Genomic DNA, 144179 nt, shown 5'->3' on the forward strand with positions numbered 1-144179 from the left:
CTTTCTCTACTGACTTTGTGGAGAGGGTTCTGGATTGGGAGATTTTTTTAAAAATTATATTTCTCCACAGCATGTGTGTGTGCATTTGCGTGTGTGTGTGTGCGTGTATGCATGTGTTGTAGGTGAAGCTTGGAACATGTTAAGATTCCCACACCCCGCCCCCACTCCACATCTGTGCCCCATTTCTGCAGCTTTTATCACTTTTTCATTTTGGTTTTCCTTGCAAGGTTTGCTTAAGAAGAGGCTTTGCTCTACTTTAAAAAAAGATTTGACCACGTGAACTTAGTTTTTCTGGGTCCCCTCTAGCGCTATATTCCAGGAATCCATGGCTCATGGTAGGACCACAGCCTCCGCCCTCCTGGAGTCCCCTGATGTATCAGAGTACCACCTCTGTGCAAGGGAGCTGGGAAAAGGCCCTGTATCACCCCCAGAGGAGGGAGGGGTGCTCCTGGAATTGCTCCTGGGGATGGTGATAGTGCATCTACAGGGTGGGGACAGACACAAAGCAGAAACAGAGCAAGGCAGCAGGCAGCAGAGAGGCAGTGACAAAAATGGAGAAGTGGAGAATGATGTTACATTTGGGAACAGCTCTGTGTCATTCGGAGCCTGCAAAACACGATTCTTGCCTCATTTATAATAGTGTTTCCATTAGTCTGTGGGTAAACAGACTAGAACAATATTTGAGCTGATGAGAACAGGTGTGGCTGAGTTTGCCTTTTAATGGAGACAGCATTTGTCCAGGTACAGTGACCTGGAGCTGCTTCTGATGGCCGCAGTAGAGGTACAAGGAGATTATTGGAGTTGGTGGGTGCTCTGTTTTCTCTTTTCTTTCACCCTCACCATTGCTACCACAATCGTAGTGACTCATTAGCGATCTGTGGTGGAGAGAGTGAATACCAGACCTCCCAGCTTCTCTCTCCCCACCCCCCAACAAAAAGCCTCATTGTGCTCACTAACCCTGGAACCAAAAATGGAGCCTTTCTTCCAGCTCCATTTCTGAGTGGGCTGCAAGTGTCCCTAAGTGCTATGGTTTTGACGTCAACTTAGAAAATCATACAACAGAAAAGCCAGAAGGAATTTCTGAAATGGTCTGATCCATTCTTTTCCTTTCTTTTTCTTTTTGTAACAGAAAAGAAGACAGGACTAGAAAAGTCAAGAGACTTGTCAAAGATAAAGCAGTTGGTTGGCTACAGAGATGACCTGCTGCCCTTGAATCTAGAAGCACTTAGCCAAAATTCTGTGATTATTTTTTCAATTTTGCCCTGTTAACATTCTCATGGGAAAGCTAATGGACATATAATCCCATTAAATGATAAATGATTTTCTCTCATTTACATGTCTGGGAAATTTTAGACCTAGAACTCTTCCCCAGTCCCTCATCTCATGTCTCCAAACTCTTAGTCCAGGGTGAGGTTTGCCGTGGAATTTGTTTGTTCAACTGATGGATTTCTGACTTGGAAGATTCTTCATCTTTGTTGAAGCAAATGAAGGGATGCATATGGGAATGATGTTGGAATCCTTGCTAGTTAGAAGCACGCATTCTTTCTACTTGAGTCTTAGACTTGCAGATTTGTGTTTGCCTTGGTCTCTAGACCAAAGTATAGGACACTTTGCTATTTAGTAGCTTCTCTTTTTAGGTAGGAAGCTTGTTTCTTTTAATGTTTCCTCATCCTTGGGCATAGGTTACTCTACCTGTAAGGTTCTTTCCTTACCTTAGCAGTCAACGCTTGGCTTCTTTTTTGACCTCAGTCAAATATTTCTTCCTCTGAGAAGACTTCTATGACCTGTTGGCAATGTTGGTGGGTGTCTCCATTGCTCCCTTGACATACTTTAATATAGCACTCGTCACAGTGCTCTGGAACTGTTAGCCAGACTGTGAGAGAGTGAAATGGAAAATTTCCCTCTTAAATGCATTATTATAAGTGAAAGACACCAGACTAGAAAGGCTAGAGACTGTATGATTCCATTTATATGACATTCTGGAAAAAACAGAACCATAGGGACAGAAAACAGATTAATGGTCTCTTGGGGGTAGGTGGAAGGATTGACTACAAGGGGACATGAGTGCATGTTTTGTTCTGATGGAACTGTTCTATATCTTGATTGTGGTAGTTACAGGATTGTATGCATTTGTTAATACTCATAGAACTATGTGCCATAAAGGGTGAATTTTGTTGTGTGTAATTTATGCCTTAATAAATATGACTATAAAGAAACAAACAAGGATACAAAGATACCATCTCTTCAAAAAAAAAAAAATTCCAAACCAACCAAAATTGTAAATTTTCCTTTAATAACTGAACTTAAATAAATACAGCCTTCTTTATTCTGGGAGCTCAGTTGTTATGCTTTATTAGAAATAAAACCCCACTTAGCCTCAAAAATTTCCTGAGCTATTTTGAAAGTTTGAACACGGAGGTCCCCCCAAGATACACATGAGCATTCTCTCATTGGAGCCAACTCTATCACACTGGCCAAGAAGGGCACTGCTGCCTCTCTCCTTCCAGAAGGGTGACCCAAGGTCCAGTTTTACCTTGTGCAAATGGGCATACTAAACACAAGTTGGGTGGCCTCAGAACCTGAGGAGTTTGAGTCTGGCAAGTGGGCTATGCCTCTGCAATTCTCTGGGTGTTGTGTTTCTACAGTTTGATGGAGGACCCTGCCAGAAGCTGAGGGTGAGGCATTATCATGGCCATAAAGTGCAGGCTGCTGCTCAAAGCTCCAGACCCAGCAGAGATGTGAAGACAGGAGTGAAAACCCAGGGGCTCAGGTAGTACTTAGTCCACAGTCAGTGTAAACACGGCAGGGATCAGATGGAGGCCACAGCTCAGTGAATACCCGGCGGACCCTGTGATCTGACAAGTTGGAGGATGTGATTTTCTGCTTGACTTGGTCAGGATGGACTCAAGAATTGGCCTAGATTGCATCCAAAGGATGACGAAACCAGGGACAAGAGCTAGGAGAGACGAGTCCACTCAGGTGCCTGACCTACCTCCAGAGGACCGTTTCCTGGGATGCTGATTGAGGTGGCACGGTTAAGTGATGAGACTAGATTTTTCAGAAAACTAATAGAAATTTAGTATTTAATGCAGACCCTTCGGGAATCCATAATCGTAGATGTGTAGCCAAATGAGCAAAATCTAGTTTGATAAACCCAGCCGTACCAAGATAGTACACTTTGTTCTATTATCATCCCAACTTTATTACTTAATTCACCCTGATTGAATGCCAACTGTTGCCGAGCTTCGAATTCACTTAGAGCTGCATTGTCCAATTGGGAGCCACACATGGTCATGTACATTTAAATTTATAGTAATTGAAATTAAGCACAATTTAGAGTTCAGCATCTAAGTTGCATTTGTCACATTTCAAGTGTTCAACAGCCCGATGAAATGGCTGCTGTTCAGGGCAGTGGGAATGGATAGGACGTTTCGGCCATTGCAGAAAGATCCATTGCTCAGTATTGCACTAGAGACTGTTTCCTCAAAAACCTAAGACCTAAAGTGGTTCCTAATTGTCAACTGATAAAAACATTTAATCTTGAAAAATAAAGTTCATGACATGTACCCGAGCGTCCAGGCCAACCTTTCTCGGCTCCCAGAGTGATTCCATCATCACTGAGATGGTAGAGATTTTGTTCTCGCTGAGTCTGGGTCTGGGTTATTTCTGGTTCATGGACAATCTGGTTTATTTCTGTCTTAACAGTCATCTGGACTGCTTTCTCTACTAGTGGCAAGGCTGCTGCAGCCTGTTCTGGGTTGGATGTCTTTGAAAATCTGGGAAAGCTCTGAGGCCTGAGTCCCTTCCCCTTCATGGGGACCCAGCCACAGGGACTGCAGGCCAGTCTGGGTGGCATGGATGAGAAGGTTGCCCTGGGTTGTATCCTACACCATGGGCATTACGGTCATCCTCAAGTTGTCTTCTCTGCATCTGTCTTCCCTGCAGGTTTTTTCACAGCTGCGTCTGCGCCTGTGTTTGCTTAGGGCCTGTGGTTCAAGTCATACTGCCTGTAGATCTCTCGGAGAAAAACCTCTTTCCCAGTGCCGTGCTGGTAAATGTTTAACAACTGGCTCTTTGGGTTTAAAAAAGCCTTGATTTGTGGTTTCTGCTGAATATTATGGTATAAATACTCCCACGATGGCTGATTTCAAGTTACCAACCTGATGTCAAGGAACACAGAGCTGGAAGTTTTCCCACCATACAGATACAATAGCTGCAATAACCTCAAACGCATGATGATAGTAAAATGTAGTAAAATAATGAAAGAGTGATGAGTTTTGACTATTTGTCACCTTTGTTTTTATTATTTATTTAACTTGAAGTTTATACAATTAAATTTTTACTAATGGACATGTTTAACAACCAGCTCACAGAATTCCTGAAAATTTAACAACTGGCTCTCTGGAGCTAGGATGAGCCGGCTCCAGCACACCACTGCCCCCTTCTTTTTTACTGAGGAAATATAATTAGCCGTTACAATGAGTGCTCTGTTCCTAACTGTAACCCCTTCATATGCCTGGCCGACACTGGGGGAGTACTCTTGAAGATCCATGGGCTGTAGGAATCTGTCATCTGTGAGCACTATAGGGCTATCTAATTCAATCAAATCTGCTATCAAAAGCACTAAATGTGGGCCGGCCCCATGGCGTAGTGGATAAGTTCAGTGCACTCTGCTGTGGCGGCCCAGGTTCAGTTCCTGGGTGCAGAGCTACACCACTCATCCGTGGCCATGCTGTGGTGGTGACCCACACACAAAATAGAGGAAGATTGGCACAGATGTTAGCTCAGGGCTAATCTTCCTCAGCAAGAAATAAGGTAAAAAAAAGCGGAGGGGGGCCGGCCTGGTGGCGCAAGTGGTTAAGTGTGCACACTCCGCTGCGGTGGCCCGGGGTTCTCTGGTTCGGATCCCGGGCGTGCACCAATGCACTGCTTAGGCAAGCCATGCTGTGGTGGTGTCCCATATAAAGTGGAGGAAGATGGGCACAGATGTTAGCCCAGGGCCAGTCTTCCTCAGCAAAAAAAAAAGAGGAGGATTGGCAGATGTTAGCACAGGGCTGATCTCCTCACAAAAAAAAAAAAAAAAAAAAGAAGTAAATTTGTACAAAGATTTAGAGAATTAAAAATGACCGAGAAATCTCTGCCTTCTCAGAGCCTTGCCTGCATGACTTGTATTAATGAACCAGAAGATGTGCTGCTTAGGAATGCAGGTGGCATGAGGATGACTCCTTCTGGCTTCTCCAGAGCTTCTTGACCTCCTGTGAATGCTACTTGAGAAATCTGAAGGGTTCGGAGTGTATGCCAATTTCTGTTTTTATTTGGGAGGCCCCGTTGTTCTGAAAGCTGGACTCTTGCATTATACTTTATTGCACTTAGAAACGCCATTTCGTGCTTCTAAGTTGCCCAGGAGTTTTTTCTTTGATAATTGGGAACTCCTGAAAGGTGGGGACAAATGTCTGTTTGGTGTAGTGGTTTCTCCAGTTCCCGGGACAATGTCTGGTATGGAGAAGGCACTTGATAAATTCAGGCTAAACGAAGGTGGAGATGCTGGGATAGACTGGCTCAGGTTAGGGAGGGGGCAACTTGCTCCATGCTGTTGGCTTACTTTTCTTTTAATTATAGGCGTGTTATTAAAAGTGTTGAGTACCAAAGGACATCCCTGAAGTGCTTTTCTGCTGTTTCTCCCAGGTCCTCACACCCTCACGGAACAAGAGGAGAGGATGGCAGAGTAAATAAAATAAGAGCTCGGAAGCTGAGAGCTCTGTTGACTAATCCTAGGTCTTCTGTTTCCCGGCTGCAGAACCCCAGGCAAGTCAGGCCTCCAAGCCTCAGTTTCTACGTCTATAACATGGCAGTATCACTCCTGCTACATAGAGTTGTCAAAATTGCGTGAGATGGGGCCGGCCCCGTGGCTTAGTGGTTAAGTGCGTGCACTCCGCTGCTGGCGGCCTGGGTTCGGATCCCGGCCGCGCACCGACCACCACTTCTCCGGCCATGCTGAGGCCGCGTCCCACATACAGCAACTAGAAGGATGTGCAACTATGACATACAACTATCTACTGGGGCTTTGGGGAAAAAAAAAGGAGGAGGATTGGCAATAGATGTTAGCTCAGAGCCGGTCTTCCTCAGCAAAAAGAGAAGGATTAGCATGGATGTTAGCTCAGGGCTGATCTTCCTCACACACACACACACAAAAAATTGCATGAGATGATGTGAGCAAAGTGGCCGGCACATGGCAGGCACTCAGAAGATGAGCGTTGTTGATATAATGAATTTCCATTTTCTCATTTCTGAGTAAAATGGAAGTACCTCACTTCTCAGCTGCATACATCAGAGAAGACAATATGTGGATACTATCTTGACCCAGTGGAACCACAAAAAGCAGGGTTAATTCACCCCTTCTGTGGTTCCAGGTGCTAGAGACTAGGGACAAAGAAGTTAGTCAGCCACACCTCCAACCTTCAAGGAATCAGTGGGTAAGTGGAATGTATAGCCAAATGAGTATGATACGGTGTAAGCTAGGAATTTTGCTACTAGGACAGAATTTGAAAGAGAAATTGACTAAGAGACACGTTTTGACTATTAACTCTGAAAAAATGAGGCCAAACATCTCGCGGACTTCTGTCCCATGACCTCTCTTGAGAGCTCTTGGCTTTCAAAATCAAATCCAGGTGCATCCCCAAGGTTCGTGGGCAGCCCTGTGGCCTTTCCCTGGGTCAGCTGAAAGTAAATGATGCAGCTGGATATTACAGAGCTTTGTACCTTAAAATTTGATATCTCTGCCAGCTAAAAGGTAAAGCCAAGGTCTGACCTCTCAGGGTTGTTACAGTTTTGATTATTTTTGGATGGAGGCAGCATTATTGTTACCCCAGTGTCTCAATTATGCCATGTACCTAAACCATTCCGGAACCTTCACTCCGCAAAACAAAAGAGATCTCCTGCTGAGGTTTTCACAGGACTTTATGGAGTCTCTCTGGGTTTGGGGCATTTTGAGGGCAATGCGTTGAGCGTTCTTTCATATATTTGTACTTTACTACTTCCCTGTCCAGCCCTTATCCTCATCCCCACGCCACGATAGTTTCCTTTCTACTTGTATGAAATACACATTATCAATTCTGTAGCTGATAGCACATGAGAGCATACTTCCAAGAAGATCCAACTTTAAGAAAAAATAAGCTCTCGCCATCCCCCCTTGTCTGCCTCCAGTATGCTGGGACCTCCTGAGACAAAGAAGACTCAGCTTGAGTGGCACGCCAGGTATGCTGTTACCTTCACTGGCAGTTTGGGTGGTGCAAAGCAGGTAGAATCTCTATTTATGCAAAAGTTTCTCCAGGGTCTTTCGTATTAGTTTTGAGGTTTTTGGTATTCATGTGTGTCCTATTAAAATGAAGGCACTTGAAACTGGTGCTACCTACAGCAGTTCTGACTTCAGCCAGGAATTATTAAAAACTAGTAAAAACTAGGAAGATTTCAAAGTTTGGAGATGGGAGAGAGAGGGGCCATGAAAGAGCAGAGGGACCCTGAAGGGTAAACCACAGCTGTTCATACTCCACTCCAGGCTGGCCAGCTGCACGTGCTCGAAGCCAGTGGTCCTTGCAGTATGGTCAACCTAGTGGCAGCATCGACACCACTTGGGAATTCATAGAAATGCAGAATCTCAGGCAGCTCCAGATCCGCTGAACCAGAATCTCTGGGGACGGGGTCTAAAAATCTGGGTTTCAGCAAGCCTCCCAGGTGATCCTGTGGCAGTTTGAGAAGCACTGCTCTAAACCACCGATTCAGACCCACTTTTCTGCATAAGTAGCAGTAGTACGGTTTTGTAAAATATTAGACTTCCTCCGGCATAAGGAGAATTTAATGAGTGCGTACCCCATTACTCAACATACTCACAGCGTTTGTGCTGAAAACTTACATTGTGAAATGATGCCAGTTCTCTCTCACTGTGCTACAGTGTCTCCCTTCCTTGCAGTTCTTACAAAAGAGCAATTTTGGAGATAAATCTTATTAATGATAATTACGAGTGATGCAGGAGATAATTTTCCACAATTCTGTTTGATCCAGAGGAAGTCGGCCATGACTCAAAGAGAATCACGCAGGCTCCCAAACCCCTCACAGGCTCGTGTATAGACTGCACACCTGTCTGAGTAGGAACACAGAATATAAAGAAAAAGTATATGGTGGACTAAAAAGAGGAATTACTGAATATCTGAGAATTCCATTGCTTTTTTGCTGCTAAAATAATGGGAACAGAGATTTTTTTCTCTCCATGTCTGGTGCTATGTTCTGTTTGATATGTTTTGGAACTGACTAAAGTAAACTGCACTTTTGAAAAACCCCTCAGGTCATGAAATTACTGGAGTGAATGTCAGAACACTTGAATGCTTGTTCTCTTCTGTCCTGGTGACTCACTAGCCGTGTGAGCTTGGATAAGTCAACCACTTCCTGAGCCTCTATGCCTCCTTCGTAAAATGGGGTTGTAGTCCCCCTATCTATTTTGAGGGTTGTTGTGAGGATAAAATGAGAAAATGTAAGCAGAAGTCCTATAACTGTGAAGTGTACAGGCAGGATGATGGCCTGGGGCCATGTATCAGCATTCCTCTCTGTACCCCTCCCTTCTGCTTCTTCCCCGTAAAAACAAAATAGTCTACAAGCCAGAAGGGAACATCTGAGGCCACGCAAGCTCATGAGCTTTCCAGGGGAGCCAGTGGGAGGGAGAACTCAGGAGCCCGCACAGAGGCCGCTGGCTTCTTCTGGAGGTCCAGGTTGAAGTCTACAGGTTTTGCTGCTGCCTAGGGAGGCTCATCCAGCAGCGGCCTTGGAGAGGGGATGCCACTCCCTTCTTGGGAGCTTTGGAGGGACTCTCTGAGTTTGTGACCCTGTAAACCTACAGGAGATGCACCAGTGGCCTAGGCCGTTTATTCCTGGACCTTGTGGGGGGAAGGGATTAGCACTTGCACCTGGAGACATCAGCACTGGATTTCTCGTTAATAAGCAATTTAGAGAAACTAAGGTTCTATAATCCTACACCCAGGCAAGATACCGTATGCCAGGGCCAGCGATAGGCATCTATTTTCAGAATTTCATAGTCCCAGAGAGTAGGGTAGAGAGAGTATAAAAATAAAACTAGAAAATAAAACTTCATGAACCTTGAGGGAAATATTCAAGGACACAGTCTAACAAATAATTGATTCATAACATGGATCTCAAGATAGGAAATATGCAAAGTACAGAGAGACGAGACAAGCAATAGCCCCGCTTTTGTATATTTATAACTATTAAGGAAAAGGAAAAACAACACAACAATAATTTGGACAAATAAACTATACATCAGCTATTAAAGTAAATATAAGTAAGCTCAATTCTCCTTTCAGAGTAGAGAGATTATCAAATTGTGCAAATCAAAAATAATCAACTACATGCTGTGTAGAATTATCATACATAAAATCAAGTGACAATATAATATGGATAATAAAGGGTTTATCAAAAATATACCAGGAAATCAAATCAAAATGAAGCACAGGTGAGACTATTAGTGTCCGACAAAAAGAAATAGAAGGACAAAACATCAAACAGGGAAAATAAGAAGAATAAATAATGGTAACAGTTTTATTCAACAAAGAGGATACAATAGTTGCAAAACTTTATGCAAACATCACATCTGCCAAATACAAAAAAAAACCCAAACAAACTCCACCAAAACAACAAAAAACAAACAAGAAATTCAAGGAAAATTTGACAAATTATAATACAGCTGTTGATAAGTTGCTTTCTGAATTCCAAGTATCAAATAAAAAATAAGAAACCATATATTGAAGAATGTAATCATTAAATTCAATTTAGTAGAAACATGTTAGGATATGGACAGTACAAACTGTGAATATAGACCTTTCTCTTTGTAAACTAGAAACAGAAAATATGCATTCTTCCCTATTTTGATGGAGCAATTATTAGTAGTATTGATCATGGATTTAGCCACAAAAAATCTTAATAAACTATCCTAAATAGACATTTTATAGACTGTATTCAGCTGATTAGACTCAACTGAGCTAGAAATTAGTAATAGAAAGGCCAGAAAGAACATTAACTACAGGGAACTTAAAAGGATTCTTCTAAAATTACTGGATCAATAAGGAAATTAAACTGAAATTACATGCTATTTAAGGTATTTGGAAAATAGTGAAAAAAAAACACTGTACAAAAAATGATGGGATGTAATTAAAGTTATATTATGCAAAAAATTATGTCTTTATTGCTTTTATTATTTATAAAGGACCATAAATAAGTGAACTTTATTTTCAAATGAGAAAGTAGAAGGACAAATAAAGTGAAACAAAAGAAATGAGGAGGAAAGATGCAATTGTAAATTCTCAAAAAAATAGAATTAGAAAAAAGTAATAGAAAGGTAACATCAGACAGAAAGCAAATTCACTGAAGAGATGGGTAAGGTAGACTGGTAAGCATGATTAGTGGAAAAAAGGCGAAAATGTGCGATGTGTGGCATGAAGGAGGGAAATCACAGATCCGTAAGAGATTTAAAACTCTATTGGAGAATATTATATATAAGTAAATTGCAACAAATTTTATTATCTGGAAAAGTATAATCAAGTAAAATAGGCTCAAGAAGAATTAAAATATCTGGTTAGGCCAATAACCGATAAATTGCTGGTAAAATAATTAAATATCTACCAGTTTAAAAAGTCACCAGGCACAGAGAGTTTTATAGTCAAATTTGATGTAACATAATAATAAGAAAATTTTTCTGTAATTTAAGTGATTAGAGACTGCAGAAAAATGATGGAAAGCTATACAATTCATTTTATTAAACTTATTTAATCTTAATACCAAAATCTGGTAAGGTTCATATACAGAATAAAGCTCTGAATCAATTTACTCAAGGATATGTAGATTTTCTAAAGTAAATTGTTAGCAAAGAGATTTTAGCCTGTTACACTGGAATAAGAATGCTATACCCAAATGGCACTTATGAAAAGAGTTCAAGGAGATTTCAAATTTTGAAATATATCAACCTTGTTCCTTACTTCAATAAATTAAAGACAAGAAAAGCCATATGATCATACCATTCGATACTGAAGGCGTACTTTATAAAATCTAGCATCCATTCCTCTTAAAAATTCCAAGTAAAATTTGAATAGAAGGAAAGAAGTATGCATGGTAAAGACCATTTACTTAGCAGAAAACATGAAAATAAATGGTAAAACCCTGAAGCTAATTCCATTAATATATGGAAAAATTAGGGACAACTTTTATTTTAATTAAAATTGAACAATTGTTTGACAAGTGCTAAATGATGCAATAAAACTAGTAAATAATGGGCATAAATACTGCAGAGAAAGAGACTCAATTATTGTATTCTTACAAAATTCAAGAGACTCCACTAAAACGACTATTAAAATCATTAACAGAACATGAAAATTGGGAGATGGAATGAATAAATATACAAAATCAATAGCCTGTCTCCATAACTGAAATATCAAATTAGAGATGGGAAGAAAATATTATTCATAATAGTGTTAAAAAAGAAAATATTTTTGAATAAATAAAACAAGAAAAATATAGGTCAGAAATGGAGAGGGGGCCTGCCCGGTGGCGTAGCAGTTAAGTTTATGTGCTCACTTTGGCAACCTGGGGTTCGCAAGTTCGAATCCTGGGTGTGGACCGATGCACCACTCATCAAGCCATGTGTGGTGGCGTCCCATATACAAAATAGAGGAAGATGGGCATAGATGTTAGCTCAGAGCCAATCTTCCTCAGCAAAAAGAGGAGGATTGGCCACAGATGTTAGCTCAGAGCCAATCTTCCTCACACAAAAAAAAGAAATGGAGAAAACTATAAAATCTTAGGCATATAAAACAAGACAAAAATAAGTGAGAAAAATATCATATTCCTGGATGAGAGGACTAATATCATTAAAATATCAATTCATCCCAATTTAATATATAAATTTAATGCAATTTCAATCTGAATTGGACCTGGTCAAAATAATTAACATTCCATTGGAAGACTCAATGATTAAGAAAAGCCAAGAAAAATTTTTTTAAAAATAATGACTAAGGACTTGACAGCATTTATTAAAAATGCAAAACGTTACTGTATTAGTTTCCTAATGGTACTGTAACAAATTACTACAAACTTGGTGGTTTAAAACAACAGAAATTTATTCTTTGACAATTCGGGAGACCAGAAGTGTGAAATCAAGGTGTCATTAGGATCCTGCTGCCTCTGGAGGCTCTAGGAGAGAGTCTGTTCCTTGTGTCTTCCAGCTTCTAGTGGCTGCCAGTGCTCCCTAACTTGTGACTGCACCACTCCTGTCTCTGCCTCCATGGCCACATTGCCCGCTCCTCTTCTGTCTTTGTAATTTCCTTCTGTCTTCTCTTATAAGGACACCTGTAGGCATGTAGGGTCCACCCTGATAATCCAGGATAATCTCTTCATCTCAAAATCCTTAATTGAATCACATTTGCAAAGACCCTTTTTCCAAAAAAAGGTGACATTTACAAGTTCCAGGGATTAAGTTGTGGATATCTTTTGGAGGGCCATTTGTCAGCCTACCACAGCCGGTGTAATTGAAACCTATTGCTACTAGAGCAGGCAAATAGATCAATGGGCAGAATAGTCCAGAGATAGAACCATGTACAAATGGGAACTAGATATATGGCAAAGGTGGGATTTCAATTTGCCAGGAAAAGATGCTTTATTTGATAATTGGTTATCTATAGAAGAAAATAAAACTAGATCCATATTTCATTACCACATAAAAATAAGTCCCAAGTATATCAATTATGCAAAGATAGAACAAGAAAAATTAGCAGAAATTCTAGGGGAATATTTATATAAGTTTGGCCAATAAGAGATACACATATATCACTATATAAAAATAAAAGACTTTAATATGCCATAAATACCTTTCAAAAGGTCAAGAGTCTAAAGTTAGACGGTGATCATATTTTTCTTTATATATCTTCCTATTGTTTTGTACGTTACAATGAGCATTATCATATATGTAATAATAAAAATAAAATGAATAGTATTTGAAGGAGAAAAATATTACCTGTGTTTGGAGCCACACTGACATGGGTCAGAGTCTTAGGTGCCACTGTTACTTAATATTTCTGTGTATATTATATTTCTTATATAGACTTATGTATGTATATATATGAAATATAATATGCATGTTTATAAACATTTCTTAATATGCTTAATATTTCTTACTTTCTCCATCTGTGAAAGGGGTATATCTACCTCTGTAGATTGAGGTAATTGTATGTTCAGAAGTTTTATATTGAGGTATTGTAGGTACAGCAAACTGTGGAGAAACAAGGGGTAGGGAAAGGGCTAGGGTATGTGTCTTGTAGCTGATTTGAAAAGCAATTTATATACAAATAAGAAACCTAAGAATGTGTCTATCCACATTAGAGAATGGGAGGCTAGAGATTAAGGATGGGCTGAAAGCCCCACCTCCACCTCAAACACTTCTTGCTGCCACGTCTAGTGACTGGGGCTCAGTGGATTAGTTATTATCTATTCCCAACTGACGTGATTAGAGCACACTTTCTTTCAAAATGAGTGTTTCTAATTTTATCGTCTAACCTCCAATCCTTTGTAAAGTCTTGAACATTTTTTTCTTTACATTTTATATTCCTAGGTTCTGGATTTATCTTGCTGAAAGAAAGAGGTATTTTCTGAATTCCACCAACAAGGCTATTTTGGGAATTTCTTAAAGAGTTTGGGTTAAGGTGCCTTTGAATTACAAAAATCACAATTTCCCAAACCAACGTCCATCAGTTAGGACATATTAAAGTCTTGGAGATTATCACAGCCCTTTTTTCTTTTTTACAATTTCCATCACTTACTTGAATAATAAATTAGCATCACTTGTAGAGAATAGGATTAAAGAGTTGAGGAATTCTTTAGTTTACTTCCTCGTATTTCAGAGAGGATGGAACCAAGGCCAAGGAAAGATCAAGTTGACCCACAATGTCACACAGCTCACTTCTGTCGAGTGGGGACAACACCAACCTCTTCTAACTCTCACACAAGTCTCCTTCCCACGCACGTGGCCCTGCCTGCACGCTGTTGTTACGGCATCAGGTCCGTTTTTGCCCGCCACCCAGAAAGCCAATCACTGAGACGACGAGATTGCAGAGAGAGAGGGTTTAATCACAAGGCAGCCAAGTGAGGAAAACGGGAGAACAAGTCTCAAATCCGCCTCCCTGAAAATAGGGACTCAGGGGTATTTATGGGGAAGGAGGCAAGGTGGTCTGAAATGATTGGAGGTGAGGAGAGATGAGGTAATTGATGATCTGCGCAAGCGTAGTCAGGCTTCATGTCTCTTCGTAGGACACATGTTCACAGAATGGCGGCATTAGCATGCCCTGAGGGTGGAGTTCCAACTTCTTGCCCGTCAAAAGGGCCCAGTTGACGGGTTGGTGGTCTCAATCTGGCCCAAAGTGGACAAGGGGTTCAGTTCCTGAAAAAAATAGCTCAAACACCCATTACCATGGTGACCCAGGCTCCAGGGAGATGTCATCTATAGGAACCTAGTGGGAGTCAGATAGCATATTGCCCAAACAGCACAGTTAACAATGAGTAAGTTTATCATACAGATTTAAGTCCTCGCCTTCCATTCTGATAAGTTTCTAAGTGAGGCCAGCTCCTCTTCTTCCTGGTACAGGGAAGAAGATACCTGTACAAATGGAGATTTTCTTTACAAATGTACATGTCTCTCATTAAGGGTAACTAGAACTAAGAATGGGCTTAGCACGACCCACCCAGGTACCCCGAGATATCTATAGTAATGGCCTTTTCTGGGGGCAGGGCTCCCATCCCAAACTCCTTTGGTCAGTTAGTGGGGGTGGAAGTCAAAATGTCATTCAGGCAGAGGCATATTTTGAGTTGGCAAATTCCAATCCCCCATAGTTACTAGCTGTTTAATTATCAATGGCTGCTTGCTGGTTTCACTTTGAGAACAGGGTCTCCTCCAGGCTGCCCCGAATGGTCTTCTGTCCCTGTCTCTTGGAGCCTTGAATGGCTACTCTTTTCTTCTTTGAAGGTCAATAGAAAGTGCCAGAACTGCATCATCCACCTCCGATACTATAGTATTGTGATTCTTTCCAGTCTGAATTCCACAGGCATCACAACTTCCAAATGCTTCCAAATACTAATGAAGGGTCTTAGAGAGGAATCCACTGGCTACACTGGTAGAGTAAATGGGCACGTAGACCTGACAGGCTGGCTAACAGAAACAGGAATGGGAGAAAATATCCTGACAGAGGTTTGCTATTTAAAAATTACTCTAAGAGAGATGGGGCAAACAACTGGCTTCATGCTGGCATGCCATATACCCGTTCCTAAGTAGGGCTAACGCTATAGGGAAACTTTATTTTTGCACACGTAGTTGGGGGAAAATAATTTCCCTAACCTTTCTGAACTTAAGGTCAGACCACCAGACAGCCCCCTACTGTCTGTAATTAGAATGTCAGTCCAGACTTCCTTTGTGGTCTATCACAGGAGCGGTTTATACTTCCTAGAGGTCAGTGGGGAAGTCTTCTTTTTCACCTTTTCTGAATCACAGAGCTCTTTTATCAGTATCTGGGTAGCTAGGCTTGGGTCTAACCAAAAATCGTGATTATGGCCATCTAAGCTTGGTTCCCCCAGAAGCAGACCCTGAGACTCAGACTGGGGTGCAAGTCAATTATGTGGATTGTGATTGCAGGAATTACCTACGGGAAAGGGAAGGAAGCCAGTATGTGTGTTAATGACAGGTTACTCCATGGGACCATGGCTCAATACCACTGGGGGCCTCTAAGGGGCGGTAAAGAACACATTTCAGAGTTGTCAACTAAGTGGTGAGAAGCTGGGGTAGTTATCCACCAACTTCCATCCCTCATTGGCTGAGGCCAGTTTCCGGAGGCATGAACTCTCCAGCACTTCTGACCAGCCCTGTGTGGTGGGAGCAGAGAGAAAGCCCTCAGACAGGGAGCTGGCAGCTGCTTGCAGCAGGTCACCATTACTGGGGCACCACCACCATCTGCTACAATGGCCTTCTAGAAAGTTCACATCTTAATTTTCAACAACTTTATTTTATAAATAGGTTAGAGCTTCTAACTTGACCTTATAAAGATAATTTAGCCTATATTCTTAAGCAGAGTGCAAATAGTAAAATCATTCATTGATTAGCATTCTGTTTTTTGTTCTATATGAAGGGAAATAATATTCTTAAGTGAGATTTTAAATCTTTTTTGCTATTATCTGAAAATATTAAGAGTGGCTGGGTCCTGACCAAGAAGTTAAAGACCCATACACTTCACTCCAATTATGACATTTTTAAGCCCATATTATCTCATTGGCAGGAAATGTGGCTCCCACAAACATTTGCTTTTCAAACTGAGGAGCAATTAGAGCTGATGAAGACATATAAATTAAAATATTCAGTGCATTTGCAGTGGGACTAAAAATCACCATAGTTATCCTGCTCACAAAATCTGGCCGATGGAATAGACGTGGTCCCTCGGGTATGTGCTTCTCTGGATATTTCTCTATCTCTGTCCCTCCCTGTGCTTCTGACCTTTCCAGAGCCTAAGAATGGAGGCATTAAAATCAATCCTATTTTGCCTTATGTGAGAATATTCTCTGGCAATGACAATATTTCTTCTTCTTCTTTTTTAAAATTGTGATGATTTTCTTCAAATCTGGACTTGCTCTTAGATTATTAAGGCTGGCACCACAGCATACTTGCTGTATTGCCATCTGAGGCGTGTCTCGTTGCCAGCAGTTCTCAAATCCTCATTTTCTGAGATATAAGGGTGGAAATGTTATTTATGGGTAATTGCAAAATCACCTTGCTCTATTTGATTTATTGGAGAAATTTCAATCAAGGTTTAGCACTCGTCCTAAGCAGACAACTATGCTGATAGTATTTAATGATTTAGTGAAGGCTGCCAACTCCAGCTCTTTCTCTCTTCAGGTTTTAGTTGGTGGATTTGAGGAGTGTTTCAGATGCACTCAATGCTACGGAGACATTTGGTGGATCCCGAAACACAGCCCCCGGCCCCTTTCTTCTTCCTTGCAGTTGACTTGGTTGGGTGCGTTTTCTGCTCGTGTGCATGGAGAGGAAGGGCCTGAGGTCTCGCTTAAGGTTCTCTGGCTCCTCCCGATTGTAGAACCTACTGCCAAGATGTTGGGATGTTTGTTTAACTGGAGGTGACAGGGACACTCAGAGGGACCGAGTTAATGATGAACTTATTATTTGACAACACAAAGTGAACTGTTTACATCAAGTGTATAAAAACCCATTTGGGTTGTGGAATATATTTTTTCCAGATATACCAATATTATATTTTTAAGTAAATCTTTTTTTACAATTGAGGTATAGCTTGCCTAGAGTGAAATGCATGGATATTAAGTGCGTGGATCAATGACTGTATATATCCATGTAACATACACCCCAATCAAGATATAGAACGTTTTCATCATCCCAGAAACTCCTTCCTGTTTCCAGTTAGCTCCCCCCACCACCAGTCAACCGTTCTTATGCTTCCTATCATGATAGAACAGTTTTGCTTGTTCTTGAGTTTTGTATGAATAGAATCATATAGGATATACTTTTTTGTATCTAGCTTCTTTCACCCAATATTATGATTGGTTTTTGAGATTCATCTGTATAGTTGCATATATCAAATTTGTTTCTTTTTATTGCTGAGTAGTGTTCTGTTGAATGAATATACAACAATTTCTTTCTTAAATCGTCTATTGATGGATATTTGAATTTTTTCCAATTTTTGGCTAGTATGAATAAAGCTTCTATAAATATTCTTCCATAAGACTTTTTGTGGGCATTTGTTTTCATTTCTCTTGAATAAAACCTAGGAGTAAAAGTGCTGAATCATAGGAAAGGTTCGTGTGTAAATTCACATTATTTTTATGGTTTATAAATGTTTGTTTAAGGTTATGTAATAGATTTCCATAGACCACTCTTAAAATTGAGCAGATTTTTAACTATATATAGTATCCCAGACATTTTTCCCTATACATATCGTTCAGCAACCCAAGGTGTACTTTGCTTTATTGGCATGTGAGGGCGTAACCTGAAGGCCATTTTGAGGAGTATATTCAGCCTGGATGTCCTCCAAATTCAATTGCTCTCATGAGCAAGAGAAGTGTCCATGACATCAATTAGTAGATATTGTGCTATCTGTCCTGATTGCATATTCAGATCTTTCCCTAGGAAGAAGGTACTCTTGGTACCAGGTCCTACATGAGCTAGAAAAAAATGATGACTGCTGTGATCACCCACAAATGATGAATGTGAAGGGGTACAGGTTAGAGACCTTCTAAATGACAAACAAAAATGCGAAGTCAAAAAAGATTTTGGAGGAGCAGCTAAGAATGGGGTCAGGATTACATTATAGACAATAGTGATGATTTTAAGCACTGTATGAATTGCTCATTTGTTTAATTTGTGTTGTTGTCCTTTCTGTGTTTTCTCTGTAGTGATTTGTAAGAAGTTAAGTAGGTAGGTAAGCCTCCAAATGGGACAGGGGTAGGGGTCTTCTGGAGAAACCATTCTGGGGGCTTCTGGAGAAGACATTCTATGGGCCAGAGTAGATTGCAATAGAAAAGGAACACGACATGGAAATCAGCCTGTGTGACCTTAGGAATTCATGGTTGACAGGCTGATGGTGGAATGCTCTCTTCAGTTCCTGGAGGCTCAGGTTAGAATGGTATTGTAAAACACTCATCCATCACTATGAATCGACCAACTTCTAGCCTTGTGCTGGTCCAATTAGTCTGTGCAGCTGTATCTCTCACTGTTATGTCATTGCATGACCTTGACAAGTCCACATGACATTGGGTTTTGCAGGTTCCCTTGGGCAGTTTTGCTTGGACAGTACAATGCTGGAGTTTTCTGCTGTTATTCAGGCAAGGGTGATGTAACTCTTTAATTAAATGATTGGATTTCTGTCTGGGCTTCCTTTTAGCATATGCATTTCCTACATACAGATTGCCTAATTTGATGATGTGGGAATGTTGTTGCTTGGCCTGATCTCTTGTAGGCAGTTCAACATGCTTAAACTATCTGGAGAGCATCTTCAAGTAGAGCAGCGTTTCGTGTCCCATTGTCAACTGATCCTTGAAAGGACGTCTGTTTCTCCTGGCTCTCTCACTTGAACTTTATGTCATTTATGAAATACTGCCAGGTGAGAATGCAGCCTCACAGGGAAGATTTGGAGAGATTAATTAAAGCTTTAGTTATTTGGAGGCTAGAAGGCTGTAACTCTACTTGTAGGAGTGCCAGATTGTGGTATTTACCGAATGCAGGTTACCCAAAGAACAGGTCCCGTGTTCTGAACAGTATTAGATGTCAAGACTCCTCCCCTCCATTGGTGGAAATTGCAGTTTTTAAAAATTCGATGTTGGATTCTAAGGTTTTTCAATATATTTCTTTTTAAAACCAGGAGCCAGGCTGAATATATTTGCTTGATCTTTTGTCACCATATGTCCCCAGTCACCTGGTGAGAATGGAAGCAGCAGGCAATTTAATTTGTTCACAGTGTAATCTCAGGTCCCTTTGAGTAAGAGCTTTTAGCAGCTCTGCTCCCTAATTGTGGAATTTACTACCAATTTCTAGTCACAGCGCCCTGCCTGTCTCTGCTTAAATAAACTGAAGCTCTCTGCATTCCCAGAAGTGTTTGAAACCCTCGGGTGGAGGTGGGAGGAGGTCTGAAAGAGGTAGGGAGAAATATTTATTGTTCAGTGTCCAGGTTTTCCCCTGAAAAGAAGGGTTCACAGTCCTGTTACTCTTATTTCTGTGTCAGGAGTCTGAATAAGGGAAGTAAGACTAATGATGATAAAATCAAGGAACGCATTTGAGGACAGGCATGGAGAAGTACAAGAGGAAAAAATAGAGGGGAAAGCAAAGATCTTGGAGGAGGCAAGGAGGGAATGAATCAACGTATTCTCTCGTGTCCTTTCCTCCCACTTCTCTGTAACTGCAGTGAATTTAGTGGCTTTCTTAATTCAGTGATGCTCACATATATCAAGGGGCAGTTCTTTTTGCTGAAATATTTATTTGCTTTGAGTTGGACTGTATAAAACATTAACCACAGACTAACAGACACACGTTATATTCCCTTGCTTTGCTGGAAGCCTTTGCCTAGGGGATCAAGACCCAAGGGAGGGCGTGGAACCCCTTCACATACCCTGCCCACCCCCATAGCTGCTGCAGCCATCCCCCGAGGCCTGCAGGGGCCAGCACAAGTTACCTCTACAGCCGTTTCACCCTTCAGTCTCTGATGTGCTCTGAGATCCAACACTTTTCCTTTGTTACTTATCCATTTAATTTATTAACTGTAAGACAGAGAGAGCACATTTACAAGAATCCTGGTAAAAGCGAAGTGGTGGAAAGAATGAACAGATTTATGAATATGATTTCCTTATAAGCTTCCCAGAGGAGTTGGAAATCCTTTCCCATTGCTATACAATGAGGCTATATAAAGACTCACTGGAAATAGATGTCACAGCATAGGGTGCAAGAAATTTTGTGAATCCCAAGGCTCCTGACGACCTGTGATTGGGACATAAAATGATATGACGAATAAAGAGTTCAGCTTTCGAGCAGGTGGAAGGAAATGGTTGATGGCACTTAAACACACCCCCACACACATACTCTTGACATCAATAAATTAATAGCTGCCATCTTTTCACAGTGAGAAGAAGGTTATTCAGGAGGCCAAGCAGGTACTTGGGGTTCTGAGGCTCTCTAGCCAGCCTCTCATGGAATCTGATTATTTATTTTAGGAATTAAGGGTGGCACCTCTTCTCACAGGTGAGCTTGGAGCCCTCTTGCCCCTGTTACAATGTGTGAAGAAAATCTAATCCAGAGCTCTCCCCTTTGCACGGAGAGCCACAATGCATCCATGGAGAGGGTGTGTTCTCATTTGTAATTAAATTCAGGAAGCAGACTAGTGTGTTCTTTCTAAGAGAAAGGAATGAACTTCACGCTGAGAAAATTTAACGCTCCACCTCTATTAGGTGTCAGTGTCATTTTGAAAGTGAGATGGACCACGCAAGGTGGGGAGGAGTCTGAGAGCTGGTCAGATTTGAAGGATGGGATGGTCACAGGAGTATGAGGGAGATGGAATCATCAAAGTTTGCATCAGGAGAAGCAGAGAACTGAGTCAAAGTCAGGCAGGATCAGAGAGGTTGAGAGAAGGGATGGATCACAGGGACTGCAGCCTTGGCTGGAGGTAAAACTTGAGTTCCTTAACGAGATGGCAAACTCAAGCAGAATGGATGATGTTACCATTTTGCTCCCTGATATAACCTCGGACCTAGCCCAGAGTCCGGCATAAAGTTGATGCTCAATTAATATTTACTTATTGAGTGAATGAATAAATGAATGAAGTAGAAACCAGAGGAACTCAGCAATGTACCAGGACATGTTCTGGAAAGCCAGGGAATAAGACAGCAATACTATTAGTAGAGCAGGGGCATCGTATCACTGCTGGCCCCAGGCACAGTGAAAAATGTCTTTTTGGAATGTGGCACAGTTCTAATCTAATGTACTTAGATTCTGGGTATATGTCCAAAAGAATTGAAATCAGGATTTCAAAGAGATATCTACATCCCCACATTTATTGCAGGGTTACTTACAATAGCCAAGATGTGGAAACAACCTAAATGCTCATCTATGGATGAATGGATGAAGAAAATGTGGTACACACGTACAATGGAATATTTTTCAGCTTAAAAAGGAAGGAAATTCTGCTGTCTGAAACAACATGGATAAAGCTTGAGGACATTATGCTACAAGAACCTTGAGGACATTATGCTAAGTGAAATAAGCCAGTCACAGAAGGACAAAACCTGCATGCTTCCACCTCTATGAGCTATCTAAAATAGTCAGACTCATAGAAACAGAGAATAGAAAGGTGGTCTATAGGTGCAGGGGTGGGGAATGGGAAGTCGCTGTTCAATGGGTATAAAGTTTCAGTTATACAAGATAAATTCTAGAGATCTGCTGTACAACATTGTGTCTATTGTTAACAATACTTTATCGTGCACTTAAAAATTTGTTAAGAGGGTAGATCTCACGTTAAGTGTTCTTACCACAATTAAATAAAAAAAGAATTAACTACAAGGCTGGCTTGATAGTGAATGGCCCATCTTCAGGCCAATGGCCTTTCCATTTCTGCTGATTAGATACACAGCTCTTATGGGAGCCTGGTACGGAGGAATCTGTAGGGCAAGTGCAAAAGGCCCCAGCTAAACAGATCTGAAAGGTGTCGGGCCAGTCTCCTTTGATTCAACTGGCTCTGGGAAAACTCACGTTTTAGGGCATGATTAAGGGTGCAGGCAGGAAAGGAGATTTGGTGTTGAGGTTTGTGCCTCCAAATCTTAAGTGATGTGTGTGTGTGTGTGTGTGTGTGTGTGTGTGAGTGTCTGTTTAAGAGAGAATTTGAGGTAGAGAGAGTACACAGGAGGAGGCATTAGAGAAACACAACTGGAGATACACAGATATATGGAGAGAGAGAGATACAGAGATGCACAGACATGGAAAGAGAACAAGAGAAACAAAGAAAGAGTCAGAGAGAGGCCTCCTGGAATTTCTCCCTTGCCCCCAAAAATCATGATAGTTGGCATGGTTGAGGATGGGGTAGTTCTTATTTTAATAATTGAAACTTTAGGCGTCTACTTCTGTTAGATCTTAGACGGTTTAGAGAAGTTAAGATTCAAAAAAGAAGAAAATCGCCCTCAAAATAGAGAAAAGGTATTCCTTAAAAAAGAGGGTCCTATCATTATGAAATGATAAAATTGTTCAAGTTCAGAAATAGTGCATCAGTATGAATCCCAGTCCCTCAGGATGTCAGCTGTGTTCAGGCAGTAGGCCTTACTGGCAGCCATTGCGCTGGGTGTTTTGGTTATGAGCTCTTTGCTGAGATTCCCCCATATATCTATATCCTTGTAGATACCTGACACTATGATGACTGAAAAAATATTTATGGATCAAAACATTAATAAGCAGATGCCCTTTTCATTGCTCTTACTCATATCCAGGTGAGCTCCAGGCCAGTTTTCTTCCTGGCACCTCTGCCCCACCTCACATGTAAACAGAAATAATTATAAATTATACTCCAGGCTAGTCAATAGGAAGTCTTCCAAGCCCAGGCTTTAATTCATCTTGGGTGATAGTTCATCTCGCACAGCCCCACCAGACAGGAATAACTTATTTTAATTGGCCATCATTCGTGAACTGGAGCGTGGTCTACTTTAGAAATGACACTGCCACTTTATTGTAACTGTATTTCTCTGACTCATGGTTATCTAACTGAAGGGAGTAGATCAATTTTTCATAAATTGTAAAAGTATGTAGAAAAATAAAGTGGACTTCTTTTCTCAGCCCTTTCTAGCTCTGCACACAATGCTGAAAAATAAAAGATCATCACATTCAGTGACCATCCAGCTATACTTAGAATTCCCCCAAAGAAGATGGCCTTCGGAGGTAAAAGCCCGAGAGACAATGGTCACAACCTGGAGTTAGGAAAGGGAACAAGATGGGCCCTTCTCCAAGCTTCTTTGGCTCTTTGTTAACTGGGTTGACGCAATCAAGACTCCTGTAGTCCTAATGATGGCAATTGCTTTGTCCCATAGTCTTTGTTCTTTATTAGAGACTAGGATGATCATATATGGACAGTAGTCCCCTGTTATTTGCAGGGGATATGATCCAAGACCCCCAGTGGATGTCTGAAAGCGCAGATAGTCCCAAACCCTATATTTACTATGTTTTTTCCTGTACACACATACCTATGATAAAGTTTATAGAATAGGCACAGTAAGAGATTAACAACAATAACTAATAGTAAAATAGAACAATTGTAACAATATACTGTAATAAAAGTTACCATAGATCTTAACAACCTCAGCATTTGATTTTTTCTTTCCTTATTGAGAACTTGCACCTCTTCACTTAAAAGGAGCACTTTATGGTTTCTCTTTGGCATATCCGAATTGCCAGCATCACTACTCGTGCACTTTAGGGCCCTTGTTAAGTAAAGTAAAGGTTATTTGAACACAAGCACTGTGATACCACAACAGTTGATGTGATAACTGAGATGGCTGCTAAGTGACTACCCACGGGCCACAGACGAGTCAGGTCCTGGGTGGGAATGGAGTGGGTTGTTGTGTGATTTTATCACAGTACTCAGAACAGCACACAATTTAAAACCTATGAATTGTTTATTTCTGGACTTTTCTATTTAATATTTTTAGACTCCAGTCGACCATGGGTAACTGAAACTGCGGAAAGTGAAACCATGATAAAAGGAGACTACTTTGATGGCATTAGAACTCATACCTTTCAAATGCCAGGGAGGTAGCAAAGGTATGCCCAAGAGTCTGGACAGATGGGTAACGAGGGGCAGTAAGTCTCTGTGCTCCCATTGGAGGCCTCTGTAGCCACATCGCTATGTGGGCAGAACCTGCCATGAACCTCAGTGTCATTTTCTTTCTCTCCTTTTTACCAAGGCCCTTTTTTTGAAGGTGTTGGGAGGGAAGGCACAGCCACTATGTTGTAAAGAATTGCCGTCTTAATAAAGACAAGATCTCAGTGGGCAGGTTAATCCAAACGGGGGCAGTGGAATCATGTTAATTCCACCCAAAATCACTCTGGGTGCCCCCATGGTGGGCAAGGCCTGGCCTCTAGTGGCCCCCATGCTGCCCTTTTCCTGGGGTCTCTATACGAATAGCTCTGTGGCACTGGTTTAGAATCCCACACCTTTTCCCCATGGAAGGCAGCCACTTTGGGTTCCACTAAAGCATTTTAGTCATATGCTTCTAAATTATAGAAGTCCTGTGGATAGTTAAGAAGGATTTTATTTTCAACTGGCAAATATGGTCTTCAAGAAAAATGAGGAACACAGTTATAAAGGAGATGTAGGTCCATGTATGGGTATGGATATGTGTACACATGGTTTCTATCCTATCCAGAATCTAAATTATGAATATTTAAAAGATAAAATTTTAGGGCCAGCCCTGTGGCTTAGCGGTTAAGTGCGCGAGCTTCGCTACTGGCGGCCCAGGTTCGGGTCCCGGGTGTGCATCAACGCACTGCTTCTCCGGCCACGCTGAGGCCGCGTCCCACATACAGCAACTAGAAGGGTGTGCAACTGTGACATACAACTATCTATCTACTGGGGCTTTGGGGGAAAAAAAAAAAAAAAAAGGAGGAGGATTGGCAATAGATGTTAGCTCAGAGCCGGTCTTCCTCAGCAAAAAGAGGAGGATTAGCACGGATGTTAGCTCAGGGCTGATCTTCCTCACACACACACACACACACACACACACACACACAAATAAATAAAAGATAAAATTTTAAAGAATGCCCAAGAACCATTAAGTGTCTATTCACACACATAGTTTGGAAGAGTGTGCATTCATGCGTAAAGTATATTTGAAGATGTTGAATCACTTCTGGGAGACACTCAGGCTCCCCTTTCCTTTCTGTAGCTTTTCTGAGCATTTGAACATCCCCACTCTCTCTCTAGTAAACACAAGGTTCTCACATTAGCACCCATATTTTAGGAAACAAATGGAGGCCACCGTGTAAGTCTAGGGTTTGTGCCAAAGTTCATTGTACTTCGGGGCACCTTTTCGTGTGTTTGCATAAATCATACTCATATGTATGTGTGTGTACATGGACAGCATTACACATATATGTATTTTGGAGGTTTTAGATAATTAGGACATAGTGTAGCTGTCATCTGTGAACGTTCCAGAATAACCATCCTTATGTAAAACTGGCGTACTTTGATTTGAAACACTTTAGCAGGCAAAATTTTCTTATGAATTATTGGTTTGGAAATATTTTTACCGGATTCATTCCAGCAATATATTTCAAGTATATTAATTTTCCCACTGTCTAATAAATAGTACAGTTTAATAGTGGATAATTGACTCACTGAAGCATGCAAGAGTAGGGGGCTTCTTAATTCTAGTTTCGTAAAGCATAGTTTTGGCTGTTGGCCTGAGTCTCCCAGTTCTAGAACTGCTAACTTAGTATTCTGGAATCATTTGTTTTTGGCCTTCCCTGTTAACACACCTCTGGCTACATCTGTAAATAAAGTGAGTTTGAGTCAATTTTGTTGTGTGTACCTTCCAGTGTTTCAATTTAGTTTTCAAATGCTGCTCTGTGCACATACCTTTAAAAAATGTGTTACCAATAAGACACAATAGAAAGACAGAATTACCTAGTTAAGAATGCCAGGAGACATCTCTGAGCAGTTATGGAGATGAAGATGTCTGGAAAGTTTATTGCTCCCAATTTGCACAGCATTTTCTCCATGGCCCCCCTACCCTCCCCGCATCTGTAGGTGAGCTTAGGAGATCTTTAAGGGAGCTTGACATTTAGCTTTGAAATGAATATACATTTTTGGTTCCTCTTAACAACCAGGGTAAGTTTTCATAGGTAATTTAGCAAATGTCAAACTTTTCTAATAATGTAGATTTGATTTATACAGCCAAGCTTGTTATTCTTGTTACCGAGAAGCCTTAGAACTTGGGTGGCTTTCAAACCAAGTCACCCCCCTCACCACTCACCCTCAAATGCCCATAGCCTCCCAGGAAGACCTGTGCCTTTCTCACTGTCCATAGCATTTTGGCTCCTGTCTCTTTCTCACCTATTCTGAGTTTTCTCTGGTTCCACCAGTCAGGATGCCAGTAGGTGCAAATATCAACTGTTTTTTTTTTTTTCTTTCTGATTCCTCTTTATCGCATAAACAAAAGTAACTTCTCTTAATAATAACACATTTTCTTGTCTTTAATGATGAGAGCAAAGTGGGCAATTTTGGCTTGTGACCAGGCAATCAAGACATATTTGTTGAATGCCTGTTGCATGCATGGTCCTTGCTATACACAATTCTTATTTGGTTACCCCATATCAATTTCCATTTTTTCTGCTAATCCTTCTTTTATCCTGGTGAGTGTCATCTGTTTCATGTCAATGTCCTCCCAGGGTGAATCTGAATCTGCTCCCACTTCCTTGTCATGTGATCCAGCCTGGCCAATTGGAGGCTAACTTCCCCCTGGCCTCAGTGATTGGTTAAAGATAGGCATGTGACCTGATGAGAGCCAACTAGAGCTGAGAATAACCATGAATAAGGACCTCTTTTCCCACAGGGGTTGCTGAAGAAAAAATCATAGGCCTGGAGCTGTGAGTGTCCATGTATGGCGATAGCCTGCCTAAGAATGAAGCCACCTCAGGGAAAATCAGAGTCGATGGATATGGAGAAAGAGGCATGCTTTGATTCCCTGGATCTCCACCCCCTTATCCTTTCCTTCATTTTTCCTTAAGCCAATTTGAGTTGAGGTTTTTGTCATTTGCAACTGAATGAGACATATTCCTCCCCTCCAAGAGCTAGTGAGGGGAGATAATAATACCGGGTTGTGTTTGGTATATGGATCCATAGAGAAACATGTGGGGTGGGAGATAGCACTATGAGTAAGGGGTATCTGTGAAGGCTTCACTTTATGGAGGATGTGGAGTTTCAGCCAGGCCTTGACGGGCAAAGAGGACTTGGAGAGCCAGAGAAAGTCCTCAGGTGAGTGTTTGTTCCTCCCTCTACTCCACCTCCCTGACACATCTTGGTTTCTGTTGGATGTCTTCTCTCTCCATTGGTCCTTGAATGCTCCTTTTTCTCAGGATTCTGTACTTGGATGACTTCCCATCATGCTCTCTAGCTCTTGGTTCAATCAACAGCCATAGTTTTTGATTACCACCTCTGTGTACAAATGATTCCCAAGTCCATTTCTCCTACCAAGACATCAGTTTTGAATTCTAGACCACATTTCCAACTGGCAACAGTTTTCACCTTTAAGTCTCAGAGACCTCTCACATTTAATATACTAAACTTAAACTCATCACCTTTCCCTCTCTGACTTTTTTCTCCCTTCCAGGTGTTAGCCCTAATTTTCGCTAATGACACTATGACACTATATTGTCCATGTCAAGGAATAAACCCTGGGGTCATCCGAGATTCTTCCCTCTTTAAACTTAAAATCATCAGATATGGTTTATTCTACTCCTTCAATATCTTGGAAATCTGTACCCTCCTCTTCATTCCTCTGCCTTTAGTCAAATATTTCTGCAGATTTTTTCAAGAGTTGCCTACCTGGTTTACCTCACAGCATTCCCCTTCTACTGTCAGAAAGATTTTTTTTTTCCAATCTATTTTTATTATGTCACACCTGTATCTTGGGTTTCCTTTTGACGAACAAGATTACATCTAAATTACTTAAGGTGGTATATAACACTCCCCATAATCTGGCCCCTGAATTCTCTTTCTGGCATTCTTCCTTTTACAAACCACCAATGTATTCCCAGCCATATCTAGCTAATTGTATTTTCCCAAACACACTGTGTTCTGTGCACAACCACTGAATTGGCAAATGATATTTATTTGCTTAGATGGGCAGAAATACCAGGCAACAGTACTATTTGGGTAAATCAAGGATACAAAAAGAAGTTAAGCCCAGTTAGCACTTAAGGCAGAGAGATGAGACACCTTCTCCAAGATGGATGGAGGTGCAATCTTCTGGGCTACAAAATCCTCACCAAAGGGAGTGATAGTGTATGAATAAGTGAGCCTCGGGGTAGACCTTCAAGAGGCCTAATGACCCCTTGCCAGGCCCACCTTTGCAGAAGACTGGGGAAGTTCTTCCTCTAAGTTTAGATGGAAATATGTTAAGAATCACCTCACACGGGCCAGGTGCCCCACATAAATCTTGAGGTTAAACAATGTAAATTCCAGAACGATCAGGCGTGAACACAATCTCATGTATCACTCCTGTGATTAGGTTAATGCTTCCACGTTCAAAATCACTCCTGAACTTGGCTTGGTTATCTAGTCATCTCTGGGGTCATGCTGACTGGATCCTTAGACCAGCTATAAGGACCATACTGCAAGATAAAATGGTTCCCCTTTGAGTCTTTGCATATTCCCTGTGTCTGATCTACCCTTTCCCTCCTTCTCCACCTGGTGAAGTGCTACTCATTTCTCAAAACTCAGTAGGGATGTCACCACCTTGGTAAAAATGTCTCTTCCCTTTCATCATCATTAAGAGAAACAGCTTCTGTACTCTCGTTGCACTTTGTATCCCCCTCTTCCAGAGCTTACTGTGTTGTGATTGCCTTTCCTCTGACCATGTTCTATTTCTCCTGGCATCCTGAGGCCATAGATAAGGTCTGGCACATAGCAGGTGCTCACAAATGGTTTTTGAATAAATGATTGAATGAGATGAAGAATGGAATGAGCAAAGGCAACAAACCTAGAGAGTTAAATATATACAGCTTGCTTGTGAGATCTTCTTGGGGATGTGGTGGAAAATACATTGCAAAAAATTGATTGGAGAGATCAGCTTTGTTTTAGTAGTGAAATATTGGTCTAAATGTAGAGTATTGTGAATTTGACTGAATAAAATATGAAATATCTAAACAAATGCACTAATAGGTTTCCATTAAAAATGATATTGTAGAAATGTATTTATTAATAGAAATGTTCAATTTAAATACCAATTTAAAGTGTTGATGTAGCACAATGTCTCACAGAGTTGACTCTGGGAATAAACTAGATGTATCAGTCAGGGTAGGTTAGCTGATATAACAAACAATCCTCAAATCCAATGTCTTGTCCCAATGGAAGTTTAATTAGCACTTATGCAAAATACAGTGAGAATATTCCTGGTTGGCTGGCTGTGCTCCAAACAGTGAATAAGGGACCAAGTTGTTTCTGTCTTGTGACTGTGCCATCTTGTAGCTTCAAGATTGCCTTGTTACCACACAGCTGGCAGCAGGCATGGTGAGAAGGGCATGATAGTTCATATGGGACCTTTACTCTCTGTCCTCTGGTGGAGTATGACTGACTAGGATTGTGGACGAGAACTCAGTTTTGTGGTCTCACTGGGGTTCAAGGGGACTAAGAAACGTGGCCTTCCTGTATGGCTAGGAGGAAAATGAAGCAGTTTCATGACCACAAAACACTGTCCCTTCTGCACCAGGGAATTAAAAAAGAGGAGAGTATGCATTTAAAGCAAACTGTAGCTTAATGGAAATGATATTCACATCTTTCTTTTCTCTATCATAAGAAATCTACCTTAAAAAGACTTGAAAAAATTACAAGAGGCATGTGGTATTATTTTTCAACTTTGTAAATGGTTGTTTTGTACTCATTCAAGTAGACAGGATAATTTAACAGCAGTGATTCTATCAGCAGCAGCATCACCATCATCGTCATCATTATCACATCTTCATTGAAAACCTAATATGATGTATAGGTCACTGCACGAGGTAATAGAGTTTCAAGGAGGCATAAAGGCCTTGAGGATCTTATAATCAAGTTGGGAAGTCAGAATAACTACATTTATAAGGTAAATCGTAATGCAAGACTGCATGTGCTTGGTGCTAAATGAGTGGCCGTGATATTATGGAAAAATGGGCCTCCTTGAGATAGATGTAGTGGACTCTAAGAAATATGGGTATTGCCTGTGTCAGAGAATTATACACTATAAAAACCATGAAGGCCTTCAGGAATGTATGCCATTTCCTTCATTTTATAATGAAGGAACTTATCTCCAAAGATGCTCCCAGACTCCCAATCTTATATAATCTCGCTCTTATATAAGACTTCTCCTTGAGTCTGGGCTGGCCCCATGACTTGGTTTTTTACCCAAAGAAGGTGGTAGAAGTGGCATTGTGCCAGTTGCAGGCCTAAGCCTTAAAAAGACCTGGCAGCTTCTGCCTTGGTCTCTTAGAATGCACACTTGAGGGAAGCCAGCCACCAGCTCCAACTACTCTGAGGCAACCATACCATGAGGAAGCTCAAGGTAGCCATGTGGAGAGGCCAAATGGAAAGAGAGAGGCCCAGCCATCCATTAGCTATTCCAGTTCAGATGCCAGGCACAGAGTGAAGGAGTATCTTGGGCATCCAGCCAAGTCAATCACTCAGATGACTCTCACCCCAGCTGCCATCTGATTTCAACCATATGAGAGATCCCAAGTGAAAACTTGCCAGCCGAGTCCAGCCAACTCATAGAACCATTGTTGCTTTGAACTACTAGGTTTTGGAGTGGTGTCACATGCAGTAGATAATCAGAACAACAAGGAAACTGAGATCACAGAGGCTAAATGAGCTGCCCAAGGACAAACGTTACTTATAATGGTAGGAAGAGAGCCACAGTCCTTGATGGATTGGTAGTCCAGGGTATTTGAGACCAGGGCTTCTCAAACTTTAGTGAGCATCAGAATCACCCGGGGAGGTTGCTAGGACTCAGATTCCTGGATTTTACTCTCAGATATTGTGATTCAATAGGTCTGAGACTTTGTATTTCTAATAAGCTCCCAGGTGATGTTGATGCTGCCAATCTCTTGACCACACTTTGAGTAGCCCTGCCGCAGACCAGGCCAGAGCTCATCTCCCAGCACAGGTTAGGCAAACAGAATCTGCTGGTTTACCCTTGTGGTTCTTCACAATTACCTGTCTGCTGCGTTTCCAGGTAAGTAATTGAAAAGCGCAAAGTGACAGGGCTTGCTCAGGAAGTGCCCAGTTGCAGCTGAGCACTATCTTAGCTTTTCCAGCTGTAGGCTGAGGAAGCCCATACGGTCTGTGAGAGTAGGCCCACTTATCTGAATTCTGCTTTCTCTAGGTATGACAGCCTAGGTTTCATAACCTTGTTACCAGAAGCAATTAGGGGCATCATCCAGATTTTCAAATCCATTTCCCATGGAGACACACGTTAGGAATCTCCCACAGTGAATTTAATTAGCAGAAAATGTGGCTCAGGCAGCAGCCTGCAATCCGGATAACAGTCATGGCTGCCCAGTGATAGCAGCTCCCTTTTCTTAAAAAATGACAAGTTTCCTAAAAGGTGATGATGAGTCCCAGCCAGACATCAGGTGGGACTCTGTGCAGCCTGATTTCATGTAACCAAGCAACTCACACATCTTGCTTATATTCAATTTGAACAACTCACCTAGGCAGAGAGGATGGTGTAGAAAGGATAATGGCTTGCAAATGACAGCATTAGGCATTTCCTTAGTGTCCCTGGGCCTATGTTGGCCACTGGTGTATCTCTGCAGATGTTTCGAATGTGATATAGCAATCATATTTACTTCTGGATTTGTTGTTGAAGATTATCTAATGAGTATTTATATCCTACATTAGTTACGGGTGCGCTATGAATTTGATATCTCCGCACAAAAAGGCACAGGATTATAGTCTTCTGTCATTATGTGCTGGAGTTTAAACATGACCTTGTTAAGCATTAATGAAAGTCATAGGCAAACCATTCTCAAGCATCAGTGGATGAATAGATCCCTCCTATGCAGAATATTCATGCTATTGCAATACCTATTAGATATGATGTGAGAAATTGACTGAATATGCTCCTTGTAATATAATCCTATATGAGGATTAATGAATATATTAAATACCAGATGGTATAATTTGGCATTGACTAAAGTTATTGGTAAACTGAGAATTTTTAATGTCCCCAGTGTTTCTGGTTTGGACTAATTGATTGATGATCAAAATTTAGCCAGAGCTTTTGCATTAATGGGCCCTGTGATTTAGGGTGGGTGGTCATGGCAGTGTGCAACTCTGGATTCTAAGGGGAGGATTTAGCTATGGAAGGGGAGCTATTGGGTCAGTTAGTGAGTGCCCCTTATTTTCAGTTGTGACACCAATTTGCACTACCACAAGCAGCAATATTTGAAGAAGTTCACCCATTTTTATTCATCATTTCCAAGATGGAATAGTATTATTAAAAAAAAAAAAACTTGGTGAATCTCATACCTCTTAAAAATCACACCTATTTGTTTTTATTGGCATTTATTTGATCACTATTGAAATAACATATTTTTTTTATGTTTATTGGGCATTTGCTTCTTTCTCTCTCTTTCTCACCTATTCAGGAACACTAACCTTTTTTCCGTTGATATTTTTGCCATTCTTTCTCATTGATTAGAAAGATTTTATATAACAATGTTGTTGAGCCTTGAACGATGTTAGTAGCGTGGGTGTGGAGGGCCCTCAGGAGTGTGCACAAGCTATGTGCCCAGGTAAGTTGGTTATATAATGGGGGTTGGGAGGCAAAGGTGGGTTTCTGTGAACCCCACCGAAGTGTTTGCATGTGGAGTAAACGAAGAATATTTGTAAAAGTGGGACGAGCAGGCAGCTCTCTAAAGAAGTTGAAGTTTTGGGTAATGTATTACTTTAATTTACCTTCACTTTACAGTCTATGCACATGAGAATTATTTAGAAGAGGTTTAATTTTACTAGCTGCTGAAAGTAAGGTCGCTAGCAACAGAGCAGACAGAGCTAGGCTGTTAATGCACTTGTGCCTACTGTAACTACGCAAGGCAGAGCTTACGGCGGCAGAGTCAATAAACGTGCAGTTGTCTGGCTTTGAGAGTTATTTGTTTTACTGAACCAATATGTTTTTTCTAGTTAACATTTTCTGTAGTGTTCTGTTTTTGCCTATGTTTGAAAGGCTTGTAAATATAGCTTGAAGGTGCTGTGGAAGGAAAAGGTACTACCAACTGCGTCTTGAATTAAATTCATTGTGTCTGCTTCTTTTCCCATGGAACCCAAAAATGCTGAGTTGTATATCTTTTGAAATATGGAGAACTGAACTTAAAACCTGGACTTTTTCAGGTGGGAGCTCCCTCATCTACAGTAGCCCCCGAAGAACTCTTAAAATGGCTAGAAAATCTAATTTTGTTTTACCATGACCTATCCAATTCTGTCACATTTATTATGTTTAGAGTGACATGAATGTTTGGCCATTTTAATCAGCGAGAAAACTATATTTGGTTGAAAATTTAGTTTGTTACTACTAGGAAATTTGGTTTATCCATTTTAAGCAACCATCTGGAGTAAGTTTGTTTGTATTACATGTCATGCATATATTTATGCTGCAAGATCAAAATCCTTAAATTGCATCCTTTTGCAATTTTATATATTGTATAATGACAATTGCCAACACCACAATGAAGTGATTACATGGCTTTCAAAAATGGAAATATTGTGCAACAAAAAGATTACAATGTATAATGAACAAGTTCATTTGCTCGAATATAAATATGTGGTGAATAATGAAATGCATACACTACGAGCTGACATGAATCTTCTGTTATTAGAAATACAATTACAGTGTACTGAAATTTCTAAGGTCTAACAAAAGTAAATGGATATATCATTATCCAGCCAAAAACAGATCCAATTCATCTATGAAAGTTTTCCTTAATTACACCATAAATATATCAGATAGCCTGTAGTTAATAAAGACTGCAAAATATTGATAATATGTGTGTGTGCACACGCATATGTGTATTTTTTCAGTCCAAAAGCAGTGTTTATTGAGTCTGCTCTGTGCACAATTTGAAGTCTTCCCAGATAGCTTTCAGTGTTCAACTACTGTCCTTTTACCCCACACCCCCCATCTTCCTGAGACCACCATTGCCTCCCCTTATGCCTTCCATGCCCCCTAGCAAAATCATTTCACGGGAAAAAATCTGAGGAATACAATCATACAAAAGGATGAGCTAATGGAGCACCAGCTCTGCACACATGTAGCATGGCAGATTCTTTCTGACATCGGAGTCATACCAAGTTGGATTGGAATACCAAAATTGCCGCTTCCTACTTGGCATGGGGTAAGTTACTTAACTTCCTGAGTTTTCTTTTATAGCATAGAATATCCCTAATGTCCTCCTAGGGTTTTGGTGGGGATTAAGTGATGTATTTCGCATATTGCTCTTGACAGAGTGTGTTGCTCATGATGGGTGAATGATGTTAGTTCCTTTTCTCTGCTATAATGTTAATTCCTTTTTTTTTGCTAATTGCAACATGGTCTTCTTGGCCAAAGTAATTAGCTTCTCATGTCCCCTTCCCTGTTGTATCAGGTAGGATGTTTCAGCTACAAGTAACATAATATCCACCTAAAAGTAGCTTAAATAATGAGAATATTTATTATATCACATAGCAACAAGCCTAGAGAGAGGTGGTTCCAGAGTTGGGACAGTAGCACAATGGTATCATCAAGGATCCCTCTTTCTGCTCCCCACCTTTACCATATCAGATCCGTTCCTTAGCTCTCTCTCCTCACGGTTGCGAGATTGCTGCTACTGTTCCAGACATTGCATGTAGCCATGACAACATCCAGCTGAAGAAGAATGGTGTTTCTTCCTTGCATCTCTTTTTACTGAGTGAAAAAGTTTTCCCTATCCCTTACCCCTCCCCCAGCAGACTTCCCTTCAGGTCCTGTTGGCCAAAATTGTGAAATACTCCCATATCTTAGTTTCAAAAAAGGTCTGGGAAAGTAACCAGGATTATTTAGCCTCTTTTTTGAGGAATAAGACAAACAAAATTGGGAAGTGCCCAGGAGTATCTGCCCCATCCCTGAATCACGTAAAGTACTTATCTTGATGGGGTAGTATGGAGAGGAAATGAGGTATGTGGCATATATATGGTTATCCCAGAGAGTGAGGTTGTGTGTAGTCATCATGTGACCTGTGGGACAGAAATTAATGTGAACAGCAGAGAATGCCCTCCAGATGCTCTTCCATTGCACCAGGTGGGTGGGGATCACCTTGCTCAAGGCCTTTGCAGGAGAGTTTTGTGGGGAGAGCCTGAGACTTTTTCTTACTTAGTTATGAGCAGGAAACAGCCATCTGGGGGTCCAGACTAGTGGGCCAGGTATGGATAAGGAGCTAGAGAGAAGACGATGAGTGATAATTCCTCTGTTCCACCCAGAGACTCAACAGTGAGATTTGGGGGGTTTGGGGAAAGCATCAGCCATTTCCAGAAGGGTCAGCCCCAAATATGTACATTTTGTTCATTTATTCTACAAATATTCATTGAGAACCTATTATTAGGAGGCACTAGGATAGGTTCTGGGGGTTTAATAGGTAAAACGACAGTCCCTGTCCTCAGGTAACTCCTGATCAAGTGACAGAGACAGCTATGCAGACAACTTTACTCAGTTCAGTTTATTGGGTTATTTCAGTATTATGTTCTGTGGTGTGCTGGTGGTGAGCCTGGAGCGTGTGGCTCTGTGTGGAAGAGGGGTTGTCGGGAATTGTCCATGTGGATGGGTGTAGAGGTTTCAATGTTAGTGAAGGAGGAAGAGGGCAGAAGACCATTCCAAGTCATGAGATAGTAATAAATTCCACCACTGACACTGTAGTCCATGCTTTATATGTATCATCACAGTCTTTACAATAGACAGGCAAGGAGGGTGGTGTTGCAAGGTTCTTTGCTCCATTTTACAGATGAGTTATTGAAGGCTTGGGGAGGTTAAGTGCTTTGTTCAAAGTTGCATAGTAAGTGGAGGAGTTGGCATGGGACTCCAAGCAGGTTTGGGGTGGAGTGTACATTCTTTTTGCTACCATACTGCCTTCCCATTGCTCCCAGGGAGACACCCAGCTCTGAGAATCAGGGTTCAAGAAAGTGACATGAGAGACAACATCAGCAGGTTGCATAGAGAAGTGCTGTATCTTACTGCCCAGTGTTCTTTTCACTGCAAGCTTCCTAAAGAGTGGTGCTGCAAGCCAACAGTCTACACATCCATCATTGGTTGGGGCACCCCCAGAGCTATGCCTGAGAAGGAGGGTTGGAGAGAGAATGCAGATCTTGGCAATCTTTTATGAAGAGTCCAAGGAAACCCAACCCCCTTTAGTCTAGCATTTTGTGTATATTTGATTATAGTGTGAACCAATTTGTAATCCTGTGTACTATGAAGTCTCATGTGTTAGAACCTTGGTTTATCTCACTGATATTCCACTGCATACTACTATTTTTTTAAAATTTTGTATCACTTAGGTTCTGTGTTTAGCAAATTTTCAATTCAGGCCTTAAATTGTGGCTCCACAACTTGCTAATTTTGGAATCTCGTCTAAGTTAAACTCTCAAAGCCTGTTTCCACTGTTGGTTTAAAAGGTCTACTGACAGAACATTGTCAGTGTTATTCATAGCATCCAATGAGCTAATATTTGTAACGCGTCTGGCACATCCATCCACCTGCTCTTCTTCTTTATACACTTTGAGCCACCAGCAGATTTTCAACCAGGGAGATTTGACATTTCCAGGTTTGTTGGTTTAGCCAGTGTGCTAGGTCTCAACCCAAACATACTACTACATATTAAAATTCAAAAATTACTGATGCCTGGATCACTTAAGTAAGGATCTTTGGGGCACACTAGTGCTTTTGTAACATTTGTAATATTCCCAGGTGATTCTAACACACAGCCTGGACCGAGAGTCACCAAGCCATAGACTGTTGCTTCTCAGACTTAATGAGCATACAAAGCTTTTGGGCTCCTGGTTAAAATTCAGATTTTGATTTGATAGGTCTGGGGCAAAGCCTGAGATTGCATTTGTTACAAGCTCTCAGGTGATGCTGATGCTGCTGGTCCATGGACCACCCTTTGAGTAGCAAGAGAAACTGGAGGATAAGATTACCTTGTGGACAGGAATATTGTTTGCAATAAGGCAAGGGCAGCTGGATAATGTTCCCAAGCCCTGGTGGGCTACCTCTTTTCTGGAATAAAAGTTTAGGCAAGTGGGCACATTGAAATGGCCCATGTATTTTTGCGTCCTCTATTTCATTATATTACAAACTGTAGCTGTGTGGTGTGGGGCCACAGAGAGAGAATTTAGAGTTCCAAGCATGGCAGATCCTCAATAACTGCTGGATGAACAGAGGTTCCTGCTGGAGGACTGAAGTAGGCCTGCTGAGACGCTGCTGGAGGCTCAGGCACCACAGGATGTCAAGGCTTATATCTAGAAGATACCTTCAACCTTTTTGGATCTCAATACAGAGGGACCGCTTAGGTCTCTGAAGACAGTGCATCTCAAACTTAACATGCATAGGCTGGGGGTGGGGGTGGGCAGCTGTTCAAATCAATTGATTCCTACCCCAGAGTTTTTTAATCCGAGGTTTGGGTGGTGTCCCAAGAATTTGCATTATAACCAGCTCCCAGGTGATGCTGCTGGTCGTGACCATACATACCTTGGGAAGAACTCTTTTAAAAGTCAGCAAAGGAACATTTGACTGGGAGCTTCTCCAAAGACTACATAGATTGCTTCAAAGCAGGGATTCTCATAGGTCATTTCTCTGGGCCAGAGCTCTTCTGGGAAAAGGTGCAAAGGTGGACAGCCATGGCAGGGGGCAAGAGGGTTGTTTCTTTTCCATTCAGCCCTCAGAGGTGAAATGGAGAGCAGAATTGAGGGTGACACTGCAAGTTATTGGGGTGCGGGTGTGAGTCACGAGAGGGGCTTCCTGAACATCTTCAGCTGTTTGAAGGAGAATGTGGGTGACAGGACAACTGGTTTCCAGTCTGCAAGGGTGCTCTCCTGTTTCTATCAGGACTTCCCCCACCCCCTTGTCCGAGTGCTGGTTACACTACCCTGAGTGCTTAGTTACGACCACTGAGGCTTCCTGCCTCCCAGGGGCTGCCTTTCCTAGGAAGGTGGGGATATGAAGAAGCAGAAGTTTCCCCTGGAACCTCCAAAGAGGCTCTTGAAACTGCTGTGATGTGAATACATTAGGATGCAGATATGCAGAAGCACAACTTGTTATTTTGTCAGTAACTAAACTCAGCTTGCTCATCAGCCCCCCTTTAAGACAACTCAGTCCCCCTGGTTTAAAATGTAATCTCTCTGAGGTAGATATTTAGGTGATTCAGCCTTGTAAGCATTCATTTCTAAGCAAGGCCTTTCTCCCCTCTGTAGGTTCCTTCCTCCCTTCACTTCCAAGAAGGACGGCTGGGTTCCGGGGATGCACATCTGGAAGGAGAGGAAGGGATCTCCCACTGGGGCGGTGGGGCTTGGCGACTGCGCCTGCCTCCATTCACATCAGCTCTGGCCATTGGTTGTGCTCTGGTATACACTGCTCATGTCTGTGGTCCTGGGCCATGGCTTCCAGCGGGAATGTCTGCCTTCCTGGCTTGGTTGGGAGTTGGGGTCCCAGTCCATTCTCTCATAGCTTTCTGGATCTCCCTGTGCTCTGTGCCGTGGGCGGAGGCAGTAGGGTTGGTTGAGGTGGAGCTTATGACCGTTTTGCCTGCACAGGGCCTGCCTGCCACCCCTGAGGCTGCCCTTCAGGCTGTGGGGTGTCCTCGAGTTCCAAACAGGAACCCAGGTGCCTCTCCTCTGCTGACAGATTCCCTCTAGGTCCTCCCCACCAGTCCCAGCCCAGGAAGGCTCATTTCAGTCCTTGTGGTTCAGGAAATGCCCCAAGTCACACCCTATCCTGAATCCTCCCTACTCTGTGGCTTTTGGTTAGCAAAACAAACAAAAATAAAAATACTCCTTTTTCTTCTTTGAGCCCTTCAAACTGTTTTTTTTTACGTTTCTGGTTTTGCAAATGAAAGCTTTGGTTTTAACAACTACTCTTTTCTCTCTCTGAAATGGGCTTCCAGAGGCAACTTTGGAATCAGGACCTGAGCACTGAGTCCTTTCCTCTTCCCTGGGTTCAGCTTCATACCCAAGCAAGAGATGCCTCAGCGTCCGAGGAAGGGAAGTTGGCAGGAGGGGGCAGTGAGAATCGCTAGGAATAAAAACATATTGGATAATATTTCAAACTATCACTCTGCTGCACTCTCGGGGCCTGTGAGGCCATGTAACTCCTGCAGGAGCCCTACACACGTCTCCATTTGCTCTCCCCCTTGCTCTCCTTTCTCCTCCCCTCTCCTCTCCTCCTCTCTATTCCTTTATTCTGGGGTCCCTGAGTTATTATAGCTCAGGCAGCAGGGGAAATGGGATTGAGCAAGATACATAAAGTTAAAGATATTTTACCTTGTCTCTCCTGAATTCAAAGAAATAGCATCCTCAGAGAACCCATAGTCTTTTTTTCCTCAATTGTCAATAGTATCTAAAAGTTTCCCTTTTTTTCCTTTTCATTTCTTTTTTGTGAGGAAGATCGGCCCTGAGCTAACATCTGCCAATCCTCCTCTTTTTTTTTTTTTTACTGAGGAAGACTGGCCCTGGGCTACATCCATGCCCATCTTCCTCTACTTTATATGGGACGCCGCTGCAGCGTGGCTTGACAAGCGGTGCGTGGGTGTGCACCCGGGATCCGAACTGGCGAACCCCGGGCCGCCGCAGCAGAATGCGGGCACTTAACCACTTACGCCACCGGGCTGGCCCTCCTTTTCATTTTTTTAAGCTAAAGCCAAAGTAAAAAGTAGGGGAGTTTGCATTTCCTACAAAATATTTCTCTTATATGTGGTTTTAGATGTCAACCTTGGGAGAGTATTATCGTGACTTTAATGGAGTCTATTTATGTTTAAAGCTAGTGTATGACAGCAGAAAAATGTGCATACATTGAGAACCATTCTCTGGAACTCAGCAGATAGGTATGTTTAAAAGATAATGATGCAGCCGGAAGGGAAGCTCTTTTTCAGTGCGCTGACTGCCGTTTCCAAATGCGTGCAGGCCTGTCCTGATTGAAAATCTTCCCACCAACAGCCAGGGGAAAGTGCTGCAAATCTGAGAAGCAAACTGTAAAAATGCAAGCAGTGAGTGCACAGGAAGGCTCAGGGGGCCCTTAAGAAGCCAGCAGTAGTAACGGTACTATTATCCTGAATAGTATATTGCATTTGGATTTTTTCCAGGTGGCCAAATTAGTGCGGACATAACAGCATCCTAGAAATTAGCCCTGTAGTATGTTTCAATGTGGAGATTCTTTATCTTGAGCCATCTTTTTATTTCTCCCATCCGGAATGCTTTTTATCCAATTGGCTCTTTTTTAACTTTTTTTTTATTGTTGTTGTTTACATTGTTGTTGTTTTAGTCAGAAGTAAACCCTCTATGTTAACTGTTCCTTGTATGTACTTAACAGATATTCTCTATGTGTATAAAAAAGAACACGCTGGTCTGAGACTCTGGGGTGCTGGTCAAGTTTTAGTCCTTGAGTCGGATGGTGATTACACAGGTTACCGTCCAACCTGGTAAATTTTAGTTTGTCATTTTTCTGTTTGAATGTCTCATTTCAATAAAATAGCTTACTTAGAAATTCAGAAAAATGGAGATACAGCTATAAAGTCTCTTGCATGTAGTTTACCCATAAGAGTTCACTTTATTATTAATTTCGGAGGCAGGAATGTGTCAGAGCAGTTGGTAAAGGTGTATGGGTCTATGAAATATTTGTGATAAAAGAAATTTAAGAATATTATAACCCATCCCCTTCATTTTCCAGTGAAAAAGAGGAGAACCACAGAGTCAACTGACTTAATCAAGAAATCTTGGCTAATAAGTGATAGAGACAGAATTTGAATCCAGGGCCATATTTTCCATTATGCCATCTGCATAGTAACATACAGACCCTGTACTAGATAATAGTGATAGTTTATTGCTTATTGAATACTAAACACTGTATATATATCATCTCATTTAATCCATAAAACACTCCTATTCGGAGATAGGATTTTTATTCTCATTTTTCAAATGAAGAAACTGAGGCCTCTTTAGATGAGTGGCTTAGTCAAGGTCACACAGTCAGTGTCAGAGTTGAGATTGGAACCCAGGTCTCTCTGACCCGTCACCTCACCTTTCTAACACTCTGCTGTAGTCTTTTTTCCACTCCTAAAATTTTGTGTTTTGATTTCGATTATTTCTGGACTAAAATTTTACTTTTTCTTTTTGGTGTGGAGCATTGAACAGGGTAGAAAAAAAGACAAATTTTTGTGGCAAAGAAAGTAAATAACCAGAGAGTTTGTCTATCAGTATATCTTTTTTTTTATACATTTAAAAAATGTATGCCAACTATTTATTTCCTTAGATACTAGAGCCAACATTCTATCTACGTAAAGGAGGATTTTACCCACTTCCATATGTCTAATTGTGATATAAAGCCAGTGAGCACAGACGCTGCTAGAAAGAACTTGTTCACCGAACAAAGACCTCTTCAGCCTTTGCAATGGAACTTACAAGTTTCTGTGGTGGAGTAAAAATAAACTGGGAGTGGCTTCCCACCCTAATGACATGTCCTTTCCCCACATCAGTTTAGGGAAGCAAATAGTCGGCCTTGGGATGCCAGCCACTGCCTTGCATGAAAGCCAGACACCCTCACTCCAGAATTATGAGACTAGCTCAGTGCTCTGTGAAAAGACGTACTTGCTGGATGATTTTGTGATTGCTTCGATGTTGGGGCAAATACTAAACACTATAATGGCTGGAAGTAATTTTCTCTCAGCATCAGGGACCACAGAGAACTTGTTCTGTGCATGTTATTAGTCTACATTGGAGAGAAATTCTTTTGCTAGAGGAAAGTTATTAAAACACTGTAATTCAATATTTATGTGAGAAATAATAAAACTGATAAATTACAGGTGAGCAAGACCAGTGAGCTCTTTTGTTCCTTCCTTCCGGGACCCACTGCAGATTTCTGGTGTTTATTGTGTTGCAGCTTCTTAGATGAATGATTTGTCTATTTGAGTGTGGGATTAAAGACACATGTTCTTGGCATAAAAGCCAAATGCAGCCAAGAGATCTGCCACTCTGCTAGAATATTGCCATTCATAGTGACACTATTAGTTGGTGTGTTTTATCCAAAGGTGATCAAAGCCCTCTTTTGTATAGGACAGTCTTGATTTGTCAACAGTAAATAAAAGACTATTCTTGGAGCTACTGACTCTAACTCTTAGCTTATCCCTAACTGGTTCCATCACTCAAAGAGTTTAACAGTTTATCAGGGAGCCTAAAATAAGTGCACAAATAATTTTATCTTTCCTTGATTTTCACATTGAAGTGCACCATAATTTTTCTCAATGTTCCTTTGAGGGTCTTTCTATGGTGTTGGCTTTTTTTTTTCCCTGATTTTCAGGAAATCCGAAAGGAATTCTCCAATGTGCAAATTTCTTTCTTTGTGGTATATATTTTCTCCTTCCATGATCTAGTCTACTCTTTAGCCCAGAGCTTCTCAAACTTTACTGCACATAGAATCATCTGGAGAGTTTGCTAAAATACAGACTGTGGATTCCATCTCAGAGATTCTGACTCAGTAGGTCTGGGGTGGAGCTCAAGAAAGTGTCTTTCTAATGTTCTTCCAGATGATGCTACTGGTCTGTGGACCATACTTGGAAGGGCACTGCTCTGGAACTCAGATGATCGTATCTAGGTAGATGATACCACGTTCTAGGTCTTTCTCAAGAGCTTGAAACTGATTTTTCAAGCTTCCTTCTGGAGGGCTTTCCTGGCTGACCTACCAGAGTTTCATGTGCAGCTGCCTACAGCGTTACCACCCCATCTTCTTACCTTCCTGTGTCTACCAACAGTGCATCCTTTATCCCAGATAGCCAAGCTCGAGGCCTCAAAGTCTACTTGCTCAACTCTCTCATCCTTTCTGCTTTGGTTCAGTTGGGTACCAGATCCAGCAGAGCCCACCTAATCAGTGACCATCATAGTCACTCCATGTCACAAACACTTCTGTAGCTCTAGAAGTCTTTTTTTATACCTGCCCCACTTATACTTCCTGAAAAAGCTAAAACTACACCGAGCACTAAAACACCTTTGTGTCTTTAAAAATGCTGCTTCCTCAGCCTGTCACAACTGTTTCCTTCTTTTTCACCTATGACATGGCTACAACTCATGGGTGATGGATGGATGGAGTGTAGGGTTATATTAGAGACTATGACAATTTAGATTTATAAGGAAGATCTGAAATAATCTAGTTCAATTTAAATAGAAAATTCTTGGGGTAATCTGAGGCAAGGATATATTTCTTCCTCTATTTTTTCAGCTCTACCTAACTGCTTTCGAGACTCATATGTCACCACATTGACTAACTGAAAATGGGACACATCCTAGTTGGTAATAATCTTTGTCTTTCTTATTTTGCACCTCTTGCTGTCCCTCTCCCCACCCTTGAGTAATGAGCTTTTCTTAATAATTATGGTCATTCTATCTTACAAGTAAAATTCTTTAGGTCTAATAGGAAGTCTGGGACAGTTGGGGGACATTTCTTTAGTTTATGAGGACCTAGGTCAGAGTACCTGAACTGGAAACTGACCCATAGAATCAAGGGAACTCTAAACATGTGCGAATATTTTAGATTTTCAAAGCTTTTCCTTTTAAAGCATGACAGATTTTTTGAAACGTTTGCTGAAAGCCTTTCAAAAACATATTACCTATTTCTGTGCTGTCTTAAACAAAGACTCAGAACTAAGCTTCTCTTTTCTTGATGATTCACAAGCACCATAGCAAATACCACGTTTTGTGTCATACCGTGTTTTTCTGTCTTTTCTCCAGTTTCTAGTTGTGGCTTTATAGGTTTCTAGTTGTGGCTTTATAGGTGGCTAGCTAGCCTCCTGCAGCTCTCCTGCCTTAACAAAGTGCTGGTTTTAATCTGCTGGGGCTGGCAAGTTAGATAACCAAGCATGTAACAACTATATGCAATATATGTCAGTAGACTCCGGGAGCTGGACTGAGGGCCCATCTGTTAAACCATGACACTCAGCACTTGTACTTTTCACAGCCATTTCAACAACCCAGAGTCACTCTTTCTTCCTTCCTTGCTTCCTTTCTTGCTTCCTTCCTTCTTTGCTTCCTTCCTTCCTTTCTTCCTTTTCTCCCTCTCTCTCTCTCTTTCTTTTTGTAAACTGTGGATTGCTCAGCTCAGCTATATCTGCTGTTTTCTAGAGAGCTGAGTTTCCTGGTGGGAGACTGACCTTCAGATGAGTACAACTCAGGTTACATTTTTACTTTTTCATTAGTGTGATGTGTCTTCATTTCTGAGCAATATATTTAAGTGTAAGGTAAGGATGCTTACTGGAATTTAATTGCCATAATTTAAAATCTATAGCATGAAAATTGTGGGAGGGAAGAATGTAAAGCCTCCATCATATACATTGGCCACATTTGTATATTTTGTTTCTTGCCAAATGTAAGTTGAAATTTTAAATCATTTTGCATAATGTGGACTTAAGAGTACATGGTATAGAAATGGACTTTATACTAGTTGTATAAATTGTGTTAATTGCAAAAGATTTAGAATTTAATTGAGAAAGTGAAAGGAGAGGTATTATAATATTGGAATAAAACTGCAGTATTAGCTACCAATCTCTATTGCTGTTTACATTCTATATTGACAAACTTAACTTGCTGAGGGCTAAAAATTGATTTGTCCAAACTCATTTCCATTATAGTTAAAGTCATTATGTGAAACAACAGCAGCTTTTGCAAAGGGGAAAAAATGTATCTATCTTCACAATTAACTAGGAAACTGGCATTTTGGTATTTCAATCTATTGGGTCCTTACTGTACAGATTATAATTGTTAAAAATGTGATATTCTAAAATGGTAACTCCCAACCACTTAGTTAACCTTTTTCTGAGCTCTGACAGTAAGGTTAGATTGTGCTCCCCTTGCACAATGAAACCTAAGTGTAACTCTAGACCTTTTCTTTTTAGCTAATCAGTTAATATTTATCTACAGAACAAGGTACTAAGGAAGACAAAAATTATCAGAAAGATCAATCCCTATCCTGAGGACCTGCTATTTTGCTGGAGAGACAAGACAAATGAATAAAACAAATGGTGAAGGCAAGTATTGAGCATAAAGACAGCCCACAGGGGTTTGTTTCAGGGCTAAATTGCATGCGTAGATGTTAAGTGAAGGAGGTGAAAGAGATCGGTGTGGGCTGGAGTTGGGAGGAAGTTTTCCTGGAGGAAATAGGGCTCAATTTTGACCTTGAGTGCTTTCTAGAAAGGAGTGGAGCACGGAGGCAGGGACAGTTCACTAGAGTCCTGCCTGAGGGTGGAGGTTACCCAGGATGCCTGAAGTCAGAGGAAATGTTAGTGGAAAAAGAGCCCTTTAAGGATGCAGAGGAAAAGGGTGGTGTAGCAACAATGCCTGTGATTTGAGAAGATGGCATTTAGAGTGTGGGTGAGTGATTAACGTTGCACTAAGAGAGGAGTGCCTCCTCCTTAGAGCCACTGAGAGGGAAGAAGGGATAAAGAGTTGTTCTGATGGACATCTAGAGACTTCTCAGGAAAGCAGATGTCTTAGTCTGGATTCCCTAGAAGCTGAGCCTGAGATGGGGATTCTGGTACAGGCACGGGTGATTTATTGAGGAAGCGCTCTCAGGAGAAAGGGAAGGAGGAAAGCAAGATAGGGCAAGGGAAGAAGTCAGCAAATACAGGCTTTCCGCTAAAGTTGAGCCTAAGCCTGATCCCACGGGGAGTACTGGAATGTGAATGGCACCAGAGGGTTGCTCTGCCTGAGGAGAAGGGGCCAGGCTTTTGTACTCTGTGTCCATCAGTCATTAGCAGGCCGCAGGCTGCCTCTGGGTCGGGTGGGGGAGGGCATAACCTCCCAGGTACTTCCGGGCAGGTGGCTTCTGTCTGCTGAAGACAGTCTTTGGCAAAGGGGGCAGGTATGAGCCATTGGCAGCCAACACTGACACAGCTTGGGGAAGGATACACCTGCCCAGGAAAGGGGATCTGAACAGGGCACCAAGGGCTCTACCACACAGATCCTCTTACTCTCAAATAAAATGCTCTTTTTCAAGCTCCCTCCTCCCAGTTGGTCACATGCTCTCATAAGCCAACTCTCTGATACGTGCTTAAATAGAATGTAAAAACAGGTAACCCCTCTGAAAGCCCCTCCCCTACTCCCCAGTGATCTACTTCTGTCCTATCCCTTTTGTGCCTGATTTTGCCAGATTTATAGCCTAAACTAAATATTAAGTAGCAAAAGGGTTTATATCTGTTACAGGCAGCACCCAGAGGGAAGGGAGAGGGGCCTTAGGGGAACAGATTTTCTCACCTATCCTATAGGTGAGAAATAATAGCTGCGCGTATTGGCTTTGGACAGAAATCCCTATCTTATTGCTGGGACAAACTGATGGATGTTTAGAGGATCGTTTTGCATGTAGGAAGACAGAATTGTCATGTTCTCAGTGATGCATGTGCAAAAGCAATCACACTTTAGTATTACCCAGACCTAAGACAACAAATGTCCCACCCACTCAGAATTTTAATATTTGGAGAAGTTGGGGGGATGGGGAGGTGGATTGCTATTCAGGAAGTTTTAACTCTGGCTCCACGTTAGAAACCTGGGAAATTTAAACAAAACAAAGTAAAACAGAACAAAACTATACCTAGGCAGATTAAACAGAATCTCAGCATAGAGAGAAAGAGGCCGACATTGGTATATTTTAAAACACCCAGGAGACTGAGACTGTAATGCACAACTAAGACCTAGTCTCTATCAGATAGCTATTACTGTTCAACAATCCACCCAAAGCTCAGTGGATTAAAACAGCAAACGTTTATTAGTACTCTTGAGTCTGAGGGTCAGCTGGAGAGTATTTCTCGTCTAGGCTGGGTTTACTCATGCATCTGCAGGTCAGCTGTGTCTTGGGTAGGTGGTTCTGCTAATCTTGGCTAGGTTCTCACATGGTTGGGGGTCAGCTGGCTGCTAACTGATCTAAGGTGGCCATGGCTAAGACAACTGGACTCTGCTCCACATGGTCTCTCATCCCCCAGGCTAGCCCAGCATGTTCAGATGGTGCCTTGGCAGGAATAGAGCAGAAACATACAAAATCTCTTGAGTTCTAGGCTCAGAACTGTTAGGGCTTCACTCTACCACATTCTCTTGGCCAAAGCAAGTCATGAGACTGGCCTAGAGTCCGAGCAGTTAGAGGGCCATATGTGTTGATAGACAGAGACTCATAATTGAGGCCAATAGTGCATTCAATCTTCCACTTAGACCTAACTGCTAACTTTATAGCAAGACAATTGACTCCTCAAAGTGGTTAATTTAAGACTTAGATATTTCATTCATAGATCTGTTCATTGTTCCCCCATCATTCATACCTCTTCATTGTGGACAATAATTTGGCCTAAAGCCATGGCGTAGACATGTTCACATAAAATAGGTGTCTATCTCTATTTATAAAATTTTAGTTAACTTCTATTATGTTTGTGCTCTGGACTCAAATTACAGAGAGTTGATCTATAGATAAATGGACAAGAGAAAGTACATACTTGAAATTCATTTTCTAAAGTATTAATTATGGAGTAATGTGAAGTATTAACAGCTGGAGTACATTCTAACAAAGTGATGATGGACATTTTATTTCTCACATTTTGACAATCCATGTTAGAAGAGTCTTGTTTTATTTCTGGGGGTTTCTTCACCTGAAGAAGTGTTGCTCTGAAGAGGATGGAAGGGTAACACGGGAGTAAGTCCCCTCATATACCTTCAGTCTGTACAGAACCACACTAAAATAGATTATACACCTGCAGATGACTCGTCATTCACTTTCCAGCCATTTTTCAAAGTGAGTATTAAAGATGTTTTATCGTTGGATTTTTCCATAATTGATGCCTTCACCATCTGGCCCTCCCTTTCATACTTAACGTCACCCTCTCCACCTAAAATCTGGCTTAACTGGAGTCATTTCTGGCCCGTTATTCATGCTCATGTTATTCCTCCCTCTTATTCCATCTCTCTGGGATGCTACCCCTTCTCTCCTCTCTGCTCTTTCAAATCCTACCAGATTCTCAAGAAACGACTCAAAGAAACTTTCTCCTTGGGGTCTCCTAAGACTGTTTTGGCCACACCAATCCTTCCATCCTCTGAACAGCCATGTTATCTGAACCTATTGACACCATTCTGCCTTAAATGTCTGTCCAGATTTTTCAGACATGTAGGCTTGCCTCTTTTGATTGGCATGTGAGTCGGCTGGGTCAAGCCAGGTCAATTGTTTGACCTCCTCAGCTATAACTGGACACAGTCACAGGAGTGTCAGCTCCCCGAGGCCGGGGAATTCATCTGCTTTACTCATTACTGTATCCACAGCATTTAGCACATGGAAAATGCTCAATCACATCTACTATAATGAAGAAGAGCAGGCAATCAAGAAATACTTAATAAATTAGTGTTTCACCTAACAACAAAACAACAAAAACATTAACATTTTGACTGTGTTCAGAATCCAACATTTGTCCATTTATCTATTTAAAATAAGCCCCTATTATATGGAAGGCAATTTGCTAGGCATTGGGGAGTTAAGCATAAACAAGACTAGCCCTGCCATCAAAATCTGACAGGCTTGTGTGTGTGGGCGACACCATTATTGAGTGACTTTTGTATACCAGGCGTTAATGCTGGTGATGTTGGAGTAACTGGCTTGTATTAACAGCAACTGCAATAAGTAGTGTCAAAGGCCCTAACCACTAGGGTGTAAACTGTATGATTATTGGTCCCCACCCAGCTGGGGGCCTTGCACAAGTCATTTAACTGTTCTGGGCCTCAGGGTTCTCATCTGTGGAATGAGAAGAACAGCTTAAAGGAATCCTCTAGTTCTTACTTTCTTTGACTGGATTCTTTTAAGAAAGGCTTAACGTCCCTCTGATGGAACAACATGATTTTAAATCTGTGGGAATAAATCCAAAACCAAAAAGTGTGCCATTATTCTTCTCTTTGTCTGGATGCCTTTCAGTGCCAGCTGACCCTCCTTCATCTCAACATGGTTGAGAATATTAAGGTTCTCAAGGCAACTCTGTAAGACATTTACCCGAAATGTTATTCAGCATATCACCATCCTATCCACCATCCTGAGTTTGTTAAAACAAAACAAAACAACAAGAACAGAAGTGTTTATTTCTTCCTGACTGGGCTTAATCTAAAGGGTATTTTGTTGAATGCTGTTTCTCATCCACCTACGCAAATGTTCCCTTTGAATCTGCCCAGGAACATCATGTAACATTTGGAAATTTATCACTCTTAGTAGTTCCCTCAAACTGAACAACTGAGTAGGAGAACGCTTGTTTGGGCTAATCCTAGACCTCTATCCAGAACCCTTGAAGTTGTCCCCAAGGGCAGTTGGACATGACCCTAACCTCTTTTGTGACTCAGGAGCAGTGAGGCCACTGGAGTTTCCCTCCAGACTCACCTTAGCTGCCATCATCATGGGGCTTCGCCTTGCCCCATTTTTTGCATGCTGTCCAGCTTTACAAACTTCTAAATTGAGCGCTTTTATAAACTCAGCCCCAAATGGGGGCCGATAACTGCACCTCACATTGATGCCTTAACCTCTTTAAAAAGTCAGCAAGGATGGATTCTTTTAATGCTCGTCTTTCTGAGCCTCTCAGCATTGAAAAACACTCTGTTTCAGGGACTGTGTTTGCCTGTCCTCCCACACAATGAAGCAAATGTCTCCATGACAGATGAGCCACTCTGCAGTCCCTCACAGTCAGCAAACTGGGGGCTTATTAAGCCACAGGGAAAACAAAACCCAGAAGCCTCCAGGGAAAGCATCTTTTGTCTTACCCCATTTGGGCATTTGTAGGTCTAAGTTGGCTGAAGCTACATGTGCATGGAGATTGAAGGCTCCCAGTAACGCGAGGCAGCAGCCAGCCAACATTCTCTCAGCGTCCTTGGGGCTAGGCTTACCATAGAGGCAAATATTAAAATTTTTTGACAGGAGACGGGCTGGTCAGATCAGTCTGTGAGTGAATTTGTCACCGTGAGTGCAAAATGTCGCCCGTGGGAAGTAGAAGGAAGACCCCCACCCCCTCTCTCGGAAAAAGCTCCGCCCAAGGGTGTTTAAGGAGATGTGCGCCTGCTGGAGGCTGTCCTCTTGATGATACACAGGACCCAGAGAGTGACCAGCATTTGCTTGCTGGTCCAGTGGCTTTCCTAATAGAGTGAAAGACAAAGCATTTGCAGTGGTCTATAAAACCCTTGAGTACCTGGCCCCCCTCCTCTCCTCCTATTGTCTCCCATTCCAACTAGTTCTAACTACAATGCCTTCCTGACTTGTTATGGTTACCTAGCCCTTGACCACCCCAAAATATAGTGGTTTAAAACAACAGCAATCATTTATTTTTCTCACAACTCTACGATTTGAACAAGGATCAGTGGAAAAGGCTTATTGCTGCTATATCATGTCAGTTGAGGGGGCTCAATGGGGAGCTGCAGGCTCTGCTTCCAAGACCGCTCACTAACATGGCTGTGGCTGTCAGCTGGAAGCTCAGCCTCAGTCCCTCTCCACTGGGGCCTCTGTGTGACTTGGGCTTCCTCACAGCATGGTGGCTTGACTCCAAAGATAAGCATCCCAAGAAAGAAAGCCAAACAGAAACTGTACTGCCTTTTATGACCTAGCCTGGAAGTCACCTCATTTCACTTCTCTTATACTTGCCATACTCTACAAGTTGAGGCAATCACAAAGTCCTGTCCAGGTTCAAGGGGAAGAGCCATAGACTCCACCCCTTGATAGAGAGCAGGGACGGCAAGACTCCAGAAGGTCGTATGGGAGGGGAAATATTGTGGTGGCCAATTTTGAAAGATAAAATCTGTGGCTGTTCCTGCATTACACCAGCTGTGTTCCCTCTCAGGGCTTGGTCTTTGCTTTCTTTTTGCTTAGACTGCTCTTCTCTTAGATACACACGTGGCTCATTCTCTCAACAACTTTGATTCTTTACCCAAATATTTTCTTCTCTGCAAGGTCTTCCCTGGGTGTCCTGTGATAAGTGAAAACCCACCCCACTTCCTAATCCTTTCCCTGCTTACTTTTTCCATTCAACGTGACACCATCTACATGCTGTATAGTTTACTCATTTATCCTGGTTTTTTAACTGTTTCCTTCATTAGATTGTAAGCCTCCATTAAGGGAAGGGTTTTTGTCTGTTTTATTCATTGCTGTTTCCCCAGAGCTAGATGAGTGCCTGGCACTCTACAAATATGTGTTTATATATTTATAAACAATTAATATTTGTGGGGACTCAATAAATATTTGTTTGAGTAAATTAATGAACATCTGCCCTCATAAGACAGAAGAAATGGCAGTGACCATTTGTTCTCATTTACTTTGATCCTTAGGTCCCTAGTGCAGTGCCAGGCAGAAGGACACTCTATGATAATTTAATTAGTGAACTAATTAAATAAATATAGTGATTAAAAGCTGTTTCTCAGTTTGAAAAAATCAACAATAAACCAACAGCATTACATTTGCAGTCGCTTATTCACAGTGCACCCCCCCCACCATCTACAAAGTAACAGTGCCAGCCGATATGGATATTAAATTCTGCTCTAACAATGCTAGTCCTGCCTCCAATTAGAGCCAGGAAGCTACAAGAACAGGAAGAGGAAAATCGCAGAGGTTGCCCAGGAGACGAGACACAGCTCTGACAGTGAACCTCTAGGTGTCTGCTTGATCTTCCCTCCATTGTGTGTCGTCTGAAGGGGTTGACCTGTAAGTCAATGGGAAGGTGGCTTTCTCCCAATCTGGTTCCATGTTCGCAATTCAAATAATAGATGTCTTAGAAAATGGGAAGAAAGCAGGAAGGCAATTACTTCACATATTATCATACAGTTGATTGGGCACTTTTGCTCTCCTTGAGGAAAGACCTCTCTCATTTCAAAATTGCTCTTTAAACAGGTAGTCACTGCCTGTGCTTGTTAGCACGTTCTCTGGAGATGTTTGGAGCAAAGTAGTGGCATTTCAAAATGGATTAATAAAGGATGCTCTAAATTGGATGTGTTCTTGAATTTCACTTAAATGTTATTCACTAAAGAATACAAGTTGGTATCAGGCTAGAATACCCAGGACCCCATCATTAGGAATACTGCTCCAGAAGTTCAAAAGAGTCTGTTCTGGGGTGAGCTTATGATGCTATTTCAATGAATATAGCATTTGACAAATGTTTTTCCACTGCCAAAGTAAAGAGAAACAGGAGCCATGGCCCCAAACAGCTTCACCTTGGTGGATAGCATTGTAACAGTGACCTGGATGTGCCACGTGAGTCAGTTGAGCAGCGCACACGGTCCCCAGCACTCCCCCTTGCATTGGGACCCTGAATCTGGGAATGTCCAGGAGAGAGGCAGAGGGTGGCCTATTCTCTATGTTTAGGAGGCATGTGGGGCAAAAGGGATCCCAGGGCCCTGCCAGGGTTGCTTCCTCCTCAAGCAGAGGTTATAAGAATGAAAGGACTGAACATGCTTTGAGCTCCTTCTGAGACTAGTAAGGAGAATATAAACTATTAATGTAATTTATGGGCAGAAGCACTTTGAATATAAATGAAGCAACCAATGGCCCTTTTGATTGGCATTTATATCTCCTTTTATAGAGATCACATAGAGTAGTGTTATAATTCTTGACAGTTTTGATTGTAAAATATATGGGACGTTAAGCTCCCTGGAAGAAAGCAAAGATGATTAATATTAATAATGGACAACTAAGTATACAACAGACATGAGTAATATGTTTTGTATTTATATAACTATTGTTTGAACTCATTGGAAAACACTATATGCTTTATTGTTAGGAATGCAGTAATAATAAGACACTATATTATCTAGGTCACATAAAGGAAGACATTCAAGCTAATCCCTAAATCCTATTAATTTCTTTACTCACATTACAGAGAAAACAATAGCCATTTGACTCTACTATTCAAACTAATGTATTCAAAGCAATGTGCCTGATTAAAGACATAGATCAAAATTCAAATAACTTGGTTCAAACGTGGTTAGTCCCAGAGTCATTTGGAAGTGTCAAGGAAGACGGTGGATCTCTAAAAACAATAAATAAGAGACTGGGCAAATCAAAGTATATTTATATCACAGTGATGAGAATGTTTTTTTTTTCTTTTTTTCTATATGCAGAATGCTGTGTGAAGCAACTCTGGGCTCTGTCAGCAAAAATACGGTTGTAATAAGAGTGTGTATTGTTATGGGGGAAACTATTTCAATTGAAAATGCACATCTCTTAGATTATATCTAGCACTTGCAAAATTGCAAAATGTTTTACCATCTCTATTTCCCACTTCCTCCTCCCTTCCCCTGACTCTGTCCATGGCCAGGTGGAAAAAGGGGGAAGGAGAAAACAAGAAAGAATGCACGTTGTGATCAGCTCAATATGAGGTTTGCCTTTAAGTCAAAATAGAACAAATCAATAAGGAAATGTTACATATATCAAGTCTTCATTCAAAAGGCATTTGGAATGCTTTAAAGACAAATATAATAGGTGAAAAGGCAAAAAAGCAGTGGAATAGAAGTAAAAATCTGTATAATATGTGGAAAATGTGACCCCCCAAATAACTAAATGACCAGTACCTTGAATTCTGGAAAGTCCTAGTCACTTGTTGGCAGTGAAACTTAAATTTGGGTCTGAATTTTTTTAAACAGAAGAAGAAAACATGAACAGCTACATAGTTACATAAGCATAACTACTCTTCTCAGAAAAATACACCTGTTTCATTTTTTAGATTTGAGAGAAGCTTTTATTTTGATTTTACGTTGTATTTTTTGTTGTTTGTTTTGTCTTCCATCCCCGGTGGGCTTTTAAAATAAGATTTTGATGATAGAGACAGAAATAAATTCTCCCGTCCTATTCCCTTTGCAGTTTGCTGTGGTTTAGAAAGCCCATCTTATATGAGGAGATGTTATGACTCCCCATGGCACCATTCACCTCTGACACCGTATACCTTATTTTTAGTGATGTGCCCATTAGCTTTACTGCACAAACTTAGTGGCTTACACCAACAATCATTTATTTGCTCCTAATTTTGTGGGTTAGCCACTTGGGCTGGGCTAGACTGGGCCATTCTTCAGCTGCCTTGCCTAAGCTCACTCATGCGGCACCTGCATCCGGCAGCTCAGCTGGGACTGGATGGGCGATGATGACCTCACTCACCTGTCTGCTGGTTGGTAGGCTGAAGGCTGGGGCGCCATGTTTTTCCTCCACTTGGCCTCTCCAGCAGGCTAGCTTGGCTCCTTCCAACTGCTATCTCGGAGTTCCAAGTACAGCAGAAAAAGAGCAAGCCTCAATGTGCAAGCACTTTTCAAGCCTCTCTTTGCCTTACCTTTGCTTATGTCCCATTGGCCAAAGTAAGTCGCACAGCCAAGCCCAGATACAAGGAGTGGAGAAACAGACTTCACTCTTTTTTTTTGTGTGTGAGGGAGATCAGCCCTGAGCTAACATCCGTGCTAATCCTCCTCTTTTTTTTGCTGAGGAAGACCAGCTTTGAGCTAACATCTATTGCCAATCCTCCTCCTTCCCCGGCCCCCCTAAAGCCCCAGTAGATAGTTGCATGTCATAGTTGCACATCCTTCTAGTTGCTGTACGCGGGACGTGGCCTCAGCATGGCCGGAGAAGCGGTGCGTCTCTGCATGCCTGGGATCCGAACTCGGGCCGCCAGTAGCGGAGCGCGCGCACTTAACCGCTAAGCCACCGGGCCGGCCCCAGACTTCACTCTTAAAGGCAGAACCTGCAATGAATTTGTGGCCATTTTTTTGCATTCTATTGCAAGTTTAATTTTATTGCTCCTGCTGGAGGGAAAGGACCACCTTCCCCTTGTTTACACTGTAGCTTGAAGAACAGAAATGTAGCTTCTACTCCTTGCATAAAATCCTGTGTCCTATAGGGAGGTCAACTTTGTTTCAGAAAGAGGAATTCACCTCTCCAGTTGATGTGACAGGGAATGAGAAACCATATGATCTAAGAGGTATGGGGAGAGTAAGGAGAAGATAGAAATGAGTAGAAACGACGCAGGTGGAAATTGTGTGTGGGAATGCATGGGCGTGCATACACATGAGGTGAGAGATGAATGGACTTCTATTTCAATGTTAACCAGTTTTATTCTTTTGAGGGCAAAGGAGAATTTTGAACAATTTTAGACTTTTATAAATCATTTTCCCAAGTCCACACCAGGTTGTGGGGTAAGATAGAGTCAAAAACATTATCACAAAGCATTCTTTCTTTGGCAGGACCTTTCGAGGTGCCTTTTTTTATTTCTGGCAGTCCCCTGGGGGCCTCTCAACTGTCCTCACAATCACAATCATCTTAGCTACCATGTGGTGTCTACCATTTTTTCTGCTTCAGTTCCCTGCAGGGATGTCAGCTGCTGAGGCTGCTGATGCTGGCAAATGCCCTTTGAAGATTCTGAGGATACTCAGGTACTGATGCAGACTTTGTCTCCCACCAGTGATGAAAGTGCTCACAGCAGCATTGTTGGGTCTGTAGGTGCCCCCTTGTGTTCTTAGAGCCTTGTAAAGGTTTTCCTACAATAGCCACCTATAGATTTTATTGGCTATTATGTTTGGTTCCTTGACTCAATTGGATGAGTTCTCTTGCGGTAGTTTTTTAGTTTCTCATGCAAATAGAGCTGTGATAGGCCTGCTTCACAGGTCCCTCATATAAACCTTGTATCAATTACCTTTGGCCATGAGAGGCTGTGCAGCAAACAATCACAAACCTCACAAGTCTATGGGTCACCTGAGTGGCTATGGCTTGCAAATCTAACTGTGGTCAGCTCAGTTGTGCTCTCTGACATGTCTTGGGGGCCTAGCTTAAGAGATGTGGCTCCACTCCTTGTCAGCTCTCATCCTCCAGCGGGCAAGCTCAGGTTTGTTTCATGGCAGTGGCAGGGTTCCAAAGGAGAGAGCAAGTGCTCAAAGCCTCTTAAGGCCCAGGGTCAGAATCTCCACAATGTCACTTCTGCTGTTCAAAGCAAGTTACCAGGCCAGCCGAGATTCAAGGGGTGAAGAAATAGACTTTATCTCTTGATGGTAGGAGCTGCAAAATCACATCACAAGGGACATGGATATAGGGAAGGTCAGAGAATTGGAGCCATCCTTGCAACCAATCTAACTACCACACACTCAAACACCTTTGAGGCCTGGGGTGAGCACAGGTTGGCAACTGAGACAATGTTAAATGTATTTTAGAAAGATTAATTTGGTAATTCTTCTAAAAAGGTGGAAGATAAATTGATTTGGGTAATGGTAGGGGAGGTTGGTGTAACCAGCAAAATGGCTTTTGCCTTAATACAAGTGATAAATCAGGAGAGTCTAGAACAGGGATAGCAAATAGGTTGGACACTGTGATTGATTTGCAGTAAATGCCAGTAGGGTGTTGAGGAGAATTATGTGGCCACTTTCCTGGGTGAGCTGAACACAGAGCCTTGATGGATTGGCCATGTTCACCATGGTCACTGAAGGGAGGAGTGACAGCACAGGACCAGGTATTTGCCATTTTTCTCCTATCAAGGGCAGTGAAGTGATGTTAAAGAGTCTTTTGAAATTAATTAGGAGGCAGAATTAAAAAGTATTGGTGATCAAGTGCAAATGAAGGGAATCTGTTTTCTAGGATATTCTGAGATTTTGGATTTGAGTACTAGATGAACGACAATGTCATTTCTTGAAGTAGGTCATATTCTATGAGGAGTAGATTTGAGTCTGTATTATACAGGTCAGTATTATATCTTATTGTATAAGGACTACATTTTTTCGTGTCATCTATTGGTGCATAACAAACCACCCAAAAGCTTAGAAGGTGCAATGGTTAATTTTATGTGTCAACTTGACTGGGCCACGGGGTGCCTAGATATTTGGTCAAACATTATTCTGGGTGTTTCTGTGAGAGTGTTTTTGGATGAGAGTAACATCTTTATTGGTAGACTGAGTCAAGCAGATTGCCCTCCCTAATGTGGTGGGCTTCATCCAATCAGCTGAAAGACTGAGTAAAACAGAAAGGCTGACTCTCTCTGAGTCAGAGAGAATTCCTTCTGCCTAACGGCCTTCGAACTGGGACATCGACTTTTTCTTGCCTTCAGACTCAAACTGAAACATCACTCTTTCTGGGTCTTGAGCTTCCTGGCCTTTGGACTGGAACTACACTGTCAGCTCTCCTGGGTTTCAGGCTGGTGGACTCAGACTGGAAGTACACCATTGGCTCTCCTGGGTCTCCAGCTTGCTAATTCACCTTGCAGATCTTGGGACTTGTCAGTCTCCAGCATTGCATGAGCCAATTCCTTATAATAAATATATAAATTTATAAATTTATATATTTATTATATATGTATACACACACACACACACACACACACGCACGTCCCATTGGTAGTTCTGTTTCTCAGAGGAACCCTGGCGAGTACAGAAGTTTAAAACAACAGCCGTTTTACTTCTCAGAATTCTATGGGTCAGACATTTGGACAGGATGGATTGGGAATGCTCTGGGACCTCTGGGGCCTCAATGCTCCTCCCCCTGGCCTCTCCCTCTCGATGTGTTCTCATTACACAGGAGTCTAGTCTGAGCATCTTTAGAGTTTGGCAGATGCCCCCAGGCATGAGTGTTCCAAGAGGACAAGCACTTCTTAAGCCTCTGTTTCTATCATGTTTGGTAACATCCCACTGGCCAAAGCAAGTCTAATGGCCACGCCCAGAGTCAGTGTGAGAGGGGTCTACATAAGGGCATGGGTGCCTGGAGATGTAGTTCATTGGGGCCACCAAAGTTAAAGTTGTCACTGTGGGGAGGTTTGATGTTCCAAATGTGTCCATGGGATGTCAAAGTAGGAAGAGCCAGTGACAATATGGGTCTAAGGCTAAGAAAAAATAATTTATCTGGATAGATACATTTGAAAATCATGAATACATAGGGGTAATATGAAAATGTTCCACAATCAGTACAACGTGGACACCAACCAGCCAGAACAGATACTGGCTACAGCCTTGAAGCAGGGTCTCAGGGGTCCCCTGTTATGCCAGGCATTTTCCCTTTAGTTATTGGATCACTGGGATGTGTCAGGAGTTCCAGGAAAGGAGGTAGGGCAGTCAGGGTAATGGGAGTGCACTGGTGAGGGGAGGGCACTGGGCAGTAAATATTTACCAAGTGGTAGGAAATATTGCAGTATTTTGACAACTGATCTAAGTATCAGCCCTGCATACAGGCGATAGCTGAGGCCACGGTTAGCATGGTTAACATTGTATTGAGACAGGGCATTAGGTCAAACCGTGTGATGTGACCAATATTGAACCACTTTTGGCCTACAAAAAGCATAATTTCATAAGCTTCAACCTAATCCACAATGAGACAAAAATAGGTCTAAAATGGACACCAAAATTTAATTAGCAGGCCGGTGAACAAGAGGAGCCCCCAAAGGAAATAGAAAGTAGTGAGTCGATGGAAGTCGAAGGAGCAGCACACGAGAGGGCGGGAACAGACAAGGGTCTTGAATACTACGGAGTAGAGCTCAGGTCAAGATGAGGACTGAACTTGTATTTGGCAACCAGGAGGCTGTTGGTGACCTTGGTGAGTCCAGTTGCAGGGAAATGGTCAGGGCAGAAGTCATGTTCCAGAGGCTTATGAAGCACCTGGAAAGTGAGACCTTGACAAAGACAAGTTGAGAATAATATTTCTAGAAGCTTTGCCTGATAGTGAGGCGAGAAAGGGTAATTGATGGGGAAGTAGGGTTAGGGGAAGATTATATTTTTTTAGACGAGAAAGATTTCTCATATTTATATGAAGAATGGAAAGTGAATATTTAAAGATTCTTCAGCTTAATGTTGTAAGATAGTCTGTTCAAAAGGTAAGATAGTCAGTGGAAAAAACAAAATCCTGGGGTCAGGAGTCTGGGGTCCTTGTTCCAGTGCTTCCAGTCTTGAAGGTTAGTGTACTTCATAGCAAATCTGTCCTTGTAAACAGTGGTTCTCATGTTGATTTCACACTGAGATGACCTGGGGAAGCTTTAAAAATTCTCCATGCCCAAGTCTTACCCCAGACCGATTACATCAGAATTTCTGGGGTGCACCCAGGCTTCCATATTCTTTTAAATCTCCTAGGTTATTCCATGTGTGTTCCATATTGAGAACCACTGCTGTGGAATGTTCATCATTTATCTCTGATTGCATCAGCTTTGGTGCTTTAGCCAAAATACTGAGACAATAAAGTCCCACTCAACATTCACTATTATCAGGACCAGTGACTCCCAGTGGCTATGGCAGACCTTCTCCCAGGGCAGTGATTCTAAACCCTCCCTGGGTATTAGAATCTCCTGGGCACTTACAACATACTGATGTCTGGGCCTCACCCCAGAGACTCTGATGTAATCGGTTTGCTATGGTGTTATAGGTTAAATTGTGTTCCCCCAAAAAGATATGCTGAAGTCCTAACCCCCAGTACTCCAGAATGTGACCCTATTCACAAATAGCGTCTTTAAAGAGGTAATTGAGTTAAACTAAAGTCATTAGGGTGGTCTCTAATCTAATATGTCTGGTGTCCTTATAAAAAGGGGAAATTTGAATACAGAGAAGACGTGCACAGAGGGAAGATTATGTCAAAAGACATAAAGAGAATGCCATGTTAAGATGAGATTGGAGTTATGCTGTCACAAGACAAGGAACATCTGGGGCTACCAGAAGCTGAGAGAAATAAGGAGGGATCCTTCTCCTACAGGTCTCAGATGGAGCGTGGCTGACACCTAGATTTCAGACTTCTAGTCTCTGGAACTGGGAGACAATAAATTTCCTTGTTCTAAGCAACCCAGTTTGTGGTACTTTGTTACAGCAGCCCTAGGAAATTTTGCAGATGGCCTCAGATATCAGTAGTTTCAAAAGTGGCCCAGGTGATTCTAATGTGCCAGGATTGATTTTCACAACGATTAAGAGAAATAAATGGCACTTGTAACCTGGGTAGAAAATAATGTCACAATCAGTTTAGGAGCCATGCAAACATAATTATCACAAGTGTAATATTTAAAACTTAGTAACATGCTGAGTAATTTTAATACCTAGTAATATATTTCTTCTTAACTTGGGGCTTTGCATTATAAAAGAGGCATTTGCTGTCTTGCTCCTCTGCAATTTCTTGCCTGGATGCTCATTTTTAGTATAATTTCTCACCTTGAGTGATAAGATTCCGGATTTCCACTTCATGTGTGCTTTAGGTCTCCTCATGGTATATCCTTTATTTTCATGCCTAAGGGCACTGTCTTGCCCTTATCCCTGTTGGACTTTATCCTCTTCATTTGTAATGTAATGTTTCTTCAATTTGTCAAAGTTACTTAGAATTCTGATCCTACACTCCAACATTCTAATTCCTATTACTCAAGGAGAGTCCCAGGACAATTGGACTAAGAATTATATGAACTCCAGGAGGAATCAATTTGGAGAAGATCAGATAATGGAAGGTTTATTATATTATGCACTGCATTAAAGTGTAAAGATGTATGAAAGATAAATGGTCAGTGCATGAATTATATAAAGAGTTCCTTAAACGAGACGGTGAGATCAGTCCTTGTCCAGAGAGACTGTGAGATGTAGAATCTTGTCACTGTCACACAAAGTGTGGTCCACAGACCAGCAGCATTGACCTCACCTGGGAGCTCATTAGAAATGCAGCATTTCAGATGCCATCCCAAATATACTGAATCTGAATCAGCATTTTTACAAGGTCTCCAGGAAAAGCTCTTGCATATTAAATTTTGAGACATTGATGTAGACGCGGTTCCTGCCTTGAAGAGCTCACCAAGTAGACTGGTTGAGGAGACAAGATACAAACTTGGTAGATCAGTGCTTCTCAAAGTGTGGTCTGCAGGACCATCTGTATTTGAGTGACCTTCAGTGCTTGGTAAAAGAAAGAATACATTTGGCCCCTTCACAGACTCACTTATTTTGAATCTTTGGGGGTCAGACTCAGGAATTTGCATTTTTCATAAGTTTCCCAGGTGAATCAGATGCATGTTAAAGTTGGCGAGTAACTGCCCTAGAACAATAGAAATCTATTTTGCTTCAACACACCTGAGGAATGACACTCTTCCATTAGTAACAGCAGTTCATAGTGGCTGTGTCAGGGAAGTAGCAGCTGCCCCCTCCTAGACTAGAGTTATTCAAAGGATGGTCCACAGATCAATAACATGGACATCCCCTGGGAGCTGTTTGTTAGAAATGCGGAATTTCAGACTTCACCCTGCATCTACTATTATAGGCTGAATTATGTTCCTTCAAAAATTCATATGTTGAAGTTCTAATCCCTAGTACCTCAGCATATAATCATATTTTAAGATCAGGAATTTAAAGAGGTAATTAAGTTAAAACGAGATCTTTAGAGTGGGCCCTAATCCAATATGACTGGTGTCCTTATAGGATGGGGAAATGGGCACAGATAAGTGTGGGTGCCGAGGAAGGACGACGTGAAGACAGAGGGAGGAGATGGCCATTTATATGCCAAGGAGAGAGGCCTCAGAAGAAATCAACCCTGTCGACACCTTGATCTTGGACTTTTAGTCTCAGGAATCGTGAGAAGATAAATTTCTGTTATTTAAGCCATCCAATCTGTGGTACTTTGTATGGCAGCCCTAGCAGACTAATATACCAATTAAATTAGAATCTGAATTTTTAACAAGATCCATAGGGGATTCAGGTGTATAAGAAAGTTTGAGAAATACTAGTCTAGGACAGAGGTTCTCAAACTTTAGGGTGCATCAGAGTTACCTTAAGAGCTTGTTAAAATACAGACTGAGATTCTGATTCAGTAAGCCTGGCATGGGGCCAGAAAAATCTGCATTTCTAACAAGCTCCCAGGTGATGCCAATGCTGTTGGTCTGCAGATCATGCTTGAGTGCTACCGATGGGACCAGCAGCATCAGCCTCACCTGGTCATTATTAGAAAAGCAAATTTGGAGGTACGACCCAAGACACTGAATTGGAAACTCAGGGGCTGGGCCCAGTGAGGTGATTTTGAAGCTGAAGTTTGAGAACTGGTGGTGGAGATCTCAACAAAATCTGGGCAAAGGGGCCATGAGTAGTTTGAAGCAGTCCCTGTCCTCAGGTGATTATTTTGATGTTTTTCTAGAAGGCATGTTTTCACCCTTTGGACTAAGAATCACTGCCAGGAAATGATTCTGTGGCAATAGCCAGGGCAGTGGTTCTCAAACTGGAACGTGCATGAGAATCACCTGATTATTGGGCCCCACCCCCTGGTTTATGACTCGCTTGGTCTAGGGTAGTGTCCCAGAACTTGCATTTCTTAACAAATACTGCTTGTTCAGGGACCACATTTTGAAAACCTCTGAATTAAGGGCTTGCAAAATATTGTGATGTGGGTCAGACCTTTATTTCATGGATAGGCAGACACTGTTGGTTGGCCAACAAAATACTCATTCTGGACCCATTTTTCTCATGTATTTATCCAATATAGAACCTAAGAAAAGGTAAATACTCACTTTCTCAGACTACTCTGCAGCTAGGAGTGAGCGTGTGATATTGTGACACAATTCTAGTCAATGGGACCTAAGCAGAAGCGTGCAAGGGGTGCGGGGCAGTTCTGGGAAGGATATTGCTCTACCTAACAGTACTTCAAACATTGCATTTCCGCATTCTCTGGCTTGGAGCACAGATATGATGCCTGGAAATGAAGCAGCCTTCTTGGGACCACAAGCATACATACAGATGCTCTACCCCTGGAGGCTGCATTATGTGGGACAGTTACCTATTGTTTAAGGCACAGTGAATTGAGTTTTCTGATACTTATAGCCAAAACCACTCCTAACTGATAACAAACCATCTGATAATTACAAAAAAATTAGTAAGCAGCCTAAGGTTACCAGACTTCATTCTCTTTAGTTAGAAAAATAAAACAAAAAAAACCTCCAATAGCATAAGAAAACTATAAAACTACCATCTACCATCATCATCGTGGTATAGAATAAAGGGCATTTTAATCTACACGAAAAAGGTAGAAAAATTTAACTCACTAAATCTAGCTTTTGAAACATCTTTACTCCTCATTTTGCTGAAGATAAGTGAAAACTTGTCAGAGATCTACAGATGTCTTCAGACCAACATTCAGTAGCTGCTAGTAGACACTTGACACCTTACATTTCCCCTTAATGAGTTATAGTTCAGGCAAACAAAGATCTTCATGTATTGCATAGTCTTTGTCTAGCTTATGTCAGTAATCATTAGTACATGAAGCTTGTTTAGCATTTCATAAGTATGTTTGAAGTAGCCTATATCTTTCTGGCTCACACTAGGCCTCCACGTTTTGTCAACACCTTCCTATGGAAGTTCCTTTGATCAGTTCATAATTGCTGTCGGCTGCCGCATCCTGAGACGTGTGTGTAAAGAAGCACACGTGCACATTTAACCATCAGCGATGAAAACATTAAACCAAGGTAGCGTCACAGAAAGACTCAAAAAATGGCATGTGTATTTTAAAACATTCCTTACAGATAGATGTGCTCGTTGCTGAGAAACTGCTTTACTCAAACGGAAATCCAGCCTGATTTTTTTGGTTACAAAGTAATTAGTCTCTGAGTCAGCTTTTAATCTTATGTTAATGACACCCCCTACAGTCTTGGCTCATACCTTCAAATTAGAGATTGATCTATAATTAATAAGGCTTATAATGCCAGCACCTGAGACAAAAAAGACCTTTGGGCGGCTGGGAAGAGAGAGCAGAGAAGTGTGGCAATGGCATTTGCAATTGCATTCCTACCACACGCTAGGTTGGCTCCTGGTGACAGAAGCAGGTGTCTCTGGGTAGTAAGTCTGCTGGCTCAAACTCATCAAAAGGAAAGCAGCTAATCTGCTCCTCTCGGGTCTTTGGAGGGACTATGGGTCCTGCATCTAGTTTTCATCTTCAGCAAAAGCATTCCTGCTCACAGAGACCCTGGTGGGCCACTGCATGAAGTTCCACCCTGGCTTGAGAAACTTGCTTTGAATTGCCTTTAACTTCTGGAAAAAAGCACCAGACCACGGAATCATTTTGTTTTTTCCAGCTATTTTTGGAGCCATGTGACTTCTCTACACTGTAGTTTTACAGCCTCGAAATTCTCAGTGATTGGAGGAGAAGAGCACTTGCTGATTAATTAAAATCTAATTGTCTATTCTATCATAATTGCAGCAGCAGAGGGAAAAAAAACTAAGACTTATTATTCCAAAAATGAAAATGATCCCTGGACTGTTTGGGCTTATTATGAGCTGCGTGTTGCAATTTGTTTTAAATTGAATCAATAGAATAAACATGGAAATGAGCTCTGTGAAATCATTTATTTTTAAAGGATCTAAATGAAAGCCTGCATTATTTTGCTTAAAATTTCTTAGACTGCCTAGATAGACTTCTTGACAAAGGAAAGAGGAGGGCTTCAGGTTTTGTGGTAGATCTGGGACAATCCTTCAGGTCTGCCTGTGCGTGGTTTTATGACCATGATTTCTAACCCTGTTTAGGACACCACAGTGGGTCCCCTGTTAACTTGAGAGATGATCTGAAATTCCCCACACACTCACAAAGAATCTCAAAACAAAATTAATTTCAGTTCACTTTGAATTTTTAGACTGTATGTAATACTGGAGTGTTGGGGTGGCTAAACTAAGACACACAGGAAAGCATTAGAGAGGCTGACGGGGTCGCCTGTGTCCCCTGATTTGGTTCTGAGCCTGCGGGCTGGGGTGTGAAGAGCTTCAGTGTGAGAGGCAGTGACCCGGCACTTTGGGATTACAGCTGGCTCTCCCAATGTAATTACTTGGTTCACTGGTTCTGATGGGAAGGACGAGTTGATTTTACCACTTCACTTTCCACTGAGTCTTCATGTAATATGCAAAGATTTATAGCCTCTAGTTGGGGGAAGGGGTGGGGAAGACAGGAGTGGCCAGTGGTGAACACCTGGGGAATTCTAAATTTGCACTCTGTCAATGTCCTATTTAAATGGGTGAAGTACAATATAGTGCTAAGTGTAAGAAAGTAGGTTACAAAATTGTATGTGCATATTTATATTTATGTTATGTATTTATATATTCTATATATTTATATTCTATATTATTTATTTATATATTATTTATATTTATATCTATATATGTGCATATATTTATGTAAACATATAATTTATATATAATATACATACATTTATGTTATATATGTATATATTCATGTATGAGTGTCATATACAGTATCTCAATATATGCATGTATAATATATACAATAAGTGTGTATTCATATTTACCTTTTTATATATAATGTATGTATAAATATATGTATATTTATGTACATTTATATTTATATTTACAAAAATGTTTCTTATATTTATAGCAGCATATGTGTGTATCTAGATAGGATATAGCATATACACCAAAATCTCAAATGGATAAAGTGGTCATATCTGGGAAATGGGATTGTGGAGAATTTTTATTTTCTTTGAGTCTTTCTGTATTTTCTAAATTTTCTATGAATATAAAGTGTTACTTTTGCAATCATAAACAAGTCATGAAAAGGGAAGAGAGGAGCTGTCCTGCCTACCCTCAGGACGATTCTTTTCCTGTTGTGATGACTGAGGGTTCCTGGTTCCCCTGATTATGAGTCACTTTTTTCCTCTCAGACTGTAGTCTGCATCCTCTGGGAGCGAGGAGCATAGTCTGCAGGCTACATGAGTGTGGAGGCTCCAGGATGGTCCCTCTTCTCCTTCCCTTTCCCTCTGGCATGCATAAACTTACTCATCTGATATGATTGCAGAGAATCCCAGGTCCCTCAAAGTTTCCTCTTCTTCATGTTCACTGATGCTAATACGATTCACCACGTGCATGTCTTCCTCCTCTCAATCTTTCATGGCAGACAAGGGGGAAATGAGCTGTAACTAATATACACAAGTTCGGCACATGTTCTAGACTAGTATTATCACGCGTATGAGAATTGGGAGGGCTTGTTACAACACAGATCTCTGGGTCCCCCTACCAGAGATTCTGACTCAGTAGGTGTGACTGGAGCGTGAGGAACTGCATTTCTAACCAGCCCCCGGGCAATGCTGAAGCTGTGGGTCCAGATCATCTTTTGAGGAGCCAGGCCTAACAGTTCTCAAAGTGTGGACTCCGCACCAGCAGCAGCAGCAACACCTGTGAATTTGTTAGAATCACAGACTTTCAGACTCCATCCCAGAGGTCTTGAGTCAGGATTTGCATTTTAATTAGGTTCCCAGGATATTCAGGTGCACATGAAAGACGGAGAAGCGCCAGGAGAGGCACTAACAAGAAAGGTGGATACGTTTGAAGGCAACTAAGAGGCACCTTAAGTTGAGAAAGCCTGGCTGCTCCTGCCCAGGATACCTGGCCCAAATCACCATCTCTTGAGTCTGCGAATCAGCACTGAAAAGAAGTGATGCATTTCTCAGGGGTAGAGAAACAAGTTGCCATGTTTGAGGCATAAAATCAGAATGCCAGTATATTAATTTACATAGAAAAATAAAAACAGATGAGAGATGTGCCACAGCTGGGGTCATCTTCCTGAGAAGGCAGGTGACATGGGAAATTCTTCCTCAGGTCCACCCTTCCAAAGTTGTGCATACCTTGGGGCCCAAAGGATGCCAGAGTGGCTGTTCGAAGTATGGGAGAATGTGGACAAAACTAGAACTTTCAAGCTAAAGCATCCAATGGTGTTCTTTTGAGACATCTTATAGTTGGGACATAGCTGGGGATTGGGAAAAGAAAGAGCCAACCCATGGGTCTGGGACTGGAGTAGGCTTTCCTTGCACCACCATGTTCCAACATGATGCTCCAAAAGGAGTCCAAACATTCAAAATTGCAATTTGGCTTTTCAGGTCATTGTGATGGCATAATATTTTCCAAGGCATGAAGACAGAATATATTTTATGTAGGAGTTTGTAGCTTAAATTTTAGCTTAAATACTTAGGCAATGGTATATGGGCCATTGTTACTACCCTGGGTCTTGCAGGTATTAGGAATGGTCCTACTCTTCCCTTGTTTCACCTGATTTGTTAAATAAACCTCATTAGACCAAATACCTGAGTAAATATGGATTAAACCCATGAAGAGTGTTATTGCTTACTTAATAAGAATCCTGTTGTCAGGCAGTCTCAGGGTTGGTTGGGCAACTTGAGATAGCATCAAAGACTCAGGCACTTTCCTTCCTTTTCATCTGTCATCTTCAGAAGGGGAAATGTCTGTGCTTGTGTTCACAAGATGGCCATCTCAGCTCCAAACATCACCTCATCCCATGATAATGCCCTGAGCAAGAAGCAAGGGGGCATCAAGAAGGTTTTTTTTTCTTAATATCTCTTATCAGGGTGAAAAGTCTTACCCAAATGCCCCAGCAGAATTTTCCTTCCATCTTATTGGCCAGAATTTGTTACATTATCTACTTCTAGACAAATCACAGGTGAAACAGAATGGGTTCTTTGATTGGCTTAGACCAATTACGATTTTTCTTCTGGGGGTTGGGCACATTACTGCCTGAAAAAAAAATCAGGTTACTCTCAGCAGAAAGGATGTGAGAACTTGCTTTAGGCTGGGAAGCCATAGCAACCGACAGAGAGAGCAGTTACTTTCCTTAGAATTGTAAAGGAGGATTAGTAATTAGAAAGCAAAGAAGGAAAGGGGATTTGTCACAGGATAGAAAAGGCAGCCACAGCTGAGTTTATAATAAGCAGACTGTGAGAAGGGAATGTTCAAATGAAGTTCTATGGGCCTTCATTTTACATGGTGAATGATTAATGACATTGCATTTCATTAAATTTATGACTTGTATTTGTTACATAACACATCACTAATAAATAACGTGTGATGGATTAATATTGCTGTTCTCCATCAATATTTTCATGATGTCATTTCACCAGAATTAACTGTTGCCAGGAGAAAAATCAACCCTAAACCCTTCATTGCTCATGAAGTAAAATGACTTAATCAGCTCATCCTGGAACAGATGAAAAGGGATCTGGAGCCACCATTTAAAATCCTGATGAAGCATTCAACTTCTGACATTCCAGGAAGGAGAGACAGCTGGGTTTGACTTCTCGTTGTCTTATCCCTGGAATGAGCATAGATGTATCGTAGGGAAAGTGCAAATGTGCCAACAAGGATCCATACCTCTGAAGGCTGCTCAAGTGCTTGTCCGACCCCAAGGTGTTTCTTATGCTGACCTGTCACTTGTCTACCACTCAAAGTTTACATCCCAGTGGTGGCAGGGTTATGCTGTCCTTTTCTGTGCAAAGAATAATGCGTTTATATGGACCATAAATATTTTGACCTGTAGATACCACATGTATAACAAATGGCCTGGAGGTCAGAATTATATCTCAGTAGCTACATTTCTACATTGTCCTGCTAAGTGACACTTCAGGTTGGGAAGGGACTATAGATCAATGAGAGAAGTGATCTCCACTTTTGGAAGTGACATGTTGCAGGAGACCGCAATGTGGCGCTGACCTCTATAGAATAGAACGTTCACTGTGTGCTGCTTGGGCTTTCTCACAACATGGTGGCCAAGTTCCAAGAGCAATTATCCCCCCAGAGACGGGACATGGAAGCTGTCAGTTTCTTAAGACCTGGGCTCAGGAATTGGCACTGTATCACTTCTCCTTTATTCTTTTTGTCAAGCAGAGTGCCCAGATTCAAGGGACAAGGGACAGGGACATAGACTCTACCACTTGATGGGAGGAGTGTCAAAAATTTGGGGGCCACATTTTAAAACCACCACATCATCTTGAATGTCATCTCCTTAGAGAGGCCTTGTCTGGCCATCTTCTCTTAAGCAGCCGTGTCCAGACCCCACTGTCACTGTCTATCACAACACCTCTTTGATTTTCTTCATAGCACCATTACCTGGACTTTCTCTGTGGATGCATTTATTTAATTGCATAATTTTAGTCTCCCTCCTTGCCCAGTATGTGATTTCTAGGAGAGCAGGAATGTTAGGGATCTTGGTCACAGCTACATCCCCACATAGCATAGCAGGTGCTCAAAAAACTGTTGGTGCACAATAGACATTTGTTGAGTGGATGAAATTTTTATCATGTAACTCCTCCAACAGCTCAAAACAGTGGTGTATCTAATACCATGAATACTCATCCCTCAGCTTTCCTTTATAATCTGGGGCGCTCATTAATACGGCCACTCCCAGACCTGAGAATCCAGCTAATTATCACAGACTTACCCTGTGAACCTGTAACTCGAAGCTGCCTAGAATCAATGTGAATGTGGCTGATCCTTGCCTTATGGAAATGCACCAAATACCCTGTCACACAAATTCCTAGCTCGGACATGAAAAAATTGGATTAGGAAATAGCTAAGGAAGAGATATTCATGAAGGCTCAGCTTTCTGAGGTGCAGAGAAGGAAATATCTCTGCGTATTTGTCACTGTCCGTGGTTATAGAATTATTGGGAAGCAAACCTAACAGTGCCTCAGTAATTCTGAGAAAATGGGCTGAGTGACTTAGTGCCTGTTGGGTCAGAGCCTGCAAATCTGTTTTCCAAAGTGCAGCTGGGATAAAGCTACAGAATAATGTGTGGCTTTTCCCCTGCTCCCACGTCCTTCATTGGGTTCCGGTTGGGGGCGGGGGAGAAGCTGAGTGGGGAGAGAAGCTCACACACCAGATTCTGTGCATGTTGCAGGCTAGGGAGCTGCAAGATGGATATTTACCAGACTTCAATTTTCATCTTAAATTAGTGATGCATCTTCATTAACAGGGGCAGACCTCACCATGATTGTGCATCTTTATTTCGTTTTGGAACAAAATAAAGTCAGCTAAAATCATTGCATTTCAGGGGGAAAGCAATTCACAGTTTTTTATTTGTAGTACAATGGTGTTGTTTTCCTTTGTTACCAAGACAGCAATTAACAGGTTTCTAATGGCACAGAGGTGAGTGACAAGTAAAACAGGCTATTAGGAAGGTGGCTGCTTTCAGACCTCTAAACAGAGTAGGAGGCTTGAGGGATTTAAAAATAAAATAAAATATATGCTCTATGCTGTTGGTCTCTTCACGTGAATTTGTAGATCTGCTTCCAGTCACAGACCTTATGTTGTCTGGTTGAAACGTTTAAAAAATGGTATTTTCCTGGTGCATTTCAAATATTAAAATAATATAAAGCATGTATTTAAGTCAGTTGTGGAAAGTAAGGAGTGGTTTAGAAGCTCTGATTGCTGTAAGATTCCAGTTGGGAGTTTTGGTGGTTATTTTTATATGTTGTATATATATTGTTGTATAAATATTAAAAATTTATTATTTTTATTCTATTTTATGTAATATATATTGCTTTCTGTTTTGTTTACAAAAGCAACAAGTTTGGCTTCAGGAGAGAATTAAAAGAAATACTTTGGGGCCGGCCCGGTGGCGCAAGCGGTTAAGTGCCCGTGCTCCGCTGTGGCAGCTGGGGTTCGCGGATTCGGATCCTGGGCGCGCACAGATGCCCCGCTAGTCGAGCCATGCTGTGGCAGTGTTCCATATAAAGTAGAGGAGGATGGGCATGGATGTTAGCCCAGGGCCGGTCTTCCTCAGCAAAAAAAAAAAAGAGGAGGATTGGCAGATGTTAGCTCAGGGCCGATCTTCCTCACACACACACACACAAAAAACCAAAAAAAAAAAAAAAAAGAAAGAAATACTTTGTTGGAAGTTGGTGACATTTTCCTCAAGCAGTCTCTGTGAGACTGAGGAAAATAGAAATCAAAGGGGTAACATGTAACCGAGATCAGTGAGAAAAATGGGAAAGGACCCCAGGTCTACTAATACGTATACAACTGAGCAGGGAAAATACTCAGTACAGAAATCTAAGAAGATTAAAACAGAACTCTTCATCTTTCCTTTTATCCTAAAATTGTTTTTTTCTCAACTCCCTCAACCTTCTCCAAAAATGTCACCATTCTTCTGGTTTACCAGGCTGGAATATTCTACCTTAGATTCTGTTGCTTTGTCTTTTATCTTCTTAGCTTTCCCTAAGATTAGACTTTTAGATGTGTCATTTATTTCTGTCTTTTTATTGCTTATATCCGTCCTTTTTTGTTGTTGTCTTTAATTTTTTCATTTTCAGTTTGGAGTGAATTTTTGGTTTCGTTCTGGATATACTGAGCTTGTATATAACATCGAGGATGGAATTTTCACCAGATGGGAATAAATATGGGGTTGGAATTCAGGAGAAATCTCAGAGTTTCCAGGGAAATCCAAATTTGAAACCCACTCATAAAAAAGGCTTAGTGGTGGGCTTCAAGACACTGAACTGCATGGAGGTTGTCAGAGAGAGATTAGGTTCAAGGGCTTATTCTTGAGGTTAATGCGAGCAGGAGAAAGAGCCAAAGGAGGCATGGGAAGGGAAGAAAAGAAGACCCAAGCTTCAAGGAGTTATCAAGTCATCACTGTTAAATACTGTAAAGAGGTTCAAGAAGGATGGAAAATGAGAGCACCTGGTTGCGTTTGACATCCAGGAGTGGACTTCCCAGATTTAGTAGAGTCTTAGGAAACCAAGTGGAATAGGAGCAAAGTGTGACGTGTGCTGAAGAAGTCTAAATGGGAATAAATGTCTTCAAAATGGGTCTGAAAGCCTCTCAGGTCATACTCACCTCTACTGTTGTCCTGGTCTTGGTTTCTTGCTGCCCTCCCAGAAGAGAGCCCACGGAAAGGGCTTGAGGGCACGTAGTTTATTGTGGAAAGTGATCTGAAGGAACAGAAGTGGGGCTTGGGGGAGAGTGAAAGAGAGAAGATGAGAAAGCCATGCGAGGATATACCGAGGACCCATCAAGCTGAAGCTGTTTGTACCTCCGGGCCAGAAGATGGAGTAAATGTTAGGCTAGTTCTCTGTTTCTTCTCCCCAAACCTAACATTTTGAAGCTCTTGCTCCAGTGTTGTTGGAGAAACATCTAACTAGAATACCCTCTACTCACCCTGATAACCTCATAGGCACCATCTCCCCCCAAATCTAATGAAGATTTCAGCTCACAAAGACTCCCATACCCACTCCCCTCTCCCTGCACTCCTCTAGAGCTTAGGGAGTGTCTTTTATTTACCTCATCTGGAAAGGAAACTTCCCTGCTTCTTCAGATCACTCATTTATTTCTTTTAACCCCATCCTTGTCATAGGATTTAGGCCTGTGGAGACAAAAGCCGGGATGTGTTTCAAACAACATCTGCATATTTCTCATCTAAGACAGGTCGCACCGACACACACACACACACGCGCGCGCACACACACACACACATTCAAAGCCAATGAAGACGGTAGATAAATACTCACCTCTTCCCTCCCCCAGGACAGTCAGAGGTGCTTCTACATAGCACCTCATGAGGTCCCTGGCAGGATGGAGCCCATCACCTTGACAACATGCCCTTGGACTGGCCTTCCCTCCTTCTCCATCTTACTCTGGGAGTACTTGAATGAGAGAAGGGAAGGAGTAAAATAAAGTGGAGAAAACTGTAAATGAGTATCTCCAAGTATTATATTCAACTCTCAGTATCTTCAAATGAATACTCGAATGGGAGAAAAGAAGAGCGATAAAGTGAGAGAAAACCATTAATAGTTTCAAATATCATCCAGCCACAGAGGTTTTAGTTTTTTCTCTTTAGCTTGACTGTCATAGGCTATAAATTCATTGAGATTAGGCACTATATACTAACTATATTTTATCCCGTATGTTGCCTAATATGATACTGGGCATATGGTCACCACTGTAGTATTTGTACATTGGTTATATCGTTGACTCTGAAACTTTGTTAACCTGAGGGATATAGAGGTCTTCAAGTTTTAAAATATTTACTAAAACAGGAGAGTACCTTTATTGTGGTTGGAGGGAGAGGCTGCATGTGTAAGGGCTCATTAGGTAATCACCAGCCACGAGAACAAAAAGGAGTAGCAAATTGCCTGTGTTGAGTAAAATTGCCTTTCCTGCCTCTGGGCTTAAACGCTGTTCTCTTTGGGACCTTGGAGGGGGAGTGAGTGTCACACATCAGTGTTTGTGCTTTGGGCTTGCTTTTATTTTCCAGCCCTCTAAAGGGGTCTACCCACCTTAATGGCCCTACATTCTCATCTTGACCTAACCTCCTTGCTTCTCCACTAGGTAAAACCCTTGACCTGGGTTTCCTTCATAGCTTCTCCTTGGTAGGTACTCCTGGTGTGATCAGTTCTAGCTGTTTGTGCTGTAAATTTTTTCCTACTGTCCCCATCAGAAAACTCCTGGTTCATTTAGTGTGTAAGAAATGGCAGGGCACACACATACACACACACCACACACAGAGATAATTCTCAATGCCTCATTTTTATTCTCACAAAGTTAAGATCACCTGTTAATATTCTCAGAAAGCCTTTCTAATTTAATCTGTGTTGTTGCCCACCATTTCATAGATGTGTGAAGTGAACAATGCTCTGTTATGTTATAACTGGGCCAGACTGAACACCCTTGGTTATTTCCACTTTGTCTTTATTTCCAGAGATTAATGTCACTGGAATGGACATTGAGCAATGATTTAGTCCAACCCTCTGTTGCCATTTGGACATAAAGTAAAGTACCCACACTTAACAGTATTCGTTTTCAGTAGGAGGGAACCATTTCAGTGAGTTTGTCAATATGTAGTGCATTTTTTAAAAATGTTTCCCAACTAACCTAAAATCTGGACACATATTGAGAGAGAATTCTATATGAAGGGGATCTTTCATACTATATTTTTGACAGAACCTACTAGTAGCCCCAGATAAAGATACTACAGGGGAGGGGAGGAAGAGAAGGTAGTCCATTTTCTTCTGTATCTGCTGAAGATGAAGGAAAGAATTAGGAGCAACTGGACATTTGATTTCCTAAGAAAGGGTACTGGTACTTCCCAATGCATTACTGGGAGTTTGTATTGAGTTGTGATACCAACGAAAAGTTGTTAAGCTGTTGTTCTCTTGGTTCTGCTATGAACCGATTCCCTGGCTCAGGGTCTCAGATAGACCTACCTTTTGCCCAGTTTTTCCCAAGGGCAAGGGGGTCTTGTTTCTGGATGAATTCTGGGTATCTTACTGGGAAACAGTTTCTAGTAAGGTGATACTCAACCTCACTGAGGTGATTGGAATGGTTTTGGCGAAAATATCTTTCCCCTGAAAATCTCTAATGTTCCCAAAGAATATTCACACATAATATATCTGACATAATATCTTCTAATATAACCATGGAAATGGTCCCCATCACCGTAAGCAAACATTAATAACGCATCTTTGGGGGATGGTTATGTACTTCCTTTCAGACTCATAAGAGTAGGCTAGATTACACTGTGAGAGTTAGGTGAAGGGAGGGACAAGCAGTTGCTGGCATACCCCACTTTGGCCACTGAGAGAGACTGTCTTGGCTAATGCTATCAACAGATTCTAGAATTGGGGAAAAATAAAAACTTAAAAAAAAATTGTGGGCCGGCCCCGTGGCTTGGCGATTAAGTGTGTGCGCTCCGCTACTGGCCGCCCGGGTTCAGATCCCAGGCGCGCACCGACGCACCGCTTCTCCCGCCATGCTGAGGCCGCCTCCCACATACAGCAACTAGAAGGATGTGCAACTATGACATACAACTATCTACTGGGGTTTTGGGGGGGAAAAAAAAGGAGGAGGATTGGCAATGGATGTTAGCTCAGGGCTGATCTTCCTCACACACACACAAAAAAATTGTATTCCTTTATAGTTCCTAGAATGATATTTTCCACGTTGATACCCAGCAAGTCTCCCTGGGAATGACAAGGTGAATGCAGAGAAAGAATAAATTATACAGGGGCTGCTGGAATTAGAAATTTCTTGTATTAGTCAAGATTTTTTTGGCTGGAACTGATAGGAACTAAACTCAAGTTAGAAATTTATTAGTTCACCAAATTGGGACGTCAAGGGGGAGGCTCTGGCCTTCAGAACTTCTGGGTAGAGCAGCAGGGACTCTCACGCACTACAGGTAGAAATGAAAAATGGTACAGCCACTTTGGAAAACAGTTTTGCAGTTTTCTTATACAGTTAAACATATCTTTACCTTATGACCCAGCAATCCTACTCCTAGATATTTACCCAAATGAGATGAAAACATATGTATGCAAATATTTACAGTAGCTTTATTCATAATTGCCCCAAATCAGAAACTAATGTTTCTCAACATGGGAAAAGTACATCCATGCAATGAAATACTACTCAGCAATAGAAAGGAACAGACTACTGATACACAGAACACAACAGCAATGGGCGAATCTCAAATGCATTGTACTTAAGTGAAAGAAATGAGATTCAAAATACCACGTACAATGTAACTCCATTTATATGACATTTTTGCAAAGGGCAAACTATAGGGTCAGAAAACATTCATGGCTTCAAGGACCTAAGAGGAAGGTTGACTGCAGGGGGACGTGAAGGAATTTTTTGGGTGATGAAACTATTCCACATCCTGATTGTGATGGTGACTGCATATACCTGTCAACTCATAGAAGTCTACACTAAAATTAAAAAAGTGAAACACACACACATTCTCTCTCTCTCTATGCGAACAAGTCTGCTAGCTCTCTGCCTTTTTTTTCCTTGTGATTTTTAGTGGGCTCATTCTCTTAATACATATGGTTTCCTCCATGTGTTGGGGAAATAACAGGTGCATTACACACAGGTACAGGCTCAGGTACAGGTACATCAACTCAGCTTAGTAACTTCAGAGGAAAGGGGACACTTCTCGTCTCTAAGTATTTGCATATAAAATCCCAGGAAAGGACTCCTTTTGGCCATTCTGGGTCAAGCAAATATCCCTTGGCCAACCACTTGGACCAAATTAACGGAGTGCTATTTTTGGAAACCGTATGTTCATTCCTGTGGCTAGGGAGACGGGATACAGTAATGAACAGCTCCTCTAGTATCACATGGAGTGGAGAGTGGGCTTATCCCCTGAATTGGGAGGTAGTCTTACTAGAAGGGGGAGGAAATGCTGGGCAGACCAAAAAAGCAGAGAGCACTCTTCTATAGGTCTTCCATTTACAGGGTGCAGGGAGGCCAATAATTGGGGACTTGAATGCAGTCAATCATCACAAGCTGTTACAGTCAGGCATCCAAATCGGTCATTACAACCACATAGAATCACTGGGGACAATGAGACAGAGAGGTTCTTAACTGTCTACAACGTTATGTCCTTGTTGTTGTTGTTCTTGTTGCTATTGTTGTATCTGTGGGGTTTTTTTTTTTTTTTTCATTTTCTGGATCACAAATTCTTCTGAGAATCTAGTGAAATCTTTAGACTACTTCCCTTGAAAAATGTAGGAGGCATGAGGTCACATACCCAGCCCCTGCCCCCCAGTTCGTGAATTTCAGGAAAGGACCATTGATCTGGAGTAGTGATTCTCAAACCTTAGTCCACATGGTGATCCTCCAGAGGGCTTGTTAAACACGGCGTGCTGTGTCCTACCCCAGAGTTTCTGATACATAGAGCTGGGTTGGAACCTGAGGTTCTGCATTTCTAACAAGTCAACAAGTTCCCTGGTGATGTGGATACTGCTGGTCCAGGGACTAGACTTTGAAAACCACTGCTCTAAACCATAGACTAATCAACCCATCACTAGCTGTCCTACATCAAACTTCTCCAGTTTTTTCCAGATGTGATTTGGCGACTACAGAGTCTCAATTTGTGTTTATTATAATTGCTGCACTCTTGATGCCTCTGTTGAGGCACTATTGGGAAGAAAACAACAACATTAAATAGTTCTTCATGAATTGATTCGTATCTTACAATTGAGCTATTTAAAATATAGACAATGTTCTTTCAGGGGATTAAAGGAGATGAGAAATTGGCTCTTAAAATTACTTAAATTTTAAAACATTGTAAAAAGAGGCTGCCTTTTTAAATGAATCATTTGCATGCTTTTAGTTCTCCCACTTAAAAAAACTAATAATGCATATTCATATGTTTTTACATACTAAGGACCAGACTGTATAAACAATTTTATTCCTGCTTTTGCTTAACATCCTATGTGTTTCCTCACACATTTCAAACCCTTTAAAAACAGAATTTCTTAGTGGAGGTGCAACTGTGTCGTATGGATGTGTCAGAATTTGCAGAAACTTTTCACGTTTTGTTTTGGTCATTGAACTTTCTGATTTCTATTTATTTATTTATTTTTATTTTTTATTTTTGTGAGGAAGATCAGCCCTGGGCTAACATCCACGCCAATCCCCCTCTTCCCGCGAGGAAGACCAGCACCGAGCCAACATCCACCACCAATCCTCCTCCTTTCTTTTTCCCTCAAAGCCCCAGTAGACAGTTTCACATCATAGTTGCACATCCCTCCAGCTGCTGCACGCAGGACGCAGCCTCAGCATGGCCGGAGAAGTGGTGCGCCGGCGCACGCCCGGGATCCGAGCCCGGGCCACCAGTGGCGGAGCGCGCGCACTTAACCGCCAAGCCACGGGGCCGGCCCTGAACTTTCTGATTTCTAAAGGTTGAGAATTATAAATAATGGTTTGATCATGCCTTCAAAAATAATTTTTTAAATTTCCCTCAAATATATTCTTGGTTACAACTGCTGGATCAAGAAGTCTGAACTCTTAAGGCTTTTTTTTTTCCTTCACAAATGCTGTACCAATTTATACTCTGATTATCCAGGCAACCTGGCCACTTCTGAGGACGTGTGTGTAGAATTTTAAGTTCTGAAAGAGTGGACCCGTTACAGGCAGGTTGCTAATATGTGGTCACTCCTCACCTTCTTGAATCATAACTCACCCTGCCTTCCAGTTTCTAGCCATTTTGCTGTCAAATTAAACCTGAAAGGCAATGTATGAGGCAAGCACACAGAAATGCAGAGGCCCTGGAAATGATTTTGTGACCAAGGATGAGGACCGCAGGTGCCCTTACACCCTTTCCTCGGCTGCCTGGGTGGGTTCCGAGTAGACACATGGATTTAAGGCATTTGTGGCTCCTGGTGACAATCTCAAGGATGTTCTGACCCTCAAGGATCTAATTCATCCCAATTCCACAGTCTGTTAGAATCCAAACCTCCCTATTTGAGGGCCATCCCCCTCCCCTTGCTTCTAATTCCATGGTCTTTGAGGTCATTTTGCTGTTTTCACACTTGTTGTAGACCAGTTTCTGAAGGAAGCTGACTCTGAGATTTCCATGCAGGAGTTCTTTTGGGGAGTTTTCTTGGGATCCTGTGTGGGGAGTGAAAGAGTCAGGGTAGGGGAGAATTTGTGATTTGGTTGCCACAGAAGCCACATCTGACCCTAAGGGGTGCTCTGGAGCTGGGCTAGCCCGAATTAAGGCATGCATTCGGGCCTGTGTACCCTCATAGGGCATTCACTGCATGCAGGCTGTCCCTGGAGGGGGAAGGCCTTGGCGAGGACATGTCCCAGCGGGGATGCCCTCTGCACCATCAGCCGCTGACAGTCCTGAAAGCCAGGAGGATGAGAGCCTCACTCCTGAGGGGGTGATGCACCCGCATCCTTTACAGCCCAGGTCGCTGCAGGCACAAAGCTCCTTTCCCTGATCAGCTTCAGTGAGAAATCCAGCCAAATGAAGTATTTAGTGAGTATAACTTAACCAGGGCTTGGAGACTGTGGGGAGGGTCTTCCTACCATTTCCCTGGCTCCATTCCTTCTTTCTCCACTTCTCCAGTTCTCTTCTCAGAATGCCCCTTCCTTACTCTCCATCTATTAGGCAAAGCGGAATATAGCCCTTCCTAACCCAGAAGCCAAACATGGCGCCTGAAAGGGGATAGCGCCTGAGGGCTTGTCCCCTTCCAACAAACTGGCCCACCTGATCCCTCTGACTTGCTGGGCAGACCTGGGCCTTCCCTTTGTCATGTCAGGTCAGGCTTTCTTCTTCCTTTGCAGCATTTCCCTGTTATGCTTCAGTGGTACCTGCCTCCTGTAGACCCAGGCATTCAGGCCCGGGCTCTCTGGAGGACCCCCTCTAGCTACACTTTATTTTTTTTTTTAATTTTTTATTTATTTATTTTTTTCCCCCAAAGCCCCAGTAGATAGTTGTATTCATAGCTGCACATCATTCTAGTTTCTAGCTACACTTTTAAACCCCCAGGACAGGGAGTCTGCAAGGCCAAGGAATGTGCCCACTCAGAGCCCTCACACCATCTTGAGACCAAGCAGCAGTTGCCCAGGTATATTGGTTCCCTGTTGCTACTGTGACAAGTTATCTCAAACTTAGTGGCTTAAAACAACTAAAATTTATTCTCCTATAGTTCTGCAGGTCAGAAGTCTGAAATGGGTCTCAGTGGGCTAAAACCAAGGTGTTGGAAGGCTGGGTTCTTTTCTGGAGGCCCTAGGAGAGAATCTGTTTCCTTGCTTTTTTTCTGGCTTCTAGAGGTCACCTGCATTCCTTGTGGACCCTTCCATCTTCAAAGCCAGCAGTGGCCGGTCACGGCTTTCTCACATTGAATCACTCGGAGTCTCTTCTGCCTCCCCATTTAAAGAACTCTGTGCTACACTGGGCCCACCTGGATAATCCAGGCTAATCTCCTGAGTTTACAGTCGGTTGATTGCAACTTGAATTCCATCTGCAACCTTAAACCTTCCCCGTTGTCCTGTAACATAACTTCACTGGTTCTGGGGATTAAGACTGGTCCTCATTGGCAGGCTGTTATTCTGCCCACCACACCAGGACTGCAGGATCCTCGGCCTAAACAGACCTCAGCCCATCTGGTCCATCCTCTGAATGCAGACCCACAGTCAGTGAGAGCTCTCAAGGGCCAAGGGGAGTTCAAAGGGCAGCTGTTGGGGCTGGTGAGGAAAGCCGTTTGGACATGCACGCTGGAGTGTCCGCACAAGTGCAGGAAAGGTCCCTCACAGTGCCACATGGACACACGGTGGGGAGTGAAGGGGGCCGGCCACCAGCCCAGGCTGGGAGGCCTCTATTTGCACTTTTGTTCTGGGCCTCACGGCATTAGGGATAGGTCTATACCTCTCAAAGGAAAAAGGGGGATGTTGCGTCTTAATTTTCTGGTTAAAAGAAGGTTAATTGATATTTAAACCCAAATTCTGTAAATTCTTTGATATTTTTGAGAAAGTAAATCATAGATGTTTCTGATCTCTTGCTTCATTTTATGTTGCTTTATAGGTTGTCTTGAATTACTTCTGGGACAAAATGAGGGATAGATAACTTACTGGAAATTTTCTTTATATACATAAGCTTAGAAATGAAATATAGTATTAATTTATAGTGTTATTTAATCACTTATGGGGTGACCTATATTCTGAGGGAAAAAGAGGTTACACTGTGGTTACTGAAAATTTGTCCTGAAAATTTGAGTCCTTATGAAAACAAAAACCAATTAGGCCTACTTTGATGTTGCTAGAACATTTCCAGGGTAAAAAGAAGACATCCGTAGTAAGCCAAGGTATTTGTTCTTCTGGGCTACAAAGCCTGGTACCCAATCTCAGTGATTCTCAATCTTGCCACCTGAGGAGCCACATAGTGAATTTCTCTGAAGTGACAAGTGACCCGGGAGCCAAAGAATAAAATAAACTGATTTTGGTATTAAATGACCAGAAGAAGACAGAACTTCAGGCAGTCTCTGGAGTTTAAGCATCTGCATCTTATGTCTTTAAGAATTAATTTGGGGCCAGCCCAGTGGTGCAGCGGATATTAAGTTCACGCGCTCTGCTTCGGCAGCCCGGGGTTCGCAGGTTCAGATCCCGGGTGCAGACCGACCCACTGCTTGTCAAGCCGTGCTGTGGCGGCGTCCCATGTAAAGTAGAGGATGATGGGCACGGATGTTAGCTCAGGGCTAATCTTCCTCAAAAAAAAAAAATAAATAAATAAAATAAGGAAACAAAAAAAAAGAATTTGATGCCTTTCTTATTCTGAAAATTTGTTAAAAGTTTGTTTGTTGGGCCTTCCCTTTTTCATCCGTGAATTGACACTGCTGTGCCCCTTGTAACTGCGAGGCTCACTGAAGGATGGCAGCTAAACTCGAATATTCACCTTCCTCAGTCTTCGCTTCACTTCCTTGGCTTTTCTCCCCTGTTATTCCTTGTGATTGGGCTAAACAGTTCCCAGAGTGAAATCTGAAACTTTTTGCCCCTTAATCCCAATTTCTGAGCTGCCAAGGAAGTGCTTGTTCCTTGTACTTCAATTTTCCCGGGACACTTCAAATCAAACACTCCCTGCAGCTGACTTTGTATGAGGAATTGAGCTACAGTTTTCCAGCATTTTCCTGGGAGTGGAGCTGAGGTGTGTCTCACACAACACATGCAAGGTTAGCGGTTGGTTGATCAATTGACAAAAAATAATTGAAAGCGAGGATTCATAAAATATGATTCATACATGCCTTAAACATTTTTATTTTAACCTAAAACGTATAAATTGACATTCATTTGCCAATCTTTGATGTAAAGCGAAGGTCCTTTCCCTTAATTGGCATTGTGTTGTTTCCTTAATAAATCACATCCTTAACGCATCCCTTAAGATTTTCAACTTCAGTTTCTTTACATTAGAGCAAGAATTAAAGGGATTTGCAAAGCCATCTGATTGAATAATCTTCCTCGGTTGTTACAGTTTCTCCCTAAGCCTTTCACAGTCTTCTCAGCCACACCTAATTCAACGGTTTGTATAATTTTTTTTTTGTGAGGAGATCAGCCCTGTGCTAACATCTGCCAATCCTCCTCTTTTTTTTTTTTTGCTGAGGAAGACGGTCCTGGGCTAACATCTGTGCCCATCTTCCTCCACTTTATATGGGACGCCGCCACAGCATGGCCTGCCAAGCAGTGCGTCGGTGCGCGCCGGGGATCCGAACCAGCGAACCCCGGGGCCGCCGCAGCGGAGTGCGCGCACTTAACCGCTTGCGCCACCGGGGCGGCCCCTGCGGTTTGTATAATTTTTATTGGCTCACTTTCATCAAACCATTCTGAAGAATTCAATTTATTTTTCATTGAAACATCTCTCCTTGTGCACTCATATTTCATCAATTGCATACATTTAATTTACATAGGATTAATTTAGTTACATAATTACAAGAACACTTATAACTCTAACACATTTGGTAAGAAACCCAGCTGACTCTTGATAAGTATTGGCAAGTTGTCAAGTCAGAGTAGACTTGTATTGGTTTACTAGAGAGAAGGCTTTCAGTGAGGGGTGTGGCTATTTGGGGCTCTGTGGAAGATGCTGGCTGCACCCTGCCCTTGGCTCCTTGGCCCACTTTGGATGTCACTTGCAGCTTTGGTGTCTTCCTCCCTCTGGTGCCATGTCTCTACCTAAGGAGAGTCTGGAAGTGCCAGAGAGCTAGCTGCCCCAGGAGCCACCCATAGTGAATGAGCTTCAAAAGCGATGGGAGTTGGTGGAGAAACACTCCAGCTTTCTTGTGCTTCAGTGGGAATGGTTCTGAGACAGATTCTGCTCAGTCCCCAGGTGCCCACTGGGGTCACCTGCTCATTAATAGCCCCCTTGTTGTCTCTTCCTTTTGGCTTCCCTTCCCCTTTCCCTCCTGGGTCTTCCTACTATCATCTCCCAAATCAACAACTTGCACCCAAATTCTTGACTCTAGGTCTTCTTTTGAGGGAACCTAGAACTAAGACAAGCACCAATCAGTGTGCTGTATAGAGAGAACTCAGAGAATCGATCAGGTGAGTGGATTAAATGGAAGCTACGTAAGAAAACTCCCACTATTCTGGGATATCTAGTTTGGTGTCTTCCTCCTCAGACTCTTAAGTAATTTCCACCCTTATTTTACACATACATGGTGCTTCCTTACAACCAACTTTTTGCCTTCCTTGTTGCAAGCCCTAAGATGACACGTCTTGGGGAATATGTTACAAGCTTCTGGCTGGGACACGAGTTTGGTGTCTTATCTCCATCCTCCTACCCCTAGTTCATCTCTTTACTTCTTCATTTCCTTGAACTTTACAAACTGGCCATCCTGGGCCCTCAGCATCATCTGTGTCCCAGTTTCTGGTTCTCATCCAGATTCCTAGGTCTGCTTCATGTAGACCCCCGATTTACTTGTGATTCTGGGCTCCAGACTATAGGAATCCACCACTTAGCTGAGACCCTGTCTTGGACTTATGCCCCAAAACTTCCAGTTTCACTTGCAACGCTCGCTCTCTTTTCCTCCCCACCCTTCTCTTACCTATACTGTGGTCGTGGCCTCAGGCCCTTCTCTCATGTGTGGACTCTAGGTGGTATTTCTAACGCATGTCTTGATGAGTGTTTTCCTGTAAAACTTACCTTCCTACCACTTAACAGCCATCTAAATGTTTGTCTTCAAAGATACACAATATTGAATTAATGCTCTTTCGGAAACAGAACAAAACTATTGTACTTTCTCCCCCATTCTTACGAACAAGTGTTTGGATTGTAAAGTGATTGAACCACACTCTATTCTCTCTTATTAATAGAAAATTGGCCATAAATTGCCTAGGCGTGACTAGCTCATTTCCCAACACAGCTTCAAATGCTTTATGCTGGGATCACTTTCGATTTCTCAGAATGAAAGGAGAAAACTCTATAGAACTGACACCTCTCTAAACAGTGCCTGGTGTCACTCCCTACTGAGAATGACTGTTCCAAAGAGCCAACTGATTGAAGGTGGTGCCACCTTCAGCCAAGGCTGTTTCCCTGGAGCACTTGTCTTTATTTTCTCATGGGATGGTGTATTCAGCTGCAGACTTTGAGAAGGCAGGCAGTAAACATTTTCTTTTTTGTTTTTTCATTTGAAAAACTAATCTAAAATGCATATATGCCTGGGAAGTGCTCGTATTTAATGCACAATAATTCATAATAACACGTTATTATAATTTTTAGAAGCACATTACATTTTACAAAGCATCGTCACCCATAAATTATCTATTTTAATCCTCAAACATTCTGGTGAAATATATATGAGTATTCCTATTTTGTAGATGAAGACGTTCAGATCAATTTATTGATGTGCTTGAGGACACAATACATTAAAGAAGACAGTTGAGCTTATATCTTTTGACACCACATCTAGCATCCCAGTAGATATTCGCCTTTTGTCTCCCCCAAATCTTCTTTTCTCCTAGGACCAGCCCTCCCTTTGAGAAACTATTTCTTGCCTGATTTCAAATGAACATCATAGAGTGGCTGCCAAACACCATGCCCTACTGACATCTCTTTCACAGGGTTTACAATCCATGCAATAAAAAGAGAGTCCTAGTCAGCAATTTTGTCTAGTAAGAGCCAAGGGAAGAACATTCCTGCCTCTCAGATGATAAACTTCAAATCTCGTCACTGTCATGTTTCCAGTCTCATGAGATAGGCAGTCCAGTCCATGAGAATAAAGTTGACATTGGGAGAGGAAGAGAGATGAGAGATGGTGAGAGGGAATCCTCCTGGTTTGCAAGTGGCTGGTGCCAACCCATGTGGCCAGCTGACCCCATGCTCTACATGGCTTTCTTATGGTGTCAATACAGTCAACTCTTTTCCCCGGGCCTGTGGACTTGGAGTCTGTCCACTTGCATTCAAAAGACACAGGTTTCCTATCTGGTGCATTACGAGCTCATTTGAGCCTCACAAGAACAGCAGGAGTTAGGTATCATAGTGATAACAATTTCCGTTTTGGAGTTGAATTAACTGAGATTCATTTGAGATTAATCTACAGAGAGACAAATTAGTATGTGACCAAGCTGAGATTAGAACTCCTCTCTTTTTTTATACCAAGTCTAATATTTTTCTTCCTTGCCACACAGTTTATCTACGGCTGGAGAAGAGAAGGTAAAACAAGACAGAATCCTAACACTTGATTGGGTATAATTTTCCATTTTTCTTGAAATAAAAAACTCTATCTTCTATATGTCCCAACACTGAGATTAATAACTATGTCTTCTTCCAGTTTACTACATCCCAAATAAATCGTTATTTAGTTTAATCATGGACTACCTATCATTGAGTATCTGTTTCACCTAAGGACCAATATTAGTGCTGGAGATTTTAACACATGTACAAGATATAATCCTTGAACATAAGAATTCTATAGCTTTTGAAAATTGTTCTGATGTTTCTGTTATTTTTGCCACCAGGCAAAAATAGGTTGGGCACCAGGGTTGGTGCCCAACCTTTACTGGGATGGAGCCCCTTCTCCCAGCTGCTGTGAGTGTTGGCTGTTATTGGCTCACAGCTGCCCCTTTCTCCTGAGAGAAGTGCCTTAGGATTCCAGGAGCTGCACCATCTGGAAACGTCTGTAGGTTGTGCCCTTCTCTTGAGGCAGCTTTCAGCCAATGACAGACTGATCCTGGTGCCCTTCACATGTTAGCACTCCTTGTGGGGTCAAGCTGAGACTAGACTTCACCTGAAACTACGTATTTGCTTATCTTCTTCCCTGTTCCATCCTGCATTTCTCATTCCCTCACAGGTTCCTCCTGAGAACACTCTGTCACTTGCCAAGAATCCCTGTCTCATGCTCTGCTTCTAAGGACCTTGACCTAAGACATCATCTTTCTGGGGTTTTTACTCTCATTTACATCTTCACATCCATATCGTGTTTGTTTTTTCTACTTGCTCTTGCACTTACCTAATCACACACTTGCAAACTCTGTTGGTAAACTGGAGTAGAAGAGCAGCCTGGTGGCTTTAGAGTTTAATGCTGAACCTACATACTCCACATTGCATAATGCTCCTCAACTGGTTGAGCTGGTAGGTCTAAAGAATGCGGGATGTCCTGCATTTCCTAATAGAGCATAGCAGCAACTGGACTCATTTTAGCATTTTACATAAGGACACAAAATGCCTGGGGATGGAAAGATGTGATTTTTTTTCCCTTACAAGATCAAATTATATGGAAAACCTTGCAGGAAGCACAGGAGAAGTTAAGAATGTCATGATTTTCCCTTTAAGTGAAGTGAAGCCAGGGGCTGGGGAATTGATGTCAGGTACCCCTCTTCAGTGTTCGTATGCCTGGCTAATGGGGTCCTGAGTCTACAGAGTGGCAGAGTGTGGGGTCTCTCATATCCATGGCCACCATGTGTTGAGTTAGGAGTGAATGCTAGAATCTACGCTTTGAGGAAAAGTGCAAAGAGTAAATTGAAAAACAGGTCAAAATTGGTAGCTTGTCAAGGACGTGGGAGTCACGAGGTGAGTAGTGAGGACAGAGCCAATCAGGAGACAAGAAGAGAGAAGGCATAGTCAGGGAGAAAGAGCTCAGTGAGTGCTGGATGGGATGCTGATTGACATCTTTTATTTATTCCAGAAAAAGTTTGGTTGGCAAATGTGGCCAAAGGAAACTGATCTTTATTGAGTGCATATCTTATTACGAGACAGGCAAAAGTGCCCAACTTTTAACAACTCTGTGAAGTATGTACAATTATGGTCTCCTATTCCAGTGGAGGAAACCAGACTTGAAGTTAGATGACCTGTCTGAGGTCATATAGCTAGCAAGGAGGAAGGAGTGAGGGCTCAAACCCATCTGTGTGATTCTAAACCATTTATTACATGCTGTGGCACCTCCTATGCCAACTATTTCTCTGCTCTATAACCTCACTATAGCCCTTTGAAATGCAGTATTTTCTCAATTTTATAGAGTTGGAAATCTGAGACTCAGTAATGATATCACACAGCCAATTTTAGATTTATTTTTCTAACTGTAATGGTTGTTAAGGTAATGTTAAATAATACATTCTGAACACCTGTTATGTAAAGAGATATTTCCTTTGTAGTGTAAAATTGAGCTTCTTTTTGCTTGTTCTCAGTTTTTCCCTTTTTTTAAGCTTTGAAAGATACTTTCTAGCTACAGTGTGGCAGGAATTACTGAATGGGTCCAGTTCCAGTGGCTAAGTAGCAAGCACAATTTGGCAGTTTTTGCCACTTTTCCCACCCAGAGAATAGACATTTCTTAAGTATGTTCTCATTTGGCACCTCCTTTTTTGCCTTCATTGATTGGGATGCCATCTTTTGATCCTACTCCGATCTAAGGTAAAACTACCACAATTGGAACACAATCCTTCTGACTCCCAGCAAACCTCCCTTGATCATGCCCTTGGCCCTAACCAGCTGCTCTTCCTTACTGCTCACGGCAGTAAACCAAGTAAAGACCATTTACTGGAAAAATTACTCACTAATCCCTTCCTGTCCCATTGGGTATAACACCATTATCTCTCTAGATGCATGCAGTATATGTGACTGCATCAATACATCATCCCTACCCACACATACATGTAGCATATTATTTTATACTAGGAAAAGTTCCCTGGAGGTCACCATGGGATCAATCTCTCCATTTTATAGATGAAGAACTGATCCCAGAGTTGTGACTTTGTCTAGGGTCACAAAATTACATGGTGGACAAGCTGGAACCAGAACCCATCATCATCATCAGTGTTTCTCCCCACAACTCCATCGCCACTCAAAAATACCAGGATAATTCACAGCAGGTGCCATGACATATTTTCAGTCATTCATGTTAGCATGGAGGATGTACAAGGGCTGCTTCCTCAGAAGCGGATCCTACAATGAGGATTTGACTGAAGGTGATTCCTTTACAATGTGCTCCCGGGAGAAACCAGTGAGGATACAGACAAAGCAGGTCAAGAAGAGGGAGCCACGCAAGGATATGATTTCAGGCCAAGTTTCAGCCTCAGCCTGGTCCCATGGGAATCTCCAGAGTACAAATTATACTGCAGAGACTTCCCCCCTCAGGGCTACAGAGCTGGGCTTTCGTGCCTCTGTATCAGTCAGTCACTTCTTCAGCTCCTCTCAGGAGACATAAACTTCCGATTTTGTGCCTAAAGTGGCTCTTGTAGCCCAAGAGAAGACCTCTGAAGGAAGCTTCAGGTACAAGATACTAGAAGTAATGAACAGAGGAAGCTAGTGGGTAACTGGGCAGATCATCAACAGCACACACTACAGAGAATAAGGTCACAGAAGCACCACAGTTTCTCGGACCTTTTGCAGCCAGCTAGGTCTTATGTATCTTTGCGTCCGACAGTCCTTCCCCATATCTTCACTTGGCTGCCTCCGTCCTCCTTCATGTACCCCTTCAAAGAGGCCTTCTGTGACCACTCTATCTAATGTAGATCCCATCTCCACCCATCACTCTCTCTCCCATGGCCGTATTTTATTTTCTTTGCTGCATATATAACTCCTTGAATTTATTTGTTTCCAAGTTTAATATCTCTCTGCCCAGTGTAAGCTCCACGAGGACTGAGATTTCATCTCTCTTTTCACCATTTTATCTTCAATCCTAGAAGAATGCTTGGCAGAAAGTAGGTATTTCATGTATATTTGTTGAATAGTAATGAATGGATGGATGATAAAAGCAATCATGAAGCATCTGTAGAGAAAGTGGAACTATTATGAAGTGCTGGCAGTGTGTGTTATGGCACACAGAACTTGTTGTCATTCTCTCCTATCAGTATGCAAAGGAATATAGAGGAAGGATTGTATTAAAGTTCAATCTATAGTCTTCCAAATTATTTTAGATAATATTAGTCTTAATGGGTATATTTTATAGTGGTGAAATGCCTCCAGAAAATTTTTCAGAAAATTATGGCATTGAAGGGAGCCTTTTAGTTCTTTGATACATTGCATCTCTCAATGGACTATAATAGCTTCTCTTTTCCCCCAGAAGATGTGTGCATTTCATTATATGTCATTATCTGATATATGTTTGGCATAAAAGGCACTTTCCTCCCTTTTTTTTGTTTGCATGGGACACATATAGTGGAAAGTTTCCCTGAGTTGGTGTCATATTCTGCCCTACAATATATGTCATTTGGGATTAGCCCCAGCCCATTTCTTTTCCGCCGAGGTGTGGGGAATATATTGATTTGTTACATAATTTGTATTCTATTCTTCAGATCAGAAATTGGCCTGGGCATTCAGACTGCAAAGTCTCTCCCCCTGCACCAATATTTTTTTTTTCCTTTAGTCAAATACCATTTCCCTGAGCAGCGATTTAGTCATTACCCCATGATATAAAAGAAATGTGAAATCTGTCACAAGGAAGATGATGTTGTGACACAGAAAGGGATCCTCTGGGAGGTTTAAGCAGGTTTTCCACAAGATTGAAATGAATGTGACACTGTGTTCAGATTCATAATTAAATTTATTCTTTTTTTATGTGTGTGTTCTTTACTATGGAGAGAATGAGAATGAGAAAATGTGGCTCTGGCTTTAGACGAAGGACAAGGATCAATGTTAACCTTAAAAATAGCAGCTTAAATATACGGGTTGTGCTTTAAGTTCCAAGGCACTCAATGGAAAGCATCAAACTATAGCTGTGACTTCAGGTTTGGGCTAATAACGGATGGATAATGTCATTCTCAAGAGCATTATAATTACCTTTTAAATGTCTTTCTTCTGTGCTAGGAAGAGAGTAGCAGTGATGGCTAGCCTCTTCATTGCAGTGTTGGCACATGTAAGCACCTGATAAATATTTGTTGAAATTGGAAATAGAAAGAGATGTGATTGAGAGGAGAGGGAGAGAGAAGGAAGGGGAGTGGGGGGAAAAAGGAGAGAGAGAGAGACTTCTGAAACAGATACGCCAGAGGCTCAATACCATGAGGACAATCCTACACCCAGTATGTAGTGAAGAAGCGCCATAAACAGTGAAGCAACATGGAGAGGCAAATGTCCAAAGATACTGGGTCATCAGGAGGAGAGCAAATAGACTGGGAATGTGTAAGACATGGAAGATTGCAGTAGTTATCCCCATTAGTTATCCCCTAAGTCCTTCCTCTGCGGTATGGCTTTGCAGTGTTCTCTAGACCATGGCATGGGTGACTTGTTTCACTCCTTGACATGGGCTTAACCACGTGTTTTTCTTTGGCCAATAAAATGATAGTTCAAAGCTGTGCCAAGGGTGTGTGGGGCTCCTGGCAATTTTTTTTTCTTTTTGTGGGGCCCCTGTCTATACAGATAACTTGATTTTAAAATGTGTTACCAAATTCATGGGCCCATGTGTCAGGTATTAATATGTTGATGAAAATTTAGAATAATGGGTAGAGAAGAGGTACTCAGGTATTTGTTTGCTGTCCAATCAGTGCTTGGGAAGATTCTGCAGATCCCAGGTATCATCTTTTTCTGCTCAGGTCCAGGAACCAGCTCTTCATGTTCTTTATTGTCAGAGGTGCCATTCTGGGTTAGTTTTGTATATCTCCCTGCAAAAAAATAAAAGATAGCAACCCTGTTATTATTCAGAATACCGTGGTTCTTCAGAATCTGTTTGTATAATAACATTTTGAAACAATGCAGACCCTTTTTACTCTGCAGTTCCCTAACACCATTTATTTACTGGTGGTTATTTCATTACTCATGGTATTGCATCATCCATTGTGCTGCCATAAGTACTGGCTTCCAATGACTCTCAAAATTTGTAGCTATGCTTCATTGAAGACGACCATAATTGTAAGCCTTACCCAGAGTACACAGGGAAATATACATGATAATTGTTTTCTGATCATGTTAAATTTACAATTTGGACTTTTATAGAACAAACATAGAACAACACATCTTCCAACCATTTCTTCCCTTGAACTCTTTAGGTCATAATCACTGTATTCCTAGAGTGTGATCTCCTACCTTCCACTCATCAATACCAGCAGGAAGGGTAGGTGAGGGCTCCATAAGTGGAGCAAGTAGAGCAGCCCCATAAGAGGAAGGAATGTGCATCCCTTGTGAGGCAGGGTTTAAGACTTATTCAGGAAAGCATCACTTTACCACATGGATTGAAGAGTCCATTGGCATTGGAAACCAATGGTCACCAAACCCTTTGGAGAAGATAGGCATGGCCAATTCCATAGAATTTTCTGATACAAAGCATGGAGTGTGAGGAGGGGGTGGTGTGACTATGCTGGGGACCAGTTGCAGGGAGCTTATGTGGTAAAGGATAGCCCTGCCACACCCATTGCCTTCACGTGCTGTAGATCACCAGAGGCTCCATGATCGGAGTACAGATGGGTGAGCACCGATCAAACCCAAGGGTAGCTGTTGACTGTTGGCAGCCAAGAGCCCTGATCTTGTCCTATGTCTGACATGAGTGAGGTTCATCCAAATTTAGCAAGTCAGCACTGCTCTGGTGGCCCAATTTCATGCAATCCCACAAAAGAAATGCTCTGATGGCCAGTTAGAGCAATCTGCTCACCACATCACCCTCCTAGAACATGTGGGGCTCCAGGAAAACCCCATAAGCAGGAGTCCTAGAGATGTTAGGGCATCTGGTCAACTCCATGCATGGAGTAGAGGGTTAGAAAGTGCTTTGAAGGGAGAAACAGTGACTAGGGCCCACACGAGTCTTGCTCTGGGCCTGCGACATCCTGCCCAGATGGCACAGCCAGCTCTAGCTGGTCCCAGCCACCAGAGAGGGATTTAGAAAAGGTCAAGGTAAGTGCTTTGGAAAACTAGGACCCACATGGAAACAGGTTCAAGTTTGGTGGTGTCCTGCCAGAGGGCGCTACTGACCCTGGCTGATAATAGGCACTGGGGAAGTTTGGAAAATTTGAGAAAGGCATTCCATGGGCCTACTGATATCCTGGATCCAACTTGATCAAGCCTAAGGGAGGTATACTGTGATTATGAGCCAGTTCTGAGCCTAGGTCTCAAGAGGACTTGAGTGTTTCTGCTTGCTCTCTGTCACCTCTGCCATCTCCATGAGAACATGCCTGGACTAGCCTGTTGTTGGAGAATGAGACAGGTAAAGCCAAGCCATGTCACCTCAATAGTCCCTGTTGACAATTAGCCAACCCTCAGACATGTGAGTAATCACAGCCACAATCTGCACAACCACGTAGGCAACAACTATCTGATTTCAGATATGAAAGCAATGAACATATTGCTCATGCCACTACAGTTTTGTGTTTGTTTGCATGGAAGTATTATTGTAGCAGTAGATAACTAATCCAACTGGCTAGCTGAGGGTTTAGAAGCTAAGTGCAAAATCACTACTTCACAGCAAGCATCAGAAATCCCAGCAAGGTTTTTCCTTTGGCAAAAGTAGATGAAATATATGTTTGTGTGTGGGCAAAATTCTGTTTGATTCTTCACATATGGAAATGACCAAGAATAGGAAATGCTGCAGATGAAGAAGGGTCACTATAGAGGGTTTCTTCTGGTTGAAGGCAATAATAATTGCTTTTCTCAGGACTTGTTTGGGTACAGTCTCTGAGTGTACAGATTTTAGCTGGAGAGAATTCAAGGAACAATACCAAAGCAATGCAGAATAGTGTGGGCCAGATAATAAGTACTGTGACAATGAAGCATGGGGAAAAATCCTCTCAGGCAAAATTGGAGTCCTTAGGTATTCTCAGAGGCAAAAGAGGATCTGGGTTGGGTAGGATTTATGTGGATGAGAAGGAAGCCATTGTAGGCAGCAAAATCCTGTTTGGCAAAATAGAAAGATTTCCTAATGGAAAGAATGCAATGACAATTTGTACCAGATCATCTGAGTTCAAGAAAAGATCCTAATTTAAAGCAAGAATGGAGAGAGAGATTAGATACTGATAATATTAGAAGGTAGACCCTCTCTCCTCCTTTGCATCTGAAACAGCAGTTCGTCGATTAAAGATCGAGAGAGGATAAAAATCTTATGTGACCCCAGAGCTGGTTCTAGTCCTGCTTGTTGCTATCTCCATGATCATTCATTCATTCCTTCCACCAATAGACATTTGTTGATTATTTATGGGCGGCATGCTTGATAGGGGTAGGGATACAGCAAAAACAAAACATGGCTGCTGGCCTCAAGGGGCTCACAGATACGTAAGGGAAACAAAGACGTCAACAGAATTGTACAGTGTGACAAGTATTGTAATAGAGGTAGGGGCCAGGTGCTGGCTAGTGTAAAGGAGGTGTGGTCAGCTTGGCCGTGGTGGGATCGGAGAGCTTATGTGAAGATTCACAGAAGAAGGACCTGTTGATCCAAGTCTTTAGGGATGAGTTGGAGGTCAACAGGTTGGCAGAAGGACTAGCAATTATTTCCCCTGCTGGACCGAACACAAGTTTTTATAGGCTTAAGGCAATCCTGATCAGTTGACTGCATGTTCTCTCTGATGACTTCAGCATTTTCTTATTGTCTGATTAGGTCAGCTAGTCTCAGGAAGGCACTCTCTGCTACTGATATCGTTGCTATTACAATACGTGACTCGCTGAATTTGATGTTCTTGTTTTGGGCCATTAAGTGTTCATCAAATTCTTGGGGTGAGAGGTATAAATGGGAATAACACATTCTGATGCCTGGGCTGGACCAGGTTAGAGCTAAAGTGAAGTGAAGCCCAAGGGACGCTGAATTGTAGTTAAAGAGGAAGTAAAAGGCAAAGCTGGAAAAGTGTTGCTGAGGGTAAATCCTGAAGGGTGGGATAAGGTTTGTTGTAGGCGAGGGTCCCTTGAAGCAGAGCCTGAGACAGGGATTCTTGTGCAAGAGATTGATTGAAGAAGTGCCATCAGGAGAAGGGGAGTGAGAGAAGGAAGAGAGGACAGAGACAGGAGCCAAGCAAAGAGAGATAGTTTCAGCTGGAGGCTAGCCTCAGCCTGATCCCACGGAGAGCTCTGGAGAATAAATGGCACCATAACCTTGGTCACCTTGAGGCAACAGGTCTTTGTACTCGCATTTCAGTCTGTCGTTAGCTACAGGCTGCTCCCCTGTTGACTGAAGTGGGAGGTGGGCGTATAACCTCCCAGGTGTTTCTGTCCAAGGTGATCCCCATTAGCCAGGGACAGTTCTCTAGAGAAAAGACAACAGTTAGCAGCCAACACTGACAGCAGCTGGGGGATGGGTGCACTGGCCTAGGAAAGAGGATTTGGGTGAGGCATCAATTTCAAGGCCATACATGGGGAAAACACATCATAAGACACGGACAGTCATTAAAAAAGAGGGTCTGGGGCCGCCCCGTGGCTTAGAGGTTAAGTGCGCGCGCTCCACTACTGGAGGCCCGGGTTTGTATCCCGGGCGCGCACCAAAGCACCGCTTGTCCGGCCATGCTGAGGCCGTGTCCCACATACAGCAACTAGAAGGATGTGCAGCTATGACATACAACTATCTACTGGGGCTTTGGGGAAAATAAAAAGGAGATGTTAGCTCAGAGCCGGTCTTCCTCAGCAAAAAGAGGAGGATTAGCACAGATGTTAGCTCAGGGCTGATCTTCCTCACAAAAAAAAAAAAAAAAAAGGAGGGTCTGCAGTCTGTCCCTTTGAGTTCTGGTTCCATTTTAACTTTGTGAATTTGGCAAGTTTCTTCACACCTCTGTATCTCCATTTCCCTGTGGGTAAAATGGAGATAATAGCAGTTCCTATTTTATTTATTTAATTTTATGTGGAATAAATGAGATATTTTGTGCAAAATATCTTATAAAAATGCCTGCCACAAAACTTAAAAGAGTTTTTTATTTGTCTTGAGCTTCTTGTAGTGACCCATTTCATGCTACACTTCTTGGCATTTCCCAGTTATCTTTGGCTCTCACTGAACAATGCTTGCCTCATTGAAATGCACAATCTCTCTGTTTCACTGCACAACAAACTTCCTGAATCGTTAACCAGCAATAAGGTCAGAAATGTGAAGGGTTCAGAGCAAGAGATAGATGTCATATGACACACGCATGTTATTCTACCAGAAGGAGGGAGCCACACAAAGCCCTTTCTCAGAAGGTGTAGGTGCTAGAAAATAGAAGTGACACCTATTGTTGTAGGGGAAAAAAGGTTATCAAAATGACATCACAAGTGCTATTATTTTCCCCTTCACTTCCCTTCTGGTACCACTACTTCTAATACTATTACTACTTTTACTGCCATTTTTTGAACATCCAATAAATGTTGGCGCTTTACAAGATGTGTGCCATAGAAAGAAAATGAGCAATGCTTTATGGTTCCAGTGAGAGAACAAAATGTCTAAATACTTTCAGAGTCTCTGAAAAATCTCAGTGTAATTTTCATTGAGAAAAGGGTCCCTGGGTTATCTAGAAAATACTAATTTTTAAAAATTATATATCCAAAAATCAATAATGTCTATATAAATTAAAAATATTTCCTTTAATATATTAAATGCAAAACAGAAATTGTTAATGTCTAAATGAGTGACCTTCATGTATCTGGACAATTTTCTCATATGGAACTATTAAAACTGGCCGACTAAAGAGCAGATAAAGGCAACCCTTCACATTCAGTGAAAAGGCCTCTGGTCCTTGAGTCAGAAGATTCAGCTCTTTTGTACACTAACTGAGCATAGTACTTCAATTCTTGCAATTGCACAATAAGAATGTTGAAATAAGTAGAATCAGCCTGCAGTTGTCTGCTTTAGGTAAACACTCAGAATGTCATTGTTGGCATTGTTTATGGAAAATCCAGTAATGTTACCCCACACTTAAATTAGATATCATAATGACATCTGTCTTACACACACACATACACACACACACATAATTCCTATTACTACTAGTCAGAGTAATTGATGATGTTCCAATGGGTCTTTGGGAGAATGATTCTATTGATCATATTCCCCTTCTTTTATCAGAAAGTCTAATTTTTAAATATCTTAGAGCATTTTCAACTCTTGTTAATTCATCCTGAGGCAGAGAAAAGTAGAAAATGAAAAGGGATGAATAGATGGCCAAAAAGCATGTGAAAATATGCTCATGCTCACTAGGAATTATGGGGATGAAATTAAAACTATAGTAAGGTAATGTTTCACAAACATCTTATCGGCAAAGGCATTGAAGTCTGATAATATCAAATATTATCTAATAATATCAAATAGGGGGATGTGGGAAACCGTTGTTGGTGGGAGTGTAAATTGGTTCACCTACTTTGGGGAAATACTTAGCAATATCAAGTGTATCAGTTCTCTTTTATTATAATAATACTGTGTAACAAACCACTCCAAAACATTATGTCTTAAAACAAGAACCATCGCTTCTGATGGGCTCACTCATGCTCCTCATCTGTGGTCAGCTGGAGGTCAGCTAGACGAGTCTAACAAGTCTAGGCAAGTCACAAGGTTGACTGGCTGAAGGCTGGTCTAGGATGGCCACTGAGGTGTCTGGGCTCTCCTCCATGTGTGTCTTATATGTGTCTGTTATACCCTTCAGCAGGCTGGGCAATTGTCATGGCAGTCTCAGAGGAGCAAGCGTGGGCAAGTTTAATCATGCAATGGAGCAAGCAGAAATGCACAATCACTTTTCAAGCACTTTTCACAATCAAAAGCCTCTGTTTGCATCTCATTTGCGACCATCCAATTGGTCAAAACCAATCACATCGGCAAGCTCAGGGTTATACTATTATAGGAAAAAACATGTGGATAAAAGGAGGCCATTAATTGGGGCCACTCATCCAATCTATTTGACTCATTAAGTAGTGTGGAAGATTCACAAACATATGACCCAATGATTCCATTTATATAATCTCTGACCCATGTATATAAGGAGACATGTATAAGTGTACGGATTGTGGTGTTATTTGTAATTATGAAAAAAAAAAATTGGAAAAGCCCTAAACGTCCATGAAGAGAAGAGTTAAAAATCTGATAGAGTCATACAACAGATACCATGACGGAGTGAAGATGAGTGAACTAGATCTATAGCTAGCACAAGATATGAATCTTCAAAACCAAATGTTAAGTAAAAGAAAGCAGGTTGAGGAAGGATATATAGAGAATTATATTATTTATGAAAATTAAAATAAATACATACAGAAAGGGGTTCTTGATATGGAAACATATCAGTAAAATATCCCCCCGCCAACTTATGTGGTTACCTCTGAGAAGGTGGAAGAGAGGAAGAGGAGTGAGAAGGAGGAGAATAGAAGAGGAGTGGATTCAGTTGTGTCTGAATTATGTTTTTAAGGAATTGGTAGCAGGAACATAGGTCTGGTATACTTTTATAAATTATGAAATAATTCATAATATTAACAATTTTAAAGAGAAATATTCTGTAGATATGAAACATCCAGAGAGTTCTATCTAGGAAAGAATGGAGAAAGAAGTCTTTCAACTATCTAAGAAAAAACTGTATATGTGTGAGTTACTAAATCTACCAATGCAAATAAGCTGACGTTTTCTTGGAATGACATGAGAGCCGGGTTGGTAATGTAAGCAAGTATCCCAATGAACCAGACCAGGAAGCCTTCTGTTCAGGGTTCAAACAAATTGTCAAAGCAGGCCAGCCTCTATTAATCAAAACCGAGAGGGCCCACTTACAGATCAAGTGAATATAAGAAAATCTCCCTGTGAAAGTGTTGTCACCTACCACAACAATGGCAATAAATACTTTTCACATGCAATTGTGTGCGTATCCTTAACTCAAGCTTGCTTTGGTGGCTCCATTTTATGTGGTGGTTCTGAAATGGACTAGGGATAGAAGAAGAAAATGGCAGCCTCAGAAGCCAACTGACCAGTGTTACTCCAAGGATGATCCATGAACCAGGAGCTTAGGCATCATCTGGGAGCTTGAGAGCTTGATTATCCCAAATCATTGAGAGCAATGCAGATTCTCTGGCCCTGCCCCAGACATTCTGAATCAAGATACTTGGGGGTGGAGCCCAGCAATCTGTGTTAACCAGCCCTCCAGTTGATTCTAGTGCACACCCAACTTTGTAAAACACTGCCACAGCCTCTTTTCAAATAATAAACAGTTAATTGCACCGCATCCACAGAATAGCAGTGACATATGTTCACTCTAGTCTCATTGATAAGAAATGGGGCATCTAAAACAGGGATTTCAGTTCTTACTGCACTGAAATATATTTATTATTACACTAGTCATCTTAGTACAACATAAAACAAAGTTTGGAACTAAATAAGAATGAACTGAATAATATATTTATTCACACTTTTATTTTCCATACTTTGAACATCTTCACACCTGTATACTGCTTTTTGATTTAAAAAAAATTATATAGCTGTTTTTTGATCTGTAACATATACATCACTATCTATTCCACAGAGATTCCAAACAGAAGGATGAGGAACTGTTCAGCTTCAAATCATATCTTTATTTGCCTTGATGAAATAAAATGCCTGTGGAATTTAATGGAATGCTACACAAAACTAATTTAACTTTTATTCTAGTGGTCACATCTATAAAAGAGCAATTTTCAATGAAGGTTGAAATTCTGTAAAATTTAATCACCAACTATGCAGAAAATAGCTATGAAATACGTTATAGTTTTCATTCATGTGTCCATTTGTATCTCAGAGCCTTAACTTCTTCAGAAGAGAATATTCTTTGTTAAAACACTTTTTCATTCTTTTATATTACTATTGACGTTCAGATATTAGTTTAACAAGTATATATTGAGCCCTAAGAACATGCCAGCCACCATTCTAGGGTCCTAAGGATAAATTAGCAACCCAATAAGATACAGCTACAGCTGCTGATATCCTGGGACTTACAAGCTGGTTCAGACAAAAAATAAACAATTTTATATGTCCCAGGGTGATAAATTCTTTGAAGAAAATTGAAGCAAGGTAGGGGTATAGAGAATCACAGGAATGCTGTTAATTGGGTGGTCAAGGAGACTCTGATAAGATGACTCTGAGGGAAGTGAGAAAGTGAACCGTGGGGATGTGGGAGAATGAGATCTCTATGAGTGGGAATAGAGAGTGCAAAGGCCCTGAGGCAGGAGCATGCTGGGGTTTTAGAGAAATAGCAATTAGGCCAATTTGGCTGAAACTGAGGAAGAGAGGAGAATGGCTGAGGTAAGTTGCATATACCTGTCTGATTTGGCAATTTGAGAGCAATCAGCTCTTTTCATGCCAAAAGAGATTTTGAAGCATTATCCCAAATCAATCAACATCATTTCCTGTGCTATATGCAAATTATGCAGCTGATGCCAAAATGCCATTAAGAGGACAATTTGCACTCCTGTCAGTAGCAGTGGACTCTTTATATACTGTCTGGAATGTAACGTTGACTGCACAGTTGGGCAAGCCAAAACCAAAACGCATGCACTGCTAAATGGTGCCCTCTTCCTCTCTTTTAGGCGAGCTCTCTTGACCCTCTCCCATCATTATGTTGGAATTTAAAACCATGTTTCTGTCTGGGCCAAGGCTCAGGGAGGGTGGAAGGGTGGGAGTTAGAGTTGTAAAAATGAGTTATAAGCTCCTTTATTTTTTAATATAGGATGATCTTTTCAATTTGGGGAAATCTCTCTTACTTCATATATTGAATTCCTAGAGAGTACTTTTCAACACAAGGTAAAATGTTTAGAAATACTTTGGATAATAATAACTCAGAGAGGGCAAGTTTGTGTCACATGTGTCTTTGGCTGCTGAAAATCTTGGGAGAGCCACGACTTCCTTCAGCCCAGCTTTCTTTCAGCAACTAGAATCTGTCAAGTCACCCAGTGTCACAAGGCCTTTGCACATGCTGTTTTCTTCTGCTTTAGATGTGCATTGGGATGACCTAGGAGGCCCAGCTCACACCCCAGACACCTTAAATCAGGATCTCCGGGATGGGATCCAGGCGTCAGTACTTTTTCAAGTTCCCAGGGGATTCCAATTTGCCCCAAGCCTGGGACCCTGTTTAAGCCTTCTGTTTCTCAGCCACCTCCCAATCCCACATCCCATCTACTCACCTCTGACTTCCTTGCTTAATAATCCTTCCTCAGAGACACATTCCCTGACATTCTCCTACCTCAACCCTAAGTAAGATCTCCCTATTATAGATGTGCCTCCCCTCTGGAAACTTTTATGCCAGTAGTTGTTTTACATTTCTTTGTGACATTGTTTGTTTAATATTTTTCTTCTCCAGTCTCTTTTTAAAGTGATCTTTGAAAGACTTCTTTCCTGTGACATCCAACACTTGCTCCTGGTGTCTTCATGCCAAGAATGATGAGTAAATCTGTGTTAAATTTTTATCCTACTATTCTTTTTTTTTGAATTAATCAAATGACCTCTATAAACAAACCAAACTAGTTCTGATCAAGGTCATTTCAGGCAAATTTATCTTCCCCAAACAGGACTTTGTGGTTCAAGCTAAAGTAGTTGAGAGGGCAGCCTGAAACATGAGATGCAGTGAAAGCATCTGAGTATTGAGCAAGTGCTTATTTTCTGCCAGAAAATTTTTGTGACAATGTTGCCTTATGTGCAGGAAAACATATGGTGTTTAAAAAAATGTGTTATCTCTTACTCTCGACTATGAGCTTCATGAGGGAAGTGACTATGTCTGATTTTGCTTACCATTAAATACATCCCCAGGGCCTAGCACCTGGCACCCAGGAAACACTCAATAATTATTTGTTGAATGGGTCCACTGGAAAGAAGAAAACGACTCTAGGGGGTTACTTTATTTTTCAGCTATTCCAATTCAGCTGAAGAAACAGTGATTCTCATTCCTGGCTGAATATTGGCATCACCTTGAATAAGAGGTGGTGAAAATATGGATGCCTAGAACCCGACCCAGACCAACCGAAAAAACCAGAATCTTGGAGGTTGGGGCAAGGTGCATTAGTTTCTATTTCACTTAACACATTACCTGCTTAATTACCAGATTAATTTAGCAGCTTAAAACAACACAAATTTCTCTTCTCACAGTTTCCGTAGGTCAGAAGTTCAGGCACGTAGTCGCTAGATTTTCTGCTCAGGTTCTCATCAAGCGGAAATCAATTTGTTGGCCAGGGCTGCAGTTCTCTCTGGGGTACTTGATTCCTGTCCAACGTCACCGGTTGTTGGCAGGATTCATTTCCTCGTGGTTATAGGACTGAGGCCCCTGTTGTCTTCCTAGTGTTTAGTTGGGGATCACTCTCAGTTTCAGGAGGACCCTCTGATGTCCTTGGCACCTGGCCCCCTCCATCTCAGCAATGGAGCACCTCCTTAGTGTCGAACCCCCTCCATGATCTGAATCTCTCTGACTTCTCTCTTGGGACCAGCTGGTCAGTGCTCTTTGCTTTTAAAGGGCTTGAGTGATTAGGTCAGGCCTATCCAGATAATCTCCCTTTCTTCCTTTATTTTTATTTTTGCTTCTTAATTTTTTTCATTGAGCTTTAATTGACATATATCATTGTGTAACTTTAAGGCGTACAACATATTATTTGATTCATTTATATTGCAGTATGATTGGCACTGTAGCATTAGCTAACAGATAATTTCCCTTTCTTAAAATCAACTGTGCTATATATAACATAACCTAATCATGGAAATGAAAGCCATCAAACTCATAGTCCTGGGGATTATGCAGGGTGTGTAAACTGCAGGATGTGGGTGCAGGAAATCTTGGTGCCATCTTAGAATTCTGCCTACCACAATTGGTATTAAACAGATCCCCAGCTGAGCATGAGAATCACTGGACTAAATGTATCAAATATTTCAAAGGGCAACATATTTAGTCACCTTTAAACACAGTAATTTTTTAAAGAAATACATCTTCTAGTCATCAAAAAAATCTCACCAATCAGGAGACATCAACAGAATTTCTAACGATACGGTTGCAGAGATTTACGTAGGGCCCAATGTGACTCACTGTAGAAATACCATGAGAGAAGCACTACCTGTGAGATTTGAACTACACCGTTTCTGAAATCGAATGTATCTGTCAAGTTTCCATCCAGAAACAGAGCTCACCCAGATAGTTCAACTGAAGAGGCACTGTTGGAAAGATTAATTACAGAGATGTGGGCAGGGCTAAGGGAACAACCAAGGGATGGAGATGCACATGGAGACTAACAAGAGTAGGGGGTCCTTACCATATGTGGGAGGACTTGGTGTCTCTGGAGTCCTGGAGAGCTGGAGGTGTGGAGGAAGCTGTAGAGGGGAGGAACACAGCTACCATCAGAGACCACTTGCAGAAGCAGGAAGGGAGCAGAAAGAAATCCTTTGACTTTTCTCACCTCCCATCCTCTCATCTGCCATTACTCACTAGTGTCCTAACCCAAGTGGAAACCAGCTGGCAAGTGGGTCTAGGAGAGACTGTCCGTAGGAAGAGACCTCCTAGGGTACAGGGCAGGGCAGAGAGTGGGAGAAGGGAACTGGCATAGGCAAATGGAAAATAACCATCACATCTTGAAAACGATATATTTTTGCAGATTGAGGAAATATGTTTTAAAAATTAACAAGTGGCATAATATGAGAATTCTTTATGCCCTATAAAATAACTCACCAAAGTGGTTTCCTATATAGGTGGGAATTGCCAATTAAATCATTTACTCATCAGTCTTGGGCCCAGGGTTGCCCCTTATTTATTTTTAACTTTTCCAGTTCCGTGTAGATTAGCTGTCAGAAAAAGAGGTTGGCACTGGGGTAGAGTCAGGGAAAGGGAAGTTGGAGATGTATGTGTTCATTTTCAAGGTCAATGATATACATGCCTTTAAAATAGTATAAGCACAAAGTTATCATGTTAATACAATGAGTAATTATTGATAAATTAGCACATTCCTTGGTGATATATCTCACACATATGCATAATATGCATAATCTCTTGATTTGCGTGAGTAAAATGAAGATAAAATATTTTTAGCAGACATAGACCTTATAATGTTTGTTAATTTCTGATTTTTGTGAAGATTTATAGCATAGGCAAATTTTAAATCTTTTTTCAGCATATTTCTGATTCTTTTTCGTTAAAACCAGGAAACTATCTAGACAGCTGCCTGGATATTGTCCTAAATTTTATACCTTCTCTTTCTTGTTTTCACTCTCCCTTCTCCCTACCTGCATGTGTGTTTGTGTGTTTTATCTCTCAGGTGTAGTAAAAATAATCTTGAACATACTCTACTATCACTTTAAATTCCCTAGTTGCATGTTATTGGTATAACATGAATAAGTATTAAACAATATTCGAATTTAAAAATTTTAAATATTTAAATTCAAGAATCCTGCCTGACTAAACTTTTTAGTCCTGTTTTTAAAAAAACTCACAAATAAAATTAAAAAGCATTGAAATGACAGAAAAGAATTATAACAGGAGAAAGGAACAGCAGCAGAACGAAGATGCTGACAAATTTCTGGAAGACAGAAGGTAGTTACAATCATGCGACTGGGTGATTTGAATGAGCTCGGGAGAAGTTGGTAGCTGAGCGTGGAGTTCTTCATGCTGCAGCCGGTGAATTTGGCTGACATGGAGAGCAGAAGTGAGGGAAAGGACAGAAAGTAGGGGGCTGGCTGATTTCTTTGCTAAGTGGCTTATAGAATAGCCTCTCCAGCCCTCCATCATCCCTTGAGTGCAGCTGCAGAACTCATTCCCAGGATAAAGCCAGGGAGATGCTCTCTAAAGAGAAGTTCTAGGCAGAGCCTGGGCATTCAGAACAGGGGTTAGCTCTCTAGATTAGGACCCATCTTATCATGTCATTTGGAGGAGGGGCACAGCTTCCTGCATGCTCTCTTATCAGAGAGTGAAAGAGAAGGCTGCCAGTTGACACCCTTAATAACATACAGAGATTTTACACTGAATCCTCTCCTTTAGTGTAGACATTGGTAAGGACTGAGCACACCCAAGCCAGCTGCTGATGTTATTAACCTAGTCGTTCTACAATCAATCGCTGGGTAACCAACGTTTCCAGGTGTTTGAAGAAAATGGCAACACAAAGGAGAAAGAACAAGATAAGCAAAAAGACCAGTAGACTCAAGAGGATACATAAATAACTCAGGGAAAGAGATGTGAACTTAAGTTTAAGATCCTTAGAGGTATTTGAGATGCTATTGTACCCATAAAGAGAGAAACATCATTAAACTGAATCCATAATAGAATAAATTAAATTTGTTAGTAAAATATTTAAAGAAGAAAAACACTTCAAGCAAAGATACCTCTCCAGAAAATTCCTCCTGATATTTAAGAAAGAAATAATACATATTTTACACAGACTCTTCCAAAGAGTAGTAAAAGAGGAAACATTTTGCAACTCATTTACTAGGCCAGCATAACTTTGATAACAAAACCTGGAAATCATATTCCAAGCAAAGAAAAATAACAAGTCAATATCTTGCATGGAAATAGGTGAAAAAAATCCTTTAAAAATTAGCAAGCAATATATATCAGTATATGAAAAGGATCAGGACCAAGTTAAGTTTATTCCAGGAATGCAGGTTGGTTAAACACTAAAAAAATCAATCAATGTATTCTATCTCATTAACAGACATAGGAAAAACATTATATAATCACTGCAACAGATGCAGAAAAAGCAGCTCATAAAGTTCATTTATTTTATCATTTATGATAAAATAAAAAAATCCTTAGCAAACTAGGAATGAAAGGAAGCTATCTTAATCTAAACCTGGGTATCTAGGGAAATAAACCCAAGATTGGAGTTGAGATAAGAATGTCTGATATCATCACATATTTTCAATCTTGTAAAAGATGTTCTACCCACTGCAATAAGGCAAAAACAAACAAATAAATATTGTTAAAATTGGGAAAGAAGAAATAAAACTGTTATTATTTGGAGACAGCATGATTTGATTGCTCTATTTATGTAGAAAATCTAAAGGAATCTTCAGAAGTAACATTTAATTTGGTCAGTGGATATAAGATGATCATCAAAATCATGTGTCGTGGATAATAACAGCAAATGTTTAGAACATAAAGTTAAAATACATGATACTATTGATCAAATGCATAGCATAAGTCTAATAAAAATGTGTAGGGCCTCTAACTAGAAAATTATAAGATGTTATTAAAAAATAAAATAAAAATGTATGATGATACCATTTTCATGGAAAGGAAGGATTTATATTGTTAAGGTGTCAGTTCTACTCAAATGTATCTATATATTCAATAAAATTTCAATCAAAATCACAGCAGGTTATTTTGTAGAAATTGGCACATTGATTCTAAAATTTATATGGAAAATGTGGATCATCAAGAATGATCAAAACTATATTAAAAAATACCAAGTTGGAAGACTTATACTACCAAACCTACCTACACTATCAATTTAAAGCTACCATAAATTGAGAATGAGTGTAGTGGTGCCAGGATTAACTGATAGAACAATGAAACAGAGTAGAGTCCAGAAACAGACCCATGTATTAATGGTTACTTGATTTACGACAAAGTTGGCATTGCAACCCAGAAGCAAAAGAGACTTTTTTCCCTTTAATAAATAGTATCGGGTCAATTGGATATCAATATGGAAAATTCGAATCTTGACCCCTACCTTTCACAAAAATCAATTTCAGCTAATTGTAGGTAGAAATGTGAGTGTTAAAAGAACAAAACTTGTAGAAGACAATAGAATAACTTCATCACCTAAGTGTAAGGAACTTAAAGAGGACACAAAAAACAGTAACCATAAAGAAAAAGATCGATGAAATCAATTATTTCTGTTCATTGAAACCTATTACTAAAAGAATATAAAAGGTAAGCCAAAGAATGGGAGAAGATAATTGCCACACATGTAGCCAAATGCAAGCTCCTATCCGGAATATGCAAAGAGCTCCTACTAATCAGTTAAAAAAATACAATCAACCCAATGGGAAAATTAGCAGAAGACTTGACCAGCTGTATAACAAAAGGCCGAGACAGGTATCAAAAAGATACCCAATTAAATTTTGAAAAACAAAATACCACTATACACCAGTCAGAATAGTTACAATTAAATAGACCGACAGCACCAAGTGTTGGTAAAGATTTAGAGGAAATAGAACTCTCGTAGTTGCTGGTAAGAGTGACACTGGTACAACTGCTTTGGAAAATGGTTTGGTAATATCTTCTAAGACTTAATATAATCGTACTCTGTTATCCTAGATGGAGTAAAATAGAGCACATTAGAAATGTGAATATATGTGCACCAAACAAAAATGTCCTTAACAACGTTATTGATAATAGCCAGAGACTGGAAAAAACCCAAATGTGTGTAAACCTTAGAAATGATAAGTTTTTATACATTCATAAGATGACATATTATTCAGAAATTGAAATGAATACATCACTTCTATAAGCAACAGTGTGGATAAATCTCACAAACTTAATGTTGAGTGACAGGAGCCAGTCATGAAAGAATATATAGTATTTTGTTTCTATTTATATAAATTTCAAAAATAGGCACAATGATTAAGGTATTAGGAATCAGGATAATGATGCCTTATGGGAAGAAGCGGGGAGGAATTGAAAAGGTGACGCAAAGGGGGCTTCTGAGGCCAGATAATGTTTTATTTCTTGACTAGTGTTGTGATTATACTTATGTGATCATTTTGAGATAATTCATCAAGCTATAATTTGTCCACTTTTCTGTATGCATATTATACCTAATTAAAAATTTTTAAATAAACACAACTGCATTGCATACTGAAGATTAAGAATTGGATTGGCATTAAAATTCTCACATCAGCACCCTTGTATCTTAAAAGATGGTGTAATTATGCCTTCAAAATTCTGAGGGAAAAAATAACAGGAGCCTAGAATTCTAGGAAATAAAATATACATTCATTTATGTAAGGACTCGTTAAATTCATCTCTTATATACCATTTCTAAAAGAATCCAGGAGAATTCAAAGGCCTTAGGAAACAATAGAACTAACCTAGGAGAACAATAAAAAGAAATAAGAAGACAGCTGTGCTTATGGCCTAGAAGCATTTTATATCTTCTAATAAGTAGTGTGATAAGGAAAGTGGGTGCTTTAAGAATGTGATAAAATACAAATATGTACTCTCTTTCTGACAGCTAGAAAAAAAAGAAATGCAATAAAATTTTCCAATAGATTTATAAAATTGTATAAGGAAATCATCTTACAAATTTGAAGAAAACTGAAATATGTCATTATAATGAATGAGTGATGGAATGTAATAGAACACATTTCACCTTGATTGAAATATTCTTCTTCAAGTGACTCAGGTTAAGAAACATGAGTGTCTTTTTGTGAGTTCAATCACACCACTGATTTCTGCAAAGTCATCATATTTTTAATATTGTTTATTGGTTCATGATTTCCAGAACCAAACTATGGAAACAAAACTTGATTATACATAGAGGTCAGAATATAAATGCTACACAACATTGTCAAAGCAATGCAATGCTTGGCAGATTCTGACAAGTGGCAGAGGTGGAGGCTGTGAAAGCCAAGTAGAAAGATGTCAGAACATTAAATACCTCATCTTGTATGGTGAGAAATTGAGAGCTACAGCTTAAAGCTGTTGTGTGTAAAACAGAGATTTTAGTATATGATTTAAAATTTCTAAAAATGTAATCAACAAACATAGAAGGAAGAACAGGAAGTAGATAGGAGAGATATAGAGAAAATAAATGAATTATTTCTTGTGTCAACATAGAGCCTGAACAGACACTGCTTAGTGTCGATAAATCCAGACATAAAGGCACAAACATTTTACTTAGTATTACCTCCAAAGACCTAAGGGGAGAACTACACAAAAATTGTTGTCTGTGAGGAGAGGATATGGAGGGGTGTGGGAATAAGACAAGAAATGAGGGAGAGCCTTTCTTTTCATTTTGTACCTTTCTTTTTTTTCCTTCTGTTTTCTTTCTACATGCTTGCATCACATCTATTAAAATAATAACTAGGCGCCAGCCGGTGGCATAGCGGTTAAGTCTACGCATTTTGCTTCGGCGGCCTGGGGTTCGCCAGTTTGGATCCTGGGCGCGGACATACTCACCGCTCATCAAGCCACGCTGAGGTGATGTCCCACGTAGAAGGGCTACAACTCTACAACTATGATACACAACTATGTACTGGGGCTTTGGGGAGGAAAAAAGAAAAAAGAAGAATATTGGCCACAGATATTAGCGCAGGACCAATCTCTCTCAAAAAATAATAACTAATAAAAGTTCTCAATTAAGCCAAAAATAATTGTTGAAAGAATTATCCAGAAATAGCAGAAAAGTTTAAATAGTAGTACATATACAAAACTCATGATTAGAAGCCTCATGCTAAAGACCTTATTTTGTTACCACTGTGAAATGGCCCTTGTTTTGCTTTCTGTGGTAGATTGCAAAATTAGCCACATGCTTTGCAGCTGTTTCCATCTAGAGGTGGATTTTTCCCTTCCCTGGAATCTGGCTGGCCCTGTGACTTGCTTCGGCTAATGGAATGGTAGCAAATGTGGTACAAGAGGCTTGAAAAATGCTGGTAAATTGGGGCTTGCTCTCTTTTGCTACTCTTGGATCCTGAGACTTCTATGTGAAGCAATCTGGGCAGGCTGCTGAATGATGAGAAGCACATGCTCCCCGAATGCTGACAGACCTCCAGGATGTGAGTGAGGCTATGATAGATTATCTAGCTGTCAGCTGACCTGCTTGCTGGCCATAGTTTTCTGAGTGAGCCTGGCCGAGACCAGTCGAACAATCCAAGATCAGATGAACTGTCCAACGGACCCATAGAATTGTGAGCTAAGCAAGTAGCCATTGTTTTATGTTGTAGAGTGTTTGTTATATAGTAAAAGCTAACTGATACACTTCCTGTAAATAGAGCATTTTGACTACTACCATTTCATAGGAAGTTTGTGAATACTAACAAGCTTATAGTGGATAAGATCCTTGAGATATGGCTAGACAAGAAAATTTAGTATATCTTTTGATTAATAGAGTATATTTAATAAATATATCTTTAAGTGGATGATGAGTTTTTCAGTACATAAAATTTATGTGATGCTGTTTTCATTGTTTCATGTCTTGTGGTAAAAATGTTCTTGCTAAACATATTCTCACCTATTTATGTTCACATAAATCTGCCAATATGAAAGAAGCCAGTCAAGGTCACATGTTGTATGATTCATTTATATGCAATGTCCAGAAAAGGCAAATCCATAGAGACAGAAAACAGGTAATGCTTTACAATGTCTTGCACGTCAAACCTGCCTTGAGATACACTAGAACAAAAAAAGACTGGGAAATTGAACTGGGATTAAAGATGAGGTTTTGTCAACTGGAAAATTCACAAGGGAGCAGTAGTTAGGACATTCAGTTCTCCAAGTAACAGAGAAGAGGAGTTGCTGAGCAATATTCAAGAAAGTCAACAAATAGTTCCAAGAACTGCCACATTTTCAGAGATAGTGAAAATTAGGTTGCTTTGGGAAATAATCCAAAAGCCCTTAAAAGTTTAGGATTGAAGAATTATCTATGTTTTTTAAAGGACTATCAAATAAAAAAAAAACTCTAATGGAAAATTGAACAATCTAGATTCACTGCAGTTCAAAACGTCTAGATTAGGTTATTTAGAGTTTTCACAACCAGTTCAAAGCCAAAATTACATACCAAGATGATTCAATGGGGAAAGAATAGTCTTTTCAATAAATGGAGTTTAGACAACTGGATATCCACATGCAAAAGAATGAGTTTGTACCTCTTTATACCATACACAAAAAGTTAATTCAAAATGGATTACAGATCTAAATGTAAGGGCTAAAACTATTAAACCCTTATAAGGAAATGTAGTAGTAAATCTTTCTGACCTTGGATTAGGCAAAGTCTTCTCAAATATGATACCAAAAGCACAGTTGCCAAAAGAAAAGAGAGATAAATTAGGCTTCATCAAGATTAAACATTTTTGTTCTTCAAAGGAAACCATCAGGAAAGTGAAAAGACGACATGCAGAATCGGAGAAAATATTTGCAAGTCATATATCTGATAAAGTTGTAGTATCCAGAATATATAAATCATTCTTACAACTCTACAACAAAAAGACAAGTAACCCAATTAAAAATTGGGCAAAAGATTTCAATAGACATTGCTCCAATTAAGATACAAACGGTCAATAAGCACATGAAAAGATGCTCAACATCATTAGCTGTCAGGGAAATGCAAATCAAAACCACAATGAGATAACATTCCACATCCACTAGGATGGCTATAATCAAAAGGACAGATAATGACAAGTGTTGGTGAGGATATGGAGAAAGTGGGAGCCTCATACATTGCTACTAGGAATGTAAAATGGCGCAGCTGCTTTAGACAACAAATGGGCAGTTTTCACATGGTTAGACAAAGAGTTATTGTATGACCCAGCAATTCTACCCCTAGACACCCCAAAGAAATGAACACATATGTCCACACAAACACTAGTATAAAATATTCATAGGAGCATTATTCATAATAGCCAAAAAGTAGAAGCAACCCAAATATCCACCAACTGATCAATGGATAAATAAAATCTGGCATATTCATATAATACAATATTTTTTGGCCATAAAAATGAATGAAGTATGGATATATGATACAACATGGATGAACCTTGAAAACGTACTAAGTGAAAGAAGCCAGTCAAGGTCACATGTTGTATGATTCATTTATATGCAATGTCCAGAAAAGGCAAATCCATAGAGACAGAAAACAGATTAGTGGTTTGCTAGGGGCTGGTGGGAGGAGGGAATGGGGAGTGACTGCTAATGGGTATGAGGTTTCTTTTTGGGGTAATGAAAATATTCTAATATTGGACTGTGGTGATGGTTACACAACTCTGTGGATATACTTAAACCCACTGAATTGTTTATTTTAAATTTTCAAATTTTATGGTATGTGAATTATATCTTAAAGAAACTATTATGTAGTAAAAATTGTATCAGATGACTTATCTTGACCTCATGTGGATAAATTACCTAAGCTTTAACGTCCTTTACCAAATAAAAATGTATTCAAGGGATTTTTATATTTAAGAGACATTAAAAGAATCCTTAATTTTGAGCCTATGTTTATTTAAGAAGCTAGATATAATAAAATTAAATCTGTTATCTCAGGACAAATTTCCTGAATACTGAGAAGAAAGTATTTGGTATTCTTTCCTTGGTCAAAAAAATTGTTATGCTGTTCTAAGTCTGACTTATTAAATATTCCATGTCTGGGTTGTCCAAGCTATTATTTAGGAGAAACCTCAAGATAAATTTTGAAGATTTAAAAAATATAAAATATAAGTGAAAACAAAATAAAAATGGGGTTTTTTGGAAGTTCTTTTTTTCCCAACATATTCATGTGAAAAACGCATGCTAATATTTCATTTTTGTTTCTTCCTTCAGCTTGCCAAAGAAATGGGCAAGGTATGATATTTTAATCATCTGTGTTGCTTTAATATTCTAGTGACATATTTTTGTGCTCTAAGTTCTGCACAGCGTCATTTCTCAAGCAGACGCTATGAGAAGAAATGAGAGAAACTTTTATCTTGTTTTGCATGAGAAACTCATCAGACGAATAGATAAATACTTAATAAAAATAGTTTATGGGAAGGGGGTAGGGAGTGGGTGTTGAGGAGAGAGAGCTGAAATCAAATTACTCATTATTTTTAGAGTAAAATAAGATTGATTTAGAAATATAATCAGTTACAAGATTGCATGCAAATTACTATTACGTAGTTAAATTAACTCTTAATTTATGTTTATTAATGTTTTTCCCTCCTTCATTGTAAACTTCTCAAAGTCAAGTAAGAAGTAACTAGTTTATTACCCAAATTATCAGCAAAAGACACAGAGTATTTAATAGTAGTAACAATGGCCACTTGAATCCTGCGTTAGATAAAGCAGCCTTATTTGGTCTTTAAAGCATTGTCATGGGTAGGAATGTCTGATTATTTCTCCTTATAGATGAAGAAATGGAGCCTCATACAGAACAAATAATTCAGTAGATTATTTATGTAAAATTAAATGTGTAGTGAGGACTCAAATCCATGTCATTCGCTGAGTCACTTATTGAACAACTGAATAGTAGGCCTATATGATTGACTGGCCTGCACAATGATTGACACATGTTTCCATGGGCCTGCTTTGCACCTCACTCAAAACCCTGGAAATTGGTGTATGAACAGGGAAAAGTAAGTTTCCTGGTATGCCTTCATGTCTCCAGTGCATTCTAAACACATCCAGTCAGATGTGCAAGTGCCAATTGACTCCCTATTCATGACCCCAGAGTCTTTGCCTCATGATAGAGCTGAACGTTTTCTTCTAACTTTCATTCTCCTGGATTCTGCCGCATCCATGCTCTCTACTTCATAGCCAGCCTGTCCCATTTTTTTGAAGGAAACACCTTCCTCTTTATGAACCAAAATCTCTCCCTCTACTTCCACTCATTAGCCCTATGCATACCCTCCAGAGCTGCAAAGACCAAGTCTGTTCCCTCTTTTTCATGAGTAAATGTTCAAAGATAGCTTTTATGGGCGCTCCTTTAGATAGCTTCTACACTTCTACACCAAATAGAATGTTTTTTCAACGTTTTGATACATTGTGCAATAGATGAGTGCTGTTCATGTGTGTCTTGCATTCATTCCTCTTCCTGCTGTGACACTATGTTGGGATAACTATCCTTGTTCCAGGTTCACTGTATATGTTTGGATTGTGTTGACTCTACCACCAGATCTGCTTTCCTAAGCCTGGCTAAGCAGTGAATTCCTTCCCTCTAACTGTGGGGATGGAATTGCAATCCAATCCAGGTCAATAGAAACCAATTCTAGGACTTTTGTTGCAGTTAGGAAAAAAGCTTACTTACTACTGGTATTGCCAAGCAAAGATGATGAGATGTAATCCCAGAGTACTAGGAATTAACACCTGCAGAGAATGAAGCCCACACAGAGGAAGGTTGTTCTGAGAGATGGAGAGATGGAGAGAGATTGAGGACATCATAAGAATCCCTAGACCATGCCCTACCTAAAACCAGATACACCTCAACTTCTCATATACATGCGCCAATAAAGTCCTTTTTTTTTTTTTTTTGGGTGAGGAAGATTGGCTCTGAGCTAACATCTGTGCCAGTCTTCCTCTATTTTGTACGTGGGTCACTGCCACAGCGTGGCTGCTAATGAGTGGTGTAGGTCTGCACCCAGGAACGGAACCCGATCCACTGAAGCGGAGGGCTGAACTTAACCACTAGGCCATGGGACTGGCTCCCATTAAAGTCCCTTTTCTAAAGAATAGGATTATTCAATTTGTGTTTTGTGAATTGCCTTCAAAACAATCCTTTCTAAAACCCAAAATTTCTAAGTGTCACCGTCTTCATCACTATTATGAAGACCCTTGGCTAAGGTATTGTGTATGAATGATGCATTCAACTAATACCCACACTATTAACATAGCGAATAATATGTGAATAGAAGGTGGGGATTTTAATAGGGGATGAGACTGGATAAGCATTTGGAGGTAGCCTTTGAAGGCCTCGATTGCCATGCTAAAGATGTTAGACTTTATTTTATACACGAAGGATCCCATTAAAGCTTTTTTGAAGAAGGGAGTGACATGATGCAACCTGTGTTCTTCTGCTTCAAATAAAAGCCTCTGGAGGTGGAAGGAGAGCTATTTTGAAGAACAAGAGGCTTGAAGTCCAGAGAGAAGTTATTCAGGTAATGGAGCACAGGAGCTGAGAAAAGATGAATCTGGTCTGTAGCACTTTAAAGGAAGAAACAATGGAAATACCGGTAAAAGTTGCAGAATTTCACAATTGGTTCGTCGTGTGAATAATCAAATACAATGTGTGGTTCTGAGGCAGAGTCTTTTTCAGAATTTCCTTTTCTTCTCTGTACTATATTATTTCCTTCATTGGTACTCTCTAAAACTTCAATTTATTTGTATTTAAGGAAACTATAGAGCCTAGTCTTATGTTTTTCACTGAATTACTTTTCAGGGCACTGTTGTTAAAGTAAGTTTAGATTTTGTATTATATCTATGCTTTAATTTCTAGTTATATTTATGAGTCATCTGAATTTTTATTTTATTTTATTGAATTATACTGTAATTTTCTTTTTGGCCTGACATTATTAGTAATTATTTTCTAGAAACTGTTGCTCAGTAAAAAACCACTGGAAATGAGGGGTCATTCAACACTACCATTTCAATATGTTCATGGATTTCCTGAGTCAGGAATTCAGAAGGACCACAGCAAGAATGGCTAGTCTATGCTTCGTGGTGTCTGCGGCCTCAGCTAGGAAGACTATGGCTGGGATGACTTGAATGTCTGGGGGGTTGTCATTATCTGGGGGCTTCCAGAGCATAGGCAGGGATGACTTGAACCTAGGCTGGGATGACTTGAAGGCTGGGCTTGGCTTGAATTGTCAACTTGAGCACTTACATGTAACCTCTCCAAATGGCTTGGGCTTCTTCACAATATGGCAGCTGGGTTCTGAGATGTAGTATCCAAAGAGAAGCATTTAGAGAATGCACATTCCAGGAGATTCAGGTGGAAGCTGTGTGGCTTTAATGGCCTAGTCTCAGAAATCACATAGCATCACTTCTACTTACTCTGTAGTCAAATCAGTCACAAGGCCACCCAGATTCAACTTGAGTGGACAGAGACCCTACCTCGATGTGAAGAGTGCCAAGGAATGTGCATCCATTTTTAAAAACTGACACAACGTTCATAGACATTCTTTGAGTACTTGCAAAGTTGTGCTTTCTGATTGTAGTAAGTAAAATCAGCATATGTCTATAACCTCTATTGTATAATTTATCGCATTGACACACTTTATATTTTCATTTGTCAGATCAATAATGATGAAATAAAAGTCAATTATTATAGTTATGATTTTGTAGATTATTTCATTTCAATCAATTCTTGCTTAACATATTTGTTACTTGTCTTCATTATTAAATATTCAGTTATAAACATTGCCTTTATCTTCACATTCATTCATTCAACGAATATTTACTTTATACCTACTGCGCGCCAAGCATTCTTTGAGAGCAGTGGTCTGCAAATTATGATGAATGGGCCTAATCTGGCATGCTGCCAGCTTCTCTATGGCTTCTGAACTAAGAATGGTTTTTATATTTTTAAGTGCTTGAAAAAGAAATCAAAAGAAGAATAATATTTGTGACACATGAAAATTATATAAAATTTAAAACTCAGGGTCCATAAATATTAATTAGAGTAAAGCCTCACTCATCTATTCATTTCTGTATCATCCATGACTATTTTTCCATCTCAATGGCAGATTGAGTAGTTGTAACAGAGACCATCTGGCCCACAAAGCCTAAAATATTTACTATTTGGCCCATTACAGAAAACATTCACTGACACTTCTAGGATATACGGTATTGATAAAACATATAGAAATCCTCATTTTCTGAAGCTTATATTTTGGTAAGGAAATTTGACAGTACATATACTATATATAAATAAAATAGTGCCGAGGAGGAAAAGAAGGCAACCTCAAGATAAGGAATCTGAAGACAGGGGACTGAAGTTTTGGCCAGCATGGCCAGAGTCAGTCTCATGGTAATTGTGTTTTCTATGAAGACCTGAAGGAGATACATTAGGAAAGAGCCCTTCTGGCAAATAGAACAGCCAGTGCAAAGGATTCCAATGTGGCTGTGAGTGAAAGGGAGGGTAGGTCACAGGAGATGAAATCATACAGGTGAAGTCAAGAAAAGATGAGCCAGTAGATTTAGGCTCCTGTAGGTCGTAGAAAACAACCATGCTTTTATTCATGAGGTCCAGGGTTTGAGGACAACGTGACCTCATCTGATGGATATTTTAACACGGTCACTCTGTGAACAAATATGTTCCCTTTGCATTGTGATCTGTTATTATCATCTCTTCTTATTTCTTTTTATTTGAGGTGGATTGATTTACATCTGCCTAGTCTTTATTTTTAGCTTTACTTTATCTTTTTGCTCTAAGTCTAAGTCTATCTCTTGTAAGCTGCATATTATTGATTTTTAAATAATTTTGAGGCATGCTATAGATTAATGGAAACTGTTTACAAGTATTGTAACAATTGCTGCACTCGGTATAACTTTTCATCACATAATTTTCCTTAAAAATAATTATTTTATTTGTGATTTCTTTTCTAATTTATGTTTACCCTATTAATAAAAAATAAATAAATAACTTTGGCAGGCAAGGATTTTTTTTCCTCTTAAAGTTTTAAGTACCCCTTACTTTTCCGTTCCCCTTCGTGAAAGATTACATTATTGTTACTAATTATTTACTGCTCTTCCCAGAGAGAGTGTTGTTCCATCCTACACTGATGTAAGATAAGCAACATGATGTTCACCAGTACTGCATGGAAGGCCTAAGAGCCATCTCATGGGTCCACCATTGATTTTCTCCCTGTCATGGGGCTGGACAGTCCACATCAGAGTTTCTCCTTTAGCTTGAAACCCAGAGTGAAGAACCAAACTTTGACCCACAATGCTGTGCAAAAAGAAAACCTTTATTGTATAAGCCACTGAGATGTTTGGGATGTTAATTATTATAGCATAACTAGTCTAAGCTGACTGATACAGAAATTAGTACTGGAATTAGGTTACACTATTGTGCTTGTTTCCCATAATCATAAAGCCAGTGTATCTACAACTTCCTTTTCTCCCATGGCACCCCTTCAATCACTACTTCCAAATTCTGGGTATGTTTGGCATTCATATTCTATTCCACTATTCAATTATTACCATTTAATTATGTTTTCCATTTCTACTCTTTCAAATGATGTTTATTTAACCAAGCTGTATTGTCTTTTTTCTAACTTGCTCTAGGATAGATTTTAAATTTTCTCAAAACTGTCTTTTTTATAAAAGTTTAAAAATAAAAGATATACATATATGTATTGAACAATGAGTTTATTTTTTATTTTTATGTAAAACTTAATTTTAGGGTAGTTTTAAAATTCTGTTAATAGTTCTTTCAGATTAACCAATGATTTTTCTGATTTCCTTCCTGGATTATCCTCCCCTGTCTACAACCCATTTATCGCTGCAATAAATACTCTAATAAACTTGAAGGCTGGTTTTCCTTGTATAAGGCAAGACACCCTATGTAAAAATTTCTTTCGTTTTTTATATAAGGGGGAGAAAACCAACCCCACAATCATTCCCTGTGTGGTAAGACTTCTTGTCTCATGTGGGTCTATAGATTTCTCAGCTTCTTCTTAGAAATTCCCCTACAAAACAATTCCACCACTTCCCTTTTCAAAATGGCTGATATGCCATAGATTCCTGGTTCTGGGCAGCTTTAAAAAAATGCTATTAGATGAGTCTTAATCCTCTTTTTCTGCTTGTACCTAAGAATCTTCTAAGGCTTCTATGCCGTGTGCCCCATCAGAAATCAGCTCAGCTGATGGTGGACCAGCTCTGAACCCAAAGAGTTCAGAGAAGGAGATCAGTGGAGGACTCAGTAAGTGGAGTCTGGAGGTGCAGGCAGGTGAGGAGTCAGTGCTGGAAATATTATGTGGCAGAGGAAGGAAAGACAATGGTGGGACAGAAGCAGCATTCTAATTCTTGAAGGGATGTGGTATTTGGGCCACCACTTTAACTTGAGTGCCAGACCTACTTAAAAGAAAACAGAATAAACACAGCAAAACAAAGAAAAGCAATTCCTTTGACTGGTAGACAGTGATGGGGCAAGAAGGTGAAGAATGTAATAAAATTACTGTAAATAAGGCACAATATAGATACATATTTGCAGATGAATAAGGAAAGAACTAAATTATACATAAGTATATTAGTTTCCTAGGGCTATTATAACAAAGTAAAACAAACTGTGTGCCTTAAAATGACAAAAATTTATCATCTCACACTTCTGGAGACTAGAAGTCCAAAATCAAGGTATCGGCAGAGTTGGTTTCTGGGGCTCTGAGGGAGATCTGTTCCATCCTCTGTCCTTGCTTCTGGTTGCTGGCAATCCTTGGCGTTCTGAGCTTGTAGATGACGCAGCGCTCCAGTCTCTGTCTCGGTCTTCATGTGGCATTCTCCTCTCTGGGTGCCTGTGTCCAAATGCCTGTGTCCGAATTTCCCTCTCCTTACAAGGATTCCACTTATTGGGTTAGGCGCACCCTAATCAATATGACCTCATCTTAACTTGGTTATATCTGCAAAGACCATAATTCCAAATAAAGTCACGTTCCAGTGGTTGGGACTTAAACATATGTTGGGGCTACCGAGGGTTGGGACTTGAACATATGATTTTGGGGGACACAATTCAAACTACAACACCAAAGCACAGGTGTTTAGCAAGACAGACTTTTTTCAAATTCTTTCAAGTCTCACGTGTAGAATCATGATGGACCCCAATATGTGGGGCCAAAAAGAACCCATACATGGGGCCCAGCTCTAAAAGTTAGGGAGGGAAGAGTGGAAAGGAAGACCAGACCAGCAAATGGTGAGAAAGCCCACAGAGAGTACCAGAAACTCTTGGAATGAAGAGAGTATTTTTAGAAGGATGGAAAAATGAAAATAACAAACGAACAAACTGTGGTTACTTCTGTGTTTCAGGGGTAGACTACATGGTTGTCCTCAATTCCCTACCGCTCCTTGCATCCACACCTTGCCATGGCTTTGTAAGCAAAGTATAGTTCCCAGCCCCTTGGCTTAGGGCTGTCCCATGTGTCTTGCTTCAGCCAATGGAATGGGGATGAAGTGACACGTCAATTCCAAATCACATGAGGCCTTGAGTGTTTCTGATTCCCCCTTGAGCCTCTGTCATTGCCATGAAAAGAAGAAGTCTGCTGGTACAAGGAGAATGAAAACACATCAAGCAGAGCTGCATCAGCTTCTGCACAGACCTGTAGTGAAAGGCAGAGCCACCCTGATCCCATAGCCTGAAGCAGAGTTGTCCACCAGCTGAAGGTTCTCCATGAGTATCTGAGAGAATAAAAAACTATTGTTTTAAGACACTGAGTTTTGGGGTGGTTTTATATAGCATTATCACGGCAACACTCAAGTGATACAACAGCCATGGCATGGAACCTCAGAAGTATTTTTTTCAGTTTCTGGAATGCTTGCATTTTTTTTTAAGAACTAGTACAAATAAGACATTCTCATAATTATACAAGGATGCACTGATGTGGTGACTCAAAGGTTAATACTTCACATGGCTGCAGTAGAATGTCAATATCAATATATGAAATTCTGGGAAAGAAGGAAAATTAGTAGTGCATGTCCATTTGAACACAGTGCTGAAAATTAAAACTGAAGAAAAAAGGCTGAGGTTTTTCTTAGGTACCTGCCAGTCATCGTGGGCTGCTATGATGACATACCATAGACTGGGGGGCTTAAACAACAGAAATTTATTTCTCACAGGTCTGGAGGCTGGAAAGTCCAAGATCAAGGTTTAGACAGGTTTTGGCTTCTAGTGAGAACTCTCTTTCTGGCTTGCAGATGGCTACCTTCCTGCTGTGTCCTCACATGGCAGAGAGACACATTTGTAATGTCTCTTCCACTTTTATAAGGACAACAGTTTTATGGGATCAAGACTCCACTCTTATGACCCTATTTAGCTTTAAGTATCTCCTTAAAGGCCCTATCTCCAATACAGTCACAGAGGGGATTAGAGCTCCAACACATGAATTTGAGGGGACACAATTCAGTTCATAGCAATACATTGATTAGGGCGCAGGGTTCTGAACTCTTCTCAAGTAATAGAATGTAGAAGAGAAATAACTGATAGTAATAATAATGGTTCCTTGCATTGACATGATATTTTATATTTTTCACTATTTTATTTCCATAATAATGTTTATACTTTAGTGGCAAATAGTTACTACCTTTATTGTATAAATGAAGAAGCTTACATAAATATTTTATGCATGAGGAAAATAAGTGATTTGCTGGAAGTATAAGAATTATGATGACTCAAGGGCAGGAACCTAGAGAGCCCGAGGACTCATTCCCAATGTTTTTTTATAAGGGTAATCTTTAAGATCAAAGAAAAAAAGTTGGGACATAAAAATGATGTAAACCATTCCCACCTTGGCCATTAGATTTGAGAAGTCCCTCATTTTCCAGATCACCTACAAAATCCATCATTTTAGAGATAAGGATATTGAAGTACAAAAAGTTCTGTTGGCTTGTTCTCTGTCACATGTATATGGAATTTGGCTCCATCTTCCCCAACACAGAGCCTCCAGCTCAGACATCTTGAGCAGACATAAAGGTAGTAATAGCTGTTGTTAAACTATCAATTTTCACTTGTAAATTAGACATGATGAAAGAGCATCAACTGAAGATTAGTAACGAGTTCACATTTTAATGGAGACTGGCAGGTTAACAAATAACTGAAATAAAATATAAAGAAGTACTGTAGGCATATAGAAGTGAGAATAACAAAAGTTATGACTAATTAAAATCTTCTTATAGCCACAATTCTCCTGAAATTAGAAAGTTATTGATTAAAATGTATTAAATGTGTATTGTCCATTAATTTCTTTTTACATTGGAAACATCTGAGAAAAACTAAAGTATGAAAAAATGGAGAAAAAATCTGGAAGAAACTAATTTCAAGAATAAAAGAATTTTTCACATGGATTGCCCTATCCTAATTTATAATCTTAGACAAATTAATTATTTTTATACCTATAAATCTACATAGTTCTCATTTATGCACAATACTTAGGAAGTTATTGCATAATGTTCTCCTGTAAAGGCGGAAATGACACAAGAGACATAAGATCCAAGAAAGAAGGATCATGATACGCAAGAGTAGTGAATGGAAGCCCCAGAAGGAAAAAAAGACAAGTCCTAGGGTGACAGGCTGAGAGAAAACATATCTGGATTAGAGCAAGAAGGCAATAGTTCTAGGAGAAAAGTCTCCATGGGGAAAAGTAAGTAATTGTTAGATGATGTATTATGTTATGCCACTTGGAGTAAAGAAAACTTCTGAGAGGTGTATGGTAGATCTGATGAAATATTTGAAAAAGTAATGAGGATAGATACGTAGATAACTAGGTCTGGTAGAATAATGGCAATTATTAATTCCAGGGGAAAAAAAAAGTTGTAAAAGGAAGGACACGTAATTATAATACAATAATTGGCTTATTGAATAACATTTACTTAGGTTTAATGAAATAAGCAGATGTGACTGATTAATTTAAATGTTAGGTAACTATAATAGGAATATGGGGGGAATGATTTTAAAGTACTTTATTAGTAATCTACTGCTGCATAACAAATGACCCCAAAACTTTGTGGCTTAAAGTAATAAACATTTATTCTCCTCACATTTCCTGTGGATCAATAATTTGGAAGCAGCTTGGCTGGATGGTTCTGGCTCAGGGTCTGTCATGAAGTTATGGTCCAGATGTTGGCTGGGGCTGCAGTCATCTGAAGACTTGGCTGGGGCAGGAGGAAATGCTTCCAAGCTCACTCACGTGGCGGCTGGCAGGAAGCCTCAGTTCCTCAATGGGTGTTGGATGGGTGCCTCAGATCCTCACCATTTGAGCCTCTCCTCACAACATAGCAGTTAGCTTCTCTTAGTGCAAGTGATAAGAGAGAGATGGAGACAGGGAGAGAGGAGAGACCATGATGGAAGCTTCAGTGCTTTTTTATGATCTGATCTCCCAAGTCACTGTCACATCTGCTTTGTTCTACTTGTCACAAGCGAGTTATAAATTCCAGCCCACACTCGAGAGGAGGAGGATTAAGCCAAGCAAAGAGTATCAGAGAATCTGCGGACATATTTTTAAATCCATATAAGAATTTTTAGCAATTATAGAGTGTCAAAAGATAAACTCTAAATGTGATTAATCAAAAAAGTAGCATAAGCATTTTATTTGTATGAAAGTAAGTACTGTTAAAAAAACAGCTAAAAGAAGTAAAAGTGGTTGTCTCTGGGGAGGAGAATTGAGGAGGAAAGGAGGAAAGAGGTAGGGGACTATTTTTTTGTGTTATTTTTTTACAACCCATTCATAACTATCTTATTTAAATTTTTTAATTAAATGCAAAGAAATAGAAAATGGAAAATAGAAAAACCTTCTCACCATTTGTTTCAGCATTGTTTAATGCCATGTCTATTTACCCTCTAAAGCTTCTCCATATAGAACACTTCTTCAGTAGAACACTATTATTCCTTGTTCCATGCTTCGAGACTCACAGACCTAAAGGAAAAAAATGTTAATGAGATTCTTCTTCCCAACTTATCTTTCCTGAAGGGAAGGGAAGGGAATGAAAAGAAAGGAAAAGTAAGAGAAGAGGAAGAGAAGAGAGGGGAGAAGGAAAAGGGAGGGGGAGGGAAGGAAAAAGGAAAGAACTTATATTCTCCTTCCAAGTCACCATTTCCGAGAGCCCTTTCATATCCTGTGAAGTAAGGGAACATTAATTAAATTTAAAAAGAATCTTTATAAATCAGTTATCAAGAGCTTGATTAATATTTGTTGAATGAATTAATGAATTTCCAAAGACCTTAACATATAAATGCTGTCAGTTCTCCAATATTATTGATTTTCCCACAAGGATAGTAGATGAAAGCCATTCCTATTTTCCAAGGGAAAATCTTATATGTAAGCTTTCTTGTTTTTGTTTCTATTTTGTCTATGTTTTTATCTTTGTCTCCTTGGCACCAAAATTGCTTCAGATGTATAATTTTGAAAACGTCTCTATCCAATGCTAGGCTGTACTCTAGAACAGGCCGCCATCGCTCTTGTTCTAAGGTGGATCCAGGTGGGCTTGTCTCTCCCAGCCTTGTGTCCTTGTTCTATTTAACACTCACCCTTCTCTCAGATGCCTCTGGTGATCCAGAGAACCCGCCTGGAAACATGTTTTCCTGTTTCTCTCCCCTAAGTGGCTGTACAGTGTATCAGTGAGTTTGTACATTCAGCACTGAGTGACAGAAATGACCTACAGTGAGTTAAACAAGTAAGGAGTTTTATTTTTCTTCTGTAAAAAGTGGTCAGGAAATAGGCTGTATTTTTCTTCATTCTCCTTTCTCTTCAGCCATCTTAGGATGTGGCTTGCAAGCTCATCATTGTTGCCTCAAGCTTTCAGAATAGCTGCTCCACCTCTGGCTTTGCTCCTGCATTCCTGCCGGGAAGAAGTGGAAGATTCAAGGCAAAATACGTAAGCCAGCCCAGTCTCTCTGCCATTAAGGAGCTTCTCAGAAGTTTCACTTATCTGTCTTGACCAGAGTTATGTTATCTGACTAGCCTTCAACATGAGGAAGGCTGGGAATTTTTTTTTCGTTGTTGCTGTCTGTTTGTTTTTAACCAGGACACATTGATGCTATGGTAAATTGCCTGCAAAAATGACAGCAATTATCTCCCTCTTTTTTTCCACCTCCCTTACAATGTGACTTTGAACCTCCTCCCCCTAAGAGGTGGAGTCTATTTCCCCACTCTTTAAGTCTGGGCTTGCCGTATAGCTTGTTTTGGCCCATAGAATGAAGTGGAGGTGACGTTGTGCCAGTTTCTAGGCTACGCCTTAAAGGACTGTATGTGCTTTGTCTTGCTCTCTCAGAACTGTGTTGATCCACTATGGGAACAAGCCGGGGCTATCCTGCTGGATGGTGAGGGACGCATGGCTCAATCAGCTCTGTGACCCCAGCTGATAGCTAGCCAATCCTCGGAAACAGAGTTGCTTAGCTGACCAGCAGATGATCTCAGACATGTGAATGAGACCCACAGAGACCAAAAGAACTACTAGCAGAACCAAGCCCATATTGCTGACTCATAGAACTATGAATAGTGGTTGTTTTAAGCCACTAAGTTTTGGGATGGATTATAACACATCAAAAGCTAACTGATACAGTTGCCCTAAATAAAATTAGGGCTAGGCAGGTAAAAATAGTAAGAGAGAAGGTAAGAAAGGATATTAGCTAGGCAGCTAGCTGTGTCTGTCATAGGGTGCACCTATATTTCCCAACTCTATGGTATTCTGGGCCCACAAATGAACTGATGTCTCTTTGAACTGACTATTTTTTTCAAAAGTTCAATGAGTAGGATAATTATTATTTTAAAATAAAGCTGAGAGATTCAGGATGTATATCAAGTGGGCATGTACTACAGTTAGTGGAGAGCAAATGAGCATGCGAGACCCTGTGCCTCCCTTAGTTTCTTATTCAGAGGAACACCACCAGCCACCATGGTGGTTTGGGCCATCATCAATTTTAGGTGTTTTCATTTTTAGTAATATATTGTTTAATTCTTGCTCCAGTGGCACTGATGGTTACAAGGGAGGACAAAGAAATGCTGATTTAGAAAACAAGAGACACAGGGCCGGCCCCGTGGCTTAGTGGTTAAATGTGCGTGCTCTGCTACTGGCGGCCCGGGGTTCGGATCCCGGGCGCGCACCGACGCACCGCTTCTCCGGCCATGCTGAGGCCGCGTCCCACATACAGCAACTAGAAGGATGTGCAACTATGACATATAACTATCTACTGGGGCTTTGGGGGAAAAAAAGGAGGAGGATTGGCAATAGATGTTAGCTCAGAGCCGGTCTTCCTCAGCAAAAAGAGGAGGATTAGCATGGATGTTAGCTCAGAGCTGGTCTTTCTCACACACACACACACAAAATAAATAATAATAATAATAAAAAAAATAATAATAAATAATAAACAAGAGACACATAAAAATCCCATTAAGATCATCTTCACCAGATCTGTGGGCTATAATCATATTATTTGTTTCTCATACAGCGTGGACACTGTCCATGGCACTTTAGGAGCCAATGCTATAAAGGAAAAATATAGCAATGATTATTGTATCCAAGTTGGCATATTATTTATTGAAATAAGAACTAACCATACTTACACAGTGTAATTTGGAAAGAAATACTTATAAATATGAGTCATAAACCTTCCCTTGCATTTACTCATTTTGAAACACAACAGGAAAATTGTAAAAATAAACCATTTTATTTTTTATGCAAAATGCAAGAATCCCAAATATCAGGTCATAAAAGTTAGTATTTTGTGGTATCTACATTGAATGCTGTGATATGAAATTATATTTCAAACTACAGTTTTATATATATTCATTACCAAAGCTAATCATGATATAATTTTTATAATTAACTTAAAGTAAGTTAATGTGTGACTTAGTAAATGAGGAAATTTAAAAGCAATACTTTATGTATGATATATAACCATTAAATGCTTCAAATGTAATATATATGTAAATGTGAATATATGTGTACATGTCTATATACACATATATATACATAGGTTAAGTAACTATGAGATCTATTTATCTCATAGTTAATTTGTATTTTACTTAATGTTGCTTCTTTAACACAAATGCATGAGGGTAAATAATGGCTCCGTGGGTGACAGAGGGTATTACCAATGGGGCAGCAGAGATGTAACCAATGAAAGGAATCCTGCCATGGAGAGGTGTTGCTTCAGGGGTGCTGGGCATCTTCTCAGACTTTGCACTGCTTATCTCATTCATAGCTTGGTTCTGCATCAACCCTTCCCGTTGCCAGAGAGTGAGGCATTTGCCCAGTGAACTACTGTGGCATCAGGATCCAAACTGGCTGCCCCCTCACACGTTTCAGTGTCCTCAGTCTTGGAATCCCACTTGTTCTCCGTGTTTCACAGCAACGTGTTTCCTCTTTGTTTCCAAAATGACCTCTCCATAGCAAATCCTTTTCATATTGTAGACTCTTTGAGAGTTGAGGGTAAAATGTATTTGTCAGGCATGATTCTTATTAGGGACCAATCCAATGGAGAAGTACTGAAATTTTCAGAGGTTAAACAGGACAAAAAGAAGTGGAGGCCAGCGCTGGGCTGGTGGCGTAGTGATTAAGTTCGCAGGCTCTGCTTTGGAACCCCCCCCCCGGGGTTCGCGGGTCTCAGATCCATGGACCTACACACAGCTCATCAAGTCGTGCTGTGGCGGTGTCCCACAGACAAAATAGAGGAAGATTGGCACATATGTTAGCTCAGGGACAATCTTCCTCAAGCAAAAAGAGGAAGATTGGCAACAGATGTTAGCTCAGGACCGATCCTCTTCACCAAAAAAAAAAAAAAAAAGAACAAATGGAGGCCATCTGCTCAATCTTGACCAGAGGGGTGATGGAAGTCTGGAGTTCCAATCTACTTGATGTTCTCAGCCAAAGGGCCATTTAAAATTAATTAACATAAAACGATGCTGCTCTGTACAAATGCAGAAGAGCCTGCAAATAAGGAGCTCCTCATGCTTCAGAACTAAGGGCTGACCTAATTCGTGATGGCTCTGCTCTGTGAACATCCTCATCTGTAGCAGGCCTGGTTTCCTTTCTTAGTACCAGGCACTAGGGCAGAGAGGAGCTATGTGGCTTCCCCAGCTTCCCAAGAAGTTGTAAAGACTAATTAATGAAGGGCCAACACTGGAACCTATTTTCAACTCACTTGACATAACTGTGTTTTCTAGATGCACAGCTCAGATTTTCCAAACAACAATAAATGTACATTCTTTAGATCCTTACTCTGGTCTATTGAACTGCCAGGAGTGAGTGTAGGTAAGACTCTTCTTAGGGAGGCCAGACTTTAACATATCAAAACAGCATTGTACAGTGCTTTTGTTTTTGTACAGTTCTTGTTTCTGAATTGGATTTTATATCTGTTGAGGGCCTAGGCTGCTTTTTATTTTTCATTCTGATCCCACATGTATATTGGGAGTATACATATTTATCTATATCAGGAGCATAAACCATTTCCTGGTGGGAGTATTAAAGGATTAAAATGATATCTTCATAACTAGAGGAAAGAGCTTCTGATACTTGTGCATTAGAGGCGTCTGGTAAGAATTCCAGGAGAACTCAGAGTATTGGTACCAAATTCTGGAAAGTGTATGGCTGAGAGTATTTTAGGTGAAATCACAATAGAAGCAGACACTTAGGGGTAGGGTGAAGATTAGTATGTGAGAAAAGATGGAGGAGATGAGAAGGAGCAGCAGGAAGGATGGCAAATTTTATAACACAAAGCCTAGATGAGGTGAGACAGCAGCATTGCAGTGGCTGTATCTGGGACACTGTATGATGTGATTTCTGCAGAGCCCTTAGCACAGGGCCTAATGCACAGCAAGCACCTGGGAAACAATTATTTGAGGTCTTCTATGAGTCAAGCACTCTGCTCCGTGCTTTTTATGAAACTCATTCAATTTTCAGAACAACTTCACAAGAGAGATGCTATTATCACCACATTACAGATGAAGCAACTGAAAACTGAGAGGATAAGTTATTTGCCCAAGGTCACGTAACCACTAACCATAAATCCATCATTTAACTGCTAGACTGTTCTGCCTCTTCGTTAGCTATTATAATTAGTTAATGCTAATTGGCTGTTGTTATTAGCTATTATTATTATTTGGTAATAATAATACTCCATACTACCAATACTCCATATTACTGCTCTGTACCACCTGCAAATGCTCACTATTATTTTTAATAGTAAAGTATTAGTATGATTCCACAGTTTTTAAGGGTCTAAGCCCTGAATTCAGGCTGCCAAGGTTCAGATATTCTTTTTTTTTTAATTTTCTAACTGTGAGTTTAAACCAATTACTAAACGTTTCTCGACTGGTAATCTCATCTCGAAAATGAGTATCAAATTTGAGTTGTGATCACTAGGGCGTACCACAGACATCTTTTTTTATTCCTGCCTTTTGGGCACATGATAGGATTATACTTCCCCACCCCATCTCAAGGTAGGTTGTGGCCATGTGACTTGCATTTGGCCAATGAAATGTGAGCGAAAGTGATTAGTATAACTTCCTGGCAGACGTTTTAAGAGCTAGTGAACAACTTGTCAAGTCCCTTGTCCTTGCACTGGCAGTGACAAAGGAGGGTTGTCACCTAAGTCCCTGAGTGACCATATTGAGCAGACTCCTCAGACAACCCATGATGGGCATGTAGCATGAGTGACAAGTAAATCTTAGTTGGTTTAAGCACTTGAGATTGTGAAATTACTTGTTTTTACAGCATGATCTAGCCTATCCTGATCTAGCTGTAGAATGACCCAGTCAGTCAGGATTGATTAAGTTATGTCACAGTAACATACAGCCCCATGATGACATCATGTAGCTTATGCTACCTGTACATCAGGGGTTGACTGGGCACTCTTCTCTATGTCATCCTCATTCAAGGACCCAGGCTGACAGAGTAGCTGCCGTCTTGAAACATCTTGGTTGTCATGGCAGAGGGGAAAGAGAGCACAGCAAACCATGCATTGGCTCATAAAGCCTTCCTGCTAATAATGCATGGCACTTTTGCTCACATCTTGAGGGCCCCACCTAACTGCAAGAGTGCAGGGAATAGTAACCCGACCTCTACTTAAGAGAACTATAAGTAATATAGCTCTAATTAATTAATGTATAGTAAGCACTTATATATTACTTACAAATCTTATATCTTTTCCCCATATCTACATCATCTAACACGCATATTACCTTTAATGTTACCAATACAGTCATACACCACATGGCAACTTTTCGGTCAATAATGGACTGTATATATAACAGTGGTCCTGTAAGATTAGTACCATATAGCCTAGGTGGGTAGTACACCATACCATCTAGGTTTGTGTAAGTACACTCTATGATGTCTACACAATGATGAAATTGCCTAACGATGCATTTCTCAGAACACATCCCCATCATTAAATGACTCATGACTGTATTAAATTTTGTGTAAATATCCTGGGTACAGAAAGTGATTTGTAAGCAATGGACATCTTAGTTCTGGAAGGAATCTTAGTTTCAAATATTTGGTCAAATGTCTCCATGTGGAATTTTCTTTGGCATCTGAACAGCTTCTTTTAACATGTATAGAAAGTATTCCTTTGGAAAGAAGAAGAGACTGCGGCCTCTATCTTCGGGAATACTTAGTTATCAGGGCCCTTTTGGAAAATATTAAACGTTGGGCCCCCTTTACTTTAGGTTCAAGGGCATTTAAAGTGACATTGACACAACTTCTCTTTCTCCAATTTTCATTTTCCTTCATTCTAGTTTATCTAAGAAATGCTCATTATGGTTATGTTGTAATGCAAGTTATGATCAATTGTGTATTGCCTACCATGTATACCTCATTACCACTCTGCAAAGGAATGACGGTACAAATTATTAAATTTGCAAGATTGACTTAACTGAAGTTTGGCTTGATTTTAAATCTAAACCTTATTTCTGTATGCTCAAACTCATTGGTTATACATGTCACATTGACTACTAATTTGATTTTTAAAAAAACAGAAGAAGAAAAATAGAGGGAATACTCCCCCTGATACCATCTCCATGATTTTTCTCATTTTGGTGATAAATCCTTCCAGTGTTTGAATGAGTTCCCATACGTAACCATCCATCTGGAACTTGCAATAATGTGACTGCAATGCCTACACACAAAACTCTAAACCAGCTGAAGGCCAACCAGCTTGCCTGCATAGAAAATTGAATTCTGCTCCCTAGAAAACAGCAGGGACAAGCAGAATGTGAGGGTCAATGAAGATTAATGGCATATTGCTTGATACAAATTAAAACAGATAGAGGAAAGGTAGTCTCTTGGGGTTAATCAGGGGCTGATCAGGGTCCAGACTTTTGGTCTAAAATCCAATTCTAGTACTTTTGCTATGAGATGCTGATGCTGCTTATGCAGCCCCTGCTGGTGAGAAGTGAAAGAGGCAGATGTATGATGGAGTTTTATGGCTTTGGGGTTGACAAAAGGGAACAGAATCTGTCACACCAGTGTTTGTCAAGGTCTCATATGTTTATCAGTCTTTGATGATAGGAAAACCTGTGCATGTCTCCAAAAAATCTTGTGGCCGGAGTTCACAAATGGTCTCATGTGTCTTGTCAGTGAAGGTGTTTCCTCTTGACTTTGCTGCTGGGAAGCTCAGAATTGAATCTGTGACACAGTTTAAACATTTTTGCAGAACTGAAAACATTTTGGGGTACTGTTCAGCCTTTGCTTTGCTTTATCTACCCTCATACACTGTCTGTTTTTTTTTTTTTTTTTTTTTGCTGAGGAAGATTGGCCCTGAGCTGACATCTGTTGCCAATATTCCTCTTTCTGGTGAGGAAGATTTGTGCTGAGCTAACATCTGTGCGAATTTTCCTCTATTTTGTATGTGGGTTGCTGCCACAGCATGGCCGCCAATGAATGGTGCAGGTCTGCGCCTGGAAACCGAACCCAGGCTGCCGAAGCAGAGCGCGCCAAACTTAACTGCTAGGTCTTGGAGCTGGCCCCTCATACACTGTCTTTTGTTAATTATTTTAAGACTTCTTATGGAACCATGCAAGGAATGAATGAATGAATAAATCAATTCACTGACATTCTTATGGCTAAATACCAATCTTTAAAGTTACAGTGATGAGACAAAGACTTATCAGAAGCCAAAACACTTCACAAGCTGGAGAATAAATAAAGCTATAGCTATTGAGGAGGTTGTCGAAATGGAATCTAGTAGGATTGACTAGTGGTCAATCTCAGGGCTATTTTGAGCCAGAAATGCATTAGGTTCTCAAGAAAATAGTAGGAAGTATTGTCAAGCCCTAGGGAAAAAAGAAAACTAATCGATTTAGGAAAATAAAAACAGATTGGGGGCCGGCCCCGTGGCCAAGTGGTTAAAGTTCTGTGTGCTCTGCTTCGGCGGCCTGGGTTCGCGGGTTTGGATCCCAGGCATGGAACTACTCCACTCACCAGCCTCTACAAAAAATAGAGGAAGATTGGCACAGATGTTAGCTCAGAGTGAATCTTCCTCAAGCAAAAAAAGAGGAGGATTGGCAATGGATGTTAGCTCAGGGCGAAATCTTTCCTAGCAAAAACAAACAAACAAACGAACAAACCAGATTGGAATATAAGTGAGAAGATTTCTTGAGCATCACATCTGAAAGTGGAAGCATATGCTTCATTGTGAGGAGAAATAGAGAGTGTTATTGATATTAATGAACTTGCATGTCTTGGGTAGCCCCCAATTGCGGGGGTCCGGCTGTAGCATGACTAACTTGCTCAGTGAATTCATTGGGGAAGACAGAGGTCGTATTTTGGGTTGTAGGGTCTATGACTCATCCTGTGCAAACTACACTTCGGTGAAGTGGGAAAAGCAGGTTATTATTTGTAGCAGCTATGGCAGTGGAGTTAAGCTCTTTGGGCTGGTGTTCCATCTTCCTGTTAATCTACTGGTGGTGGATGGTGAATCCATAGAGGGATCCAAACGCACTTTGGAGAGTGCTCCTTAGAGATGGGAAATAGCTCGAGCTTCTGACTGGGCACTAGTAGTTGGGTTGTTTGTAGACAAGGAAAATAGTTTTAATGGACTAAGTAGCCGTGACTGGAACAAAATGAGTGTGTGTGTGTGTGTGTGTGTGTGTGTTAGTGGAGCTCCAAACTAAGGTGGAGTTGTGATTATGGAAGGTAGGCAGGGCTGTGACAGAATCTCTGTGAGGATATCCATGCATGTTTGGGGTTTGTTAGATGACACAGTGACTTTTGGTCCAACAACTTACTAAAGCACTTTACATATATTAGCTCACTTAATTATTTTTAAGCTTTGTGTTGTAGATGCCATTATTATACCCATTTTACAGAATAGGAAATTAAAACATTAAACACTTAGATAACTTTCCCACAATCATTCAACTTCTAAGTCCAGTAACTGAGATTCAAACCCAGGCAATGAGACTTTAGACTTAGCTACCTCACCACATCAGCTTTGCTGTTCTGAATCCCTGCTTAGAATGCCATTGGTGCCCCCATGCAGCTGCTATCAGGATATACTTGGGAGTGGCAGTTAGGAAGACTCCCCAGAAGCAGCCACAGGCTGTGCTCATATCAGCCCTTCTCCTCTCCACCATCACCTGATACCTAGGCTCTATTTTTGAGCTTGGCTCATAAAAAACAGAATGAATTCCCTTTTCTGAAAAACAGATTCATTGGTGGAGACTTACTGCCTTCACCTTCCAGCTAACTGGTCTATGAGGAACAAGTTCCCCCACTTGTACATCTCAAGGAGCAGAGATTGGGTATCGATCTTTTCTCTTATTTAAGTTGACCCATTTCCTCTGCAGTGACCATCTTGGCAACAAGTGCGGCATCTTTTGCCAAACTTCTAAAATATGGTTAATTTCTTTCTTCCTGTTTCCAGGAAAATGGGTCCTGTACTGACCCTAGAAAGGTACAATGCAGGGAAGAGCTCAAGTGATCCTCCGCAGGACAAAGTAAGACTGTCTCTCTCAGTTAAAACAAAATTCAACACAAAGCTGTACCCACTTCACAGTTAAACTCTCAGGATCCTATTGGACTCATTAGAGCCCCTAAGTACTGACACCACCACCAATTACCTCATGACTCTTAGAGCCTTGCTTTTGTCACAGATCATGACCAGACAAGTGCCTCCTCAGCAGGTAACATCCTTCTGTAATAACTGGCTATAAAGACCATTAATGGTGACACTCCTCTTGCCTGTGATCTGCAATATGCTCCAATGACCATTGGCAAGATATCCGAAGGTAATCGACTACCAGGCGGGAATATTGAGCGCTTCAGCTCTGCTGTTTGAAAAGGGTAGAGGATAGGAAATGTTCACTTCACCCAGTAAGTTACCTTTACTCTAAAGTAAACAGTTGAGGTGCAGGTGTGGAAAGAAAGTAAAAAAGAAGAAAATAGGGTGGCAGTGCCCCGAATTTCTTCCTTGATTCTTTCTCTCTCTCTCTTTTAAACCACTCTAGACCTGTCTCTTTCCCTATGTTTACTTTAAATTGTCTTTATCTTCTCCAGGTTTCAAGATAGCAATTGACAAGTATAACAAAAATTTAAGGGATGTCAGTTACCTAGGAATTCTAATAGCAATTAAAATGTTATCAGGAAAAGTTTAAATTCTAATTAAAGAAAAAGGAAAACAATATCATTAAAAAATCTTCAGTGACATTTTAATGCTGGAAAGAAAACTCTTCCCGGATTTCACAGGTAATGCTTCGTGCATGGAGAGACCTTTAAAATAAATGTCACATTGGACAGGGAGTGCCTGCCTCCTTGGAGCAGACCAGGCAGCTTTTCAGAGGCTCCAGGCCACAGCACTGGGCTCTCAGAAGAACGAGGATTTACACATGGTCCACGCCTGGAGAACTGAATCAGTCAGGGTTCAGCCAGGAAAACAGCTACTAAGAGTAATACGAAATGACGGCTTTATTATGGGAATTAGACCTTATGCAAATATGGCAGGAACTGGGGAAATGCAGATCTGGAGGAGGAACCAGAGAACCAGAGAATCAACTGGTAACTAGTCTGACTGCAGCTCTGGTGTGGATGACATCAGAAACTGTAGGAATGTTCTGTAGCAACATTCAGGACATCAGAGTGGGATCCCAAACAGAGGAGCCCAAGGAGGGACCATGGGAAGCTATTGCTTCTCTGTAGATCTCACCTCCGTGGGTCTACAGCCAAGTACCTGGTGGGTCTGGGGCTGCAGTGAGGAAGAGGAGCAGGACAAGGGGCCGAGGAGATGGGACAAGCAAGGCCTGCCAGGTGCCTCTGCTCTGTCCACTGCTGCATCTCACCACCATGACCTTTGGAGAGTGATGGCTTCTGTTTCGCTTCCTCCTTCTGCCTCGTGCAAGTGCTTCCTTTGGCTTAATCTAACGGGATCAAACAGTGAAGCGTTCTCGGAAACATGGTTCCTAGTGTTAGCCAAGCTGAGATAACACACTTAAGCACTCTGACTATACAATAGCTCATTTGCCTCAAGCTATCTGGCTATTTATCATTTCAATAATCACTTACTGAGTACTCATGACTATTCTAAGCATTAACATATCAAAAAAAGCATGTTTTTGACCTTTAAGGAGCTCATAGAATACTTAGCAGAGAAAGAGAGGTATGTAAATAAAAACAAAAATTCAATGAGTTCAATGTGTTAAATGCAGTATTTCAGATATGAACAAAATTATTTAGGAATACCGAGGGAGAGACTCGTTCTAAGGGAGTCAAGGAAGTCTTTCATAGGGTATAAAATTGTGGCTAATAAAACCCAGCAATTCAGCTCCTAGGCATCTGCCCAAGAGGAATTAAAACATGTCCAAGCAAAGACATATATACCTAACAGCATCAAAAATAATAATACCTGATGATTAGTGATGTTGAATATCTTTTCATGTGCCTATTGGCCATCTGTATATCTTCTTTAGAGAAGTGTCTGTTCATTTCCTCTGCCCATTTTTTGATTGGGTTGTTTGTTTTTTGTTGTTCAGTTGTGTGAGTTCTTTATATATTATGGAGATTAACCCCTTGTCAGATATATGCTTTGCAAATATTTTCTCCCAGCTGGTGGGTTGTCTGTTCATCTTGATTCTGGTTTTGTTTGTCTTGTAGAAGCTCTTTAATCTGATAAAGTCCCACTTGCTTATTTTTTCTTTAGTTTCCCTAGTCTGGGTAGGCATGTCATCCGAAAAGATTCCTTTATGATCAATGTCAAATAGTGTGTTGCCTATATTTTCTTCTATGAGTTTTATAGTTTCGGGTCTCACCTTCAGGTCTTTGATCCATTTTGAGTTAATTTTTGTGAATGGTAATAGCAGATGGTACACTTTCATTCTTTTGCATGTGCTATAATCACCAAGACAAAAAACAACAAATGTTGGGGAGGATGTGGAGAAACAGGAACCCTCATACACAGCTGGTGGAAATGCAAACTGGTGCAGCCTCTATGGAAAACGGTATGGAGATTCCTCAAAGAATTAAAAATTTGTACCCTATGATCCAGCTATCCCATTACTGGGAATCTATCCAACGAACCTGAAATCAACAATCCAAAGAGGCTTATACACCCTTATGCTCATTGCAGCAGTATTCACTATAGCCAAGAAGTGGAAGCAACCTAAGTGTCCCTTGACTGATGATTGGATCAAGAAGATGTGGTATATATATATATAATGGAATACTACTCAGCCGTAAAAAAAGACAAAATCGTCCCATTTGCAACAACATGGATAGGCCTGGAGGGTATTATGTTAAGCGAAATAAGCCAGAAAGAGAAAGACAAACACTGTATGATCTCACTCATATGTGGAATATAAACCATCACATGGACAGAGAAAACTGTATTGTGGTTACCAGGGGCAATGGGGGTAGGGGGTGGGCACAAGGGGTGAAGGGAGACATATATGTGGTAATGGACAAACAAAAATGTACAACCCAAAATTTCACAATGTTATAAAGTATTAAAACATCAATAAAAAAAAATAATACCAAGCTGAAAACAATTCACTGACCATCGAGTGGTGAATGAATAAACACAATTTAGTATACTCATACAATGCAATACTATGCAGCAATTTAAAAGAACAAACTACTGATACATGTAACAACACGGGTGAACCTCAAAAACATGATACTAAGTGATAAATGCTAGAAATACTGAAAGCAGATTTGTACTTGCCTGAGGCTGGGGCTGGGAGCACGGATTGATTGTATAGAGGAATGAGGGAATGTAGGAGTTGATAGACGTATTCTACATAATTGTATAAATTTACTAAAAACCATCGAACTGTATACATTTACTAAAAACCATTGAACTAGACTTACAATGAGTGAATTTTGTGATATGCAAGTTAAACCTCAATAAAGCTGTTAAAAAATGTTAGTTTTCTCACTTAGTAGGTCATGGCAGTAACCCTGAGGTGATAAATACATCCCAAATGCACTTATGTGTGTGAATTCTTTCAAAATCTGGCTTCATTAGTTGGAGACCCACCGTGTTACTTAGGCTAATGTTAGTGGCTGTAACAGATAAATTCCGATATCTCAATGATTTAAAATAATAGAAATTTATTTCTGGTTGTTCGAAATCCATAACGGATGCTCCCCATTGGCAGGCAGCTCTCCTTCAGATACTTTTTCAGGGACCCAGGCCCCTCCCATCTTGTGATTCTTCTGTTTCCAGTGTAGATTCTAAGACTCTGCTGTTCATCAGCATCAAGCCGAGGGAAGATAAAGAGAGCTTGGGGGAACAGGTGTGGTGGTGGTGGTGGGTTTACAGGCCGGGCCTGGAAGTGACAGGCTTCACTTCCACTCACATTCCGTTGGCTAAGACTCCATCATTTGGCCACACCTAAAGGCAAGGAAGGTTGGAAAAGTAGTCTAGCAGTGTGGCCAGGACAAAGAGGAACCAGGTTTGATGGAATGCTGGCTAACCAGCTGTGCTTCCGTTCTCACCCCATTCTCTCTTCACTTGCTTGTTTGAGGTTTGCAACTGATATATAGAGACACACTGGGGAGACTCCAGGATGCAATTTCCAGTGATTGGCTGATGCTATAGAAGGAGTCCTTGCTGATACTACTGGCCATGAGCATGGCAATGCTGATCAGACAATATCTTTTTTGCTGCATCATTATGCACAACTCTTATCTTATCTGGAATGGGTAGCAGAAATCAAGGAGCAAGATTGCACTGATACCTGACCTGCTCCATATTATAAATTAGGCTGCGGCAGAAACTACAAGCATTATCCCTCTATGACACTTCTTTGGGGGCTTGGGAGTTAGCGTGTTAGGCCTGTTACTCTTTAACAACTGGGGAGAAAGTGGAGTCTGTTTCCAGTGACAGAAAAGGCTTGATAATGGTGAACTGAGCAAAGTCCCTGTCTGAGCAAAAGGATGGCTGCTATTTAGAGAGCAGATCGATGCAACCACATATGTTATCAATATTCTAGCTAATTAGAGTTTCCCACCTGGGGAGCAACAGTAGAAGTCATGAAAACAATGGTGACCCCTTTGTTGACAGACCCCAACCTATTTCATGCTCAGCTCTACTAATTCCTGGCCTCATAAAGAAATTATCTAAGAGGGTTTATTAAAGCTTTCAGCATCCTCATAAAACAGTCCTAGTGTGGCGGGAAGAGAATATTGATGGATTGTCCATTATCAGCTGTGCATGGGATCTTGAAAAAGATCTGGATGCTTGTTACATCTTCATGATGGAATAGCAGAGGTGCTTAATTACACTGAAGCACTATTATCCCAGCAGCACTTCTGTTATCACTACAAACACTTGAAATCTTTAGGATGAACTGCTCTGACTTGATGGTGGTAATTGACTAGAAAGGAACATTTAAAACCGGCTCTGCTTGTACATTTGCACTTGACTTAGGACCTCAGGTGTTCCTGCCTAAAACCTTGTGGTGCCGTCCCTCTACACTAGAAATAACGTCCAGCCTCAGTGCAGTGTCATCTGGCCCCATCTACCTCCCCAGCCTCATCCCTCCCCTCCCCTCACTCACCACATCCCCTCCACCTTCCTCTTTTCTGTGTTTCTGAAACAAAACCAAGGGGACTCTCCCTGCTGCGTTTTGTACTTGCTGTTCCTTTAGCCTGGAGTCTCTTACCCCAGCAATTCACGAGACTGGCTCTTCTTTACCTCTTAGTTTTCAGCTGAAATGTCACGTCCTCAAGGAGGCCTTTCTTTACTATTCAATATAATATTATCCACCCCCGCTCGATTACATCATTCTATCTTATTTCCTTCATAGTAGTTTATCATCACAATGCTTACATAATTTCTCTCCCTGCTTATTGTCTGTCTCTCCCAAGAGAATATTAGTCCCGTAACAGCAGAGATCTTTCCTGCCTTGTTCACCATTATTTCCAGCACCCAGAACAACGTTGGGTGCATGGAAGTATGGAAATAGATGAAGACCATCCAAATGAGAATAAGCAGAGCTATATATTCAGTTTGTTATAGCCAGGGAGTCAGACTTCATCACTTGCATTTGGCAGAGACTCAAAGGCAGTCAGAGGAGTGGGAAAGCTTTATAGCGGAAATAAAACAGGAAGGCGTCAGATATGCCCTGACTGGAGGCTGTTGGCACGCGGAAGCTACGGGTGGGCGAATGAGAAGCAGGGCAGCCTATGGGATTGGATAGCAGGCTCATTTGGCTTTCTCCAGTTGGTCCCAAGTTGGAAGTAAAGGCAAAAATTTGGGAAGCTGTCAGTTATTGATCAAGTCCTGGCCATTTGGGGCTGATTGCTACAGAGGTTGTGGTTTGGCTTCCTGGGCTGGTAGCTGTGGGTTTTGGGTCAGAGTTCTATTTTTATATACGGTCCGGTCATTTTCCCTTTGTATCTTCAGTCTCTCAGAAGCAACTCAATGCATGTTTGTCATTTTAGGGTCCTTCTGAGGCTTTGATTTTGCATCTGGCATTCGTTTTCTTACTCCTTCTCACTTCTTCCTCTTTTTTTTCCAGAAAGGCCTCTCTTTTCTCTATGACCTCATCTCAACATTAGACTGATCGTTTATCTCCAATGGCTATTTATTCTTTGGGCTCCCATGACCACCATGCTCAACTTCCTGCCAGTATCACCCATCCCGTTGTTTTCTGAATGGAGAGTATGCACAGGCACTGGTCTGCCTCCAAACTCTCTAGTTTGGAGTCCTTCCTCCTTTTTGCAAACCCAGGATTTCCATTTCAACATCTACCCTCTTTTATTCCTTTTCCATGTTATACCACCCCCTCTGCCAAATTCCTAAGTCCCAACTATGCGTGGGATTTCTTTATTTTCTTTCTTCGTTGGGACTATCCCCAGCTTTGGGTTTTTTCTGTAGCATTCAGACCACACCACTGCACTTGGTCTCTTCCATAATGCAATCTCTTTACTCCGTCTCCTGCTTCCATCTCAGCAATTATTACTGAGAATCTCCAGATTATGGGTAACTCCAAGGGCCAATATGTTTTCTTCCCTGGTCCTTTCTTACCACCAAAAATGAAACTGTCTCATAAAAGACATAAATGGAAGTCAGCATACTTCCCACTACTTTCCTTTCAATTCTTGAGATTCTGATTCTCCATCAGATGTTAGCACACCAAGGGGGCTTTTTCTCACTCCTCAAAGACTTCCTTAGTCAAAGAGCTTTCCCTTTCACAGCTGAGTTGAAGCAGAGTAAAACAATATCTACACTGTTAAACAGTAAAAGCTTTAAAAAAGAAAGAAAAAGAAAAGGAAGAAGAAGAAAAAACCCTGTGCAGGGAGGGCTTAGGGTTCCTCACAGTGCTCCTTACCTCCCAGGTATAAATGGCTTATTGCCGTGTTTGGCCAATTAGCTAAGCATCGCTTAGCCGTAATTATCTTGATGAAAATTGTATATATGTTCTCCCTTTTTCTCTTTGGAGTGTTAGAACTAGGAGGACAGGAATGAAGTCTGGCATAGTTTATTCATAGAGCCGAGTCAGAGCTGGCTCACCATGGCACTTAAATGCTATTGATAAATAATGCACACAATGGAGCTCTGGTTTGGAATTGAATTAAACCTTGAGTTCAAACACGTTCTCCCTCTGGTTATATCTGCCTCATATCCTAGCAAAATGCATCAGTGAAGTTCGATATAAGTGACTAGAGGAGTGAGAAACAAGCCCCAGAGAAATAGTTTGTGCATTCGGAGCTATTGAGAATCTTTGCCCTAGAAACGTAAATTTTCAGCTTGATACAAGGTTTTTGTGGCAGGCGCAACATTTGCCTTCTTCCAGATGGTTTGCAAATGCAAAGATAGCTTCATAGAAGAGGCTGATAATTGCATTCTGGGCTCTGTGTGTGCAATTTTATAGCTGGTAATTCAGATGGAGTGATGTGTTGGACTATGAAGACGATGCAGTAATCCCTACCCTCAGTGCGCTTATAGTTTATTACACATCAAGTTCTGAGAACCTTCAAAAAGAACACATGGCCTGCCTTTACTTACCTTTTACTGTCTTACCTCTCACTACTTCCTAGCTTTCCATTTACGATCTAGCAATATTTATCACATAGAAAATACTATTTCTTGCCTCTCTGTCTTTGTTTATATCGTCAGTTCTACCAATCATGCTCTGTTCCTTTTCTCTCTTTCTCTGAGTGACTCCTACTCAGCCTTTAAGATTCAGCTTGGGTGTAGCACCCTCCAGAAAGACTCAGACTGAGTCAAGTGCATCTTTTTATGTTTCTATGAATGAGCCAACATGATCCTTAGCTCGTTGTACAGCTAGCGTTATTTTCTATGCTTGTCTTCTCTGGCTTATGAGATCCTCAGGGGCAAGAACTGTGTCTTATTCATCATTGGCACTCAGAGCTTGGTGTGGTACCTATAGTCATTTGAGGCTCACCAAAAAATTTGATGAATGAATGAATGACTGGCTCTGGTGGTTGTTTCTATAGGGGTCCACTTACTCTTGTGGGTCCACATACCCACAGATGTTTTTCTTTAATGTCAGAATTGCCTGGGATAAAACTATATTTATTGTCAATTTGGTTAATATTTGGGAGTCTTTAGTCACTGATGGTATTTGAGAAGACCATCAGAATTTTGCTTTTAGAGAGTTAATCTCATGGAATATGACATTGACTTAAGCAAGGAAAGACTGGAGCTGGCATGCAATGAGAGATGATGCAGTTTTTAAGTATCATTGTGACCACAGAATTAGAAAAATAAGAGAGAGTAGCAAAAAAATAGATACATAAAAAATATATAACATCTTATAAATGTAATAAATAATGTAACCTTAAGTTGAATATAAAAAGATAAATTATATTTATCTTCTGTATGGTTTTTTATATCTTTTGCTCACTTTCCCATATATAATTTGTTTTTCTTATTGATATATAAGTACTTTTAGTATATTAAGGATACTCTTTCTTTCTCACATGTTTACAAGTATTTCCTAAATCATTTGTCTTTTAATTTTGTTTATGATTTTTAAACATATATTCTGGTGTATAAAATGGAGCCCTTTGTGTTTAATACCCATTTTGCATGAAACTTCAGGAAGATTTCCTCAGTGTCACAAGGTCTGAGTTAAGGAGTTTGCTTTAATTTGAGAAAGGGGAAAGGAGAGGAGAAGGCTTGTGAGATGCATATAATATTGGTTATAAGATAGGTATTTTCCCACATTAAGAAAAGATTTTTCTACCTATAATTCACAAAAGTTTCCATGCTGAAGGACAGCTAAATTTTATTGAATTTTTTCCAGTATATGTTAGGCTGGTAATATATGTATATGTATACATTATATGTATATATGTTTTTACTTCTCTGACTTATTGATGTATTTTATCAATAAGTTTCCTAATAAATCATGCTTGTATTTTTGGGATAAACTCCACTTTTTCGAGGAGAAGGATTTTAAAAATATAACATTGAAGTTAATTGGCTAATATTTTATTTGGATATTTTGCATTAATATTCATGAGTCAAATTAGTTAATGAGTGTTTCCTAAATTGGTATTATGTGGCAACAAGTATTAAGAGAATCTTTTTTACAAACAATGATTCTGTGGTCAGGTAAATGTAAGAAACATATACTGTCTGTTAGAGATTCAAGATGAACAATTTTGTAGGCAAGAATTCTGCTTAATGTATTTGTAACTCGGAGTTTTCCCAAATTTTTGGAAAATAATTTTTTTTTCCTGTAATAGTTTCATTCAAACAACAAGTATTAATAGAACTGGGGCTACAATGACAAAAAGATAGACATGGTCCTTGCCCCAAGTAATGTGGAAACAGTTGGGTAGGGGATAGAGACAAGTAAATATGCTATTATGACACACTGTGATAAATGTTACAATAAGAGAGACCAGGATGCTGTGGGCGCCTAGAATTTCCTACACAAATCTGGAGTGCATGGTGTGTGTGTGTGTGTAGGGATGTTAACATAGGATTCTCAGAAAGATTGAAGCTAACAGTTATTAATAAATATGCTTTTGAAATGTGTTGGCCCATAGTATTGTCTCTGTTAGGTTTTGATATAAAAGTCACTTATACTTGTTCATTAAAAATGAAAGATCTGGGGGTGGCTGGCCCGGTGGCGTAGCAGTTAAGTTCACACGTTCCGCTTCGAGCCCCCGAGAGTTCGCAGGTTTGGATCCTGGGTGCGGACAGATGCACTGCTTGTCAAGCCATGCTGTGGTGGCGTCCCATATAAAATAGAGGAAGATGGGCACGGATGTTAGCCCAGGGCCAGTCTTCCTCACCAAAAGAGGAGGATTGGCAACAGATGTTAGCTCAGTGCCAATCTTCCTCACCAAAAAAAAAAAAAGAAAGAAAGAAAGATCTGTGTGGCTTTTTATTTTTGTGCCAACACAGGTTACATGTCTTTTTTTTTTTGTGAGGAAGATCAGCCCTGAGCTAACATCCATGCTAATCCTCCTCTTTTTGCTGAGGAAGACCGGCTCTGAGCTAACATCTATTGCCAATCCTCCTCCTTTTTTTTTTTTCCCCAAAGCCCCAATAGATAGTTGTATGTCATAGTTGCACAGCCTTCTAGTTGCTGTATGTGGGACGCTGCCTCAGCATGGCCGGAGAAGCGGTGCATCGGTGCGCGCCCGGGATCCGAACCCGGGCCGCCAGTAGCGGAGCGCGTGCACTTAACCGCTAAGCCACGAGGCCAGCCCCTCCCTGTTTTCTTTTGATTGTCTTTTTCTCTACATATAGACTATATTTTATTTATACTTACATTTAGTGGTTATTTTTAAAATAGACTATTGTTTTAAGGTATACTTGTGGATAACTTTAACCTTATCAAATTTCGTCTTATCAAAAAGATTGACTCTCCTTTATCTCCGTGTGGAGAAAGGAATATGGTGCATGTTTCATTTTTCTCCCCTCCACCCAGCATACAGCCTTTAAAATTGTTAAAGACTAAGACTATTATTAAACATTTACTTTTTTTGACCAAAAAACCTTGATCTTTGGGAATTGTTTAGCTTGTACATTCAATTTTGAAACATTATTTACAGTTGTTTTTTAACTAATATATTTAAATCATTTCAACATTCATCACAACTTGCATCCTGGAGTTTGATTCGTAAGTTTTCTTAGTAATATTCTGAAGAAGGGTTCATGCCTGCTATATTTTCTGAGTCATACGTAGCTGAGACTGTGTCCCTGAAAATATCATCCTTCAGACGCAGTTTTCCTGAGTGTGGAATACAGAAACCACAAGCTTTTGCCATTTGAAACCTATATACACTGTTTTACTAATCTAATGTATGCAATACTGAAGAGATGTTAACACCAATCTAATTGATTTTATTTATCGATTTCGCCATGCCTGAATGCATGTTTTTTTTTTTTTCTTTCTTTATTCTGGAAAATAAACATCCAGGATTGGTCTAGTGAGGGTTCTTTTGAATTCCTCTAGAATTCAAAGAGGTCTTTCTATATGTATAAAATCTTAGGGCTTGCTTTAGGTCAGAACACTTTTTCTTCCTTTATAGGTGAGATTATTGCATTTGTTCTGAAGCTCTGTTTTCTGTCCTAGGAACATCTATAATTCTTCACTTGAATTGGTTTTCTCTGTATGTCTTCATATTTTTTTTTTCATGTTTTTATTTCTATTTGCTTTTCCTCTTCATTCTGAGACAGCTTTTTAACTTGATCCATTAAACAATGCTTTGAGTTTTTGGCAGTGACCGTAGTACTCTTTATTGCTTTCCATTTTAATTGTGTGAATTGAACTTTCCATTTCCATTTATTTTTAAATTTTATTTCAGCCAGCCTTTCTTGAGTCTGTTTTTATCCTCCTTTTTTTTTGCTTATTTTCCTAGTTTGGTTTATTGATACTTGCCTTCTTCTATGAAAAAAATGAAGATATATATATATACGTATACACACATATGCACACACATATACTTTAAATTTTGTTGTGGATCATAGAATTTTTTTTCAGATATATACTTTTCTGAAATGTTTTGTATCTTATATGTTAAAGGAAAAAAAGTTTATATTGGTGTTTTCAGATTAATTGTTCCAGAATGAGGAGTTCCAGTGTTTACTAATTAAAATGTGATTGACTGTGTTTATGGCCTACCCTCCCCTGCCCATAAAATATAGCCAGAGAACTCAGAGAACTCTTCTTCCTTTCCTTGTCCCTACCCCTACACCTAATCTGCTTATCTTGAAGGTTCTCCTGTTTCCACCATGTCTTACAAAGCTTATCCTTATGTAACTAAACATTTCAGGGCACAACTGTCTCTAAGCCTCCCACTTCACTTTCTGCCACGGTGCATGCTGGAAGCTGTAGTCTCCTAAGGATGCAAGGTATCCTTCTGCTCATAGTTTATTTATATTTGTGAACGTCTAGAGATTTTGGTACCAGTCGTGGTGGACAGAGATTGTTTCCTTGGCACCAAGGAGAGGCGGTGCAGTGTGATTTAGGCACGTGGACTCCAGAGACAGACAGTGTGGGTTCAAATCCTGGCTTCTTCACATGCCAAATGTGTTTCTACTCTAGTTTTATAACCATTCTGTGTCTTGTTGCCCCAACTGTAAAATAGGGG

The sequence above is a fragment of the Diceros bicornis genome, chromosome 19 (genome assembly GCF_020826845.1).
Source record: "Diceros bicornis minor isolate mBicDic1 chromosome 19, mDicBic1.mat.cur, whole genome shotgun sequence".
Classification (NCBI taxonomy): Eukaryota; Metazoa; Chordata; class Mammalia; order Perissodactyla; family Rhinocerotidae; genus Diceros; species Diceros bicornis.